Consider the following 144,179-nt stretch of genomic DNA (forward strand, 5'->3'; position numbering starts at 1 on the left):
TTATTCTGTGTTTCACATATCGTCTAAAGGTTTCAAATAATCATATCTTCAAACTTCTGAACATCATACGCACGTGGTCATCATACGCACATGGTCAGCCGTAGCTGGATAATGGGTGGAGAGGGACCTCTCAGCACGTGCCTACTCTTCCCCAGAGGGCGACTATTACACACCATTTCTGTCACAGTGGTTCCGCTCCCACCCAAGCTGTTCCCAGACCATAAGCCCAAGGCATCATCTCCCTCCACCAAATGCTGTCACACCAAGACCTGCCACCAACACCTCTTTTCCCACACCTGTGGCACCCTCTCGATTTTTCACCCCAGTTGTGGTGTAGGTCACTTTCCCATAAAATGGTACCAATTCCCTGCTTGGTTGATCTGCCTTCAATCTTGGCCCTCTCAAGATCATCTTTAAAGAACCATCGAGAAGTTGCACTCAATATCTGTCAGACATCCTCACGTTGGACTCTCTGTCCTCAGACAGGTTCCTACAAATCTCCAAGAATGATATCTAACTACAGCCATCTGCCTGTGCGCTGGATTTTTTCTTTGTGGGGGGGTGGTGTTTACTTTATCTTATAGTCTCTCATCAGTGGAAGCTGGGGCGAAAACCGAAGACAGAAGCTTGAAACCAACACCACGGGCTTGTTTCTAGGCTTACGTTCAGCTACTTTTTTGTTGCAGAATTTATTAAAAGATGAACCCGCCAACTCTCCCCAGGGCCAGGCCACACTCCTGCATGCCTGCCACCACTGCCAACTCTCTGGAGCTAGCCCCCACAGCATCTGGCTCGCTTGTCCGGCGAGCCACAAGTTCTGTCTCTGCTATAATCCCCTGTAACTGGCGGTCCCACACTCCAGTAACAAAAAAGATCTGCCATCCTGGTGGTCTGATAACACAATACACAGTAACCCGGTAAAATCAGACTCTTAAGCTTATAGCTAACAAATTAGATTTATGTATCCATAAAAATCACAATTTACAAGATGCCAATAAATAATTTCAGACCCAATTGATAATGATAAAGTTTTAACCCATTATTTCTAACCTTATGAAATCACAGTGAAACCACGCGGGTTCATGTTCGTAACCAGGTTCTTCTTCCCCGCCTCCCAGAGGCAATCTCCTCTCTCTCTCTCTCTCTCTCTCTCTCTCTTTCTCTGCAACTCTTAGCTCTGCCTCCCCTTCCCCTGTCCAATCACAGGCCTCCTCTGAACTAATATAATTGGACAGGGAAAATCCTGCAACACCTTTCCTATCTAGGCCAGGCCCACATGCCCAGGAACTGTTCTACCCATAGTACTCTGGACCTTCCCACATCAATTTCCAATCAAGAAAAACCGCCTCACTTGTGGTTACTAAGTAGAAAGAGGATCATGGGTACTAAGTATGCTCAGAACAGTTAACTTCTTTCTCACTTCCCTAGCTGACAATAGAAACTGTCTCATTCTGTGTCCAATGGTCAGGTCCTCTTGGGCCATGGAAAAGCGAATGCATACTGTCTTCTACCAGATCCCAGGGAAGTCTGCTGTAGATGAAGAGACAAGCGCAAAAGCATTGACCTCTGCAGAAGCTGCACAATGGTGGAGAAATTCAGGTCAGAGATGCGGGGTTAGACAAGGAGATCCCTCAAGGCTGCTGGAGTTTTCCATTCACTTGAAGCAATGAAGGCTGATGATTCTATGTGATTGCAGTTTGGGATAAAATGGACAGCAGCTGGATCTTCACAAGTAAATCACGGGTTGAGTTAGCAGCTCAGTGCATGCAGTTCCTGGACTGGTGCACTATCATGATGTACCCTGCGTGTGACTCTGAGAAAGATCGTGCAAGCTGTATGTCTAATACAGCGTTCTCCAAGACCTTTCAGTGGATGCCTTTAGCTTCCTGGCAAGATTCTAACTCAACTACTGTTCCCGTCTTCCTCTCTGGTTTGCTTTCCACTTGATTCCTCAAAGACATGTGCTCCAACCATCTTGAAACTCATCTAATTCCGTGACTGCAGTATGTTAAATCTGGACCTCAGTGACACTGGACTATATTATTCTCTTCTCTAGACCACATTTCTTCTAGCTTCAACCAAATACCAGCGCTAGTTAGCATCCTTTATTCCCCTGGAGTGTTAGTGTTGCCAGCACACTGGATCCCTCTTCTCAGCACCTTTTTCGTACTATTTAAATTGCTGGTTACCAGTCTGTCTCCCAGTTAATGTGGCCCCTGGAGCCCTTGCCTGTGTCGAGAAGGCTATCTCCGACTGGAGATGATCTGCTGATAAACCTCCCATAGCAACATTTGCCCAGCGATTGGGAAAGAAAGGAATGGCCTTATGTGGGAGGGGGAGGAGGAGGAGGAGGAGGAGGAGGGGATAGATGTGGTGACTGCATTGCTTCACGCTTGAGCTGAAAGTGGAGATCTGATTTAATGATACATGGCCACACATTTCCCCCACTCCACTCACCCACAGGTGCGTGCCCCCAGGTCAGCTACTCACACCACCCATAGCCCAGCTTCCCAATTGTCTTCTTCCTCTTGGATGAGAATAGTGGGTTTGATCTGCGTCTCACAATCCTTAAATGTGAAAGTAAAAGTGAAGCTGGCCAGATCTCCAACTGGATCTCCTTGCTGTGGGCCCCACTCACCTCCCCCACACCAGGTCCTGCTCCTGTGATCAGGGTTTAACATGCATCAATGAAATGTCCTCCAATCTGAGCTGATCCTTCTGCTAATACAAAGTGGCAGCTTTTAAATAGGGTAGCGTCCAATTGTCACTTCCAATCACAGGCTCTGCTGAGGGAGACTTAGAAAGACTTAATCGTCTTAAGAAAACAAACAGAGGCCTCTCTGCCGAAGAGCAGCAGGCCCACAGATAGACAGATAGGAGACAGGACAAAAGCAGGCATGCCCAAGATCCTTCCTGTAATCCACCCTGTACTACTCCAGCACTCACAGACCAGGGCCTGGCGAGCAAAACTGACAACTGGACATGTCCCTCATCCTTTCCAATTAGCATCTCGCTCCTGCTCTCTCCCTCTTGCTGTCTGTCTTCCTGTGTGTATCTGGCCCCTTTAAAGGCACAAGGTATCTAATCTGCTAATCTCTAGACAACTCTCAGCTGACCTCAGACTACTAAAATTTAGAATATGGCAGGTAAAGAGAGAGAGAGAGATCCGGCCCCTGAGGAGCCTAGTGGAATGCCTTCATTTTGTAAGAGTGAAAGAAAGTCCAGCTAAGAAGAGAGAGCTGTTTGTAAATAGACACCTAGGCTAGAGTGACAAGGTCTTCTGATTTCCTAGCACAGTTCTCTTCTGTGATACCCGTGCTCCTTAACTGCCTATCCATCTGCACCTCCAGTGTGTGTGTGTGTGTGTGTGTGTGTGTGTGTGTATGTGTGTGTGCGCGCGCTCACAGGCAAGCACATCTGCACGCGTGTGCATGTACTTGCCTGTGCATGCCCACATGGAGGCCAGAAGTACAGAATGTCTTCCCCAACCACTTCCTACCTTACTCAGTGAGAAAATGCCTCCCACTGAACCTGGAGACTGACCTTTTGGCTAGACTAGGTATCCACAAGCCACAGGACCCGCCTGTCTCCACTGTGATTAATAGATAAACACCCAGATTTTTACATGGATTCTGGGGAATCCAAACTCAGGTTCTCAGGTTTGTGTGCCAGGCACTACACCACTGATCCATCTTCCCAGCCCTTCTCGTGGGCATTTTGGAAAACTCTAGACTGAATGTCCCAAACCCTGGAGTTCTGACTATTTGGAGCTTTGGACATCACTGGCTTTGTGAACTTCCCATGTGACAACGTTCTGACTCAAAGATCAGAATCAGTAAAGATACTCCATGCCTTTCAGCTTCTCATGCAGCGCTTGTGGAAGCCGTGAGTGTGTATCCGTGGGGCTGAGGGGAGTGTAACTGGAAGTTGGGGCAGGGCTGTTACATATTGAAAGGTGGAAAAGGACTCAGTAAGGGGCCCTGCTGCTCAAGCTGCAAAGCTCCAGTCAGGAAGCCCTCACTTCTTCAGAAGGCACTATCAATGGTGCCTCAGCCTCACGGTGCCAGGCTTTGTTGCTGGGAGCTGGGGAGCTGGTTACTAAGGGTTCGGGGTTTGTACAGGAAGTTGTGAGCACACAGGCTTCTGAAATCTGGGAGAACACATGTAAAATCCCTCCCGACCTTTTCAAAGGCACCTGCTTCTGAAACTTCCGACATCACCCTCAGGAAGTCAAATTCAGCTGGGCTGAAACTCACGCGTCCCTTAAGCACAGGGTGTTGTATAGTGTTTGGTTTACAGTGGCTATTCTAGGCCTGTTTGAGGTAGACATGAAAACTCTGAAGCCAAAGGTAAGTAAGGAGCCAGAAATAGACATGGTTATAGGACAAAGAAGCCATGAGCAAACCAGTCTCTAGGAGGGCAGCTGGGCAAATGCCCTACAGCAGGCCCACACCCGGTAGATCACAAGACTCGCTGGAGGGCTTGTAACGCTTAGCCCCGCTGAGTCACCCTCTTCAAGGGTGGCACCTGGGGACCTGCACCATGTTGTAAGCACCCGAGGCATTTCTGTGCCTGCTCAGGTCTGTCCTTTCTGCATGAGGAAGCCTTCAATCTGAGCTTGAAGCTCCATTCAGCAAAGTCATTTGCACAATGGGACAACTGACTGTCCTTTGTCAAGTCACCCTACAGCCCTTAACCTTTTCTCTCACCCAGAGAAACCATAAAACACACGTATGCATATGTGTGGGCTGTAAACAGGAGCAGAGGTCATGCCCCTGCCTCAGTCCATCAGGAGGAAAGGAGCCCCACCCCACACTGATTCCCAGAAGCTTCTCGAGTTAGAGAATGGGCTTGGGGGGCTTCATAGAACCCAGAGAGTTTGTACTCTGGTCTCCCCTATGCTGGTCTCTTCGAGATGAGTAACTGGCTATAGGGAGTGGCAGGAAGACCTCCCCCTTTGTCATGTGTCTCCCAGGGTCCAAGAGCAAGGCAAAGAGGCTGCGAACTTCCCCTCCAGGAACTCACTGGCCCTTACACCTGCTTTGCTCACTGTATGGTTGACACAATCCTCTGGGTTTGATTGTATTTGTTTGAAAAGTAGTGACGAAGCTGTCTTATGTCTTTTCATCGTCACTGAGAGTCCAGCATGAATATGAACAAGCGGCCCTCAGCCCTGACTTCCTTAAGCTGGTCATGATTGAATGTGGTCCACACTCAGTGTCTGTGAGAAGTCGGGAGCACTTCCTTACATGATTCCTAACAAAGGCATTGTGGGGGAGTTCACAGTTAGGGCAGAAAGACTTACAGAAGTTAAGTGACTGGAAGGCCCATAAGTGGAATTAGGTGGAATGGTGTCCACTTCCCATTGACCAGGAGGACTAAATATTCTCTCCCAAGTTCAAGTATCTGACCTGAACGCACATTTTGGAGCTGAGACCTGAGTCTTCTGCCTTTCCTCAAAGCAGGGCTTCAAATCTGCTCACTGGCAGAGGTGAGCTCAGTAGGTAGACTGTACCACTAAGAAACCATTTCTCATCAGATCATATTTTATCCAATCAACACTACACGCTTATTATCAAATAATGTGGGCAGTTAAAATAACACTTTTGTCCAACTGTGTCCAGCTGTGGCCCACAGGCTGCGTGTCCCCTTAGATGGTGAGGAATGCGGCTCAGCATATTTGGAGATGACAATATTAAGTGGCAATAGCAAAAGGTTAGAAATGGCTACTAGTTTAGGACTGGGCCCATAGGTTAGTGGCTTGCCTTGTACTCACAGGCTCCTGGGTTTGATCTCCAACACTATAAACAAATGAAGCCAAAATAAATACCATTAACTTCTTAAGTCAATGTGTCTCCCCACAGGGAGTCATGGCGGACATGATTCCAGACAGAAAGCAGAGATGATAAAACTATGTTCACACTGCAAAGGGCGTCCTTTACTCTTTTCGAGGGTTTTCCTAAATTGGTTCATTTTTATTTCGTTAAGTGGCTGAAAAAGAGAGGTAAGAAGAGTGGGGCAGGGAATTAAAGACAAAGCCAGCAGGAATGTCTCCACCTAGCCCCAGAGTCCTGGAAACACAGGTCCTGTCTACCCAACGGAATCTCCTGATCTACAACTCTTTGGAGGGACCCAGCTTTCACACAAAGAGAGTTGAAGCTTCCTGGTGGTGAATGGGAGGTAACAACTGAGGCTCAAAGGGCTGGACCCGTGCCTGTTCCAGGAGAAGCCAAAGGAGATGAGAAGCTGCCATTCCCCTGTGCGACCCTGCCTTCCCAGTCACAGCCTGGCTGTCCCAGTACAGAGATCTGTACCCCAAGAACCTGAAAACCTGCCAAAGTCATCACCATGATGAGCAGGTGAGCCGAGGAGCCCGTGATTTATGTCAGACCATCCTATGGGCAAAGCTGCCTGCGACAGGCTGTCAGACTGATCAATGGATAAAAGGAGCTGCTAACTAGGGGCACGGCTCCTCACTTCATTTTTAGGGATCTTTGAAATGAAATATCACCAAGTTCCATTTCAGGGTACGACGGCTTTAGCATGAAAGTACCTTTTTAATACTTTCTTGAGGCTTGGGAACAGGGAGGGGGAGAGACTTGCTGGTAGTTCCCAGGGAAGATACATTCACCCCACCAAGTAGCTCTGGTGTGAAATGCTGTGCTGGGACTTCGTGAAGTTGCAGGGCCCTGATCTGCATGGGGAAAAGGCCAGACGTGTTGTGTGGATGCCTGCTCGTTCGTCAACTTGCTCTGGGACTGAGCTCAAAATGGCTGTGTAAATAACTCAGCCAGGGAGGCCGGCAGAGCAAAGCGCTGGCAGTTACCGTGCTATGAAATATGCATTAATTACATTAAACATTCAGTCCGAGACTCAGCAGTGAGGCTCTCTTTGTCAGCTCTTATAGAGCGAGCGCAGAGAGGCCAGAATGCGACAGCAATGGCCTTCTGTAAAAAGGCCCCGTTGCTGAACGTAGCACCCCGACCTTCTCCTCAGATGTCCCTTGTGTGGCCTGAGGGTCCCTGCCCAGCAGCACAGTTGCTAATGAGGCCAGGGCCCACAGTTCTCACTCCCTAGGACCCCCCCCCCCACCTCTGCTCTGCCTCTCAGATGCTGCCCACCGTGCCTTGAATCTCAGCCAGGCATCTCTCATGTGTGTGGCTGTTCACAGAGGAGCTGAGTGTGAAGGTGGAGGTTCTGCAGAGCCTGGTACCATCAGCAGAAAACAACCTCGCTCCAGGGAGAGAAGATGGTCCAGCTTAGATCATTGCCTGATAAAGGCAAAAACTAGATGTGTTAACAACATGCCTTCGGAGGGGAGGTGGGGGTTTTACGCATACTCGATGAAGAGAAAGACATATACCCAATACACATATACATGGATTCACAAAAGACGGAAAGATTCACAAAAGATGGAAAGAGATTAACATGTGTTGAAGGTACACACAGAGAGATAGACAAATGTGATGTACCTGTGGTGTACCAATTACGTTTCTATTGCTGTGATAAAATACCAGGCCCGAGACAACCTACAGAAGAGTGAGTTTATTTGGGTTTATAGTTTAGAGAGTTAGAGTCCGTGAGGGTGGAGCAAAAGCAGTAGACAGACGATAAGGACGAACACAGCAGGAGCAGGAGCAGAAGCTGAGGCCTCACATCCTGAGCTGCAAGTAAGAAGCAGAGAAGGTGAACTAGAAACCACTCAAGTCTTTTAACTCTCATAGCCTGTCCCCATGATGCAATTCCTCTAACAAAGCCATCTCTCCTAAGCCTCTCCAAACAGTGCCAACCAAGTATGAGCCAGGAATTCTAATGCTCAAGTTGAGATGAGAGAGAAAGAGAGAGATACTTATACAAGGTAAAGAGGGACACACACACACACACACACACACACACGATGGAGAGGGGAGAAGTGGGACCATGCATATGTCTGAACCCTTCGGTAGGACAGAGCACCTGTGGAACTCTGGACCCTTGTGTCACCTGTCAAGGCCAGCTATCTGGTTTCACTCCCCATAGACTGCCTGCTGTGGCAGAATCAGATCACCTGTTCCCTGAGCTTGCACTCTACTGCTTTGGATGACATGAGTCCAGCCACAATGCAGAGGACTGGGAGGACAGAGGATTCAAGTTGGAACACAAAAGTGCCAACGTCCCTGGTTGTACATCATGGCTAGGCACACCTGGTCATTTGGTCACCATGCAGAATGAACAGCTCTTCCACGTGCCTTCTGTATGAGTCCTTTAACACCCTTCATGGGCAATCTCGTTGTCTTCAAACTCTTCTGTAAGTTTACATATTAATTTGCTTCTTCCAGTAAACCTGTAATAAACATCTTTATGGCTCCTTCAACGGCAAAGCATTTGTTCATCTACAGTCTAGGGAGGGCTCAAGCGGTGCACAGCCCTTGGCTGAAGATGGTAATCTACAGGTACTGCTGCAGTGGAGGGCATATGAGCCAGTCCCATCAGATTTACAGAAACAGTCGATGTGGGGCGAGGAGGGGGTCAGAGTCAGGGGACAGGGAAAACTGAAGCTGAGTTCAGAAGTCCTGGTGGCTTCCAGGTGAGAGGTCACAGCATGTATGCTTCAAGGACTGACTGCAGCCACAGGGTACCTTTCCCTGTGTAATTTTTTTTCTTAGTGTAATAAAAATAATCATAGACAATCATTTTGGATTATTTGGGGGGTCCTATAGTTGAACCTTTCATTTTGGTATAAATCTCCAGACTTCATATAGAAATTAAGAAATTAAAAAAAAAGATTTATAATTTGTAACACAATTTGTGTGTGTGTGTGTGTGTGTGTGTGTGTGTGTACATTCACATGCTATGATACACCTGTGCAGGTTAGAAAACAACTTTTGGGAGTTCTCTCCTTCCACCATCTGGGCTCCCAGGGTTGAACTCAGGCCATCAAGCTTGGCTGCAGCCCCCTTACCTGCTAAGCTACCTCGCTAGCTCAAGCTACATATTTTCAAGTGAGATTTGACTACACGCACTGTTTCATAACCCACAACATGTATGCATGTGTCTGAATGCACACATTTGCCATGCCAGTTTTACAATTATATGTGCTTTATTATAGTTATGTGCCTTCATTCATTCGATCAATCCCAGTTATTGAACATCTAGACAGTTTCTCAGTTTAACAGTCAGACAGAGCATCTACAGTTAGCATCCTTGAAAACACATTCTTGCACAGCGTCCTAATTACATCCGAAGCTTGAACGCTGGCATCCCAGGGACTGAGAACAAACATGGTTTAAGGCGTCTGATACATGCTAGCGTTTACCCATCTATGTGTACTGAATAAAGGGCTTTCCTCTCCATTCTGAAGCCAATATATGTTTTATCCAGTTGCAATACCTGAAGTCCCCAAGGGGCATTTCTGTAAATGAGTGCCAATTTTCAAGATCACCACCAAGTACACGAAAGCACAAGGGATAAAACAAGGGGGGACAAGAAGTAAGGAAAACTCGCAAGCAGCCGGCTCCTGCAGAGAGGTCCTTAATCTGTCTCCTTAAGCTCCTGCTATCAGAGTTACAGCCACTGTGTCTTCATAGAGGTGCTGAACAACAGCTGTTCACCTGGCCGCCCAAGTTCTCAGAAGCAAAGCCTCCATGTGCTGTGGAGAGAGGCAGGTGAGCAGGTCCCTAGAGAGAAGGGTCCCTCTCTCTGTGGCTGTGATGCTTTGATCTGACAGGTGAGACTCATGGAGGAGAGCTGAGTTCCCAGGGCTTGCCCATATATTTATTGTTCAGCCATGAAGTAAGCAAAGGAGTGAAGTTTGTTAGTTTCCCTCTCTTGGGTGCAAGTTTTAGAAGCGAGTGGCAAAGCCAACTTAGAGGCCCAGGCTTCAGGGAAGATGTGGCAATTTATTCGTAAGTTCAACAACATCTTTACTGGGGAAGGGTCTCCCATTTGCTGAGCTAGGAAAAAAAGAGGGCAGGGAAGGCAGCTGAAGCCAGGATCTGAAAGCAGGAATAAAGTTACCCAATAGTCAGAGACTTCAGTCTCACCCACACTAAACATTTCCTTATAGACAGATGCTGTTTCAAGCTTAAACACACAACCAGGGAGGCAGAGACCTATGCTCTCAAGGTTCCAGTGTGGAAGGAGTCTCCGATGGCCTCTGCAGGCGACCTGCGGGACTCAAAGGCTGGGTTGATCTGTACAGACAGCAGCTATGACCCTAGGTCGTAACAGAAGCAGGTTTCAACAATCCTCAACTAAAGCCATCTGCCGCACCCCCTGCCCTACTGTGTGCACTGGGAAAAGGAAGTGGCTGCCCTGCAGTGTGCAGTTTGTGAGCCTCGTGTTTTCAGTCATGGCTCTCTTTATAAAGATCAGGGGTCAGGGGCCAGAAGTCAGGGGTTGTCAGGGGCCAAGGAAATGGCTTGGTTGTTAAAGTGCTTGCCCACAAGTATGAAGACGAACAGGATGGCACATGCCCGTGACCCCAGCACTAAGGAAGCAGGGACAGCTGGATCCCCAGGGTCTAACACTGCTCAGCACTGTCAGCCTGCCGACACATCACATAGCAAGTACCCAGTACATAAGTGTTGGTTTACTGTCTTTTTCTTTTTCCTTTCGTTTTTAAAGTTTTATTTATTTTATTGTATGTGTGAATGATATGAGTATGTACACCACGTGCATGCCCAATACTGTGCATGGTATTGGATCCTCTGGAACTAGTATTATAGACAGGGGTGAGCTAGCTGCCATGTGGGTACTGGGAACCAAGCGATGGTCTTCAGCTAGAGCAGCCAGTGACCCTAAATGCCCAATACCACCGTGCCTTCTAAATGACCTTGTTCTTCTAAATGGAAAGTCTTCCACTTCTGCACATGAGAGTTGACACTTTTTATATTCTCCAAGGATAATTTCAGTTAATTCAGTCCCTCTCATCCCTCTTCCCTGCCACTCCAAGGGAGTTAACGATCTGAGCCCCCACCCCATACACACACATTCATTTCAAAACGAACCTACTTCCTGAAGAGAAGGCGGCTCCAGAGGCTCACTGTAGTCACCTGCATGTAGAAACCCAAAGGTAGCATTGAACCTGTGACCTCAGATAGCTTAGAGAACACCGAAGGTCACCGCGACCATGACAGCTTGTTCTGAAGGCCAAGACTCACAACCTGCGGAGGGCAGACGTAGATTTCCCATGAGAAATTTTCCTGGTGTCTGGATTTCTCTGCAGCCTGACCTTAAAGAAATAAGATAAAGGCTGAATCAGGGGAGGTGTTATCAGGTGAGAGCTCAGGATGAAGGCGATAGCTTGTCTGAGGAGGATAAATTGCTTCCCCTTTCCAATCATGTGTCCTTAATACCTCATGAATCCAAAGGTGTTCATTTATGCCTGACTTTGGGGGCAATGTGTATTTATAGTATACACAACTCTGGCTTGTATGTATAATTTGTAGAATAAATGTTAAATGAGCCGCACTACTACAAATTGGAACTTGAACACGTATGTACATCAGAGATGAATTAAAAGCTCTAATAGAAAAATACTGAAATGAACAAAGTCATTTGTTTTTATATGAGTTCAAAGGTAATGGCAACTTTCTCTTTGGACCTCTGGCTCCTAACTTAGCCTACCGAATCATAGGGCTTGGTTTCAAAGAACATGAACTGCTACCCCAAGTTCACTCTGCCTCAGCCTTCCTCTCCATAAACACCAGCTGAGGGGCTTGGAAGATGCTCAGCCAGTGAAGTGCTTGTAGCACAAACACGAGGACTGGGTTTGAATCCCCAGCATCCATAAGAAAAGCCAAGCCTGATGGCAGGCACTTGTATCCCTAGCACTGGGGAAGCAGAGACAGGCAGATCCCTCAGGCTTGCTGGCTAGCCTGTCCCGCCAAATTAGCAAGCACCTGGTCAGTGGTCCAGTGAGAGGCCCTGCCAAAGAGTCAGATTGAGAACAATAGAGGAAGATATCCGACATCAATCTCTGGCCACCATAGATATGCTTTCACACACACACACACACACACACACACACACACACACACACACCATACACACATCCCACACCACATACACATACCACACAAATACAATCATACATCACACCACACCACACGCATATCACACACACACATACCATACACACATACCATACACACACTCACAGACACCATACATACACACTCACACATGCACACACCACATACATATCATACACACACACACAAACACACACATCAGACAACCATACACACACACACATATTACACCACACCACACACATACCACACCACGCCATACACACATCACACACACACACCCCACACTACATACGCATACCACCACACAAATATAACCATACATCATACCACACCATATGCATATCACACAAATACCCCATAATTCATACATACATACATACATACATACATACATACATCACACACACACTCACAGACACACCACATAATATACCACACACATATCACACACACCACACAAACACCCCTACACACAAACAATGCACGCACACACCCATACCACATATGCATACCTTACAAATACAATCATGCATCACACCAGACACATATCACACACACACACACACACATCACACCACACCATACACACATCACACATACATACCACACTATATACACATACCATACCACACAAACACACACACATCACGCCACACCACACACATATCATACACTCCATACCCCACATACATACACCATACACATATCACACACATCACACAAACACCCCTACACACACACACACAAGCCACACACACACACACACACACACACCAGCTTTGACTATGGATGTATGCTCTCAAATGTATAGGGTGGCCAGGACCACTGGCTGGCTTTAAGTCAGTGGCAAGAGCGAGGAGGGAGACAGTGGATGTGAAGAAGGAAAATCCTATTGCTACTTCCCCATTGCCTTCGTCAGCACCCCTCCGTTCCCCATCAGTGATCTCAGCCAGTCACCTAACTTCATGCCTCCACCCCCGCATGTTCGATCTAGGATAACGGTTGATTCTTTTATTGCATCATAACCTGCTGAGAAAGACATTGACACTTTATCTGTACCAGATTCTCCCTCCTCAGTGGCTGCCTGAGACCACGGAGCATCTGTCCCACCTCTGGACTGCCTGTCCTCAGCCTCACTGGCTAATTTGTCTCTGTGCTGAATCACCAGCCTCTCTCCATCCACCTTGCCCTTCCTTCACCACCTCAGCTGCCTTCAGTGCCTGCACATGTGAGATCTCTCCCTGTTCTGGGGGGAGGAGCTGGCCCCTGACTCCATGGAGCCCCATAATGCAGCCTTTAATGGATCTTCAGAATCTGCAGCACGGCTGTCCCCAGCCAAACCCGTGTGACATAGCTCCCAGAACCATGTCAGAGTTAGCCTGGGCCGCTGGTTTAAGAGGATGGCTTCTATACAGTCTTTTTAAAACGATAGGAATCAAAATGGAACAAAACATTTTAGAAGAATTATTCTTGGCCACTTCGCTAAGCTTTGCCGTTCGTTACCCGCTTCCTTCCCAAAGGTGGGGATTTGATTGTTGCACCTTCAGGATGACCTCAAGTGAATTTGAATCTCCAGCCCTCTGTAGATCCCCAAAAGTAGCAGAGCGCCTGGATGTCGGCAGCCTCTGATAGATAAAATGGGAAAGGGAAATAGGAAGGAAGGAGAGAATGGAGCCAAGAAGGAAGCCTAAGCCCACAACCCCTGGAGACAGCAGTGATCCACGTCCCGGCTTTTATCCCCTCCCATCGCAAATAGACCCTCTCTGTTCTCATCCTCCTGGCCTAAATTTGCAGCAGTTCCCGTGTTTGCTGTGCTGTACCTTTGAACCAAGCTCTCTGATATTTTGCTCTCTGATATTTTCATCCTCAAGTCCCTTGGGACGGGGTTGTCCTGTTGGCTTTCTTGACCTTTCGTATTTCCCTGGCTTCCCCTCTGAAGAGTTTGTCCGTTTCTGACATTCGTCATTGCCCACCCTACTATCTTCCTGACAGTTCCAGCACACGTACAAACTGTAACCACCTCTACCTCATTTTTCAACAAATTACCTTTCCTTCATCTTAGTCACCCGGCCGTCTCCTTCAGTGACCCTCGGTTCCCGCACACTTGACAATTCCCCGAAGTCACCTGAACCTGTGCTCCAGCCTCCTTTTCATTTTCCTAACTTCGCCTCCCTTATCTCTTTTACACTGTCCGTACTTTGTTCTGTAATCTGCCAGCTGTACCTGGTGTTTAATGCCTGACACACTTCTTCTTCTACATTGTGAATTCCCTTATTGCCAGGGCTGTATGTGGGATGACCCCGGGTTTACGTTAATTTATGGTTGAATGCTTCTCATTTCCACCCACGCCTTCACTTCTTCCCTGACTTCAGCCCCACAAGGAGCAACTTCTCCTGGCTTCTCTAATGCACTCCACACTCGTCCTGTGTCTTCACACCGTGGAGGAGCAGCACTGATTCTTCACTCAGGCCCAAGGAAGCAAGTGGTGACCTCTCCCAGAAAGCCATGCCGAGGAGGAAGTGACCCTCGTAAGTGGTGGGAAGGAACCTCTCTTCCAGTGTCTTATCTGACCACATGCTGGAGGGAACAAACATCACAAGGCAAATGCAGAAAACAGCTCCTTTCTGCTGTGCTCTATCCAGCTCTGCTGAGCCCACAGGGATGCTGCCAGAGTGACCTGGACCTGAATTCGGGGCCACTGAGCCTTGCCCTGGCCAAGCACCTTTCCCTTCTCCCCGTCTGCTCCTTGGTGTTCACATCTGTAAAAATGGAGCCAATCATGAAGCCCTTTACCTGGGAACCAAGACTGTTCACTGTGACAATGTTCTCTGTGCTGCTGATATCATCAGGACATCAGCAGACTGCACTCTCCGTGGGCCCCCTTCTTTCTTCTCATCTTCTTTAGATGGTCTGTTTCTTCCACTTCTTTCTGGTCTGAGGCAATCATGCTCTGAATAAGCAAGGTGCCTCTCTAGTCTTCCATGGGTGACAGGGGTACTGTCACTATTTCTTTGGGGGTTCAGATGGCTGAGGAGCAATGTGGGGCCGTAGGTAAGGGTGACATGTCACTCCATAGCCTTGGCCCTGTCACTTGGAGCCCCTTTGTTTCATTAGAAGAAAGGACCCAAAGTCAGGAGGTTTGGGAATGACCAAACATTGACACTCACAGAGGGTAAGGTTAATAATTTACACAGAGGAAGTTAGCATTTGTAGTTTATACATTTAAAGGGGGTTTTAATATATGCTTTTAATCATGCATATGTACCTGTTTCTGTGTGTGGGCTTGTGTATATGAGCACACACACCCATAGAGGCCAGAGGTACTAGATCCCCTGGAACTGGAGTTACAGGCAGTTGTGACCCATCCAACATGGGTGCTGGAAATCTAACTAGAGTCTTGGGGAAGAGCAGTATGTACTCTTAACTACTGAACCATCACACCAGGCCCAAGTCTCCAAAGCTAAAACAAAGCATTAGACTCTATAATCAGGCTTTAAAACCAAACAGTGAATTAAAGGGTTTAGGGCAGTGGTCCTCAACCTGTGGGTTGTGACCCTGTGGGGGTCAAACAACACTATCACTGGGGTAGCATATCAGATGGCCTGCATTTTAGATATTTACAATTCATAGCCATAAAATTACAGTTATGAAGTAGCAATGAAAATAATTGTATGGTTGGGGGGGTCACCACAACATGAGGAGCTGTTTTAAACGGTCACAGCATTAGGAAGGTTGAGATCCACTGGTTCAGAGGCTGAAAGGTCGTGCTTACTTTCCCTACACCTACCACAGAGGCTGCTGCGCCCTAGAAACACATGCCCAGGTCTAATGGAACTAGGATCTCAAGGCTTTGACCAGCTATATTATTTTGTATCAAAACCTCAGTTTCCATAGAAATGTTGATTTTTTTTTCATCTTGAGTGTAATAACTAAGAAATGTTTCAGAGAAATCCCTCTGAAGTGGGGGTTTTCGACCAGAAAAAGCGTATGATCTTGGAGACCCTTTCTTCTCGGTTATAAATACAACTTGTAACCAACCATGAGGTGACCTAGTTTTTAGATTTCTCTCTGCTACTAGTATGTGATGTGTAGCTTCTCTGGCACATAATACTTGGCCAACTCACACAATCCAGCCCGCTTCAGATCTTCCCCACAGGTAAGGGGGCAGTGGGAAAGAGAGGCTCTGTCAAGTAATAGCAGGCTTCAAGGTCAGGATTCCACACCCCAGTGTGATACCTATACTCAGGGGAGCCACCTTAGCGGCTGTCAGAGCAGCTGATCAGACTCACCTAGATTTCAGGGACACCTCAACACCTACTGGGGGCTTGGAAGGCAAATCACTCAGCTCAGCCAAACTGGAACAGCTGGATAGCTAGAGATTTTGTCCCATGAGGAATAACCCTCAGAGAGACTGGTCTGTAATTTCCTCTAAGCAAAAACCACCATTCCACGAGGCAGATGGACACCACTGTGAACACACCCCTGCTTCTGAGAACACTGCCCTTGCAGTCACTACGTTGCATGTCTGCATCCACGCTGGCTAATTCGGAGGGGCGGGGCTGCTATTTAAGGAAATTAAAGCGAGGATGCTCAGAGACAGCATCAAAGACAGAGACACGTTTGCAAGACCCGTGCTCATCAGAAATATTGCACGTAAATCTTTAATCCCCTCGTGCCATCCAGAGCCTTTTCCACAAACATCTGGGTGAGGGGATGGTATCCAATCTGCAGAGCTCTGAGACGGCCCTATGACCTGCCCGCCCTTGCCATAAGGCTTGGCTGACAATAATAAATACTTCCAGTACTTAAGGCTGGATTTGGATTTTTATTCCATTTTAGTAAAAAGGTGGGGATACAAGGTCAGCTTCTTCCCCGGAAGGCCACACTGGACACGGACATAGTGTATTGCTTTCTGAACTCTGTGTTCCCTATTGTCGTTATTCGAAAAGCTATTTGACAAGTTCAGTGCCCACAGGCTCAGCATTTCCAAACATCTGTCTTGAAGAAAGGACTGGACATCAGACTTTCACAGGATGATCAAAAGTCACTTTCCCTTTCTCTGGCTAAATGGGAACAGGGCAGGAGGTCCGACAGGGACAGAAATATGTCTCTGAGTGACGTGAGAGAGAAAGAGAAATACCTGGAGCTTTCAGAGGCTTAACCCTAGAGTCAGCTTGGCCTCACAAAGAAAGCCCTCAGCCAAGAGGCAGGCAGGTAGCCCGTGATCTGGAACTGGCTGTACTTCAGGTTACCCACCTGTGACCATACTCCTCCTCACTCTGAAGTCAGTCAGTACCAAAGGCATGGCCTCGAGTTGTGACACTGAGACGCTGCCCGTGCTGGGACTTTATTTAGTCTGCAAGAGGAAGTACTTAAGTGTCCCGGACACCCATTCTGTAATTTAAATTTGACAAACAAACAAAATCGCACAACAAAAATGTAGGCTATGATTTATCAGCCTAAGGAAACTGAGCATGAATATAAACAAAACCACGATTATGACTCAGTTTTGTCCACTATGAGTGAAAGTCACGGTTCCAGCCCCAAACCAACAAAAACAAACAAACAAAAAACAAAATAACAAAACTCCTGAGAGTCCCTGCCCCTCAGGTATAACCGGGGGACATCAGATGCTCCTCTATGACCCTAAAGACAGGGGACTCTCTCAAGACTGTAGCTGGCAAAACCAAATAAGGAGAGAACAGAGGAGAAAACTGCCAATGCATGAATATAACATACTTATTATTTACAAACATACTTATTCATTTTCTGTGTGCTGAGCCAGGGAAGGACAACTCTGTGGTGTGGATTCTCTCCTCTCACCTTCTCACAGGTTCTGAGGGTCAAACGCAGGTCAGCGTGGTTGTGTAACACGTACCGTTACCTGCTTAGCCATCTCGCCTGCCTGTGAATTTACTTCCACTAAGCCACTGTGAGCTTGAAATCAACTACAGAAGATTAAAACTGTCCGTAGCTTTTAACTACGTGTGTTCTGAAATCATGGAGTGGAACACGTTACAGAATGCACAGTTGTTGTATAATTTGCTGGCATCCCCCTGGGGGCTCCCTCACTTGTTAGCCCTTCCTCCTGGGCATGCTTAGGGATAAATGCTACACTCCAGACACCTACAGTACTCAGTCTCTTTACCTGCAAAATGGGAACACTAGCAGTTACCTCTTACAGGGTTCTTGAGTGGACTAAAGAAGGTGACTTGGAAGGCCCACAGATACAATTGCAGTGGACAGAGGAGAGCTGTTAGGAGTGTCATTATTGATCCATCTATCAGACACTGTCAACAAATTACACACAAAATATTTAATTACCATCAATGTTTATAAATCAGGAATATAAAATTAGCATGAGTGCTAATTTATGCTGATGATTAGCATAAATTAAAATAGAATAATTATCATAATTACTCTAGAGGAATAATAGATTACAATAAGAATAAATAATAGCCAGGTATGGTTGCACATGTCTGTAAGTCCAGCTACTTGGGAGTCTGATGCAGGAGGGTTACCACAAGTTTGAGGCTGCATAATAAGTTACAGGTCAAGTTGGGCAACTTAAAGAGACTCTGTTCTCAAACTAACACACACACACACACACACACACACACACACTATATATATATATACATATATCTTTGTGTGTGTATATACACAAATATATATTTGTCCATATATACACAATACACATACACACACTAAGAAGTGCTGTGAATTGAGGTGTCACAGGCATGTGTAAGAATCCAAACACCTGTGGAGAGTTCCAGAAGGTCCTGCCCAGGCTTAAGTAGGAAGGTGTGAGGCACAAAGGGAGCAATGAAGCAATGCCTTCACTCTTTCCTTCCCTGAGCATTCGGCTAAAAGAACTGAGTGACGTTAATCCCAAAGCTTGAAAGGCTTATTAAAGGAGAAACACAGTCATCAGAGAAGCTGGACCAAGGAGTAGAAAGTTGCCACCTTCATGGCCCTGGCCATGCTAAGTCCTAGGCCTTCCTCATCAGATTCCCTAGCAGTTGTGAAAGCCTGGATAAGGTTCTAAACTTCTTTAAATCTAGTACTTCCTATTCCAGAGCCAAAACATGTCATCATTGGGTTATTATGAGCAAGACATGATATTCAACATACCCCACCATCAGAAATCGTCATTGACGGTGCAGGTTCCACTGTGTGCCTGTTTTAGGCCTGGTCCTACATAATGTAATGTACTTAAAGAGGCCATGAGGATGTCCAGTCAGTGACACTAGGATACAGTGGTTCCTGAAGTCACGTCTGTCTCCTCTGTCTTCTTAAGCCCCATCACAGGAGACCAGCTCAGCTCCACATACCAGCCACTGGCTGCCTGGTGGTGCTACCTCTGGGTGTTAGCCTGCCCAGCTCCCCCAAGATGCTGCAGCTGAATCCACAGGCCAGAAAGTGAGGGGAAGTGTACTTGGAATCATAAATATAAGAAGCCAGGTCCCCTCCCTTGGAAGTCTTCTCTCAGCTCACCCTACCAGAAAGGATCTCAGTTAGGACCTCCAGCTTGAGAATTACAGCCAGCTCTTTCTCTCCCATCTACGGGGTTGGTGGTCCCTCCCCCCAGCTCTTTCTCTGTGTGTGTGTGTGTGTGTGTTTTTTTTTTAACATGCAAGTTGCCATGAAAATTTTGCTAATGAAATATTTGCTCAGAAGTCTGCTCTGGGCTAGGCTGATAACCTATCTGTGTTTGAGTTTGGCTGCCCATATTCTGAATAACCATCGTCTGTCTGTTTAGCTTATTGATTGGTTTGGCAGGAAAAGAAGCGTTGTCATCGGTGACCAAGGTCACACTAGACAACAGGGAGGAGGAGGAGGAGAGGCGGAGATGAGCCGATGGGCTCGGGAGGCAAGGGACACCTAAGCTAGTTTCCTTGAAGGGCCGGATCAGCTTGTCTAAACCACCTCTCTCCATCCCTCGCTTTCAATTCAGAGTCAGCTGGCAGGAGACACTGTTGGCAGAGGGGACCTGGACAGGGGCTTGAGAACAAATGTGTAAAGGTGAGAGGTGAGCAGATGGTGTCAACTAAGAGGAGGCTGCTCAGCCATGCCTGGGTAGGCATGTTAGCGAAGAAGAGATAGGGCAGCCCAGCTCCAGGCACAGCACTCAAAGGCTTTCTGATGTCTCTGCTGACAGCTCGGTTCACATTGTAGGTAGAAGAGGGATGGAGGTTCAATTAAGAGGAAAATCAGCGGGCAGGTGATCTCTCTGGCACGGAATCACGGCCCCAGTCACTGTGACCCCCAGCAGGTGTGATTTACAGGGGCTGGAGGCTTGACCTACTACTTTCTTCTGGCTTGCTCCTTGACTGTGTTTTGAAAGAATGAGATCTATTGAGGCCCAGGGTACGAGGGGGCGACAGATGGGCAATGTAGGGAGCACCTGACTGAACAGAAAGGGGCCCAACCTGGGCTATAGAGTAGGTTCTGCTCTACCCCACAGCTGTAGGACCAGGCAGAGCTTACTTCTTTCCAGAGCTCATTTGGAGAGGAAAAAAAAAAAAGATTCCATATAACTCAGAGAGGCTGTAAGGAGGAGAGAGGTCTCATCAAGTAATGGCCGCGGCAGCTGAAAGTCTAGAAGACACTGTTTGGGATCGAGGGTCTGCTCAAAGAGCACCCCAGTACATCTCCTCCCCCTCCCCATCATCCTGGGCAGCCCAAGCAGGTTGCTCACTCACTCTCAGAACACAGGACACAAAGAGGTGTCAGGCACACTCAGCTCAGGGGATGTAGGAGGGAGCCCATTTGACCATGCCTTGTCTGAAATGCTTGGAACCTACTGTATTTGGATTTCAGCCTTTTTTTTTCCCTCAGCATCTGTAATATTTGCAGATAAATGATATCTTGAGAACCAGAGCCCAAATCTAAATACAAAATACACTTGTTTCATATGCTGCACCTTCCATCCAGAAACGGAAGGTAATTTTCTTGAGGTATTTTTTTAGTGCACCTGCATTGCTGACTGAGATTTACCTCATGAATTCATGTGTGGACTTTTCCTCTCTGATCATCCTGTTGGTTCTGAGAAAGTTCCAGCATTTGGAATACTTCACAGTGTGGATTTGGGGACTAAGGATGCTCACCGTGTACAGGTTAGACATATCCATGCCCTTGAGGAGATCATTGTATGGCTTAAGTCTTTGGGGATGGGGGGAAACAGAGACATGGTAAGCCCATGACCACAGATTCTGAGCCTGGAGGATATCAGGACATGGAGGCCACTTCTTCTTGGTGGAACAACTAGGCTCTGAGAAGATGCTCAGAAGCGGGCGTGGCCTGCCACATGGGCGTCAAGTACACTCTGCTCCATCCTCCTGTGCTGCAGAGCAGCGTGGGGTGGGGTGAGCCACTGAAGCTGGGGAGAAGGAGGGAGGGACAGAGGGCTGAGGTGGGGCTCAGGTGACTGTGAACCTGGCTGCTTCTCTGGGGAGTGAGTCAACTGATAAGAATGGGGTGATCCGCTATTTGTTGTATGAAACACAATGTAGAAGTCCCTGGGGCAGGGGGAGAGGGGATTGTTTTTAATTTGTTTGTGTGCACACAACTGTGCTCCACCAGTGCACATAGAGGTCAGACAATGACTTTCAAGACTCAGTTATAACCTTGCACCCTGTTGAAGCTAGTCTTCTCTTGTTGCCGCTCAGCTCCAGGAAAAAGGGTTTATAATCTTCCAATCTGCCCCCCATCCCCGCCCCCCCATCCCCACCCCCATCTCGCCATGGGAATAGCTGGGATTACACATGTGAACCACCACATCTGTGTTTTAGTTGGGTATCAGAGATCAAACTCAGATTGTCAGGCTAGCATGGCACATGCCTTTGCCTGCTGACTCGCCTGCCCGGCTGCAACATTGCAACTCACACGCTGTGTAAGAATACATAGTAGAGAAGCTGACTGATTCTTGCATCGTCTCTTGAACAGTCTAAGCCCTAACTGTAGGTATCCTCAAAGCATTTCCTCCTTTTAAGGTTTGCCACACGAATAAAAATTCTGGGGTGCTTGGTGCTGGCAAGATGGCTCAGGGGTTCAGAACACTTGCTGCTCTTCCAGAGGACCCTAGAAAGATTCTCAGCACCATGCCAGGTAGCTCACAACTGACTGTAAATCCAGTTCCAGAAGATCTACCAGCCTCTTCTGGCTTCAGGAGTGATTCTCACATGTACAGTATACACACACACACACACACACACACACACACACACACACACACACTATTCAACTATACTGTGCTTGCCTATGAAAAGGTAAACTAAACCCAAATGCACTAGATTAAGAGTGGTTTTTCAAAACTCCAGCTGAGCTCTGTCTCTCAGGCCACCGAGGCCACCATTTCCAGAGTGACTGAGCTGCCTAGGAGACCGCTATCAGCCAGTCTCAGGCCCAGACTGACATCATGAAGTGGGTCTGACTTCTTGGCAGAGGCCAAGCAGCAGGCTGGGCCCTCGCAGGGCTGATGTTGATAAGTTGGTGCTGCTGTTGACACATGAAGCTTCAGTGGCCCGACCAAACTGATCAAATAGAAACCCAATTTCTGAGCTGCAGGGTTGGGTGGGCTAACAAATTACATCCGAGGCTTTGCGCGCAAGCCCTTAAGAAGCAGAGCTGTTGCTGTGAACCTGAGTCTCTCACCCATTCTGTCTTCCATGATACAATCTCGGAGCAAGTCCAGACCTTATCCAGGACAAGTGATGATGGATGTGACCCTAAGGGTGGCAGCAAGTTTGAGAAGCACCTTGTTGGTCCAGACGCTCATCTATGTCATTCTTACAAAAGTCCCCAAAGTCAGCAGGTTGTCACCCCGCTGCACAACACGAGTTTTGTGCTGTATTTACCAAAGAAGCTGTCACCCGTAATGACTTTTATTTTCTGGCCAGCTCCTGCTTGCCTAAAATATACCATAGTACCCAGAGCTCTTGAAATAGATGGAAATATTCAAAAACTTTGCTCCTGGCACCGGGGACTCTGTGCCTCTTTGTGCTCAGTCATCTCCTGCAAGTGTGAAGCATCTCAACATCATATTTACCCCGCTCAGGATAAAAAGAGAAAAGCCAGAAAAACAAGAGCTAGGCTGAGCCTGCCAGCCTCTTACACACTTGCAAACTACACCCAATGATTCTCATATCACCAGGAAAATAATGAGTGTGCCCTAACCCGTGCTACAGGGGCTTCTGCAAGATGCCTCCTTTTGGCAAGCAGCAACGTCTTTGTGAATGACAGATACAGGTTGAAATTATACTGAAGCACCTCTGTGTTTTACAGATCCAATTGTCAGAAATAAAAATTCCTCAGGAAGGGTAAATGTTTACAACTTCTATAAAGGACAATTTGACAAAAAAAAAATCTACCTAAATTGTGTTTATATCCTTTGAATAATTGTATTTTTGAGTTTGTTTTGTACATATCTTAAATGTTTACATAGCACTTATGTGTTTTATACATGTTTGAAATAGTTCATACTACAGAATTAAATTGAAGGTCCTTAAAACAATGGAATATAACAAGCTCACATAAAACCTTGCAGACAAATATTTTTTTATTAACATGACATGAACCTACACACATTGTGAAATAAAGAGATATATTGCACACATATAAATATACACTCATATGAGGGACATATGTATTAATGTATATGTGCACACATATACACACCTTTTTATAAGATAGAAGAGATAAAATTATGTGTCAAGGAAATTACAAGTCACAGGATAGAAAAAAATATGCTTCTGGATATGAATTTAAAGAAGTTGGGAATATATGCCTGTGTAGAAACTACATGTGGATATTGACAGCAACTTATTTAGATCGTCAAAACATGGGAGTAGAAGTAGGCATGGGGGTACATGTATGTAAACCTGGAGCTTGGACAGCAGAGACAAGAGGGTTGTCAGAGGCCAGCCTGGGCAAATCAGCAAGACTCTGTCCCGGGAAGGAAATTGTTTGATTGAGAGTGGCTTCCATAAGCTCATATATTTGGATACTCAGGGAAGGATTAGGAGGTGTGGTCTTGTTGAAAAAGGTGTGTCACTGGAGGTGGGCTTTGAGGTTTCAGAATGCCCTGGCATTCTGAATGCGCTCTCTGCCTCCTGCTTGTGGAACAGGAAATGAGCTCTCTGCTGTTCCCGCGGCTGTGCTGTTCCTGCGGCTGTGCCCTTGCTCTGCCATGTTGGACTCAACACTTTGGAAGCGTATGCCCTGCTAAGCACTGCCCTTTGTAAGCTGCCGTGGTCAAGGAGTTTAATATTAGCAACAGGAAAGTAACTAAGACAGATTCCAACTACACGATGATCCAAGGTTCACTGCAGAAACAGCAAAAGATCACACATTGCCACACACAGCTACACACTCCCACATCACCAAACACTGTCCATATTGCCACACACTGCCAGGCATCACCATGCACCACCACACATTGCCATGCATTGCCAGGAGAATAGAATGGTAAAGGGAGAAGGTGCATGATGAAAGCCGAGATTTGGGGGATGTAAAATACAGTCTGACCATGCTACAGGTCACATGTTGCTATACATTTGTCCAAACCCATGGAGTGTGCAATGCTGAAAGAGTTCCTAATGTACACTATGGAGTTTAAGTGATAAGGAACTGTCAGTGAGGGTTCATTACTTGTTACAACTGTGCCACCCAGGTGTGGCTGGTGTAATGGGGAGACTGCATGGGAGGGGTAAGGGGAATGGTAGAAATTTCTGTACTTCTGCTCGGTGGTGTGTGTGTATGAACTAAAATTTGCTGACAAATATTAGGTCTATGAAAATTATAAGTATAAATGCATTTAGTTGAATATACTTAAAGCATTTACATATGTGTCTATAAGAAACTGAAACTATTTTTTTCTTATGGTGATAAAAATTTTGGTGTAAGTATCAGGTTAAAGCATTATAAGGAAAGTAGGTGCTACTGTCATGTATATGGATAAACGTGGACGTAAGTAAGTCCTTAACTAACTTGACCCTGCTTAGATAAGAAAATGATGAGGATGTGGTATGGATTATCCTATGAATGCATGGATGGCTCAACATTAGACAATAATCAAAATGTTTTAGACATAGCTATCTAAATAAATGATAGAAACCATTTTGCTGTCTACTAGAAATCTTTATAAAGCATTGTGTCTCATGATGAGATATTAAAAGAATTTTTGATAATATTGAACCAGAACAACAACATTTTCTCTCTTAACTTCATTTAACAACAGACTGGTATTTCATCCCACACAACAAAATGACAAATAGGGGAAAGAAATAATAGAGTTAAAGAAATAAAAACAGTCATTTCTAATGTAATACATGATCATGAGCCCCAAAACATAAAGAGTCAGTTGATAAACTGCTCAAACTATTAGGTTAAGTAAGATTCAGAACATAAGGCAAGCATAAAATTCCCAGTCATCGAATAACCAAGCAAAAATAAAGTCGAAATTATATCTCTCAAAATATCTATGAAACTATGAAATATTTACCAGGCCCCAAGCTCAAGTTATAGTACAGAGCTCTAGTAATAAAAACACTATGGTATTGGCACAAAACGGAATACAAACGAATAGCTCCTAAGTCCATACACATGCCAAAAATACACACAGAAGAAACATAGCCCCTTCAACAAATAGTGTTCGCACTACTAGATGTCCTCATGCAGAAGAATGAAAGGAGAAACTTTCCTTTAACCCTGCAAAATATTCAACCTCAAATGTACCACAAGGTAAAGCTTCAAACTCCCAAACTTTTAAACGGGGAGTCAGGGAGGACACTATGAGGCAAAGGCATAGGTAAGAACTTTCTAAACAGAGCTCCAGGGACAAAGGAGGGCCTCGGGAGTTAAAAGTCCTTGTTGCTCTTTCAGAGAACCCAAGTTTGCATCGCAGACCCTATGTTGGGCAGTTCTCAACCACATGGAACACTCAAGCCCAGGGAATCCAATACCATCTCCTAGTCTCTGTGGGCACCCACTTCTCTCTCTCTCTCTCTCTCTCTCTCTCTCTCTCTCTCTCTCTCTGTATGTATGTATGTGTGTGTGTGTCTCTTTCATCCACACACACACTGACAGTCACACACAAATAAAATAAATAATTTTTTAAAATAAATAGAATTCTTGTTGCTCAGAACATAAGGCCAACAATTGACAGATGGGACCTTGTGCAGCTAAAATGCTTGTGTACAACAAAGTAAGAAACAAATTGTGTGAAGCAGCAGCCTGCAAAATGGGAGATAGTCTTTGCTAGCTATACACCGACCGAGAATTAATATACAGAAAACGCAGAGGACTCAAAAGTCAAAGGACCAAAAAAATAACCCTATCAAAATATAGGCTGCAGATCTGGACAGAAGATTCTCAAAAGAGGAAATACAAATGACTAACCAGCACTACAGAGCAGTGGTTCTCAACCCTCCAAATGCTGCCACCCTTTAATGCAGTTCCTCATGTTGTGGTGACCCCCCCCCCAGCCATAGCATCATTCCATTGCTACTTCATAACTGTAATTTATCCATTGTTATGAATCATAATGTAAGTACCTGATATGCAGGATATCTGGCATGTGGCCCACGAGTTGAGAACCACTGCCATAATTATTGTTCAATGTCAATAGTCATCAGGATGATGTGAACCAAAACTGCTTGAGACCCCAACTAACTTCAGCAGAAAGGCACCGTAACAAATGCTGGTGAGGATGTGGAGGGAGAGGAATCCTTATTCACTCTGGGTGTGGATGCAAACTGGAGCATTCCCCTTGGAGATCAGCGTGGAGATTCCATATAAAACGTGAGATGGAAGTAACACATGAGCCAGCTATTCCTTTCCTGATATAGAGATGCATTCTCATCCATGTTCATTCCTGTTTTTGCTTAGTAGCAAGGGAATGGAATCAACCTAGATGTCCATGAACTGTTGGGAGCTATTAAGACAACACTATTGTCCTGGTCTCTGAATTGAGCCTCTCCCCCCCGAGAAGAAAAGGGGGTCAAAAGCGGGCCACCGACTCACCACTCTGAGAACAACCACAGATTGTTCCAGCCCTAAGTCAGTGCCGGATGTCCTGACCTCAAGATGTACACTGATACTGCCAAGTTTCTGCTTCCCCGTGTAGTTGCCAAAAGAAAAATTTCCGCTGCCCCATCCCTCCTGCTGAGGTGCATTTCCACTGCCCCATTCCTCCTGCTGAGAAGTACTTCCCCTTTTGCTTGTGCATTTAAACCTTGAGCCTTGCTAATACAGTGAGACCTTGATGTTACTCAGACTGCTTCTATGTGTCCTTCATTGCACAAGGTTCTCATCTCTCTCAACCCCCCATTTGGTTCTTAGGAGAAGGTCCCCTCGAGACCCTCGAATAACTGGACCTGCTGGATGGGTCAATGAACTGATGAACAGATGAGAAAAACGAAGTTCATACACACAATGGAATTTTTCTCAGCTGTAAAGAAAATGAAACTGAAATCTGTAGGTGAATGGATAGAACCAGAAAAAAAATGTATTGTGTAAAGTAATCTAGGAACAGACGAACAAACATGTTTCCCTCCTATGTGTATTCAGGTTTCAAGTCTCTAACTTTATGTGTTCCATTTAGAGTAGCTATGGAAGCCAGACTGTTGGAAAGGGGGTCATAAATGTGGAGGAGTAGAGTGTAGAGTGTAGGTAATATGAAAGTATAGGGGTGGTTGGTGGGAAGGTTTAAGAAGAACATAGGGTTTACAGGATACAAGGGGATTGGGGGCGCTACATAAAATCCACGTGGAAACCTACTGAACATGAAAGTAGGTCCCGCCCCATTCGTCAGTTGTGGACCTTACTTCTAGAACAAACAGAGTTTTACTTATTTTTAAGTTTTATTTATTTATTATGTATGAGTGTGTGTGTGTGTGTGTGTGTGTGTGTGTGTGTGTGTGTGCATATGAGAGAGAGAGAGACAGAGACAGAGAGAGAGAAAGCTAGCAGACAGGCACACACAGAGAGACAGAAGACAGACATACAGACACTACACACACACACACACACACAGAGGGGGATAGGGGGAAGGACAGGAGAAGGAAAGGGAGGAGGAGGGGAAGAGGGGAGAGGGGGAGGGGGAGAAGAGGAGGGGGAGGGGGAGGAAGAGGGGGAGGGGGAGGGAGGGGGAGGGGGACACCCCCAGAGACTAGAAGAGAGCATTAGTTGCTCTGGAACTGGACTTCTGTCCAGGTACTTGAGACCTACCCAACCTGAGTGCTGGAAACATATTTTGCATGTGAAAAAAAATGTAAAAATAAACTTTAAAAAATATAATCTGTATAATTTAAAGAGAGTTTGAAGGGAGATACTCTTCAGGGCTAGAAAAAGCTGCTCCCAGATGCTATAGATTAGTAACAAAGACTCTAGTGCCCAGAATGGGATGTATCCTTATGATCACTAGACCAGGATGCCCCCAAAAACCTCCAAAACAATCAAGCTCTTGGCATTCTTGGTCATCCTATTGCTGAAGATACCATGTACCTTGGGTTCACTCTATAGAAAAATCAAGATGGGACTGAGCTCAAAGCTTCCTCCCTAGCAGATAGCTTGCATAGCCTCAGAAGGTTCTATGCAGGTGGCTTGAGAAGAAAATGTAGCTGTGAAGCCTATGCCCTATAAGACAAACCTGCCAGCAAGATATGTCCAATGTGTAATAATGGCACTACTATTATGGAGGTAACCAACTCCTCTCAGAATTTCAAATCTACTCCATAGAAGGGACTCCATTTGTGGTGCCATAAAGATAGTCAAAACTCATGACACGATAGCTCACAGGCTCTAGAAAGAAACTGAATAGCATAAGCCTGCCTTCTAAACATTTATGTTTACACCCATAGATAAATGCTACTTTCAGCCTTGGTCAGAGATGCCCCTCTTTTCTGTGAGTGGTGGCAAATCCAGAGACTTAAGGTTGCCCAATAAGTGCAGAGTAAGCAACTGACTATTGCTCCATCTAAACAAGGCACACATACTACCTCCCCTAAGGCTCAGATAACATGGAGGAAGAGGGGGCAGAAAGAATGTAAAAGCAGAAAGATCAGAAAGGGGGTTCTGAGAGGCCATCTTCTGGGCACAGCACAACCATTCCGATCACAATCTCACCGTCAGCATGAGTGGAGGGAGTGCTCAAGGGTCCTAAGCTCTACTGCTGAACTGTTTGCTACTGCTAGATTCAGAGTGAAGTAGGATGGTTTCCTTCAGTTATGAAGCCATTTATGGTCTCTTCTCCCTCCATGCTCTGATGACCCAGATGGCCCTGGTCAAACTAAATGGGTCACAAAGTCACAAATCTGGAAAGGGAACTTGGAATGTGGGGGTGTGGGTTCTGCAGAAGTGGGGCAAAAGTCCATTTGTTTACCTTTCTTCTGGTTGATTTCCTTCCCTTTGCTTGGCCCAGACATGGAAGAGTCAAAGGAGAACCAAAGCTTCTCCAGGCCAGCCTACAGGGAGAGAATCCCAGGTCAGCAAAAACAGAAACTTTAGGGTTCACAGGTTGGAACCTGCCTGCCACTCTATCTGGCCACCACTTTCCACATAGCAAATATCAACAGTATCTATATGTTTCAAATAGAGTCCAGGGCCTTATAATTTAATATTCAAATGTCAACAGTGCACTCCAAAATTACTCAGTAGATGGAGAATCATAAAATTCTTAACTTTGGAGAGGAGATGACGAGGAACTTGGAATTGCCTGATGAAGACTTTGAAGGTGTTGTTCAAATGTTTGACAGAACAAAGTCAAGAGTCCTGAAATCATGGGTTTTTTTTGTTTTTTGTTTTTTTTTAATGAATGGGTCAAAAAATAAGAAGATATTAAAAACAATTTAGGAATTTTGGAACTAAAAAAAAATAACATAAATAAAAATTAAGGAAGGCCATGCAAGGGAGGTCAGTAAGTTTCAAGACAGATAAACAAATGTGTGCTAGTGTGAGCAACAGAGATTTTATAGTGCTGGGGATGAAGAAGGCTGAGATAGCCTAAGGCACTGAGGAAGGCAGCACAAGTCCAATGCTGGTGTTAGGAGAGCCCTGGTGTTGTGGGAGCCCTGGCGGGGGTGGGGGGTGGGGGGTTAAGAGAGTGATGCTATCTTTTTTATTTTTTAAAATAATTGATCTGGAAAAGTTCCAATTTTGGAAAAAGACAACAAAAAAAGTTTCAGAAGCTTGGAGAATTCTAATAAAATCAGAGAAATGTGGGTTATCACAAAGTCGCTGAACATTTCTCTAAAAGACGAACTTCGTGTGAAGATAGCAAACGTAGAACCTCAGCTAAAGAGAAACAAGCTGAGTCACGCCAGACCCCCTTCTCCAGAGTCACAGCCATCAGGAAGAAGGACGGGGCAGCTCTGAAGGGATGGGATAAAAGAATCGTTGGCCTGGAATTTGATTTCCATCCAAAATATAAATTAGGAATGACAGCTGAGCAGTGAGAGTCACAGAAAGAATTTATCTTTTCAAAAGGAAATTGAAATGACTGGTCCTGTGTGGGCCCTGTCCTGCCCTGGTTTCTTCTGAACCGACGTCTTCTCTCTTGGAGAGGCTCAGGAAGTGAGCAAGTTCTAAAGAACAGAAACAAACTTGGGAGTCTGACACAGCATCTCCACACATTTCCAGAAGCAGTAACCGGTCGTCAAGAGGAGCCCGTAGGTTTTGTTGTGCCATGGGCCACTCATGAAGCTCCAGGACCTCAGCCTCCTGAGCCGGATCGCGGTTCTAACACAAGGTTGGTTACCTGTGACCTGTGGAGAATGCTCAGACAGAACAGATGTTGGGGGGGAGATGACGATACAGGCACCTCACCAAGGAAGATCCAGGCATAAATTAAAGCCGTCGACATCCCCCACTACTAAGAAAGTAGAATAAAAGCATCGTGAGTTGCCATCTACCAAAACCACTTAAAACAAACAGGCAAAGAACAAAGGCTCCGGCATTCGACAGCTTAGCAAGAAGCAGCAGGTTTGGTTACCCACGCCCCCTTCGGTTTTTCTAGTCGGGGTTTCTCTGTGTAGCCCTGGCTGTCCTGGAACTCTGTAGATCAGGCTGGCCTTGAACTCAGAGATCTGCCTGCCTCTGCTTCCCAATTGCTGGGATTAAAAGCAGGTGCCACCACTGCCCCATTAAAAATCAGCAGTTTTTAAAATATATATGTTTCTGAAATATTGATTACTATGACAATTGGCTTTCATCAACATAGGAGTGTGGAGAAATGGACATACTGAAAGATTACTTATGGCAGACTAAATTGATAAGCCGTTTAAGCATGAATTTACCCATTATAATGTTAAATACACATTATGACTCTTTCACTATAATTAGCTTATAGAAAATACCCATTCACGTCTCCGAGGAGATTTTTCTTCCAAATATATTTCATTCTGATTATTTATAACCACAAAAAAGTGGAAATAGCCTAATGCCCATCAATAGGATTACCAAGAGTATCTGTCTACACTCAAAAATGCAATTCTTTGCTTAAGAACAGAGCAAATCTATTTGTAATGTCATGAGCTTTCAGATATAATTTTAAGTAGGAAAAAGAGACAATGGTAAATCGGTTATGTAGCAGGCCTAACGGCCCATTTGTCTTCACAACAGCAGAATTCCTGAGGTCCGGTAGCTTCATAAATAAAAAAGATCTATTTAGCTCACAGTTCTGGGGGTTTGGTGGCATGCTGCCAAAATTATTTCAGTGCTGACAACAGCCCCTGGAAAATGACATCACAAAGGTGGGACAATTTGTGAGAGGAGGTGATCAGGGGACAAGACAGGAAGCCAGGGCTGGGCTTGCTCTAATACCAAGTCCCCAGAGAACTCCCTTAATACCTGGAGGCCATTGCTCCAGTGACCTCAGACCTTTCCCAATGCCAGCTCTTAAGAGTCATGCCACCTAGCCAACACCTCACAGAGGACTGAGCCTCTGACACAGCAAACCCAAACAAACTACACAGCATCAGCATCTCACTGCTCTCAGATGCGGGAGGAGAGAAAACACAAGTAGCAAGCAGAGGCTAACGTGAATTAAAAGCCCAAAAGAGACACAAGACAACAGGGCTGTCACTCTGAAGATGGAGGGACAGCAGGCATCCACGGCACACTGTGATTTGTATTTGCTTTTATTCACATCTTAAACTCATGAGTACATTATTTGCTGGATCAAAATAACCTTTTGAAAGTGTAAGCACACTGTATGCTTTACAATGAATGTTTAAGCCCCCCCTAAAATTTTTGACCTGCTCCGTTTCCGACCTGGGCCGGTTCACCCCTCCTTAGGCAACCTGGTGGTCCCCTGCTTCCGGGAGGTCACCATATTGATGCCGATCTTAGTGCAGACACCCAATCAGCATAGCGCAATACAGTCCCAAACTCCTGGACTCAAGCGATCCTCCAGTCTCAGCCTCCGGAGTAGCTGGAACTACAGGCGTGCGCCACCGCGCCGGCCTCCCTAAAATTCTTGCCTTGCCTCTAATGTGGAAGTGGCATTTTGGTCGGTGCTAAGGCCCTGAGAACTGAATCCTGCAGCTCCCTTGTGCCCTCTCTCATGTGAGACTGTTGTCTGTGAACTAGGCAGGGGTGGGCTCTGACCAGACACAGTACTTCAGCACTTCCACCTAGGCTTCTCCACCTCCAGCGCTGCAGGCGATGCTCTCCTGTGGCACATGTCGTGTAAACTTTGCAATCACTTTACATCCAACACAGACCAAGACACTTCGGGACAGAAGATGGTGGACATCTGGGACTCAGGCCATCAGCGTCAGCCCCACAGAGATGGATGATCAGGAGCAAAGCAAAGGAAAACAGAGAACCGGGCATGCCTGACATGCACAGTTGGTGGGCTCCCCAGATGTGGAGGCAGAGAGGACAGGAAGTGAGGCTCGAGGTCTACCCCACTGACCCGCATCCTCCAGCTCCTAGAGTCCCCAGCCTTGTGAAACAACACCGCTAGCTGGTGCTGACATGCATGAGCCTGTAGGAGATGTCTTCTGTCCCAACCACGGCCACCCAATAGCTGGCCACCTGGAAGGATGGTGCAAAGGCAGCTTCCTCCAGTGAGATTTCCATGGATACCTTTGGCTTTCTCAGTGTTTATGGGATGTGTTCAGATCCCAAATCACTCACTCCAGTGTTCATAACTCATTTACATCTTATGTTATTTTTTTTGCTAATTGCCTTCAGTCTTTTCTTTTTCTTTCCTTCCTTCCTTCCTTCCTTCCTTCCTTTCTTTCTTTCTTTCTTTCTTTCTTTCTTTCTTTCTTTCTTTCTTTCTTTCTTTCTTTGTGTTTGGGGGTGGGGGGTGGCTCAGGGACAGGGGAGGGAGAGAAAGACAGAGAAAGAGCCAAAGCCAGAGAGAGAGAGACAGACAGAGAGACAGAGACAGAAAGCAAGAATGAGAGAGACAGAGAGAAAGAGAAGGAGAGCAAGACAGACAGACAGACAGACAGGCAGGCAGAGAACGAGACAGAGAAACAGAGACAGTGAGGCAGATACAGAGAGACAGTGAGACTGAGACAGAGACAGAGTGAGACACAGAGAGACAGACAAACAGAGGCAGAGACAGAGAACGAGAGAGACAGAGACAGAGAGTCAGAGAGACAGAAAGATCAAGAGAGAGAGAGACAGACAGACAGAGATAGAGAGCTAGAGAGAGACAAAGACAGAGAGCAGAGAGTGAGAAAGAGCCAGAGAGAAAGAGAGACAGCCAGCCAGAGAGACAGAGACAGAGAGCAAGAACAAGAGAGACAGAGAGAAACGGACAGACAGAGACACAGAGAGAGACAGAGAGTGAGACAGACAGAAAGAACAAGAGACAGACAGAGTTAGAGAGTGATACAGAGACAGAGACAAACAGACAGAGCAAAAGAGAGACAGAGACAGACAGAGAGCAAGAGCGTGCGCATGCATGCGCATGCACATGCACAAGAGGGGAGGAGTGGATGAGATGCCCGTGATCACCTGGAGGCCAGGTGTCCTGCTCTTCTGCTCTCTACCTGATTCTCATGAGACAGGGTCTCTCACAGACTGTGGAGCTGGGCTGGGGCCAGCAAGGCCCAGCGATCCTCAGCCTGCACACTGGGGCACAGGCATGAGCAGTCATGACCAGTTTCTCATGTGGGTGCTGGGGCTTTGAACTCAGGTCCTCATGGATATACATTTTTACCCATCATGCCCTTTCCCGCCTTTCTGTTTCTTTTCTATTAATCCTAGCTTCTCCCACTGGGTTATCAGCTCTGTCAGGACAAAGCACACTTCCTATGCTTCTCTTGGTTCTTTTTCTTGCCTGACCCAGTGCTGAGTGCCCAATGCTCACTGGGTCACAAGAGTCCCCTACTCATCTCTGAATACTAGAGCAGGAGTCTATGTGCACATCTGGTTCCTTGGTAGCAAAGGTTCAGTGGCCACATCTCAGATACCCGCACCTTTTAGCCTAATTATCTTGTCCTGTCTCTGGCCCTTTTCCCAAGGTTTTGGTTTTGTCTTCATTCCCCTTCTCATCTCTCAGTCTCTGTCATATTCTGGTGACCCTTGCCTCCCATGGCCATTTCTCAGCCTCTAGATGTTTTCAGGTCTTTATTCATTATTTCCACATTGCCAATTGGCTCCCTTGGCTTTGTCTTTAATTGCCAACTATGGCATCTTGAATGAATGGTGAGAGAGAAAAGGATGGATGGATGGATGGATGGATGGATGGATGGATGGATGGATAGAGAATGACACAAGGAAAACGAAACAGCTTGCCACCTGTGATGGGTGACTTCTGGAACGTTTTATTTATTATTTGTGGATGTGGATGTGCATCACATGTGTACAGAGCTAAAGAAGGCCAGAAGAAGGTGTCACAGATGCTCCTGAGTCACGTGCTAGTGCTGGGACTCAAACCCAAGTCCTCTGGAAGAATGGCCAGGTGCTCTTAACTTTTGAGTCATCTCTCCAGATCCCGTGGTGTTAATTTTGATTGTCAACTTGATTGGACTGAGAACGTCTAGGAGATTAATCAAGTACACTCTGGGTGTGTCTGTGTGGGTGTTTACAGAGAGGGTTGACTAAGGAGGGTAGGACACTTCTAAACATGAGGCTGGAGTATGGGTGAAAGGGGAGGAGGAGGGCAGTCTGCCTGTGTAGACCTCTCCTACCCGCCCCACAATGCACTGTAGCGGCCATGATGGTGTCTTCGCTGTTCTACCACATCCTTAGGCCATTCTGGATGAGGGCCTCTAAAGCCATAAGCCCCGGCAAATCTTTCCCTCCTTGCGTTGGTCTTCTCTGTCACATGGTCATGGTGACAATCATATGAACTCCTTGGCCTCCGTGGACGACAGGAACTGCCAACCTCCATGGGGCCTTTGCCTTGGCTTTTGCATGGGCTCATTGTCACAGGCTCAGATCTAGGCTCACTTGTTAGGGAAGTTTTCAAATCTGCTTCTTGACTACATAGTATGCTCTATTCTGAGTTTCGAGTAAGGAACTATGTCGGACACGTCTCTCTATTCTGAATCCCTGGGGTGCCTGGGGTCACCTCTCACTATTTTTGTCAGTGTGCCTAGGCTAGTCTATGTCCCCAGCACTGAGACTTTCTATATGTGACTACCCTTCTTTCTATATCTGGCATCCCTCAAGAGCTAGTTTAGTCCTTAGTCAGACTCAGTGGGTCTTTCTGACTCAACTCAATTCACTCAATTGAAATAGATGTCTAGTAAAAGCATAGATGAATGAAACTATTAATACCAGGTCCCTGTCCATAGCTCTCCACAACATAGACCCAAAGTCTGTGCTGTTGACAGACTGACTGATGTGTTTGAAAACGAAGACTGGTTCCTGGGGAGTGAGAGGGTTTCATTTGCTCGATATGTTTTTGGCTTCAAACCCTCAAAACAGTCATGGCTGGGCTTTCAAAACCAAAGCAGCCATTGCCTGCCTTCCAGAGCCAGGTTACCACAGAGAAGGGGCCTGCTGGAGAGCCAAACACTTCTGAACAGATCGATGGAGGCGTATCTGAAGACAGGAAATTCCAAAGGCTTTTCCAGGCTGCCTGAAGGACAGGCTCTATTATTAACCTCTTCTCTGAGGCCCCACTGCTGGCTGGCCTTGCACAACTGAAGCCATTTGCTCCAGGGCTCATGTGGTGGCTTTGTAGACCACAACCACTTCCTAGAAGCCAATCAAACTGAACAGTGTGGGAGACCTTAGTGGTCTGTGGGCTTAGAAGGCGGCCTCTGTGACATGAAGCCAGAGAAAGGAGGAGGCGACACAGCAGGCCCAAGAGAAAGAAGCAAGGCTTGCTTTGGGAGGTCTAGAGCGGACAGCCCAGCCCTGTCCCTTCTACAACAAGACCCCTACTGGCTTCCATGCTTGCTGGTGACCCGAGGGAGGCGACTCCCAAAGATACATGTGTATCCAACTCCAGGGGTGTTTCCTCTGGCATTTAGAGTCAAGGACTGCTGACTTGTGAGCTATGTGCTCTGATGTAGCTGAGTGGACAGAGCTGTGAATGGAGCTCTGTGGTGAACAGGGGATCAAGAAGGGTCCCATGTGCCACCAACATGGAGTCAGATCTGTAGACACTTTACTCATGATGACAGGAGACAGGACAAGCTCGGCTCTATTTAGAGCCTGTGCCTTCATCCTGAGAATACATTTCCCTAAGAGCAGAGGATCACAGGCAAAATGGCTGAATTCATTTTGCTGCTGTGCTATTAAGGCTCCTTATGAGTCAAATGGGGCCTGACACTTGACACATCTCATCCTGAGGTATATAAAGGCTAATATGGGAAATAAGCTGCCTACCACTGACAGCTCACACCTCAGAGGGCTGCGCCTTGTCTAGGTCTTCCCCTTACAGGTTCGGCTGTCTGAAGGGAGAAGGTGGGGAAGACCAGGGAGCCAGGAAACTGTGGATGCTGAAGGGGTACTTAGAGACAGTGTTTGTCTGACATGACAGGGCCATTGCACTCATGAATTCACCATGGCTGCATGTACAAGACATACACAACACCAAGCCAGTCAAATTCCCAGCTGGTCTGGGGCAGGTGCGGGGGAGGGGAGGGCATCCTAAAGTTCCACCCCTAGCTAAGGAAATATTTGCAATTGGTAGATGCTGTGTCAACTTGACACCAGCTAGAGTCATCTGAGAGGAGGGAACCTCAATTTTGAAAATGCCCCAGTGAGACTGGGCTGTAAGCAATCCTATAAAGCATTTTCTTATTTACTGACCGATGGGGAAGACCCAGCGCATCGTGGGTGGTGCCATCCCTGGGCTGGTGGTCCTGGGTTCTATAAGAAAGCAGGTTGAGCAAGCCATGGGGAGCAAGACAGTGAGCAACACCCCTCCATGGCCTCTGCATCAGCTCCTGCCTCCAGGTCCCTGCCCTGCATGAGTTCCTGCCTTCACTGATTTTGATGGTGAACTGTTCTATGGAACTGTGAGTGAAGTAAGCCCTTTCCTCCCCAAGTTGCTTTGGTCATGGTGTTTCATCACAGCAATAGTCACCCTGACTAGGACAGATCCTGAGGGATCCAGAATTGGTTTTTCTCAGGACTGTGGTCCCTGAGAGGCAGCCATGTGACAGTAGATGGTCCTATGCCCGAGCACAGACAAGCAGCACTAACCCCATTCAGTGGGTTTAAAATCGGAGCACAAGGAGCTGGACAAAGCACTGCATTCTTGAACTTGAAATTCTCAACTGAAAACAGAAGAGCCGTGGGCTCTGCTTGCATGCAAATGAGCCAAGTAAGGATCACCAAGGTAAAGAAGAAAAGGAAGAGAGAAGACAAGGCCAGTGTCCCCTGACCAGGGCCGCCTTCCTGGTGCCCGACCTGTGAGATCCCCAGAGCCCTGTGCTCAGCAGTTCTGATGGGGTGCCCATATCTCTATTTTCCAGCAGCCCCCACTATGCATCTTGTTCTGCAACTACCTTTCCCCACGCACACAGCACAACAGCCCTCAGAGCAGAGGTCGGTCAGTCAGTCCGCACGATTCTCTCCAACCCACGTGTATTTTCTTCTGTCTATTTTTGCACACCAGGGAACATTTGAAGAAATGTCCTTAATTCCAGGCGCTTGCATTCACCTCCATCCCCGAGCCTTTTTGGAGGTGACTTGAGTGTCATGTGGTCCCTCCTATTATTAGCACAATACCTAGCCAGCCTCAACCACCCCAACTCCTGTTTCTCACGGCCTTATATATATTTGTCTCCTAGCAAAAAGGTAGCCATGACCCCCTAGCCTCAGGAATACTTGGCGCAGCGCCCTGTTTCTTAGCTGTATCTATTGTTCTAGCCTGGAATGACATCAGCTTCTACATGTCTTGCTGACATTTCTGACTTTTAGTGGGGAATGCCATTAATCAATCCCTTGAATCTGTTTTGGAAAAATTAAATAGCTCAAGTCAAGGCAAACACAGTAAATAATCCCTCTACAATCCCAGTGAGTGGTGGGGGCAGTGGAGGCAGGGTGCTGTCCTCTCGTTATTTGAAATGCATTTAATTTGCTGCTGGATCCTCCATACCAGCCTAGGATGCTCACATGGCACACAAAGGAGAAATCAAAAGCTTTTTCCAAACGTAGAGCTCTAGCCCAAGTAGGATAAGTGTGAGTGGATGCCAGAAGGAATGACTTGTCAACAGGGAGTTCAAATGGCTCTGTCTTGTGGTTTAATGTATAGAAGTCATCCCTTTAAGTAGGTGTGTGTGTGTGTGTTTATATGTGTGTGCAGGTGGGTCTATGTTCACATCTGTGTGTAAAGAGGACAACATTGGGTGTCATTCTTCAGGTTGTTTACCTCTTTGTATACATCTCTCTGTATGGTTTATGTGTTTACACACTTGTGTGCATGTGTATGTGTGTGTGTACATGTGCATATACATACATGTCCATATGTGTGTGCATGTCTGTATTCATGTGTGTGTGTCTATTACATGTGCATGAATGTGCACATATGTGTACATGTGTATGTGCACGTACATGTACATGCGTGTGCATGTATGTGTGTGTGTGTGTGCCTGCCTCTGTGTGTTGAGGTCTAAGGCTGACACTGGGAGCCTTCTTTAAGTGCTTTCCACTTTAATCACTGAGGAATGGTTTCTTAGCTGAATCATAGCTTACTGTTTGGCTACACTTGCTGGCCAGTCAGCCAGCCACAGGATCCCCTGTGTCCACTCAGAGCTGGAGTTACAGGCAGGCTGCTGCATCTACCCAGCATTTCCATGGGCTCTGGAAATCCAGGTTTGTGGGAGAAGGTGAGCCATCTCCCGTTTCCACCCTGCTATCTACACATACACATAATTTCTGGGTGGGACAGGGTCTCTTGATGGCTTAGAACTTACAGAGTAGTTAGTCTGGGGAAAGTGAATCCAAAGAACCTACCTGTCCCTGACTCCTGAGCACTGTGATCAGAAGCACGTGCCACCATGCCCCAATGTTTTTACATGGATGCTGGGGATCAAACTCAGGTCCCCATTCTTCCAAGGACAAACAATTTACTCACTGACGGTCTCCCCAGCCCACTGTCTAGTCCTGATAGGCACGGGTCTGTGAGAATCAGTAACAGCCTTACCCAACAGGTAAGTAACTCCTGGAGCCAGACCAGAGACTGGCCTTGACCCTTTTCCACTGAGAATGGACCTTAGAGAAGCAGGTATGCAGTCTGGTCTCCAGTTGTTCTCTGATACTCTCTTCCTCTTAATGACTAGGGGAATCGGTGAAGGGATAGACCTATCCTTTGCACTCCCTCCTACTGACTGGTTGGAATCCTACTGTTTACTCTTCTTGGTTCAGGACTGGCCCAAAACAGCTCTGACTGACAGAGTCAAGTAGAAAGCCAAGCAGTCCCCTCTGGTTCTGATTGCTTCAAATACAGTTTCCTGCTGAGCCAGGTAGGCTGACTATGCTATAGCACAAGCCACAAGGAGAGGCCAAGAGAGCACAGAGAAAGAAGAGGGACAGCAAAGCAGGGTCTCCAAGTTCTTCCACCACGGCTCTAAGGATGTGACTTGCAGCATCTTGGACCACAGAGATCAACCCAGCTACAAACTGAATGCCACCAAGTGACCCAGCAGATACAAGATGGAACAAAAGAATTTCCTGGCAGAGCCTGCCCCAATCTCCTACCCTTGGAACATTGTGACATGGGACAAAAATACTCCAATAAAAAATTTAAAGGAGCAGGTGCCTTGGGTCCTCAGTTCCGGTGCCCTGGCCTGTGGTCCCCTGGCCCTGCTGCTTTAGCTCTGTGGTGAGGAAATGCACAGTGGTGTCAGTGAGTGACAGCCAAGCTGCTCACCTCATGACTGCCAAGAAGCAAGAAAGAGTCAGGAGAAGCAGGGTCCTGATTTTCCCTCTCAGGGCACCCAGTGACCACACTGCCTTTCACTAGCTCCCACTTTCTGAAGGATCTCTTTTCCCACAGCATCAGAGACCAGCAACCAAGCTGAGAGTCAGAGCAGAACAGAGGATTGACAAAACAGTTGAAATGTGCTGGTAGTAAAATAGCTATGCACACAGGGAATGATTCGTAGAGACCAGCAGAGGACAATCTTCAGTGCTGGGGACACGGCAGGCATTCTCCATCTCCAGAGACTTACCTATAATGGTAACAGCGGTTGGATTACATTTTCTGACTATCTTACAATCTTGGAGCCTACATCTACGAATGCACACCCCTGAACTCGTAGTTAGACACAGATACCACATCGCTCTGCTCTCTGTGTGCTTCTGTTTCTTATGTGCCCTCCTGCCTCCATTTTTCAAATCATTTGACCAAGCTGCTTCTTGCCCAGGATTTATTTCTGTGCCTTCTTGACCGTCAAGCTACAGGCAGCACACCTAGGTCTCCTGTTGAAAGGCCACTTCTCTTTCAACAGGTCTGGAACAGGTTAAGTTTATCAAATGTTGGTACAGATCCCCCGCTTTTTACCTGAAAGCTTTTACTCTCTTCAGTCCTTGGAAAGCACTAGTCTTACTTGAGATGTATATGAGCTACATGGATCTTTGCATATTTTGGCATAATGTCAGTAATGCTCTCTGATTGTGAGATCTAGAGCAGTGGTTCTCAACCTTCCTAACCCTGCAGCTCCTTATTACAGCTCCTCATGTTGTGGTGACCCGCCCCCCCAACCGCCCCCCCCCCCCGCAACCATAACATTATTTGGTTGCTACCTCATAACTGTAATTTTGCTACTGTTTTGAATCATAATGTAAACATCTGATATGCAGGATATCTGATAAGTGACCACTGTGGGGGTAGGGACCTACAGGTTGGGAATCATTGATCTAGACCATAGACTGAGAAAGGATGGCAGAGCGAGCTGCTGAAAAGAACCTGAGTCCCTGCTGAGTCACTAAGTTAGCCAGCTCTGGGGGCTCCTACATTATGACCTCTTTCTAGGACCAGTGTTCTAGTTTCATCCCTGTTGCCATAAAAAAAAAAACAAAAACAAAAAAACAAAAACAAAACAAAAACAAAAACAAAACAAAACAAAAACAAAAACAAACAAAAAAACTACTCTGATGAAAATCAACTGAGGGGACAATGTGGTTATTATTTAAAAGGACAATTCATTTGCAGGGAGGTCAAGGTAAGAACTTCAGCCAGGTAGTCATGCCACATTCACAGTCAAGAGCAGAAGGAAATGAATGTAAGCACAGCTGCTTGCTTGCTTGCTATGCTCAGCAGGATTTCTTCACTCTCACATAGTTCAGGACCCTTGCCTAGGGAATGGTGCTGCCCACACTGGGTCGGTCGGGTCTTTCCACATCCATTAATGTAGATAAGACAATGCCCCATGGATGTGGCCACAAGCCAGCCAAGTGCAGACAATCCCTCACTGAAACTCTTTCCAGATGACTCTAGCTTATGCCAAATTGATAATTAAAACCAACCACCATAAGCAGTCGATGCATCTCTTTATTGTTTATGCTATTTACTTTTTAGCCCAGCTTTCTGTTGTTAGTGGTCAAGAGCATTCTACCATAAATTACTCTTGTCTACCTATAAGCCACTTGTGTCTCATTACCACTGTCTCAGATTCAGCCATTGTCTGGCAAGATACCCACTGAGATTGATAGCTTGCACCCTGTTAGTATACAGTATATGATTTGCCTTGCACCCCAAGGCTGTTACACTCTAGAAGCACAGCAGAGCTGCCTCCTGCACCCTTGCACGTTTGACCTCATCTGTCAATAATCTTGGCCACCAGTTCACTTCTGAGCTCATTCCAAATGAAATATCATTAAAGAGGCTGTAGAAAGGCCTTGTGAATCATCCCAAGACAAAAAATAATAGAAAAACCATGATAACAATTGCAGTGTGTTGCCTTTGCATGACGATGGTTCCTATAAGCACTGTGTGACAAACCCTAAGAATGTCTGTCTATATGTGGAACGTTTCTGTTTCAGTCCCTTTGCTGTGACCAACATACTGACCAAAAACACCTTTGAGGGGGAAATGGCTTATGACGCCAGGTCACAGCCTAATACTGAGTTCAAGGCAAGACCTCCAAGGAAAGATCTCAAGGCAGGCCTGCTTGCTACTCACACAGCGCGATCTCCAACCAAGGAGCTCACTCACAGCTGAAGATATGTAACAGGAACCAGGAAGGATGCCAAGTGCTGGCTCGAAGGCTTATACTCAGCCAGCATTCTCACACCGTCCAAAACCACCTGCCTAGGGATTGGTATTGCCCATATGGGCTTACTTTGATCAACAATGAGGACAATCCTCCACAGACATGTCTACAAGCTACCCTGACGAAAACAATTACTCAACCGAGATTCTCTTTTCAGGTGATTCCATTTGCTAACCATCACAGGTAGCCTCTCTCTCCAGGAATAAATAATACGCTAATAAGCACACAGCTCATAAGTAACAAATTTAGGACATGATCCCAGATGTCTGACCCTGTGGACAAGTTGGTCACGCTTTAACCTGAGAACCCCTGCTGTGCCTTCAGTACATGTCCATGTTTTACACACATGATCTCATTCCACATTCTCTGTAGAACTTTGGGTAAGCTTGGGCATGGAGTTTGGGTGTTAGCCATGCCCCTGACTAAAGCTAAGTCCCTCTGGGGTCACCAAGGAGCTTACTTTCCCCCTATCTTCCAGGTTACTATTTTAAAATTTTATTTCCAATAAGAAGCCACCTTTTAGAAGAAAAAAAAATTACCTAGTAACACTAAATTGAGGTTTTATTTTTCAGTGTTAAAAGAAAAAGAAATAGTCGGCCGGCCCAGTTTTTCACAGCGGCCTGTTGATGAGATGCCATGAATGAGTTGTGGGGTGAATGAAGGAAATATTTCAGAGTAGAAAAATAAATCACAAGGAAGAACCAATTCCCCAAAGAACCAAGGATGCAGAGAGCAATTCCCTAATTCCCAGCCCCTCTCACATTTGTCATCCAAAGAAGACCCCTCTGTCAACACCTCTCTGATGGGCCAGAACAGTGAGAGAAAACTCTCTCCTTAGGGCTCTCTGTCTCCACCCCTGCAGTTAGCACCGTGGAATGTGGTTGTTCTGTTGATCCTAGTGGTCAGTAGTAGCCAGCTACCCTTCAGCAGGATCCTGGGAAGCGAGGGCACTGGGGGTATCAGCCAGTTCCCCTGGGAGGGGCTGGGGAGAAGCATGCTTTCATTTGCAGGAACAAGTCCCTTAAAAACAGACAAAAAGCTTAAGAATTGTCTACATTACCCTATCTGTGTTTTCCCAACTCACATATAAGCACTTTCAGCATTTAACTTTATCATTTAATGTAATGATAAAGAGCACACTACTTAGCATGGGATTGCACTGTTCAGGGATCACAGGCAGCATGACTCTAATTTAAGGCAATTTAGGAGGAAGAAAGACTCATTCTGGCTTCAGGGGGTTCTACACATGGCCACTATATCCCTTAGCACTCGGCCTGTGGTGCAGGACACATCCATGCAGAAGCGGATGGTAGAAGACATTTTTCAACTAGTAATGGCCAGGAAGCAAAAAGAAAGGGAGACAGGAAGAATCCAGGGTCCCTAATCGCCTTCCAGAGCATGCCCCAGTGAACTAGAACTCCCGCTATGGTTCTGTCTCCTTTAACAGTCCAGCATCTTCTAATAGATCTACAGGCTGGCAACCAAGCTACTGAGATCCCATCAGTGGCGTTGAGATCTATGCTCTCTTTTCCATGTCCACACGCAGATTCCACAGTCTCCTCCTAGGTCCTGATACCTGCTGCCTACTTTCATCAATGCAAACCATGGTTGTAAGAGGGGCCCGGTATTGGGGCCTGGCAGGTTTGCTTGTTACTCCCGTGAGGCATGGAAACACCCTTACTCTACCACAGAGGAGATGATGCCAGGCAACTACCACACGGTGGGCCTACATGACATCCTCTGGGGAGACCCAGGAATAGGGTGAGCTTTATCGGTCTGTCATTTTGTATAAGGAGTCAGGGCCAGAACATAGAGACAGAAATGAAGGAACATCAGGAGTGCTGTGGTCCTGAGGATGATGGGCAAGTGATCTACAGAGAGGGGTAGGAATAACACAGGCCCATGTGGCTCAGGGACTCCCCACAGCCGGAATCCCTGGTAGTTCATCTCAGTAGAAAAATTCTACAATGTCTTTTCTGTCACAGGCCCACACTCACCCTGTTCCCCACTGGGAGTCAACTTTGTGCTCTGTGTTACTGTTGAGTGGCCATATATGCCTTTGAATTCCCAAGGGCATTTAATCAGTTGGATACTATGAACCTCTGGGGGCTGCTCCTCCTTCACCATGCTCTCTCTTCATCTTCTGTCTTGCACCTACTGCACCACCCACAAGGAAACCTCCGGTTACATCAATGTCTCTATGACAAGTATCCTACGGCTCAGTTCAGGACCCATGGGCTCAAGTTCCTAGACCCCAGCTTCTGCCCCACTGCCCGGCTTCATACCCTGCTGTTTGCATTTTCTCATGAACTATGCATTCTTGGTCTTCTATTATCAATACACATTTCCTGATTGAATTGTAAGCTCCTTGCTATAGGTTATACTTCTTTCCCCAGCCTCAGGCTGTGAAGTTGAGGACTCGTGACATCAGAGAGTACAGAGAAACACCTGTTCTCTGAGAGCCTTCACCTTTTTCAGGCATAGAACTAGAGGTGGCTGGTGATCTAGCTCACCTCTTTTGTAGAAATCCTTTTACCTAACCCTCTATCCTCCAGAACTGCTAGTCAGAGGGCAGGCCTCCTTCTGCTACCGCCCTTTTCAGAGAGCTAACTCCCTTAAGTCCCCATGGAGATTGGCAGAGCCATTTTCAAGGGAGGCAGCCTGGATGCCTCCCCTGGACTCGGTGTCCCCTCTCTCAGGGACACATTGGCTTAGCAGAGACTCAGCTGGCTCTCAGAATCCCAGCCATTTCCTGCACCAAAGCCCCCAGATGGCGTGTTCTGTGGAACACAAGCTGATGAAGGGAGGCATCAGAAAGGGAAGGAAGCCACCTGGGGCTATGTGCCACCAAATCGTTTGTCCCTCTGTCCGGATCCTTCTGACAGATGTCTTGCTCACCAAAAGCATCCAGACAGCAAAAGAAGCCTTCAGCACATGCCCTGGAGGCTCACTGGTCAGCACAGATCCCTGCTCTCTGAAGCCTTCCTTCCTCTCTCTGGCCGAGTTGGAAAGCTCTTGAGAGGTAGCAGATTGCAGGCACTGAAGGCTGATATCTTCTGTTTATCCACAGAGCGAGGACCGGCCAATGCAAGAGCCCTGTACTGTTCCTCCCATGTGCTGCTGGCTCTGCAGCCTTGAAGCAGCCGCCTGGGCTATCTACAGTGCCAGCCCCGCCCCCGGGATACCTCCCACTCCCCTGGCTATCTCAGAGGGAGCTGCAGGGGATCCATCTCCCAGGCAGGAATACTCAAACCACAGCCTTTGGCAGGCCATGACCCATGTGCAGGACATAGCAATGCATTTACCAGGTCACAACTAGAAATCGTCGTCACAGTGAAATAGGAAGGAACAAAACACAACATGCACACGCTCACACACACACACAGACACACAGACACACACACACACACACACAGATTCAAAATGCATTTCCTGCTGTGTATGACAATCCCAAAGGTTTGCAAGACTTCAAAGAAGCAAGCCTTGCTGAACCCTGGCTCAGGGTCTGGACTTCTGAGGCAGTGTGAGTCTTCTTCAAAGCTGGTCAGCTTTCTGCTACCACCATTCAAATGGAAACCCCCGCTATGAACAGGGCAGGGTGACAGGACAAGGGAAACCAAGAAACAAGGAAGAAAATCTCCATCTTCTAAACGCACAAGTTGGGAAGGAGGAAGAAAGAAGGCCAGGAAAACACGGCACATATACATGAACCCTTCCCTAATGAGGTAAGGCAAGGGTTCATTTTCGCTGCTGGACAGAGCCTCTGACTGACCAGAAACAGTTGGAGCAACATGGCCATTAGAGGCAGGGCTCTCAGAAGTAAGGGTGATCTTCAGAATGTGTCAGTGTCCCTGAGCTGGCATGTCCCACTTCTGTAGAAGCTATCCTGGTGCATAGGACACTCTAGTACTATCTCTTTGGAGGACGGGATCCATACAGTGTAGACAGGCATGGCTACCTGTATCATTGGCGTTGTGACTTAATGAACTTGGCTGAGACAGAAACAGGTTGGGAATGGGTATGGAGTGGTGTTTTAGTTTCTTTCCTCTCACAGTGTTAGAGCACTGTGGCTGAGAGAGCTTACAGAAGGACAGGTTTATTTGGGATGATGGTTCCAGACAGATGAGAGTCCACCACCATCATGGTGGAAGGTGTGGAAGCCACAGACAGTCATGGCCCTGGAGCAAGAAGCTGAGAGCACACATCTTGAACCACAAGCACAGGCAAAGAGCACAAACTCAAAATGGTGTGTGTTGGTTGAAAATGGCTTGTTCCTGGACAGATCACACCGAGCCAACACAGTTTCCACAAAAGAGATCCTTTATTGAAAGAGAGGAAGGAGAGAGATGGGTCGGGGTCCCAGTCCTTCGTCCGGGCATGACATAGGTAACCCAGGTGATGACGAGCACAGCTGGTGAGGATGAGGCATGCACAGGGAGTGTGCAGCGGTTGCCATGGCAACAGAGACAGGAGGGTCCTTGTCGCCTAGGGATGACATCATTGCTGGATTCAGAGGCTAGCTGTAAACAGCTTCTGATGCTAACAGTGTGAGTCTTTAAATTCTCAAAGCCCTCACCTCTCCAAGAGGGAGAGACCTCTCCAAGAGGACCATACCTCCTAACCTTTTTCAAACAACATCACCTACTGAGGTCTAATGTCAAATACCCAAGACTATGGAGGCCATCTCAGTCAAACCAGCACAGATGGAAGATTCTTCTCTATACCCAGGCTAGCAAAAGCCTGTGGGTACAGACATTTATTCCCCTTAGCTGTGACAGGCACCTGTTATCATTGTGCAAGACCCAAATGGGCCAAGGTTGATGTCGGTAGGTGGACTAGCTTCGCTCTGTGCAGCTGTACTGCTATCTCTTGCCTTCTTGGTTTCCTTATTGCCCTGCTTTGTCTGTGGCTGATTCCAGCACACAGAACCCAGGGATCTATGGCTTGTAGTTTCACTAAAAACCCTTATGTGCGAATAGAGGTCCCTTGCCTCTAGGCTGGCCACTGGGAGATCTTTATGTGAAGAAAAGAGAGGCCAGCAAATGGCTTTTGACTGCAGCACTGGCCACTGCTGATAACTCTATCTCTTCTAAGGCTGGAGATAATGAAGCTGGCGAGCAGCCAACATCTAGTGACAACTACTCTTCTTGGCTTAAAGCAAAGCGTTACGTTTTGCCCCAGCTCATCTTTGGTGGTGAGCACCATCCTCTGCTCCAAAGGCCCCCTCCTCACACACACATCCTAACCTGGTCTTAGCACACCTCAGTCACACTGGGATGGAGCAGTGACCAGCAAAGGCTACTTTCTCATAGTGAACAAGCAATGTCAGACACCAACCTCAGGTGTGATCAGGTAGGTGTGACCCCACAGTGGCACAGTTTGAGTCCTTGAGAATTATCTCTGAAATTACCCCATGAAATGGGGAGGTGAACCCACTGGTAAAGCACTTGCCTAACAAGGCTGAATACCTGAGTTTGATCCACAGAACCCTCACAGAAAGCCAAATGTAACGTCACACATTTGTAATCCCAGTAGCACAGTAACAGTCATGTGGAAGATGGAGACAGGTAGATTCCTGCATGCTCACAGATGAAGCTGGCCTGGTAAGATTCCAAATGAATGAAAGACCCTATCTCAAAATTCTATAGGTGCCTGAGGAATGATACCAGACATCCTTTGACCTCCACATGTATATACATATATATTCATGAGTGCCCTGGCATACACAGTTTTACACACACACACACACACACACACACACGTAGACATACTTACACACAAATACACACACACACACATGAACATACACAGAGGCAGACATACACACACATGCGCACACACACAACACAGGCAGGCATACATACAAATACACATACACACATGCACACACACACACGTGTAGACATACTTACACACAAATACACACACACATGCACACTCACACATGTAGACATACTTACACACAAATACACACACGCATGCACACACACAGAGGCAGACATACACACACATGCACACACACACACAGGTAGGCATACATACAAATACACATACACACACGTAGACATACTTACACACACATGCACACACACACAAACATACACACATGCACATACACAAAGGCAGACATACACACACATGCACACAAACACACACACACAGAGAGGCAGACATACACACATGCGCGCACACACACACAGGCAGGCATACATACAAATACACACACACATGCACACACACATATGTAGACATCCTTACACACAAATACACACACACATGCACACACACAGAGGCAGACATACACACACATGCACAACACACACACAGGCAGACATACCCACATGCACACACACACAGGCAGGCATACATACAAATACACACACACACACATGCACACACACAGAGGCAGACATACCCACACATACACACACACACACACACACACAGAGGCAGGCATACATACAAATACACAGACACACACATGCACACACACACACACACACACACACACACTGGGGTATCAGTTCTTCTTACAAGGTTCACTGATTTTCTCCACTCCTAGCAGTGACTTAGCCGTGAAGATGAGCCGATGCTTCACTGAACTCTTCCTGACCAATGTCTTCTTGGTGGGCTGGGAGATAGTGAGCTATAATTATTGACAGTGTGAGCAACAGCGGAAGACGTGTAGTGGGGTCGGCCTCAGTCCTCATCACGGGGGCTTCTCTGTGGGAAGCAGCGTAAGAAGAGAGAATCTACCTTGTCCGTACTCTCTAAAGGGGAAGCTGATGGTGTTTTCAGCTAAGTGACTTCTGATGTTTGTCAGAGGGAAAGGTTCTCCCACTGCCTCATTAAAACCCACGTGATCTGTGAGGCAGACTAGGACTGGGAGCTGTGTCTGAGTCCAAAAGGATTTTGGATTTCTAGTAAAGCTATAATTGCTTGGAAGAGACTGTATTTTGCTGAAATCGGATTCAGATAGTGTTGGCCTAATACCAGTGCCCGCACCCCTGAAGCACATTACAGCCTCTCTAGAAACTTCACTTACAGAGTTTCCAGATGACATTGTTTGTTCTCTCTCTCCTTTCTCTCTTCATCCCTTCCTCACTCCCTGGCCCCCTGACATAGGGTCTTGCTATGTAACTCAGGATGGCCTTGGACTCACTGATCCTCCTGCACCATCTCCAGAGCGCTGAGATTATAAGTGCATGCCATGATGTATCCTTCATGCACCATCATTGGAGCCCCATACAGAAACTATTGGTCCATCCACATTATGATGAAGAGTATGCAGTGAATGGTGAAGGCTCCCTAACAGTAGAAGCTCTATCTTAGGTATCCCAGCTTGCCCTGAGCTTTCAACATTAAGACGCCTGCAGGTCTTTAATTCAATTTGCCGAATGCATCTTGACACTGGCAGTGACCCAAGTAGCTGACCAACTGCTGACCAGTGAGTTTCTCACTGATCCAAAACATAGGCTTGGGTAGTATGCAGGGCTCCCTGCCCTCAAAGCTGAGATGCTTCATAGCTACTCAGAAGGAACCGTTATACTCAGGTAGCTAGGTTCTCTCTACAGAGTCTGAGATTCAGAAGGTCCAATGGGAGAAACCCAAGAGTTAGGGTTGTATGGAAATTCTCAGCTGCTACCCAGACTTGTGGCCAGGGACCAAGACTTGGCACCTCACCGACAGATTGCCTCAGTTAGCTGACAGCACCACAGGACAGTGTCTGCTCTTCCTCCATCCATCTGAGCTCTGCCCTGGTGCCTTACACGGTTCTCCTTTACCCCTTCCATCTGCTGCTGAAGCCCCTCAGGAGGGAGCCTTGCCTGTGAGGCTCCGATGTCATTGCCTCTTTCCCTCCCACGCCCTCCATCGCTGGTTCTAGTGGTGACATTTCAATGCTTCAGGAGGATTCCATCTTGAAGGCTCTGATGATACGTCCTCGCCTCTCACTAAAGGCTCCAAGAAGCATCAGGAACCTGAAGACAGACGTGATGAGCACACATAGGACGTGTCCATAAAAGTCACCGCACCGGGGCAGCTGACAGTGAAGGCACAGAGAGGACCCAAAGGCTCATATGTGGAATGACTTCCACAGGGCAGGAAAGAGTGGTCTGGAGAAGAAGCACCCCATTTGGCTTCACTGTCATCGGGGCTGAAGAGTCTCCAGCTTGAAGTGTTGTTGGGGACAAGGCTTCAAACCATAGGCAAGGCAACACAAGACAGTGTGTAAACACCTATGGTATCAGCGCCCACAGACAAACCCAGAAGAGATTTATCTCAGACAGGAAATGCTTCACACATTTGGATGTCACCATGTCGGTGAACCCCGACAGATGGGCCCAAGAACAGGAAAGGGTCTCGGCTGCTTCTGCTTGCAAAAACGGGGGACTCCAAGTTAATCTGACCTGTTGGGTCCTTACACAAACAAGTATGACCCACCGGCCCTCTGAGAGTGACATTTCCCTACCTAAACACGTGGTTGTTAATATACTGTTTTCCTGATGTCCAGAAGGGAAACCCCAAGACAGACGATAATCACCATTCATGATAGGAAGAAACTTCAAGGTCACAAGCCACATTATATTTTCCGGAGGGAGAAATATTGAATCATTCTATAGGAAGCCCTAAGATGGCTAGGGGTCAGGAAACGAGCGAGCTGTGTTTCCGCTGTGGGGTTAGATCTTGCATCCCTGCTGGCCAGGACTTCCGCCATGTCTGCTCATCAGCCGTGCAAGCAGACAGAACATCCCCCTGGCTGCACTTTGGGACCCCTACGTCTCAGAGCACCAGGGCAGAGTGGCAGACTTTCATCAGCAACGGGAGTTGATCTGTCACCACCGTTATTTTGCTATCATTTCACCTGTTTTTAGTGTTTCAAATACTTTGGAATGGCTTTCACTGAACAGGCAGAGGATGAAGGAATCAAAGCGCCAGACAGAAAGCAAGATGGGTTGTGGGTTTGAAGAATTTTGCTGTGATTCTACAACAGTAACAAAATCATTTTGCGATTACTCCATGAGCAGTGGCACCAACAGAAGAATGCCCAGTGTGAAAAAATGTGTGCTTCAAAATAAGGTGAGGGGCCAGTGAGATGGCTCAGGAAGTGACTGTGCTTGCCACGAGAGCCTAACTCAGGGAACCCATGGTGGAAGGAGAGAAAGATGTCCTGAGCTCTACACATGCACAGTGGCCCATGCACTAAGAACAAGAACAACAACAACAACAAATCATAACAATCATGTATAAAAAAAATCTGTTTAAAATTAAAATAAGGCACGGCTGATAAGACATGAAATTTTACTAACACACATCTTGAAAAACCTAGCTTTGGTGGTCATGTATGAACCTTCATTAGCAAGAGAATGTATTCACAATGTTTCTTGTTTTTAAAGAAAGTCATAAGATGGTACACACAGAACAATATTATTCCTGGTACAGGAGTGTGTGTGTGTGTGTGTGTGTGTGTGTTTACATGTCAACAAAAATGTACCTGAGAAGATCTACTCATGATTTTTCCTTTTGTTTTTCTTTGGAACTCTACTACCCTTAGCTTTGGGTCCCTCTCAGAGCACCCCCTGGCACCTCTCCCTGCTGAGCACAGACTCTCTAAGACCAAGGGGTAAATCCCAGAATTTCTAACCTTCCTGTACACACTCTAGTATCTAGGACCGAGAATTCCTGAGACCACCCCCTCCCACTGGCCTCTAGCCTGTTTCCAGGGACTCTCCAGACACAATGGGTAAGTCAAGAGCAGTCTGCCAAGGCGATGCGGATGGAGCATGGAGTTGCCTGTCTGTGTGTACATACAAGAGTCCTCATGGTCCAAGGATAGGCATAGTGACAGACAGGAACATGGTAGACTTAGAAATGGGATGGCCAGGGGCTACATTACCGTAGTCTACCACAGAACTTCAAAGAGTCTCAGAGTTCTAAATTTGAACCTGGACTTCCAGATGGTTTTAGAGGTAAGGATGGGGTGCCTTTGTTTAGCAGTTCAGTGTCTGAATTTACAACTTCTAAACATTTAGATACATGGCATATGGTGTTTGTGCGTCCTCTTACCGTAGATCAGCCACAGGAGAATCAAGGCTGGACCACTCTGGATTACTGCAAACCCCACCCCCTCTCTCTCCCCACCTCACTTTCATCATCTCTCTCTGTTAAGTCTCTCTCTTCTTCCCTATGCTCTTAAGGTTTTCTACCACACTCTAGCACGCTTCTGCCTGAGTGTGGAATTTCCCTGTAGGCTCATGGATTCGAACATGGGGTTCCAAACTTGAGGAGCTGTGGGGCTTTGAGGAGGAGGGGGTCTCACTAGAAGTGAGTCCCAGTGAGACACAGTTGGAGGTTCATAACCCAGATACTCCATTTTTTGCCCAGCCTTTGCTTCCTGAAGCACACAGGGGTGAGCCAGCAGCCTTCTCCTTCTACTACCACAGCAGAGTGCAGAGTCTGTCACCACACACTTCCCTGCCATGGTAAACTGTTTCCCCTCAAACCAAGAGGCAAAATAACCATTCCTGACGCTGGCTCTGCTGACATTGCTGATTGACAGATTCTGGGTCACAGCAATAAAAAAAAACCTAGCACATTGACATGGTCTGTTTTCATAATTCCACACCCAGGAATCAGGTATAAACAAAAATAAAATAAAATAAAAGTTGATAACATCCATGCACTTGTAAAAAAAAAATCCCCATGCTGGTAACCCTAGAAAGAGTCCACTGAGTCACACACACTACCTCCACATAGGGAAGACTACAATCAACTTATGATAATGAACAAGTTAGATTAATGGAGATTTTAGTAAAAAACAGATAAAAAGAGTAGTTGTGGCAAGGTTTGGAGATACAGTATAATCCTTCCAGAAGCATACCTAAATCCTGTGTGTGTGTGTGTCTGTGTGTCTGTGTGTGCACATACAAAAGAGAAACAAGCCTACCGAAGCATTAACTGTGCCCATTTGCATCTGATAAACAAAGTTTTGGAAGATGCTTCCCTCGTACACCATTTGTCTTCCTGCAATTACCAAGTGTTTCTATAGGATCAGGGTAGAACGTAGACCTACTACAGATCGGAAAACTGACATTGGAAGAGAAGGCAGCACTCATAGATGTTCTTCCTCTAACCAGAGACACATCAGGCAGCTGCAGACCAGACTGTTGTATGGCTGGACACAGCTTGAGTCCCGGAGGGGTCCAACCAACAGCTCGGGAGCCACGTGAGCCCCCAGAGAGCTGTGGATACAGGCTTATATAAAAATCATAAACGTGCTTAAAATATTCTGAGTTTGCTTGTCCTTTTATGCTAACTGGGTTGCACAGTTCTTGAGGGTGAGGCTTGTAGGTGACATCATGTCACAATGTCAAACAGATGTACGGGCTAAGACACGACAAAGGTAGAGGGAGAATGGGGAAGCCTCCTGTTCTGGATTTATTCTTGTGAGACCGTGAAAGGCACCCTGTTTTCTGGTTGAGCGAGATTTACTCTGGAGACCCAGTAGAAACTCTACAAGGGACAGAACAGTGAGCCATGCTCCCAGACAGACATGCTCCCAGCCTGATACCACAGAGCCCCCAGTTCCATAATCCTGTGACTATAAGTTACACAGACAATGTCCCATGCTTCTGGCATTCTGGCTAGACTCCACCCTCACAGTTACCTGACTATAGCCAGGTATGTTCCTCCCCACAGTTACCTGATAGCCCAGTCCACTATAAAAGGAGCTGCTTGGCCCCTCCTCGCTCTCTTAAGCTCTTACCTCTCATTCTTATCTCTAGCTTTCCTTCTCTCCCTCCCTTCCCCCCTCTCTCCACGTGGCCATGGCCAGCCTCTCCCTCTTTCTACCTTCTCTCTTTGTCTCTGCCTGTCTACAGGTAGCTCTAAAACCATAGACCATCTCTGCCCATCAAGACCCACCATGCTTGAACGATGGTCTAGGCTTTCCTCTAAAGAGCTAAGTCTAACCTCCTGCCGGAAGGCCTTCTTGCACTCTAGCCACGGACCAAACCAAGGACTCTCGCCCACATGGGAACAACCCAGAACCCCCTCTCCCCTGCCCTCTTCTCCCTTTGGCCCTGGGGCTGACAGAGCTGCCCTCGGGGTCCCCGCTTTGTTCTCAGCTCTTCCACAGTGTCCAGAGACATCCCAAGATGCCCAAGAGCTAGAATCTGTCATCTCTGGCCTCCATGACGCCCAGAGACCTTGGATTGCTCCTTCTCCACCCCTATCCCCAGGACTGGGGTTCCATGGCTTGCCACCGCCAGATGCCCACCTGGGGCCATGTGGAGAGCTTGGGTCAGTCCCCGGCGTCCACCCACCCAGAGCACTGGAACTCTGGTGGGATGTGGGTTCTCTCTCACCCCCTTTATTCCCCCATGCCCACTGCCTGACATATTCTTGTTGTCATTACTTTATAAACTCTCCCAGGTGACAGAGGGGGATCCTGCTGTGTGTTCCCTCCCTGCTTTTCTCCAAAGTGGTCCAAGTCTAGATTGGGAGTAGGGGGCTTCATTAGCCTTCTGGCTTACATCTTATGCAGGAGGTTGAGTCCCAAAGATACTGTGAATTAGTCATAGGTCCCGGAATTTAGACCTCTGGAGAGCAGTCTCTCCAGATAAAATCTAGAGGTGTAACTAACCACCCTGGGCTTTTGTTTCTTACCTGCCAAACAAAGATTATGCTCAACTTCCAAATCCTTTCTTTAACCCGCAACTGTATAATGTACGGCTCACAGCTCCTCTTAATTCTAGAATCTGAGTTATTCTCCCAGGCAAGGCCCACACTGCAGAGCATTTACTGGGTTGTGTCTGCTGCCAGCCTTTGGCGTTTTCCTTCCGAGTTAGGTTTGCACTCCAGTAAATCCCTAGAGCAGGAGGTACAGAGGAGAACACATCTTACCCTCGGTGGCCTCCCCAGCACACAGTGTGTAGTCAGGAACCAGGAAGACTCACGGAGCCGAGCACAAGGCCTTGGCTTTGCTTGGTGCTAAGAGTCAAGCGTTGTAAATCCACAGTGGGCCCAGATGGAGTCTGCTTTCAGGTTTCCTGTGGGGAATGGAGGCCAACGTGCCATCTCGTCTCACTGTGGATGGGAGATGGACATAGATGGATGAGCTGCTCTGGAAGGGCGTCCGTCACAATGTCTAGTGTGGCCTTGAGCATCAGCCCTGGTTTCTAACAGTTACAGAAATGCCCATCTTCTCAGGTGATGTAAATAAGTCAGTAGGAAAGTGCCGACCTGGCACACGAGAGGTCCTGGGTTCAATCCCCAGCGCTACACAAGCGAGGACCAGTAGCAGACATCTGCAACCTCATCTAGCGCTACACTGGTAGAGGCAGGAGTGTCTGACTGACATTCATGGTTATCCTCAACTGCAGTAACTGACTCCAGGCTAAGACACAGGAGACCCTGCTTCATCCCCAATCCGCCCCTTTCTTTCTCAGAAGGACAGGATGTAACATCATCTCCAGCACCAGGAAAGCAGTAGGTGTCCAACATGACAGCTTGAGACCTCCATGGGCCCCGAACCCTGACCCTCCTCAGTGTCTCTGACCTCAGAGCTCCAACCATGCTCCCTCAGCCTAAAACCACTTGGCTGACTGCCCCCGAACCATTCTGGCACAACAGGAGACCGTGATTTCCCTGTCCAGAGGCCACTGAGCAGTATATTTTGTTTCCTCTTGGCCTTCTTTGCTGGAAAGCAATACCTTACAGACAACATCAAGGAAGATACCCAGCAAAACCTGCAATGCTTTGCTTCCTCAGGCCTCACCAAGCAAAAGGGCCTGTTGGGAGTAGTTTGCTTCAAACCAGGAACAGAATGGGTCAAACCATGTCCCCGTGGAGAGTTATGGGCACAAGACAGTTGGCAGCTTTGGGCGTGGAAGTGCAATGATAAGAGGTTGGCTTCCTCAACTGAGGTCCCATTTGGACCCCGTTTGCCAGCCCCAGAAGGTCAGGTGCCCAGCTATGGAAATAAGATGCCTTTCTCCTCTCTACATACACCCATGTCTTTTGTGATGGTTTTTCCTGTCCTTCGGGAAATGTGTGTCTTTGTGGGACCTGTCCTCTGCCCTCCTTTTGTGAGCAGACTTAGTGAAGATCCATTTAATTTCCAACCCCGGTGTCCATCGATAAATTGCCTCTGTTCTGTCTTCGGAGGACTGCCGAAGCCCTCCTCCCTCGGACGCCTTTCCTCCGGTACAGGGAGCGTTTCTCATTATCTGCCTTGACCTCTGGTGCAAACCTCTTTTCATCCTCTCCTTGGGCTTTTCTTATCATACTTCACCCTCCCTCAGACTCATTCTGCAATCGGCCATGTCCCTCTCAGCACCTGATGTGCCCTCCTTCCCTCCTTGCCTGTGTCCTCTGCTGTGTCCTCTTCATTATTCCCCTCCCCCTCGCCCATCCATTAGAGCCCCAGGAAGCTGAAGCACCATCTTGGCCCTCCCTAAACCTCACACTCCAGCCATCTTGCTTCCAAGAGCTCAGACCTGCTTGACACAGGACAAAAGGCTGACGAGTCAGTGAGCTCATCCCAGAATTCCAGGAGTGGCTCCCTGCTGATACCTCCTGTGTGCTCCGTGTCACCCCACATGAACATGATAATGCCCACCCCCAAACCCGGCCTAATGGGGTTTACTGTTAAATCAGTAGGAAAGAGAGATACATAGGTTGATAGCTTAGGTTGACCTTCCAGAGAGCCCATACCATCCCATGCTCACAGAGGCTCCATAGTTCAAGCTTTTGAGAGTCACACAGTCACGCCAGCATTTGTCAAAAACACATGAACAATTAGCTCTGAGGAGTCAGCACTTCAACATAGGATAACAGTGCGCTCCTTTCTATGCCTCAGTACCTACAAAGCTGGGATTCTAGCGCCTGCCACGGTTACAGCTCCACCTGAAAGTCTTCCTGATGTCCTAGCTGCTTCCTACCTCTGAGATATTCAGTGCCCAGGAGCTGTGTCCGGCTCACGGCCATGTTCCTTTAGGAATGGCCCTAAAAGACTTCGTTGACTTCCATGTATGAAAATTGTTTGTCAGACATGCTATGTTCTCAGGGAATTATTGCTTCTTACACTATGTCGTTCCAATTACCTAACCAAAATAACAGTCCTCAAAGGTCTTTGAGAACATTACTGAGACACAATAGTGACCACAAGAGAGAGCCTGGGAAATCTCTGGTTGAACTGAGACTGGAGAGACCACGAAAATAACACAGAGAAGGGGCAAGGTCAAGCGGGTCCAGGCTAAGTAATGGCTCAGCCAGGGGACACATGAGAACATGGGACAGGCTGGGCAAGCCTAAGTTTCTAGTCCAGGCTCCCGTCTTGGTCTTATATGGCCAGCATCCCTTCTCCTCTCCTCAGGCCCACCCACTCTCACACCTGGTTGTTATCCTTCCCCAAGACATCTCCCTCCCCTGAACTCTTTCTTCCCATCTTCAGCATTCTTAGGCTTAGGCTCAGGCTTGAGCAGGGAAAGGTAGCAGGCCGGCGCCAGGAGTACCCACCAGCCTCCCTGACAGGGCTAACGACAGGCAGGTCAGCCAAGGAGAGAGTGATTTCAAAGACAGGGCTCTAGTCCCTGCAAGGAACTGAGGCTTTCAGAGGAGACCAAGCAGAGACACAGTTCTCAGAAATGGGGCACAGGGCGGGGAACTGACAAGAGAGACCAAGGTAGAAGCACACGGACAAGAACAAGCCGGCACCAGAGATGGGGACCAGCTGAGAGGAAGCTGTGTATTTATAACCAGGGAACATCACAGACTACTTTAATGTCCATGGGGGTGGGCTGTCAGTAAATAAATCATGGTCACATGCACGGGGGAATACTGAACCACATGAAAAAGTTCTCTGTAGAAACACACAGTAAGAGGGAACCCTCCTTAGATCATGCCAGGCCGAAACAGCTGGTCGCAAGCTAATTTGGAAAATAAAGTAGGTGCCTTAGTTAGGGTTTTACTGCTGTGGACAGACACCATGACCAAGGCAAGTCTTATAAGGACAACATTTAACTGGGGCTGGCTTACAGGTTCAGAGGTTCAGTCCATTATCATTAAGGCAGGAACATGGCAGCATCCAGGCAGGCATGGTACTGGAGGAGCTGAGAGTTCTATATCTTCATCTGAAGGCTGCTAACAGAATATTGGCTTCCAGGCAGCTAGGATGCGGGTCTTAAAGCCCATGCCCACAGTTAAACCAAGGTCACACCTACTGCAACAAGGCCACACACACTCCAACAGGGCAACGCCTTCTAATCCTGTCACTCCCTGGGCTGAGCATATACAAATCTTCACAAGTATTTGATACACGTAGTTAGAAACCATAGGGAGGGAATGGGGAAAGACTAGAAGGAAACGGACTAAAATATTATCTGATTGGACAGAACACAGATGACTTTAGTTGTTTTCTGTCTCTATTTCCCAAAATTTCTCTACTAAAGCAGAAAGTATTAAGGAGGAAGAAACAAATAAAAGCCATCTGCTTTTGATAATTTAATAATAGTAGCTTTTCTATTAGTGCATAAGAGACACGTGTCTCCTAAATCAGTGGACTGATTTTTCTCTCCACTTGTGAATAGTGAGCAGGTAGGAGGACTGTGGGAGCATAAGCAACACAGTGGGGCCTTCCTCAGATGAGGCAGAAGCAGGGCTGCAGCCCCGCCCCCGCCCTGACCCCGCCCCAGCCCCACCCGCCCCTGACCCCGCCCCCAACACAGGGGGGGCCTTCCTCAGATGAGGCAGAAGCAGGGCTGCAGCCCCGCCCCCGCCCTGACCCCGCCCCAGCCCCACCCGCCCCTGACCCCGCCCCCAACACAGGGGGGGCCTTCCTTAGATGAGGCAGAAGCAGGGCTGCAGCCCCGCCCCCGCCTGCCCCTGCCCCCGCCCCTGCCCCACCCCCACCCTCCCACCTTAACTGCCATCCCAGATCCCCACCCTTTCTCTTCTGCCAAGGCTGGGTCCCACATTCCCACCTACTCAAAGCACTCCTGAAGCTCTGAGTGTCTGGTGGGGGTCACCCAGGAAGTGAGATCAGAAGCTGCTGTGGCAATATCAGGACCGTATTGCCCCTCTAGTGCCAGGGCTTGTAGTCTGTGGCCAGCAGACCTGTCTCTGACCCTGGACTAGCCGCATCTGAAAAGCTTGCTCCTTCATTTTTAAAGCAAGGACAAACAGTATCTGTGCTGGGTATGGTAGAGCACTTTAGCCTCAGCTCTAGGGAGACAGAGGCAGGAGGATCCCTGTGAGTTCTAGGCCAGCCTAATCTACATAGTAAGTTCCAGGTCAGTCAGTACTAAACAATGAGAACTTGTCAAAACAAAACAAAACAAAACAAAAAACAAAACACCTAGAGAGATGACTATACATTAAAATAAAATAAAAACCTGAATAGCATCTACCCTTGTGGGTAGGTGTGGAGTTTAATGAGGTAAGTCTTCCTGGTTGCACTGTAAGTTACATACATGTGTCACGTTTGCCATTATCACCGAATCTAGAAAGTTCTGAGAACATAACACACATTTCTGGGCCCGGTCCGAGTTCTCAAACTCCATAGAGCACACCACCAATCCACACTACAGCAGGGCTTTTAATCAATCCCACTCCCACATCCCTCATGACTTGCTCTCCCTGGGGAGAATGTGGGAGTGTACCCCCTGGCTGTCCCATTCAGGGAATTCTGCAAAATATTCTCCAGTCTCTAAGCCTACAGGGAGCATGGAGGAAACCCCTTGCTGACTCTACGTTTGGCACCCCATGTTTGCAGCTAAGACCGCCATCTATCTCTACCTTCCAAAGATTATTCCTTCTTCCTTCCTTCCTTCCTTCCTTTCTCCCTTCCTGTCTGTCTGTCTTTCCTTCTTTCTTTCTTTCTTTCTTTCTTTCTTTCTTTCTTTCTTTCTTTCTTTCTTCTTCCTTCCTTTCTTCTTTCTTTCTTTCTTTCTTTCTTTCTTTCTCTCTCTCCCTCTCTCTCTCTTTCTTGCTTTTGTTTATTTTTTTTACTTTTTATTTTATGTATGTGAGTATACTATCAATATCTTCAGACACACCAGAAGAACACATCAGACCCCATTACAGATGGTTGTGAGCCACCATGTGGTTGCTGGGAATTGAACTCAGGACTTCTAAAAGAGCAGTCAGTGCTCTTAACCACTGAGCCATCTCTCCAGCCCAAAGACCCTATTCTTAAAGTGAAACCTGGGTCGTGACTAACTGGAGAAAATGAATTGATAAGTCAAGTCTATGGTGGCCTCTTCAGAGACCCAGAGGGGTCCATTCAAGCAGACTGTAAAGAAGTATTCTCTCTTTACAGTTAGAGATTTTATGTTGAAAGACAAGGAGGGAGGGAGAGAAAAGAGGAGGGAAGGGGAAGAATGAAGGGAGGGAGAGGGAGGGAGAGAGAGAGGGAGGCAGGGAGGAAGGAAAGGAGGGGTAGGGAAGGGAAGAAAGGAGAGAGGGGGAGGGAGGGAAGGAGGGAGGGAGGGAAGGAGGGAGGGAGAGAAAAGAGGAGGGAAGGGGAAGAATGAAGGGAGGGAGAGGGAGGGAGAGAGAGAGGGAGGCAGGGAGGAAGGAAAGGAGGGGTAGGGAAGGGAAGAAAGGAGAGAGGGGGAGGGAGGGAAGGAGGGAGGGAGGGAAGGAGGGAGGGAGGGAGGGAGGGAGGGAGGGAGGGAGGGAGGGAGGGAGGGAGGGAGGGAGGGAGGGAGGAAAGGACAGAGAATGAAATGAAGATAAGTTTTATTTGTAGTGGTTGAATTATTAGTTCTATGCCCCTATGAGCTACATATATAACCAAACAGATGCAGTCACTTAACTCCACCAAAAGAATCAATCCATAGAGAAGATGCTCTGTCATGGAGGGTAGAGTTCTGAGAAAATCTGCTCATCAATCATTAAGTTTCCATAGAAAGAACCTTGCCCTCTGAGAGCCTTCTGAGGCTGCAGTGAAGCGGCCATGGTCTCAGTGTGGCAGAACCTCACCGTCTGAGAGCCATGTGAGTGTCTGGTGATGTGGTCACAGTCCCAGTGTGGCAGAGCCTCTGTCCTGTCCTTCCTTCCACCCCGGTTTCCTTCTTTAAAGACCCAGCCAGCCACCCTGGAACGAGCCTCTCAGCTAACTGTTTCTGCTCCCGTTGCATGGCTGCCTGGCTCTGGAAATCTTGAGACCTCATCCGAGGAAGCAGTCCCAGCCGCACCGGGTACAGAAGCTCCTGCCCTTGGACAGAACTCCACATCAGCTTCTGAGGATCACAAATGTGTGGCTGTCTTCCTGGGCCTTGACTACCTGACATCTGCTCGTGTGTCTTGAGGATTTTTTTTAAATGACACATAAACACATTGAAGTAAAATAAAAGCCAACAGGAGCCATTGTCTCGGGCTTCATTCATTGCGACTGAATTGGAACTTTGTTTTTAGAAAGAGAAAATATGTATAAACCAACCGTGGAGGAGTATGCCTGTAATTCTAGCACTCAGGAGGTGGAGGCAGGGGAATCAGAAATCCAGGGTCACCCTCAGTTACTTAGTAAGTTCAAGGGAAGCCTGAGATGCAGGAGACCCTGTCTCAGAAAATAAATAAATAAATAAAGGGGCCAGAGAGAAAAGAAAGGCAAGAGGGCCAGGGATACAGCTCAGCTGGCCGAAGTACTCGCTTCTCAAGCATGGAGACCCCAGTTCCATCCCCAAAACTCAAACAAAAATAAATACAATACCTGAGTGTGGGGGTGCACGCTTGTAATCTCAGACTTACTGAGAGAGACATAAGGAAAATCCCTGGGGCTCACTGGCCACCCAGCTCTGGGCCAGAGCAGGACCCTACCTGAAATAATAATAATAAAAATAATAATAATAATGACAACCAAAGAAGAACCATGATAGACAACTTCTACAACACCTGACACCAAAGTTTCTGGTTTCCACACACACATGCACATACATGCCTTCACAGCTGCACACATGCAGACATACACACACACACACACACACACACACACACACGAGAGAGAGAGAGAGAGAGAGAGAGAGAGAGAGAGAGAGAGAGAGAGAGAGAGAGAGAGAGAGAGAGAGAGAGAATTTGCTTTGGAATGTCTCATTTGCTTCTGAGAACCCCAAATCTGTCCCCATATTGGGGTGCAGGGACCATCATCTTTCCCTCTCTTGTTCCTAAACCTTCCCTTCCTTCCATCTTTGAAAGCACAGTGCCACCTTGACGTGTCACAGGCAACATCCCATCCTGTTCTCTCCAACCTGGGGTACCATAGTCACGGGCTTTTGTACAAAGCCGACTGACACTGGTGATACTAGAGGCTGTATATAATGCCTCCTTCTATCACTGGGACACAATATGTGAAATAAACAGCTTAGAAGGAGGGAAGATTATCTAGGGTCATGGTCTCAGAGGTCCCAGTTTGTGCCTAGCTGGCCTTGCTTCTGCTGAACCACTGGTGAACCAGTGTCATGGTGGGAAGCATGTGGGAGAGTAAATTCATTCATCTTATTGTGGCCAAGAAGGACAAAAGGAGGCAGGAAGAGGCCAGAGCCCTTGTGTCTCCTGTAGAGAGATGGCCCCATGACCTAACTTTCTTATACTTGGTCCCAGCTCCTAAATCGCCCACTGCTTCCCTATAATTCTACAAGTGGGAGACACAAGTGTTTGACTCATAGCCTTTAGAGGACATTTAAGATCCAAAACACCAGGCATGGTGGCTTAAAACTATAATCAATGCTCTTCAGACATAAATGTTTGAGGACAGATAGCTCAAGGTCAGCCTGGGCTACAGAGCCTGAGCTACAGAGCCTGGGCTACAGAGCAAGATTCAGTCTAAGAAAAAAAAAATCAACCATTAAAACTATATTTTAAAAGTGCAAAGTGCGTGAGGACTGGAGAGAACTTGCTGTTCTTACAGAAAACTCAGGTTCGGTTCCTGACACCCACATTACAGCTCACCATTTGTAACTCCAGTTCCAAAGGACCCAATGCTCTTTCCTGGCCTCCACAGAACCAGCCATGTATTGGTACATATGCATACAAAATACTCACTAAAACAACAGTGATAGAAAAAGTCTGCAGAAGGCCACGGAAACACACTTCGTTATATTGCTTATAACTGGGAACACTCACAACTCAACTCCAAGATTCTATCTCACAAAAAATATTACAAAATATCCAAACCAAAACTCTAGCTCCATTCATATAGTCAGTCTTCTGCTCATCAAACACATGGAGAAGCTACTATGTATCGCATGTGCCCAATTAGGGAAATAATCTATTGCAGAGATCCATGCTACAGTTGCCATACTCAAGACCTGAGAATTTCAAGTCAGAATGCTGGTGAATATCTTGCTTGTTGGGATGGGGAAGAAAGTGAAACTAGGTAATGTCCCCAGTGTTCTCAGTGTGAGCACAGGTGGGGAAAGCTTTTGCCTTGCCATGTTCCCAGCTCTCTTATCACTCAAGGCTCCATAGAGAAGAACAGACAAAGGGAAGAGTCCAGGGTCCCAGATGTAGCATAGAGAAATGCAAACAGTTCCTTCCAATTTGGTTTCTCCCCATCACCAAAGCCCAGAGTGAAATGTCACAGACAGAATAACCAGAGGTGCCTCTTGAATCACAGCTGTTTTAGTCACAGTCTCCAAACCCATGTTTGAGTCAAGACACTTTACAATCTGGACAAGTAACAGATTTGAAAAGGAGAGGGAAAACAAAACAAAAAAAAACATGGAGCCGCCAACCCGAGCAGATTTCCCTGTGACAGAAGATGGCAACAATAAGACAAAAGACAGATTTTTGCCTTCAAGAAATGCTCTCATCTTTATGGCCAGAGACACAAATTTAAGGCAAATATTCCATTGTTTTCCCACTGTTTGGAAACATGGCAAAAAGAAAATCTTGCCATTATTTTTTGTCTCTCTCACTGTGTCTGTCTGTCTCTCTGTCTCTATCTATCTGTCTCTCTCTCTCTCTCTCTGTCCCAGTCTGTTAGTCTCTTGCCTGTCCTGTCCTGTCTGTCTGTCTGTCTGTCTGTCTGTCTGTCTGTCTGTCTGTCTGTCTCTTGCCTGTCCTGTCCTGTCTGTCTGTCTATCTGTCTGTCTGTCTCTGTTTCTGTCTGTCTGTCTGTCTCTTGCCTGTCCTGTCTGTCTGTCTGCTTCTCTCTGTCTGTCTGTCTGTCTGTCTGTCGCTTGCCTGTCCTGTCCTGTCTGTCTGTCTATCTGTCTGTCTGTCTCTGTTTCTGTCTGTCTGTCTCTTGCCTGTCCTGTCTGTCTGTCTGTCTGTCTGCTTCTCTCTCTTTCTGTCTGTCTGTCTGTCTCTCTCTCTGTCCCTCTGTCTCTTTCTCTCTCCTTCATTCTACCAGAAGTAACATTTTTTCCCCCAGCATTTAACAAATGACTGTCAATGGATCTTCTGGTGCCTGGAACAGAGGAAAAGGCCCCACAAAGCAAAAAGCCTGCGTGGGAGACCACAGGAAATTGCAAAGCTGCTAAGAAAACAGAGGCCCCTGACAGGCAGCCTCCACAGCGTTAGCCTCTTAAATATGATGAAAATATTATCTGCCTTATTGATCATCAGCTCCCTAAATAGAGCAGAGCTGTTTATAACAACCTCAACCAGCGACTGTAAATGTGTAAAACAGCAACGGGATGCCCTCACAGCCCAGCTGTCTACCTACTGCCAAACACCACACAGGCCACAGAAAGCACCCTGCGTTGATTGTGGGAGGTTTGGGAATCCACAATCATCTCAAACATTGCCAGATCTTAACTGCAAAAGACAGTCTTCTTTGAAGGGTCAGATAATATATTCCCATCTTATTTTTTATCTCCCAGGAAATTTCGGATTTTTTTCCCAAATTTTTCCATTTCCTTTGATTGATAGAGCTGAGTGGAGAAACTGAAGATCACTCATCTCGATGCATACATTTCATAGTGTAGAAAACTGTGTACCCCAAAGACAGGAAACTGCTTTCTCCAAGTCTCCCTACACAGCTAGCCTCAGAGCTGGAATTAGAATTTGGTCATCACTCAATACTCTGGGGAGCTAAGTTTTAAAAAGTGGTCCAATGTGTGGATGAGCTGAGTGGCTTTGCACAGAGAGGAAACTTTCTTTGTTAACAAATTGAATTTCAGTTGTCAGCTTGATTGAATTAAGGGAGGGACAGAGCTGTGGCTCAGTGGTTCAGAGCACTTGCTGCTCTTCAAGAGGATCCTAGTTTGGTTTCCAACACTCACATCATGTAACTCCAGCTCTGGGGCATCCAGCGCCCTCTTCTGGCCATCTTGGGCACACACACACACACACACACACACACACACACACACACACACAGAGTGTGCATACAGTCACACATATACACATATACACAGAATGGACAAATAAGTAATTGTTTTATTTATATTTTTAAAACCCTAGTGTATTAATGAGACACTCATTTGAGTGTTTCTGTGAGGGCTTTTCCAAAGAGGCTTAACTGAGTGAGGAAAACCTACCCACCCCATGAACTAACGTCCCAAACAAATAAAAAGAGAGAAAAGAGAAAGATTGCAGCCACAGATACAATTGTTCCTCTACATCCTGGCCTTCTAAGATGCTTCCACTGCCAGAAGCATGCCAGCCCTCAGTGATAAGCACTCCCACTCTCTAACCAGGAGCCCAAGTCAACCTTTCCTCCCATAGGCTGAATTTTATTGGGTGCTTTGTCACAGTCATTAGAAAGATGAGAAAAGAAACTAATACACAGAGATCGCATGCCCTCTACGGAAGCCAGTTCCCACCAGCAACCCTGACTGGAATATTCTCTACAGCCTTGTGTGTCTGACACTTGGTCCCCATTGGTGGTACCATCTGAGGAGGTTATGTAAAACTTGACATGTGAGATCTATATGGGTTGCCAGGTTGGTCCTCCGAGGTGGTATCTACCCCTGGAGCCTGCTTGATATCCCTGCTTCCTCTATGCTGCTACAATGTTGCCAGCTCCTCCAAGCTCCTGGCTGATGCTGAGGAGACTGTTCTAGCTACCTAGCCTTCACGACTATATCCTCTGAGACTACGAGCCAAAATACCTGCCCCCAATACACACACACACACACACACACACACACACACACACACACACACACACAGGGAGAGGGGGAGGGGGAGGGGGCGGGGAGGGGGAGGGGGAGGGTTTTTCTGCTAGGTATTTGATTACAGCAGTTAGAAAAGCAGCTGGTACACCACCCATATGTCCTTGAGATGTGGGGCATCCTTAAGATTTCTAGGGGGCACACAGAGTCAACTATGCAGGTATCTGTAACTGTGAAAGACAAGCACGCACCTCCCTCATGGTTATTCTCCTAAACGTACATTCATGTTTGTGGGAGTGTGTGTGAGCACATGTGTGCACATGTGTTCAAACTTTATGAAGAGCCATTCATTCTAAGAGTCAGGCTAGTGTCCCTCTGGCCCTGTACCTTGGATGCCTCACTCTCCTGACCTGGCTCCCGCTTCTCATCTCTTTTGCTGTTGTATGGGAAGCTTTCCTTGCCGACAGCAGAGTGGACGGGCCCTTGAGACAGAACTCAGAGCCTTTGTAGACATGGCGACAACAGACCTGTGAACCCCTGAAGAACTGACGAGCTCTACTCGGTTCTCTAGGGAAGCAGATCAGGTCCCATGTCTAGATATGCTAAGGTGGGTGTTACTAGAATGGCTTACAACAGTGGCGAGCTGAAAAGGCTGAGACCCGGTAGCTCTGTCCTCAAAGAAGCCAGGCGCTCATCAGTATCAATCTGATGCTGCATCCAGGAGGATTCCTGGAGCCTCTGCTCCTTAGTTCATACTGGAAGGCTGGAAGAAGCCGGAGTCTGTGTCAGCACAGGAAAGCAGCGGTAGCAATGAGGCTCGAGAGAACCTGGGGTGGCTGAGCAAACTGTCTCTCCCACATTAGCTTCTTTTCTGTTGCTCTGATAAAACACCAGGGCCAAAGGCAACTTAAAGAAGAGCTCATATTGGCTCCCAGGTCCAGTGGGTAAGACTCCATCATGGAGGACATGGCCATATTGGCAGCAGGAGCAGAGAGCTGAGAAGTCTTATCCTCAAACCAGAAACCTGATGCAGAGAGAGTGAGCTGGAAGAAAGTGGGGCATTTTATCCTCAAACCTTTCCTCCAGTGACATACTTCGTCCAATAAGGCTACAACAACCAACCTTCCCAAACAGAGCCACCAACTAGGAACTAAAGTGTTCTCATGCCCAGGGCTGTGGGGAGGGGGGCAATTTTTATCCAGACTCCCAGCACCCTGATCTCTATGCTTGGACAGTCCATCCCGCAAGGATCTTCCCCGTCCTGGAAACGTCCTCAGAGGTGTGATTCCCATTGATCCTAGGACTCACCAAGCCGAAAATCGAGACTGATGACCCTACAGGTAAAACTGACTCTGTCATGAGTTTTAGTTCCAAATTGCAGCTAACCCTGAGTAACATGATCTTGAGCACTCTCTGATCTTTGATTTCCCATTTCACCTCCCAAAGACCTAAATGCATTGCCCAGTAACGCGGGTAGATTCCCCTCTTGTCAAGTGCCCTCCTCACCACTTCATGTGCTGTTCTTTCTCAGTCTTCCTGCCGGGCCGCCCCATCTTCCTCCTGCCTAACAACTTCCCCCGACATTCTGGAAGACTGAGATGTGGCTCAGGCTCATGGTCCACATCTGCCCACCCCGGCTGGTTGTAAACACTCTCACGACTCCCTATATCCCTTCAAGAGGTGTGTTTGTTTTTGCAAGGATATGCTCTTTGTCTTCTTAAGTACAAGACAACATGGGTGAACTGGAGATTTTAAGTATATGAATGGAAGGAAAAATGGGGGGGGGGAGCCACTAAAGAATGGGGAGACTGAAATACGAGGAAAGAATTTACACATCGCTATATACGGAAGAGAACACAGAAGGCAGCACAGAGCATCCACACTCTTGTTCAGAGGAACATGAGTCATGACCCAAGCCTGCAGTCCTCCCAGAATTCTGCCCATCTCACTCCCATGATGCCGTGCTCACAACCATCTCGGCTGATGGACAGGATACAAACGAACAGTGTTTTAAATATGTAATGGGTAATTGTCTAATTGTTTCACTTGATGTGTGTGTCGGCGTTTAACTATGTAACTGCAATATTATGCTGCCTTCGCTCAGCCCACTGTTCATCTTGCAAGCTACTCGGACAGAGAACTGGGTGTGGCGGTACCTACCATCTTTAATCACGGGTTGTAACCTATGAAATAACCTTTTCCTCCCGGTGTTAGGGATCAAACTCAGGACAGGCACAAGTGAGCAAGTGCATGCCACAGGGCTGTACCTACAACTTCCGATTCCATTTTGGTAAATTAGAAATAGCATGTCAGTGTCGACGCTCAGTTCACCCTTGGCTTCGCTCTGATCCCCACGTGACTGCGCATGTCAGTGTCGGCCCTCAGCTCACCCTTGGCTTCGCTCTGATCCCCACGTGACTGCGCATGTCAGTGTGGACGCTCAGCTCACCCTTGGCTTTGCTCTGATCCCCACATGACTGAGTTGGCTCAGACACGAGGTGTCTGCATGGGAGAGCTGGGTTCCACCGCAAAGCCAATGGCTCCTGAAAGCAGTTGAGGAGAGGGTAAGAGGATGGATGGCCTGTGTCCGGCCATCCGTGGGCAGGAAGGGGACACCTGTGTTCCTGTCTGTTCCTCTCCTGCTTGCCCTCTGCAGAGGAAACACAGTTGTAATGTCCTCTCGACACAACAATGAGGAGAAATGGACACTGGCTGTTTCTTCACCTTTTCCTCTGCCCCGGGCTCTGCAGGGACGGAGTGTAAGCATCAACTGTGTTTTGGAGGGTGCAAGAGGAAGTTGCTGTCATTAACCCGATGTGGGTCGGTGGCCCTGGGCTACAATGGATGGAGGTGGAGATTTCAGCAGGAAAGGAAAAGAAGGTTTTTGACCCATGAACTTGAGTCTGGGTCTGGTGTCACTGTGCACACCTCAGATAATGCGGGAGCGACACCTTCAAAGTCAGCACAGACGAGGGGGCTGGAGCAGCTGTCTGTAGGCGACTGCCACCACAGAACAGAACCCAACTTTACTTTAACAAACAGGAAATTTTTCCTTCCACAGCTTCAAATGAGAAATAAAAACACCACTCTACAATGACTCTTGCTGTTTGTTTCATGTTTCTGGGACACCACTCTAATCCCTGAGATCCGCTATTTTATATTCTTCTTCTTCTTCTTCTTCTTCTTCTTCTTCTTCTTCTTCTTCTTCTTCTTCTTCTTCTTCTTCTTCTTCTTCTTCTTCTTCTTCTTCAACAGCAACAACAACAACAACAACAACAACAAAATATCCAACTTCAGAGTCTGGCCTGACCTGGTGGTCCAAGCTTTAATCCCAGCTACTTGGAAGCTTGAGATGGTGTGAAGGCAAGTTCAAGGTTTGCCTAGGCTATGGAGTGAGTTCAAGGCTGTTCTGGGCCACTTAGTTAGACCATGTCTCAAAATTTAAAGTTAAAAAAATAAACAAACAAACAAGGAGGAGTCTAGAGAGACAACTCAGTAGCACAACAGTTAGATAGCACAAAGCCCGTGTATCAATTCCTAATACTGAGGAGAGATAAAAACCAAACAAACCTACAAAAGTATAACCTATGGTTCTGAGCATGGCAGGTGTCAGTTTGCTCTTCTCCTTCCCTTGTCTTCCCACACTGACACCTGAGAAAGTGTCTTACTTCCTACAAGGAATAGCACAGTACATCCCATCCAGTGAACAACACTGTGACTTAACATATAGCTGTGAAAATCGCGTATACATGTTTGCACACAAGTCTGAAAACTTAGAACCGCGTCCACATGCATGATAGGGAAATGGTATCTAGTTGTGTTGTAGGAAGTAGCTAACAGATTTGCTGGTTGTCACAAGGACCTTGGCTCACATTCGGTTCTAAATTATGTGCAGAATCTGCAGAAACGGCAGGAGCTCCTTGCCTGGCCCCTCAAGAACAATGATGTGTCTGAGTCCCATGGGATGAGGACAATTCTAGCAATCACAACTTGAAAAGTAAAGGTAAACTTAACTTTAGTTTGCCTGTGTCTCTAAAACACTGGCATCCCAATACGTAATCACCATAAACGTCTAAAGGATGTATTTGATTCCTTTCACATAAAGGTTTTGAGGTCAGACATGCAAACCCACCTACATTTGTATACCAAGTTTTCAGTGGCTACGGTTGAATATTGGTGAAAGTTTCTGACCAGGATGGCTCACTAGAGGGCCATGACCTATTTCCTACATCAAAGGACCAAAGCAAGGAGAGGACAACTCTGCTCCCCGAGAGAGTCTGAGCACAGTGAGGGACAGATGCAAAAGAACCGTGGGACAGAGGCACACAATGGCCTCATAAAGAACGGTACTAAGCACACAGCACTGACTGTCCCATCTCAGTACTAGCCCAGAACAAAGAGACTGTGTGTAAAAGATGGAAAGCAGGGGCCTACGAGCAGTTCCTACCCAGGTGGACAACCAATATGTCACAAGGCATTGTCCCAGGAATGGGCCAGACTGTTTTGAGTCCCTTTCAGGTCAGCTTCCTGAAGCAGCCTGTGCCTGGTCCTCACTGGGGTGATCCTGACCCTACAGAGCTCATGGAAACCCATCAGCCACTGGCCACATGGGAACTGCACCCCCAGTGAGGCACACAGAGACACCTACGTATGTCACCAACACCAAGGCCGGCTGAGGAACCGTAATGGACACTTCACAGAAGAGCCCACCTTCCACCAAGAGCCAACACAGCATTGTGACAGGGTCCTGAGGCAGAGCATCACCACTGTCTCCCTAGCCAAAACACTTCCGGTGAATAGCTCATCTGAGTAGGACCTGCCTGCTTCTCCATCTCCATCATTTTTTTCCTCATTGTGTTACCATAATGGCCTTCCTCCTGTTTGAGGGACCACAAGCCAAGTCTGCTTCAGACCAGCACCTTGCCGACCCCTCTGTCCATGGTACTTGCCTCCTGAATTGTCGCCTGCTCAGATTCTTCTTATCAAATGTACAGCTTTGCCTGACTTTGTGTTATCATTTCTTCACCTCTGATCCAGGCCACACCTTTCCATGTTTATCACATTTATTTATTCTTATGTGCATGTGTGCAGGTTGGTGTACTACAGGCATGTCAGGGTGCACATGTGTGCATGCATACCTAGAGGCCAGAGGGCAACCTCAGGCGCCACCCATGTTCTTGGCCTTGTAACTTGACTTGGCCTTGTTCACTGACCTGAGTTCACTGTAGGCTGGCCAGAGAGCCCCAGACATTTGCAGTTTCTGCCTCTCCAGGGCTGCAATGACAGGTGCGTGCCTCCCCACCTGGCTTCCTCCTGTGTTACCGTTGGCTGTGTTGATCCTTTGTGCACTGTTTCCAGCAACCTTGTGTCGCAGTGTTCTGTTGCTGTGAAGAGACACCATGACCTCAGCAACTCATAAAAAGGAAAGCATTTAACGGGGTCTGGCTTACAGTTCAGAGGTTTAGTCCATTCTCACTGTGGGAAGCATGGCGGCACACAGGCAGACATGGTGCTGGAGAGATAGCTGGGAGTTCTGCATGTGATCAGCAGGAAGCTGGGAGAGAGAGAGAGATACTGGGCCTGGCTTGGGCTTTTGAAAACCTCAAAGGCCACCACCAGTGACATACTTCTTCCAACAAGACCACATCTCCTAATCCTTTCAAATAGTGTCACTCCCTGGTGGCCAAGCATTCAAATCTATAAGCCTTTGGTGGCCATTCTCATCCAATCACCACAGTTGTTGAGACTTTCCTCCAACTATTTGAAATGATCTGAAACGTGAGCTTGTCTCTTTACTAGAATACAGACAGGGAGAATGCTCTAGGTCCTCAGTAGTGTTCCACTGATGGACTTAGAAGCCCAGCACAATGGACATTCTTATTTTAATTTTTAAAATCAATCAATCTAATTCACTTAACATAAATTAATAAAATATCTAATATCTTAAATCAGCTAACTAACATGACACCCCATGTCACTTCTGGTTGATAAAATCAGAGACCTATTTAATGAGCACAGAGTGCATGTCACAGCCATGGAGCTGCTAAGACTATTCGGGGCAACTTGATCCGTACAAAGCCTCAGCCAGGAACGCGCATACCGGTGCAACAGGGAGGAGTGGCAGCACTAGGAAGGATCAGGCACACTCGGCCCACACCACTGCTGCTTCACAGGAATATGAACTAGGGACCTTGCATCATCTCAACCTCTGATCTACTCAAGAAAAAATAGACACTGAGATTTCAGTAAAGTGGGAAAGTTGGAACTTAGGAGGTAGCTGAGACCATAGAGTGTTTGCCTAGTGTGCGTGCATGAGGAAGCCCTGGGTTCAGTACCCAGTACCACATAAATCCACTGTTGTACACTCACAGTAGGGCATGCCTGTGAACCCAACACTGGGCAGTAGATACAGGAAGATCACAAGTTCAAGGTCAACCTGGGCTGTTGAGTGAATTCCAGGCTAGTCCTGGTCTTATGGGACTCTGCCTTAGGAAGGAAGGAAGGAAGGAAGGAAGGAAGGAAGGAAGGAAGGAAGGAAGGAAGGGAGGGAGGGAGGGAGGGAGGGAGGGAGGGAGGGAGGGAAGGAGGGAGGGAGGGAGGGAGGAAGGGAGAGAAGGAAAGGAAGGAAAGAAGGAAGGAAGGAAGGAAGGAAGGAAGGAAGGAAGGAAGGAAGGAAGGAAAGGGAGGGAGGGAGGAAGGAAGGAAGGAAGGAAGGAAGGAAGGAAGGAAGGAAGGAAGGAAGGGAGAAAGGGAGGAAGGGAGAGAAGGAAAGGAAGGAAAGAAGGAAGGAAGGAAGGAAGGAAGGAAGGGAGGGAGGGAGGGAGGAAGGGAGAGAAGGAAAGGAAGGAAAGAAGGAAGGGAGGAAGGAAGGAGGGAAGGAAGGAAGGAAGGAAAGAAGGAAGGGAGGGAGGGAGGGAAGGAGGGAGGGAGGAAGGAAGGAAGGAAGGAAGGAAGGAAGGAAGGAAGGAAGGAAGGGAGAGAAGGAAAGGAAGGAAGGGAGAGAAGGAAAGGAAGGAAGGAAGGAAGGAAGGAAGGAAGGAAGGAAGGGAGGAAGGGAGGAAGGGAGAGAAGGAAAGGAAGGAAGGAAGGAAGGAAGGAAGGAAGGAAGGAAGGAAGGAAGGGAGGGAGGGAGGGAGGGAGGGAGGGAGGGAGGGAGGGAGGGAGGGAAGGAAGGAAGGAAGGAAGGAAGGAAGGAAGGAAGGAAGGAAGGAAGGAAGGAAGGAAGGAAACACATAAACAACACATACTGTAGGAGATGTTTGTCAATAGTACCTAGTTGTGGTTAGACAGGACTGTGAGTCTGGGGCACACTACCTATCACGCAGCAGGTAACCACTCATGGCGACTGTATGGTGACTTTGGGTCTTTGCATCATAAAGAAGAGATAAATAATCGAGGAGATTGAAGACTTAATCTGACTACACATATGTAATCTAATACATACACCTCGTGTTTTATCTATCAGTTCAGATTTTAAACAGACATTTAAAATGCTAAGCAAACAGCTTCTAAGAACCACATCTGACCAATCAGAATAAAGAGCAGACACGCACACCCTGCCGGACATTCACCTCTGGATCCTCAAGCCTTTGGTTTGGTTTTGATTTCTTCCTGAATTTCAACCAAACCTGTGACAGAAAAAAAAATAACCTGCAGCTCATAATTTTCTCTTCAATTCTGCAATCCCCCTTTATTGCTCCAGTCAGCTCAGTAACTCTAAAGTCATCCGGGCTTTGGAACAGCAAATCCATGGACTCCTGCCTCACCTTTGATTATTTTAAGCCATGGAAATTAGTCATGGGGTGGGTGTTAAAAGGCACCACTGGGCTCCCCTGATGGGAATGGAGGATAGGACCCCAATTCTCTGCAGGGGACGCTGCAAATGCTCTCAGGCCTTACTGGGGACTGTCTAAGCTGAAGATTACCACTGTGCACCCTGGTCCTGTCCTGTTTCCCCAAGACAGGGATGCTCTGAGGGACATCCTATTCTGTCATTCTCTGTTGGTTCAACTGGGTCCTCACTCCTACCTCCAGCATAGCCAATTTCTCCTTCTGCCTACACCTACTTCATAGGAGTTGTTCCCTGAGCACTCCCTGGTCGCCCCCCCTACACTTAGCCTGAGGGTCCTGAACATTGTTGATATGAGAAGTCGGAATTTGCAGCTGATCTTCTGCCCAGCTGGCAGCAGGAACGTAACCCTGGTGATGGGCAAAATGCAGATAACTCCTGCCACCCGGCATCGGTGATGATTTGAGGACGCTCTTGGTCGGCTGAGAAAAGTAGACGAGACCCTGGCACAGGGAGATGTGGCCCAGGAGGCATGTGACAAACAGATATAAGGAGAATGTTATCTGTGGGCTCTGGGGAAACTGAATTAAGGCTTTGGGGAAAGCACGCGGTGACTTCAGCTTCTCCTGTTGCTCTAACGCTCATGGGGAGTAGAGGCTGTTTTTACAGACTCCAGGCAGAGAGAGTTTATGTCAGCACCCAAACGACATGCCTGACATCTCATGGCTCTTCCCTGTGGAGTTTTTAACAGGAAGACAGTTCAATGGTAGAGCAGCTATCATCTGAGGAAGGCTTTGCGACATCTCTCCGTGAGGCCAGCTGGGGTCAACGGAGACCAGCAGAAGCATCATTTGGTGGGGAGGGACGCTGCCTTCCTTCAGCGCTTTTCTACCTGCAACTGCACAGCTGGTCTCATGCTACCCACTCCCCTGGAGGAGCTCCATCGGCTTCTCTTGTTGATCCCCAGGAAACACAATACTGGGTACTGTGGATGGTAAGTGGTCAAGTCAAGTAGTCTTGCAGGTTTCTTCCATTTCTCATCCGAACACAGATAGATTCTCTCTACTTCACTGGTCTAACACATACATACATACATACATACATACATACACTACACACACACATACATTTACATAAACATACATATACATGCACATATACTCAAAGACACACAAACACACATGGACACATAGCACAGACACAGACACAACACACAGACACACACACACACATATACACATACACATACATACACACACAAACACATACATATGTACATATACATACACACACACACACACACAGCCCTCATCATAAGTATAAGATGAAAACACGTGTGTTTTCTGATGGTCTTAGGTGAGCCCTGTGAAATGGTTGTTCGACCCCCTAAAGGCACCACAAGGTCACAGGTTAAGAAGCACAGCTTTAATCCAATGCCTAGATAATTCAAAGATCAGCAGAGCAACCCTGCAGTTCACCAGTGTCTTGGCTGCTGTGCTGGGGCTCTGCTTAATCCATTCACGTCTCAGTCACCATCTCTCCCAGGCCCACTGCAGTCAAAGTACCAGGATGGGCCTCTTTCTCTTACAGAAGTGTCTGCAGCCATGGCTGATGGAATTCAATATGGGCATCAAAGAAGTCCTTCATCTTTTTTTTTTATTGGTTTATTGGTGTGTGTGTGTCTGTGTGTTCACCTATATATGACTACATATAGGGAGGTGATAGGCCTGCACATATGTGTGTGAGCATGTGGCACACATGTGTGTGCACATGTGCAGACCACAGGAAGACTTGCTGTCACCATTAGGATCTATCCACCTGGCAGTTTTTATTGCTGTTGCTGCTGTTGTTTCTTAAGATTTTCATTTTTAATCACTTACTTATATTTTATTTTTGTGTGTATTTATGTATAGGTGGTTGTGTGGGTGTATGTACCACACATGCATGTATATATAACTCCTCTGGAACTGGAGTTACAGACCATTGTGAGTTGCCATGTAGGTGCACAGAATTGAAAAGCAGCCAGTGCTCATAACTGATGCCGACTTTCCAGCTTCCCACCTTGTTTTTTACAAACAGGGTGACTCATTGGAACCTCGAGGTTAGCTAGATAAGGAGGCCCAGGGATCAAACTGTCTCTGCCTTCTCAGCATCCCATTTACAAGCATGTGCCACCACATCTGGCTTCCTTATGTGGGTGCTGCGGATGCTGGTGTCCAGCTGAAGTTCTCATGTTTGTGTGTCCGCCGTTCACTGACCGAGCCACCCCCATCCTCAGGTCATGCTCCCTGGAGTCTTCCCCAGAACCCTGCACTTCTCACTCTACACTGTCTCCATCCTTGATGTCTGCCCTGTGTTAAGGAAGCTTAAGGTGAAGCTCCAGGCTTCACAAGCTTGGCTGTTTAGGGCCGGAATCCCTTCCCCACTGCCACCTTCTTGTAGAGCATGGCCTCCTGTCCCCCTGGCCTCTGGGACACAGCATGGATCTGTTGCTCAACAAACGGTTGGTCGGTTGGTCGATGTGAGTCACCCCTCTCCACATGAAGCCTCTCTGTCTGCTGGGGCTTTGTCCGTCCTTAGACAGGGTCGGAAGAACAGAAAGGCAGCACGTAGCCCTTGGTCTCAACCATCACAGACCATGGGAGAAGAGGCAGGCAGGGGTTTCTGACTGCTGAAGCTTTCTAGGAGCACAGGGAGGACACAAGAAGCTCACCTCAGGCGTGAGTCCCACCCAAAGAGCTGAAAGGGGTCATGGCACAGCCCCAGGCTAATGGGACGGCAGAACTTGGGGGTCCCACACTTCCACCCAGGGACTGAATGTGTGGGGCCAGTCTTGGGTGAACAGGGGCAGTGTGGGGGACTCTGGCTGGGAGCAGACACTGATGTGCCTCAAGGCTCTCACCAGGACAGGTGGTGAACCCGCCATCCAGAGATGACCAGATCATTCCTGTCACCTCCTTCCTGGTTTCAAGACCCAAGGAGGTGAGAAAGGGGAGAAGAAAAGCCACGGTGGCCTAGGGTTCACGACTGGAGCGGCAGAAGGATGGCGGCTTCCTCTCATCTGTCTCACTCTTTTAACTTGGAGCCTCTTGCCTCGCTTTGCTAATAATGTAAAGTATCAGCTAAAAATTGCAATGCGCGCATTTCATTTGAGTTTTATTGCCCTAACAGACAGCATTAGATTACAAAAGAGGACATTTTTCTTCTCAGTTTTAGCTTATTCTGATGATTTATGATTAGATACAGCAAGAGTTCATAAACTTCCCTGACCCGCTGACAGTTTTTACAGGCTCCCTGATTCATTTCCATCTCAAACTTAACAGCTTTCATGTGACTGATATTCCCAGCTCCTCAGTGTGGCCGAGGCAGGGGCTGGGAGAGCGACTCTAATCTCCATGTTACTAATTTAAATGAAGTCTTGGTCTGTTGTTTAAAAAAGACATCAGTCATCCTGGGGAGGTTTACAGATCCTCCTGTAATGTAATGTCAGCCCCTTTCTGAGATATGAGGTTTATAAAGCCTGGCAATGTTGAGTGTTGGCAGACATGCCAAGGTCACCGCCAATGGCAATGAGGAAGGGGTAGGAAGAGAGTATATTTCAGAGGAGAGCAAAAAATCCCAAAGAGTGTGCATCCCCCCTGGGTAGACAAGGCCTGCCTGCAGGGGACAAGTCTGGGTGGGCATCTAGAAGAAAGTGGCCTCAGCTTCCCTGCTGGGATTCCTCACTCAGTTCAATACACCCCTGAGATTGAGACACCAGGAGAAGCTGCAGCCCTGGCTCCTTTTATAAAGGCCTGGCAACACTCAAACTGGGCTCTGGACTGGGTCTGGGTAAAGAGAACCAGAAAAGCCTCCACCTGTGCCAGATGCAGATGGTCTGGGGCAGCGGGGGGGGGGGGGGGGGTTGTCCCTGGGAGGCCGCAGGGATGGCAGCAGAGGGGTAGGGCCCCATGGGAGAGGGCAAGAGGCACTTGCACTGAAAACTATCTGAGCAGTTCTCACATTTACACACAGGTGTCTGAAGGTTTCTCATGGTCAGACCTTCCAGACCAGCCAAGAATGGCCTTTGTGTTGTTTGGAAATCAGATAAGAAGTGACAAGTCCCCAGAAACTCTGGCTCACTGGGGAAACGCTCCCAGGGTTTGCCAGGTGTGTGGTGGGGAAAGAGGGGAGGAGGAGAGGGGGGAGGAGGGGAGAGGAGGAAGGAGGGGAGGGGGGAGGAGGGGTCCTTTTCATCATCCTGGGAGCAGAATAGTGAATGGTCAAGTGAGGAAAAACTCCTTGCAGAGCCTAGGCTCTGCATATCAGCCTCTGCATCCTCAACTACAGCCCAGCATGGGCCAGACAACACCAGAGACCCTCACTGAGTGTCTACTACATCCTAGGCTCTGACTAGACTCCAATAAACTCCACACCGACAGGCACTAAGGAGGGCAAATGGAATTGATGTTACTCCTGTCATCTGAGAGCTCCGCTGAGGCCGCTGGCTGGGGCTTTTTGCATGCAGACCTAGCCCAGACACAACCAGTAACAGTAAACAGAGCGGCTAGCTCCGGCTCTGGTTCCACTCTGAGGCCACATTGCCTCTACCCACCACACTTAATCCTAAGGAAGCCACTGTTAAAACAAGTTGCTCTTTGCCTTTGTTTTTCCTAAAAAGCTTTAGAGCCCAGACAGTTGATCATTCTCCCTTGTCCTGGGGAGACACTGAATCAATGACCTCTTCCGACAGCTCTCAGATGGGGTTTTTTTTGGGGGGGGGAGAAGGCCTGGAGTTTTACATAAGTGCAGCTTCCAGGTGGGAGGAGCCCCCCCCCCCATCCTGACACCTGCTCTACATATCTACACACACAAAGCATGAGAGAACCACCCACATCCCTTTTCACAGTGTGTCTCAGTGTTCTGAGTCAGTGGATCATAGAGAGAGCCAAAGCCGATTCACGGCGACTCTTGAATTTCTTTTATCAGAAAACATGCTCTCTCTGTTTGCTTGACATATATTCTTGGAACGCAATATTAGGAGAAAGTAAGAATAAACACACATTTCAAAGTCACTTCAGAAAGAGTTGGACGTAATCCACCGCCCCACGTCATTTGTCTCTGCATATTCAGAGCATCCATAGATAATGGTGAGACAGAAACAGCTGGCTCAGCCAGATGTTGGCATTTGTTAACTGCAGCCATTTCCCTGTTAGAATACCAGATGTCCCTACTTGGGGGGATTTTTTTCTTCCTCTGGAAAATAAAATGTCTAGTGAACTGCACAGCAGTTTCTCCAAGACTGTTCTGTGGACTACTGGTGCCCCAGTGCTGCAAATTCCAGGTATCTCCTTGAGCCACTGAACAGCCAGTGAGGGCAGGGCTCAGAGTCTGTGCTATAGCAAGCTTTCTGGGCTAGTCTCCTAGAAATCAGATATCCCAGGCACAGGTCATCCCAATAGGTGAAGGAATCATAGTGTAGAGCCAGGCTCTACAGCTTGAGCCTCCGCCATGCTGTTCAGAATACAAAGTGCATTGATCATTCTGAAGAGTAGTTTGTCTAATTCTTATAAAGGCTAACACGGTGCAACCCAGGGAGTCTGCGCCGAGGAGAGTAAGCCCTCGCCTACATACTGACCTACCCAAGAACCCAAGAAGAAAGGCCACACAGGGATCTCTGCACAAATGTTCCCGGCAACTTTGTCCATCACAGCCCCAGACTGAAGCAGGAGTGGAGAGGCCACCTTGCATAGTACTCCACCGTGTAAACAAGGTGAGCACACACAGAGGCTGAAATCTCCAAGTGGCATGCTAAGTGGGGAAACACAGACGAAAAACCCAGGTGGGGGTGGGGTGGGGGGAACTGATTTACAGTGGCAGAAGGTGGACCCCTACAAACTAAGGTCAAAGCCAGGGGCTGACTGCAAAGGGGCTGGAGAGGACTGTGGGGAGATGAAAATGCCCCGCCTTGATACTATGCCAAGACACATTCCAAAGCACACTAAATGTTCTCTCAAAATGGAGCGCCTTGTTGGACAGTTCTAACTCAACAAAACTTAGTTTTATATATTTTTCTCACGTTTAGGAAGAGTAAACAGCTTTAGCCAAGCGCCTTAATATTCCTGTTCCTCCCCCACCGGGCAATACAGAGTCACAAATATTCCCTGTGCCTCTCACCCGAAAGCTCCCTCCTTCCCAACTTTGCAAATCTAGAAGCCCACTGATTACAGGCACGTGTCTTCCTTCCATAGTCTAGGCAAGTGGCCAGCTGTCCTAGGTGTTCACCAGGCAACATGGTCCATTGGCAGGACACAGGTACAAGGTGATGTGTTCACGAAAGAGTTAGATGTCTTCCCCAAACAGCCCATACAAGGGTAATTTTGCTTGGGTTTCATTTTTCTTTGGTGAATGTATTTCAAATCCCCCCTGAAGAGTCGAGCTCAGCTGGGGATTTCTACTGTCTCATACAAAGGGGAGCAGACAACTTGAACTGACACCCTAAGTCTCTCAGGCACGTAGCACCCTCTATAGGAAGCAGGGGGCCCCTTTACTTCTCTGTATCCCATGGTCACGGGGCCTTAATTCCTATGTTCAACAAATTCTTATTCGGCATCTATTTTAAATACACGCCAGGTGCACAGGACGCGGCTTGGTCGTGCATAAATGAATAATAAAGATTTTTCTGCCCTTCAAGATCTCAAGGTTTGTCGTTTGAGAAAGGGTCTCACTGTGTAGCCCAGATTGGCTTCAAATCTCAATCCTCCTGCCTCAGTCTCCTGAGCACTGTGATTAGAGGTATGCACAACCATCATGCCTAACTAAAAGCAATATATTCTAATGCTATTCTCTAAGCATGTGCCAAGGTCCTGCATGGGAAAGGGCAGTTTAGATACATGGGAAATAAGGAGGAGGAGGAAGAAGAGGAGGAGGAAGAAGAGGAGGAGGAAGAAGAGGAGGAGGAAGAAGAGGAGGAGAAAGAAGGGGAGGAGAAAGAGGAGGAGGAGGAGGAGGAAGTGGAAAGAGTGGACAAGCATAGGATCTGGATAGAAGGCAGTATATAGAGGAATGAAGACTCATGGTGCTGAGGGTTAGGGCTTGCGCAAGCAGCAAGTTCCTGAACAAGAGAACTGACACCATTTAGGGCGCAGGCCTCTATTCACCCCTTGCTGTGGGTGCACACATCCTCAGGGTTGTTCTTGTCGACTGGAGGAGACTCACACAGAGACCTTTGGGCCTTTGCCTTGTAAGGACGTGGTTTTCTGGACTACAGCTGTAGCACCCTCCCCTTGCCTCAAGATATAGCAACTTCCATAGGGCAATTTGACTCCACAGCGCCCCCTGGAAGTGGACTGCAACTGCACACCATCACATCCTCTGGTTTCATCTCAGGAGCCTGATGGTGTTCCTGAGAGCTGGCCATCAAGCCATCAGTTCTATGAGACTCTTCATCCCATGGCCTGCTTTGGGAAAACCTAACCTAAGACTCCAACCTGAGACCGTGTGCTTCCTCCTCCAGAGAAGGCAGCATGCTGCCGCTCCACCCTCTGCAATGTTTCCTCGGGACAGCATGCTGCGGCTCCACCCCCTCGCAGTGTTACCTTGGCACCAAGGGCTGCTGTGGTAACCGAGCTTATCATCTGCTCGTTTGCTTTCGTTTCTCAGTCCTTACCGTTGCAGAGCTGCACATCCCAGAGCACAAACTTGCTAGGAAAGGCTGTAGCTCCAGTCTTGTAGCCTCTTCACCACTCCCCCTCCGTGTCCCATACTCTCAGCTTCACCCCATCTTCATATTTCAGTTTCCAGGGCTCCTTGCTCTAGCTCCTTGACTCCATGCCTATGTCTTTGTGTCTGGTCTGGCGCCGGCTTCCAGGCCACCATCCTGCTATATACTGAACAAGCTCCTATGGTTCCAGTTTGCCCAACTTTCCATCGCGTGTCCATGCCCCCAGTCTCATACTTCACTCAGAACTCCACTAGCGTCATAGCCATCAGCATTAATTCACACAACAACCCAGCTAAGCAGGCCCTGTCTCACTTTCACTACAAATTATCTTCCAGGTTTACACTCGGTGTTTCCCTTTGTAAAGCACAGATTAGAGTTATAGGGAGGGCTGGAAGCCACACAGTGGCCTAGCCAGGCAGGACGACTGACTATGTATCTGTAACTCAGGAGGTTTATCTAGAGTGGGGATAAAACTCCCTTCTTCCATGGCTCTGGAAGTAAACATAAGATGCTAGCTAGTAGCAAGAAGCCCTTGGCTAATTAGACTCGGGGGCACGTGTCATATCTGTTGCTACCAACATGCTCCCACTTCCTAGTTTCTTCTTCTTCTTCTTCTTCTTCTTCTTCTTCTTCTTCTTCTTCTTCTTCTTCTTCTTCTTCTTCTTCTTCTTCTTCTTCTTCTTCTTCTTCTTCTTCTTCTGCCAAGGCAGAATCACAACAATCAAACAAAATCGCAACCAAGTCCTCTCATCCTGGGACTGAAGTCCACTTCCTTCCTTGGATGAGCATCTCCTCTTACTGCATTTTCAACCGACAGAAATGCTGTGAGAACCAAACCAACACACAGGCATGGGCAGATGGAGAGCCTGCCTGTGTAGCCCACACTGGCAACGTGGTGTCAAAACAGCACCTGGTGCCATTCGGATTTCCATTTGATTTCCTTTCTTTCTCTGTTTTCTTTCTTTCTTCCTCTTAAGAGTCTTACTCTATAGTCAAGATTCACCTCAAATTTAGGTGCCTCTTACTCTTACTGCCTCACCCCACCCTGATTCAAAGGTCATCTTTCCTTTTTTGACACAACGTCTCATACAGCCCATGCTGGTACCGAGCACAGCATGTAGCTGTGGGCAATCCTGAACTCTTGATCTTCCCACGGCTACCTCCCCATGCCAGGATTGCAGGCATTTTCCACCATGTCTGGTTTATATGAGGCATGAGGGTGAACCCTGGGTTTAGCTTTTGCTACACACACACTTACCCAAACGAGGTCTATTCCAAGCCCCTCAAAATGTGGCAGAGTGGGCTGGACATGGAGCAGATGGAAGGTCCAGGGCTGGAGAGATGGGAGGAATTTCCATCTGTTCCATGTCCAGCCCACTCTGCCACTTTCCATCCTCCATAGTCCACCCCCTTTCATCCCTCCACTGTCTGTCCCCCACAGTCCACCTCTTCCACCATGTTCCTTGTCCCTGACCACTTCCCTCTCTCCCAGAAAGGACACAGTGGGGACTGTCACCTCCCAGAGCCTGGATGGAGAGACAACTGAGGGTGAATGAGATGAAGTACCCTGTGTGTGTTGCGCCCACCTCCTTGACCAGCCCCCTTGTCATTTTCTGTGTACAATGGGAGGTCATTTACAGCTGTCATTGGTGGCATCTCAGGTGTGGCTCCAGTAGACAACAAGGGCAGAAGTGGTCTTTCCTCTTCCTTGGATGAGAAGACTGAACTCTCACACTGACCCCATGGGTGTCCCATGCTGGACAGAGATCAAGGTGCCTTCCTTGAGGGCAAACATGGTAAAGCTAAGGAACCCGAAGGCCATGCATTCTGTCGTGCCCTTCACACTGAGGGGGCACCGGGGACTCTGAGAGATGAATTCCCTTGTAAACTAGAGCTGGGGCCCAGCGCCTGGCATCTGAGGGCCTCAAATAATCTATTGTTTAGATGCTTTCATTTCCAAGAACAAAGGCCTTCCTGCCCCCACCTCTGTCCCTTCAAAGGGCACCATCTCGATATCATTTCTGATACCGGGAGATTCAGCCATCAGTCACTGGGTTCTGTTCCAGGAAAAAGCAATATTCTTTGACAAATAAGCCATTTACGGAGCAGTTTAAATGACACTGCAGAAAGACACTACAAACCAATGTGCCTTTTCACTGAGTAAGAGCCAGGGCCTCAGATAAAGAGAGCAGATCTCATGTGACTACGCAGCCCTGTGTAAACAGCCTCCGGAAGAGGCTGGCCTGGTGAGTCTCTGGTCAGAGAGCCTGGATCAGCCCCATCTTTTCCCAGGCAGCCCCCCATCCCTGGTCCTTAGGGGCTTTCTTCAACACTTTCCGTTTCTTGCCCTCTTGCTACTGATGTAACAGCCTGGAGCCATTGTGTCCTGCCTTCACAGGGGCGTTCCCAAGAGGCAGATGTGTGAGCTAGCAGGAAGAAAGGCCTGTTTCTTATTGACAGAGCCCTAGCATGTGTCATAGAACTTCAAAGATCTGGGGCCACATTGGGCAGGCAACATCAAACGCCTCTGGCTGGTGCTGAGTAAACGTTGTGTTCTAACATACATCTTATCTGTTTGGTTCCAGGCTTGAGAGTGGGACACTGTACCTAACCAAACCACTTTGTTTCTCTCACAGCTGCAAGCCTGGAAAAATATCAGGTCACAAAGTGCTGGGCCTGGGGGCTTGGGGGATGGGACAGTCAGACAGTCAGAGAGATACAGAGACGGAGAGATACAGAGGCAGAGGCAGACATGTTTTGTCAGTTCCTAAGCAACACAATATTGTCAAGATGGAAGCTCTGGGGAAAGGAGGGGGTGTTCCCTATACTTCCTATAGAGGCCACTAATCCCAGTCTTTATCTTTTTATAAAAACACAACCGCTCTGAAGTTGCATAAAACCTGTGTCTCCCCAACATACGTACGTTGTCACTGTGCCCTGCTCAATCACCAGGCCACTGCTTCTTTGATAAAGACTCACTTTTTAATGAGGCTAAATCAATGGTTTGATTATAATCTAAACTCAAACAATGAAACTATTTCCTGATTTTTTTGAAGAAAAAATTAATTTAGTGTTCAAATTGTGGTCACTGCTTTTTCCATTATTAAAAAAAAAAAAGCTTTAAAATGTGTTTCATTTCAGTGTAGCTGGGACATAATAACACTTCCCCGGTCTGAGAAGCAGAGAGAGTGAGTGGGCGGGAGCTTCTTTCTGTCAGTCTGCATTTCTTGCTTCCCTTGTGTGCATTTGTTACAAAGCACTAGGTTAATATTACCCTGGGGGACATCAGCAGGTGTCTCTCCTGGGCATGGAAGGAAATCCTTACAAATTAGGGATGGCCCTCCTGTGTGAGGGACACATTAGCATATTCAGTCAACAAGTCCTTCTGAAGTGCTAGTGTGGGGATCAGTCAGGGACAGACTCATGACTCTGGAGCCTGTGGAAGCCTTGGCTGTCCCCACTGGGCCACCTGTCTGGTGAACCTGTCCCATGGTCCAGCTGCATGATGGACGTTACCCACATCAAGAGAAATCAACAAGTGACCTAGAGATAGGGGAGTCAGAGGTTCTCAGCCACTGGGGAGATGGGGCCCCTGCAGCCCTGCTTCAGAGGCTGTTGGATGTCTGGCTTTGCCCCAGACAAGCCTGATCCAAATCTACATCTTAAGATTGTCAGGGGACCGAGATATCTACCCTGTTCTCTGACCTGAGATTCCCGAGATGAACTGAAGTGGTATTCCCTGGTTTATGTCTCCTAAATGTCCCAATGGCTCTGCTGTGTCCTAGGCCCAAGAAAAAGCAGTGTGGCACTTTAGGACATTAGCATCTGTGATTCTGGCCTCTTCACTACTGGCCAATGAGTATGATCTGGTAAGCAACAGTCTAAAGAAACATGAAGATTCTGAACAGGTAGGAGGCTCTTGATATTAAACCTCCTTTAGAGAGCCGGGGGCCCTGCTGAAGCTTGCTCCTGCCCTGCCTTGCGCTGCCCTGTCCCTGTGCCCTAGAGTCAAGTCTCCACACTGAAAGCCAGTCTTTGGCTCCTCCCCGAATACCAGAGTTCACTGCTTAAGACATCTGCAGAGTGCAGCTTTCCTGTGCTCAAGACATCTTCAGAGTGGAGCTTTCCTAGCACCCTCAGGCTTTCAGTGACCTATTCCAGCACCTCCCCTATCGAGAGCAACAGCGACTTTTGCTGTCCCCTTCAGACTGGCCCTCTTCCATAAGATTCATGGCAGTACCAGATGAGGGGCCAAGGTCTAGCTCAGGCGGTGGAGGGCTTACCTAGCATATACAAAGCTCTGGGTTGAACGCACAATCCCAAATGAAGCTGTGTGATAGTACATGTCTGTAAACCCAATAAAACCGTGTGACATTACATGCATGTCTGCAATCTCAGCACTTAGGACAGTGCACACAGATCAGTATTTCAAGGTCACCCTGAGCTGTATAGTAAGTTGTAGGCCAATCTAGCATATATGAGATCCCGTCAAAAATATAAAAAAAGAACACACACACACACACCTGGCTGAATCAAATCAAAATAATTCCCATAAAACCCCTTTAAATGTCACTCAGAAGAGCCTTCTATTGTACAGGTAAAGGTAGAGATGAGCAATTGCTTCTATTTAATGTTAGCTTATGAAGGCCACGTCTTTACAGGCAAAAGTAAGCAGAGTATTGAAGCAGTCCGTCTATTCGGGGAAGCAATTATTAAACCAAAAACCTATAATTGGAAGACACCAGCATTTAAGGACTAATTTATTTAGCATATTCTGCTGTCAAGCTTGGTAGCGTTAATTATCAGAGGCTGACATTAACTTTGGTTTCTGACAGAGGGATTTTATAGTATCTTTCCCTCCGTGCTTTAATAAAAGAAGTTCACTTTGATCCACCCATTCTCATTAGGTGGGTCTCCTGGTGACAAGGAAGAGGGGTGGAGTCGGTGTTGTGGGGAGTGCTGCCCGCTCCTCCCCCTCTGGTGGCACAGGGAGGACTAGAATGCTCAGATTCAGGAGGCAACCTCTAGCCCCCCATGCCATTTGACCAGAGCCAATCCACTTCTGGCTTACTAGATAAAAAGTGCACAAACACCCAGAGGATGTTCATCCAGTGACCCAAGGGTCCTCTTTGAATTGCAGAGGCAAAAGAAAAGGTCCCTGCAGGCAAAGACCTCTATCCTGGACAGAGAGTATGGCTGTCTCCACACATCTAAGACCACAGTAGATTCTCCGTTAAGGACCACAGAAAACCAGAGTCTTGTTTTCAGTTCAGACACAGCTCAGTGACAAAGGAGAATTAGGGCCTCAGAGCTGTGGCCTTTCAAGCATGGGTTGTGGAAATCAATGCCTATACACTTATCTCCCCCATACATGCCCACAACTACTCATTCACATACTTACCCACCCACCTACACTACCCTCACCCCTTCACTCCCCCAAAATCCATTTACTCACCCTCTCAACCACTAGACCCCTTCCCACATCAATAGTGACCCATACTCACCCATACCTACCCACTTACCCTTCACCTACACACCTATCCCCCTCCATACTCCACATCCGCACAATCACCCCCTAGCCACTCACCTGCGCATTCACGCACGTATATATACAATAGAAATGAGTTTTAAAAGCTCATTTTTAATCTCTTCCCCTCTTTCAAGTGGTACAGCATTAGAAGATCATGGCATTGTCTTTTTATGAGTTCCTACTGTGTGCCAGGCATCTCACAGGCAACACCCTACTGTGTGCCAAGCATCTCACAGGCTCATCTCTTTTAATACTTATAGCAGACCTGAGCTAAGGATTGGCATGTGTGTAGTTACTTTCTCAGCACTTCAGGAAGATTGCCCCCTAAAGGCAACTTGAGGAAGGAGGATTGCTTTTGATTCCGGGTTCAAGGGTCCAGTCTGTTCCAGCAGGGACGCCATGGTGGCAGGAACCAGAATAAACCAGCCTGTCAGTTTGCATCCACTGTCAGAGGACAGAGAGGTAAGGCTGCCGCTCAGCTCAGCTCGTGTCTCCATTGCATTCATCCCAGGAGCTCAGCCACATTTAGGACAGGATTTTCTACCTCAGCCTGATCTGGAAATCCCCTCACAGGCATAGCCAGTGATTTGTCTCCTAGGTGACTCCAGATGTTGTCAGGTTGACAACCAGTATTTACCATCGCAGTGAGCATCCCTTGGACAGATGAAAGTGAAAGCTGCCTAAATCCTTTCCACCATAAGCAACAGGGAAGGACTCCTACACCACACAGTCTCCACCACATGCTGTATGCCTAGCAGTCAAAGGCAGTCTCCTGCTTCTGGTCCATGATGCCTCTTCTCCCACTCCCTGCCTCCTAGGCACAAGCTTACAGCTCAGGTTTCCAGATCTGAGAACACTGGCTTCCTAGGGCTGTCACCTTCCTAATGCTTGCATTTATCGATCAAAAATCACAACATCAATGAACTCCCTCTGAAAGGAGTTTGGGTAACGTCTGTGTTTTCCCCGGGGTTGGATGGTTTATATTTCTTTATCCCGGCAGTTAGATAATGCTTCAAACTCACCTCTGGTTTATTACGTGGTTAAATGAGGGAATGGCTGCTGAATGCTATTTAGGTAGTGACTCTGCGCCTCTGCCCCCGACCACAGATGATCTATTTAATTGATTTCACTGATTCCACAGTCGCTGGTATATTACCGTGGGGCAAAATTGTTCATTCCTTGCTTCTAAGACCTAGAAATTTATATGCCGAGACATGTAATAATCTATATATCAAATACCCACTCAAGTCAGAGCAGGAAAAAAAGAGCTCGCTGCCAAGCATAACAACTCTGGACACGGGAAATAAGTACAGGTGACTTAGAACTCTGCACAGAAGAGCCTCGGTCCCCAAAGTGGATGCTGCAGAAAAACACTGCAAAGAGAAGGAAGTAGGCTGGGTAAATATTAGGAGAGGACACTGAAAGCAGCCCTGATCCACCGGATCAAGCAAGGATGCCCTAATGATGCTTAATATTGATAGAGCATTTACAGTGTGGCAGGCAGGCGATGGGAGAAGCTGGTTTTCTGGAGATGAATAGGTAGGGATATAATTAACTGAGTCCATGGCAATGGACCAAATAGCAAAGACTCCAGAACCATAAAGAACTCAGGACAGCAGAGTTGAAAGTATAGGAAATCATTGGGCTGGGTATTCCTGGATTCCTGACCACTCCCTATCCCTGTCCCCCTGTCCCCCTGCCACACACACACACACACACACACACACACACACAACATGCATGCACACACATATATACATGTGCACGCTCACACATATGTACACCAAAGCACTATACTGGTAGACACAGGTTGTAAGAAGCTAAGTATAAGGGAGCTGACTGGCAGCACAAAGCACCTCCTGCTCTCCTGTCCACTTCCCCAGAGCTTTCAGGGCACTGGAACGGTGGTCACATTTGATACTTTCTTTTAGCAACAGTTTTTGCAAGGCCTGGGACAGTTAGCAGAACCTGCCCCTGTTCCTCCGTTCCTTGACCCACAGTTCTGCATGGAGAACACTGGCGCTCTGCCTCATCACAGACTAGAACTGTCCTAAGCACCAGCACAGGCCCTCCAGGTCTGAAGCTGAACACCATTGTAGGCAGAGCAGAGGAGCACTGAACAGAGCCCCAGCCTCCTTAGGTGGCTTCGTGTTGTCTGCCTCATGGAGTCACAGTCAGGCTGAATGATACTGACTGCGATTTCAACCAAGCACCTGGCACAGGACAGCATACTCCATAAATCTTAGTTCCCTTCCCGATTGCTGTGACGCTGTCCATCTGACCATTCCATCTTCCATTGGGGACATAACTAGCAACAGCTGGAAAATACCTGGGAGGCTTTATTTCATCCCACATGTCCCCGAAAGTGAGTCTTCTATCTGCTACACTCCTCCTCCCACCAGAAACTCCTTCCCTTTCATCTCTGGGGAAATCTGGACACCAGAAGATGGGCTCGCCAAACCCCAGAGTGAACTGTGTTGGTTGGCCCAGAATTCTCCCGTTTCCAGAGCTGAACATCCATGTTCCAGGAAAACCCTCATCCCAACCAAGCGAGGCATCTGTGTGCAAGGTAGATCCCCCATCAGACAGACAGCTGGCTTATCACTTCTCCTATCTGCAAATAATAGAAAAGAACTTCATTAAAACAGTAGAGAAGGAAACAAGAAAAACCAGTGGTCCTGGGGCTCAGAGACTTCCTGTTCTCATCAGGCAGCTGAGGAGCACACGGGAGCTGTCCCTCACTTCAGACACATTGTCTCAGCCAGTCCTAAAGCTGGATGTGAAGGACAGCAGGAGAGACCCAAAGGCTCCTACTTCTTACCAAGAGAATAAAGGACCTCTTTCCAGCCGTGATGCAGAAGGAGAAGCTGGGAACACACCTGGATGCGAGATTGTTTTCGTGCTAACATCATCGGCTCTCACACAGAGTAGCTAGCCCAGAGCAAAGCTCGTAGTCTTGTGACCCAAGAAGGCAAACCCAGGGCTTGAGAATCAGTCAGACAATTGGGAGAATATCACCAGGCCACTCTCAGCAGCTTAGAAGACCCAGAGAGGCAGCTAACAACGAACGGCTGTGTGCCTAGAGTTTCAGCAAAAAAGCCTACATCTCTCCTTAGGCTGTTATGAAAGAATGATAAAAAAGAAAAAAAAATTCGTGTAAAATGGCCAAGCCAGCTTTCATTTCCGGTGCTAGAGATGATCAGATTGCTTGAAGACACTCCCAATATGAAACACCTAGGAAACACTGAATAGATTATACTGAGGAGTCTTTGAAAAGTAATAACTGGGTTTATAAGACAGTGAGAGGAATTTCCAGGGACCCAAAACAGAACCCCTAGCTGACGCTGCAGCTGTTGGTGGACCAGAGCTGCTGGGTCTGGTCACACAAGAGCTCGGGTGCAAATGTCCACCCGATGTGCTATGAGCAGCAAGTTTCCCTTAAGCTCCACAAACATGCAAAGCCACAAGGGCTGCCCCAGCCACTTAACATGCAGCAAGCCAGTTCAGAAAGAGCTGCCTCAATACAAGGCTCCAGAAAGATAAAAAGGAAAGGAGTCGCCCCCACATGCCACCATCTCCTCTAGCTCCTGAGAGCCAGGGCCTTCACATGAGCTCGGGTTCCATTATTCTGGGTGTGTGATTAGAAAATTATCATAAAAAGTGATCAGGGCCTGTGACCCCAGTGTGCTTGTCAGAGAAAAATGAAGATTCTTCTCTAGAAACGTAAAACTTTCCTCAAGCTGGAAAAGTTTCCCAGATAATATCCACTAAGCATAAACAACTACCCGGATTCATCGAGAAGCAATGCACAGTGAGCAGAAGCTGACAAGCCGTAGATTCTAACGCCGGGATGCCCACCCAAACCACCAGGGATAAGTTACAAAATAAATGTTCAAAAGGCTATCCCTGTGAAAGAAGCAACGGGCAAGAACTAAGCAGAATTTCTGAACATGAAACTATAGTCATAGACTAACCAGCAGACTTGACACAGCTGAAGAGAGAATCGGGAAAATGAAAAGTGGACCGGGGAATGAAAGATCTGAGCAACCAAGCTGTGGCATTAGAGAGGGGGCAACAACACTGTTGGGCAGGTAAGAAAACAGAGAAACAGGACAGACAGACAGACAGACAGACAGAGATGTGAGGAAGATGATATGAGATGCTTCAATATGGATATAGTGAGATTTCAGAAAAGGACAAGAAAAGAGATATTCAAAGAAATAAAGGCTAAATTCTGATAACTGATGGAAATATATGTCAGCCTGTGAGCCTTGAATGCAAGAAGTAAATTAGTACTTTAACATGTTGCAATGAAAGTTCAGAACACACAGACACATACACGTATATATGCATATACAGGTACAACAATACACACATATACATACTGCCCACAAATATTCAAATATATATACACACACATGCAGACACATATAAAGACACATACATACACATATAACCCCACATATATATACATACATACACATATACAAACATGCACATATACACACACAAATACATACACAATGCAAACATACACACATGTACAAACACATGAAAACACATACATGCACAAAACTATTAAAATCATGGAGAAAACAAATACTTTTTGAAGAATAATTATTATACTGATAGCACCCATTTTCTAATATCTCATTATAAAATCTTTAATCACAGAACAGAATTAATAAAACTTTGTGGCAATATCTATGACACCTAGAAAAAATCTATTATTTGCTATACAATATAGCTCTCCATCTATCTCTATATAGATTTATCTACCAATCCTTCATTTATTTAGTTTATGTTGTTTTTTCATTGGAGGTGTGTGTGTGTTTTTCTGTGTGTGTGCACGTGTGTGTTTGTGTGTGCGTGCGTGTGTGTAGTGTATGCATATAAGTGTGTGAGGGTGTATATAAGTATATACGTGTGGTAAGTATATATGGGGTGTGCTATATGAGTGTGTTTTCATGTGTGTATGGTATGTATGTGCATGAGTGTATGTATATGTTTATATGTGTGATATGTGTGCTATATGAGTGGGTATGCATATGTGTGTATGTCAGTATGTGTACATGCACATGTTGTTCGCATATCTCAAAGCTAGTTCCTTCTACCTACATGTCCTAGTTCAGCCATTCTGGTGAATGTGTTGTGGTTTTAATTTGCACATCTCTGATAACCAATACAGTCAAATGCTTCCTCATAAACTTATTGTCTGTTATTTATCTTCTTCAGTAGGGTGTCTATTCAGGTCTTTTGCTGATAACACACTTTTGTACAGCAATAAAATATCACAGAAAGCAGGAGAATAATATTTCATCGGTCAGAGTCCAATCAAGAAATTGAAGGCAAACCTGTAAGTCAGAAAGAAAAAGTTTTAATGTAATAAATAATTAACTAATAAAAGGCGGCCAGCCAGCAAGTGGACAGAACAAGCTCTGTGGAAATAGTAGAAGTCTGCCCTTTGGATGGAGAGGAAATCAGAATTTCAGCGGAGGGGCCATGCAGCAGTGAAATCCACTCCATGGAGGAGAAGCCATGGTTGCCACAGGAACAGAGAGTCTGATGATGTGGTGACCAACTGGCCACTGCTGGGCCATGCCCATGAGAGCCCATGCCATAATGTGGTATGAAGAAGATGACTGGAGGTATCACAGATGAGTGAGGAAATGTGAGACAGCATCAAAAGGAAAGGGGTCCTTCTTTCTGCCTCACTCTTTCCACTTCCTGTTCCCTGCTTCCTACTTCCTGCTTCCTGTTCCTGCTTCCCACTTCCTGCTTCCTCTTCCATCCTCACAGCACCCCTCTGGCACCCTCTATTGGCTGATCCTGAGAGGAGGGAGAAGTGTATTTATTCTACAGAGTTCAGATCCAGCATCAAAAATTGAGAGAAAAAAGGGTTCCAAGGTTAGGTATAAATATTTTAAAGTTCCTTGAGGGGAAATACACTGTGAACTCAGAATTCTATACCCAAGAGTCACATGGGTGACTCAGCATGATTATATAAGACTCGGAAGAGAAAATACGTAGTTGCATATATATATAAATTTTGACTTCTCACACCTTCAAAACTGTGAATTACTAAGAAACCCTCAATGCAAGAACCGCTACAATCCTCCCTCTTGAAAAACATTAAACAGCCACAAAAAGTAAAGCACATGAAAAATGGAAGTGATGGAATTGATAAATTTGCAAGTGAGTGACAGACAAGGATTGGTAAACATGAGTAAACAGTAAAAAAAAAAAAAACCCAATATGAATCCATTATGATTTAAAATAATAACTAGTCTGAAATATAAAAGCAAAGGGTAACAGTGAGTGCATATCATGTGTGTTCTTTTGTGATTGGGTTACCTCACTTAGGATGATATCCTCCACATCCATCCATTTGTCTAAGAATTTCATAAATTCATTGTTTTTAATAGCTGCATAGTACTCCATTGTGTAAATGTACCACATTTTCTGTATCCATTCCTCTGTTGAAGGACATCTGGGTTCTTTCCAGCCTCTGATTATTATGAATAAGGCTGCTATGAACATAGTGGAACATGTGTTCTTATTACAAGTTGGAGCATCTTCTGGGTATATGCCCAGGAGTGATATGGCTGCATCTTCCAGTAGAACCATGTCCAATTATCTGAGGAACTGCCAAACTGATTTCCAGAGTGGTTGTACCAGCTTGTAATCCCACCAACAATGGAGGAGTGTTCCTCTTTCTCCACATCCTTGCCAGCATCTGCTGTCACCTGAATTTTTGATCTTAGCCATTCTGACTGGTGTGAGGTGGAATCTCAGGGTTGTTTTGATTTGCATTTCCCTGATGATTAAGGATGTTGAACATTTTTTCAGGTGCTTATCAGCCCTTCCATATTCCTCAGTTGAGAGTTCTTGTTTAGCTCTGTACCCCATTTTTAATAGGGTTATTTGGTTTTCTGGTGTCCAACTTCTTGAGTTCTTTACATATATTGGATATTAGGCCCCTATCGGATTTAGAATTGGTAAAGATCTTTTCCCAATCTGTTGGTTGCCATTTTGTCTTACTGAAAGTTTCCTTTGCCTTAAAGAAGCTTTGCAATTTTATGAGGTCCCATTTGTTGATTCTTGATCTTTACAGCACAAGCCATTGCTGTTCTGTTCAGGAATCATTCCCCTGTGCCCATATCTTTGAGGCTCTTTCCCACTTTCTCCTCTATAAGTTTCAGTGTCTCTGGTTTTATGTGGAGTTCCTTGATCCACTTAGACCTGAGCTTTGTAGAAGGAGATAATGATGGATCGATTCAAATTCTTCTACATGATGACCGCCAGTTAGACAGCAGCATTTGTTGAAGATGCTGTCTTCTTTCCACTGGGTGGTTTTACCTCCTGCCCAGAAACTCAGAATACATCTTAGAAGGGGGAAAATACCCATGGAAGGAGTTACAGAGACAAAGTTCAGAACAGAGACTGAAGGAATGACCATCCAGAGACTGCCCCACTTGGGAATCCATCCCATAAACAACCACCAAACCCAAACACTATAGCAGATGCCAACAAGAGCTTGCTGACAGGAGCCTGATATAGCTGTTTCCTGTAAGGCTCTGTCAGTGCCTGGCAAATATAGAAGTGGATGTTCACAGTCATCTATTGGACAGAGCACAAGGTCCCCAATGAAGGAGTTAGGGAAAGTACCCAAGGAGCTGAAGGGGTTTGCAGCCCCATAGGAGGAAGATTAGTATGAACTAACCAGTACCCCTAGGGCTCTTTGGGACTAAACCACCAATCAAAGAAAACACATGGTGGGACTTGTGGCTCTTGCTGCATATGTAGCAGAGGATGGCCCAGTTAGTCATCAATAGGAGGAGAGGACCTAGGTCCTGTGAAGGTTGTGTGCCCCAGTATAGGGGAATGCCAGGGCCAGGAATAGGAGTGGGTGGGTTGGGGAGCAGGAGGAGGGGGAAGGGGATAGGCGATTTTTGGAGGGAAAACTGGGAAAGGGAATAACATTTAAAATGTAAATAAAGAAAATATCTTTATATGTTTATATCATAACAATATGGGAATGGTGAAAGTTTAAGTGTTGTGTGGTTCTTTTCATTTTGTAATGGTTCATATGAAGGCCTTACAGCTTAAAAATCCAAACAGTGAGACTGGCATTCCATGAAAGTCTACAGCACAGTCCTAAATGACTCCTTTTGAGTCATGTGTACATGCTAGAGGTGAAATTTATCACTAAAGGGAAAAAACAGAACAGATAACCTTAAACATGTACAGACAGAATGAAAAGTTGACTTGACTCAAAGTAATAATGAAGAGGAAAACAAGATCTTAAAGTGATAAGTAGAAAGAGTGAGATCTTTGGAACAAATCAATCTAAATTGTTACAGGATACTTTTTTATTTTTTGAGTGTGGCTCAGCCCTTAGCACACATCTTTAATCCCTCTGGCTGGAATACAGATATGACTTTAGTACTTAACTTTAACAATGAAGGTCATGTTAGCTTGTAGAAAGAAACATACATGTTTGACAGTGATGCCTACTTGAGTGGCAGAAAAAGTGATGAATCAGAGAAAGATTTGAAAGAATAGGAAGCTACTTTGGGGAGAGAGGCAGTACAGGAGGAAGAGAGTTCAGTACAGGAATACAGCAGAGCTTGTGGAGAACAGCAAATTAAAGTTGAGAGGGAGAGTAAAGCAGCACAGAGAAAGAGAAGGAGGCAGTTTCACCAGGAGAGTTGTACCAGGTCAGGTTGAAGAGAGAACAAGCTAGACACAGGTAAAGACAGAACAAAGCAGAGAATGAAATGGGGCCAGAAGAGTAGGAAAGATTGCTAGAATTAGTTTGAGAACAGGCAGAGCAATTCAGAGGCTGAGAGAAAAAACAGATTGAATGAGTCAGTTGGGAGAGGAGTTTGAGCCAGAACAGCTGAGTTGAACCAGCTAAAGTTACGAAAGAAAAAGAAGAGTGAGCTTATTCAGCAGCAAGTCTCAGAGCTGAAAACGTTCTAGGCCTAGATTATATTGTACAGAGGTAGAACCTTCTAGGACTAGGACTAGGTTAGTAAACTGAGGCGGTAAGCCTCCAAGACAACAATTATTCAGACAAGTAAAGCTACTTTTACACCAAACATCAATAATTCCATTAAATATAAGTGAACTAAACTTCAAGGTAAAAGGCAGAGATTTTATCACATTAAAAAATTTCAGCTATACTTAAAGCATAGCTAAATTATAAGTGCATAGAAATAGCAAAGTATTGAGATGCTCAAAACTGCTGCTAATCCAGCTCAAGTGTGTCTGACACCCACTTATGGTCTCTGAGGGCACCCACACATATGCGCATAGACACACTCAGACACACACACACACACTCACACACGCACACACATATATAAAATCAAATAATGAAAATAAATATTTTAAATGTACATAGGTCTCATTGACACAACAAACTTTAAATACAGATGAAGATCTATCCCAGAAACTTACAGGACATATTTGTTCCAATTACATATAATAAAAAATATTCATACATGCTAGCCTACAAAGCAAGTTCACACAAACCTCAAAAAGTGGCATTATACATACCAAATCTGCAACCATTTATATAAGTTATAAAACAAATTATATAAATATTTGAAAGTTAATTTCAAAACGTCTTTAAAGATGTTGAAAGCACTTTTATTTCTCCTTGGTGTGCAGAACACCCCCCTGACAATGTGTAAGAGCTTAAAACATGCTGGTCCTTGCTCATCTCACTAGCACTGGCCAGCCTGGTTCCTCATCTCACAAATGGCTAGCATTTTGAACATGGCTGTTGAAAACCAGAGATTAAATCAGTAGATGAATTCTATGACACTGAATGTACAATCCTGACTCTCCTGAGCTATAGCTCCCACAGTTTGTTTCCAGGAATTTGAAAGTACTTTGATCCTAAAAGGATGGTGTATCAAATTATCTCTGGTCCTAATGGATAAAAACTTTCCTACTTACCATTCAGAAGCAATAAGGCATTTTTTCCAAAGCTAACCTTATCTGTCTGTTCTCCCAAGTACATAAGAAAGGGAAGGAACACCTAACCCTGGTCAGTCTAGCAATTAACTTTCATCGCCAGCTGTTTTTATTGTCTAGAATGTTTGTTATGCTGGCAATGGGAATGAAACCAAGGACTTTGTACATGCCATGCAAATGTCATCAACACAGAAGAATCCCCAGCAGAAATTTTATAATTATCATTTGGTTGGTCCCTATTAACCGGCATTTCATAGGGTTCACTGTGAAATACCCATGGTACACACAGCACACATTGGTTAACTGGTATAATCAGCATTACATTTGCCATATCGGTTGCGTTTGGAGACCCTGACCTCCTTTCAAACTTTCATGAAGTGTGTAATAGTTTACTGTGAAAGACAATTGTTTCCAGATTTCACATTTCAAGAGAAGGCCACAGAGCCTGACCCTCAAGATTCCAACAGGCCTCTCAACATCTTTCCCTTTGATATGTCAATGTCTGTGAAGTAGCCAGGCCTCCCTCCATATTCTGCTGGTCTGAGTTGAGAGGGGCTACAACCGAACCATCCGGCAGTGCTTCTCTGTGGCTCCTCCTGCTGCACACTTTGTTTAGCACACCATTAATTTAAAGGATTTTTTGAGATATCCTATTTATCTCAGTTCAACTAACACTTGGTTTCATAATTTTGTTTCCTTTTTAAAGTTAATGTGCAAAGTGATGGGTGTCTGAAGTGGAAACTTCTGGTTTCTTTAGAAAGTCAGTGATGTCAAATGATGTTTTTCTGGGGAGCACAGGTGAAAAAATGTTTTACTGAAGCAGACACATGAGAGGACATGCGAGGGAATATAAATCTGACCTCATAGACAGTGAGAGCTCAAGCATTGGTTTACATGGCCCTGCCTCAATATTCTTCACTATCGACATGCTTGTATTGGTTCATCTTACATTGCGTTGCTGAGCTCTGCTTTACGGTAGCACCATAGAGAGAAACTCACCAAAGAACGTCTGGTGAGGTTCCGATTGCTTCTTGCTGCTTCTGCGGCCTCAGGCTGGTTGGTGAGCCTTGCGGTTTTTCTGGATTGAACTGCTCTGGCTGGTTTGTGTGTGGTGTCTGCTGAGAGGACTGGACTGCAGCTGCTGACTGGTATTTGGTGTTTGCTGCTGGACTGAACTGCTGATATCCTGACCATGAAGACTGGACTCGCCCCCAGGGAACTATTTCTAAACAGGTATAGTTGCCCCGTGTCCTAATAACTTCTCTCTTCCACTGCTTCTGGGCTAGAAGAGAGGTTGAATGCTTACTAAAAGTAGGTTGAGAAAAATGTATGCCTACAGGTAGCATTATGGCATTCTTCATACATGAATGTTATGAAACTCCCTTCTTATTCACCCCTCTCCCACTCTGACCTCCATCTGTCAGTCCCTCCACACTCCAAAGGACCTCATTTGTCTCCATTTGTAGTCTCCTGCCTTCTCCTGTACCCTGTCCCTTTAGAGTGCTTCATCCCCACCCGCTGCGCCTTCTCTAGTCTCATGCCCTACCTATGTGTGCACATGTATTTAAACCTACATAGGAGAGAGAGTATCTGGTGCTTGCCTCTGCAGCTGGATAATTTTGCTGAGCATAATAATCTCTAGTTCAACCATTTCCCCATAAATGCCATCATGCCATTTACCTGAAGGCTGACAAACCCGCCGTGCCTGCCCAGTGCACTTTCTTCATGCATTCACCTGTTGGTGGTGGGTGTCTGATCCTGCTTCATCCTTGAGGTATTTCTAGTGACTGACTTCCCAATGAGCAACTGCAGGGGGAAGATACCTTCTGAGAGGCGAAGCCAGCTTACTTTCCGCTCGCTTAGGATGAGTTACTCAGCCCCATGTTCCCTCCTTCCACACTGCAAACCCACAGCACATGTGGCATCTGTCTGGGTCTTCCACATCACCCTCATGAGATTTGTGGGTTACACTCATTTTCTATTGCAGAGAAACCAACCATTAGTTAATTAACAGTTTAAAGCAGTTGTCATTTCTGGGCTCATGGCTGTGCAAGTCTTGAGGTGAGACTGAATTCTCTGTTCAGGTCTCAGAAGCCACAGTTAAAGTATGACTTTCTTAGGGGTGGGGCACTCTACTTCCAAGTCCCGTTAGGTTGTTCAGACTCCGGTTCTGGGTGACTGCATAACTGATGCTCCTGGTTTCCTGGGTGCCAACGGGATGTTCTCTCGGCTCATGGAGGCCGCAAGACCCCTGCCATACGGAAGCCAATAATGCAGAATTTCCTACTATCAAATCCTCATTGAGAGAGAGAAAGAAGAGGCAAACAGGTATATAAGTGTGTGTAAGTGTGTGTGGGTCACTCACGAGTGTGGAAGTCAGACAACAACACTGGATGTCATCCTCGAGAATGCCTGCTTGAAGGTAGTATTCATTGGCCTGGAGCTCACCAGTTTGCTTAGATTGCCTGGCTGGTGAGTCCCCCCATCCATACACACACACACACACACACACACACACACACACACACACACACACACAGAGCTCTGCCTCCCCAGAGCTGGGATTACAGGCTTACACCAGCACTTCCTTCCTGCCACAGTTTCAGTCTGCCCTCCCTACCTCTGACCCTTAGGCAGAGATTTAAAGTGGTCACATGATGTTATCAGCTTCCTGTGCTGGGATTTTCCCTATTCAGACTCATGAGAGATGCAAGGACTACATCTATAAAACCCTCCACAGAACAGAGATGATCCACACCGGCCGGTGCATCTCTGGGGCCAGCCTGCAGCCCAGCCTACCACAGGGAACAGGAGAGCAGAGCAGAAGTTGGCCTTCATGCGGCTTCCCATGTTATGAAAAATAAGGGCCCTTCATCTCTGACCTAAGAGCTCCATCTCATCTGCCAGTGTCCATGGAACGGTACAGGCAGCTTCAAAGGAAGGTGAAGTCAGACCCAATCTTGTACAAAACACAGGATTGTCTTGGAAGACTTAAGAGGAAAAAAACAACAACAAAACCCCCAAGATTCTATCTAAAGCATTGCAGTAATAATTTTACATTAACTCCATATTGACGTAATAATAATTTCAGAATATTGGGTTAAAATATATAATTTATTTCACCTGGGCATCTTGCTTTGTAATGTGGGCTCTGGAGAAACATCTAAATACAGCTGGAAGGTGTTTCTATTATGTCCATCAGACTGTGCTGGTCTGAATGTCCAGCTGCCATAATGAATTCTGGGGCACTAAGACAGGGACTATTGTCCATCAGTCCATATGGCAACAGATTATTTGCTGGCCCAGGGGAACGTCCAGATTTTATAATTGAAAGGTATTTTGGTAGTATGTTATCTCATGGTACATACAACCCCACCATTCCAATGTTTATTAATCTACTAATTTTCACATTTATGTTACCTAACTGGGGTCTATATACTCTCTATAGAGAGTATATAGGCATATGGAATAGATCCCTAATGGTAGTGGTGCAATGGCTCAGCCAACCCAGTGAGAGATTCAGTGAGAGAACCTATCTATAAATAAATAAATAAATAAATAAATAGGTGAATGGTGCCTGAGAATGACAACCAAAGTTGACTTTTCACCACCACATACATGTTCACATACACACACACAACCCAGCATGCATGTGCACGCACGTGTGCGTGCACACACACACACACACACACACAAAGATTCTAACATAGGAAAGTTCAAAGGACAGTGTTCAATTCACATTTTAATAGCCAGATCTAAAGACTCTCCAAGTGCTGGGCAACAAGAGTCCTCAAGGAGGCACAGCATAGGCCTTCTCTGTCACAGACTGGGTGGGAGACAGGTCAGGGACCTGCTGTAGGTGATTTCCTCATGCAAAGAGCAGAGTAGACACCTGAGTCCCTGCTGCAGACAGCAGTGCATGGTTAGGCTCACAAGTTGGTCAGAGTGCCTGGCAGAGGAGGATGTTCTGCCCTCTGTGTAGCTCGAGTGTCCCTCATGGGGAGTGTCTGGGATCAGAAGTGCCTCTGACACCAGCTGCCTCCAGTGTAGACTATGTGCATACTTGAGATGATGTCCTAGGGCCGGGCCCAAATCTGAACATGGACTTGATTTACGCTCTGTGTGCATCTTATGCATGCAGCCTGGAAGTCACTCCATGAAGCACAGTCCTGCCTTAGCATTTCTGTCACCTGTTACACGAGGTCATGTGTGGCACTGGAATCACAGCAATGTCCATAAAGTGGCAGGTTCTGGGTCAGCTTGAATTTTGGGTTTTCCGGGTGAAATATGTTCAACCTTTGTCTTGTTCTCTCTGTACTTGGACAAAAGGACAAAGAGCGTCAGGAGAAGCCTCTGAGTCCTGCAGCTCCATGGGGTGTGTCAAGTGTCATGCTCCAGTGTGCTTGCGTTCTCCACCATACATCTCATCCATGTTCTGACCACTCACCCCAAATGGTAGATAATCGGGAGCTGGCAACACAGAGATACCTACATCTGCTGCCCACTCCCCTCCACTCCTGACAACAGCATTTTGTAGAATCCAGAGGCAGATGCCACAAGCTGGGGCTAAGTAGACGTAAGCAGGGGTTTGTGGCTGGCAGGTTCCCTTTCTTTCTCTCCTCATGACATCTTTCTCATAACCTGAATTTCTTTAATTAAAAAACATCTGCCAACTCCTGTTATCTGCAAAGATGAGCACAGGAACTTTGAAAAGCCCATCTGCAGGGGACGAGGACAGGTGGGAGAAAAGCCTGCCTAAAGCCAACCAAGTGAGAAGAGGAGGAAGGGACGCTGCTGAAGTGTGCCCCCCCTCTCTTTCTCTGAGTGTGTGTGTATGTGTGCTTGTGCTTTGGTGCATCCTTATATGTGTGTGCACATGTGAATGCTTGTGTGTGTGTGTGCACTTGTGCACATGCATGTATGTATGCATGTTTGCTTGCATGATGTGTTTGGCATGTGTATGTGCACTGGTGCATCTCTGTGGTGTGTCTATATGAGTAGTATACATGCATGATGCATATGTGCATTGCTCGTATATGAGTGCAGAGTGTGATGTAGTATGATATGTGTGTACAATGTCTATACATATGGGCATATGTATGGCATGAATGATGTGTGCATGTATGCATGCATATGTGTGTGTGGCATGTAAGCTATGTGTGTGTGACAGGTATGGTGCATGTATATGTGTGTGGTATGTATGTGTATGCATGTGTAGAATGTGTGTAGTGTGTATGGTGTTAGTGTGTTATATGTATGTTGTATGTAGAAGTGGTATTTGTGTGTAATGCAATAAGCTGCAAATGGGAAGATTTTGCAAATCACACATCTAAAAATCTGAGAATTAGAGGAATTAAGGAACACCATATGCATATCACAAAATGGTGGATACTCATGATAAACCTCTACCTCAGCACACAGAGGAAAGAGTCCGTTCGGTTTAGAATGATTGGTTGGAACTTCTGGGACACTTTGACCAGAGTAAGTCTGATTGGCTCAGTGGGAAGAGACAGCTGAATTTCAGCTGCCTGGTCCTTTGCTCCATGAGCTGTCACATCTAAAGGGCATCGGCAGCCATATCTGGTGAGTAGCACAGACACAGGGACAGGGCACGCATGAAGGATACATTCCCTGGTGAGCCTATGGTGCTAATGACAGAGATAGCATTATCCACCCTCGTATCTTACAAGTCTGCCTTCAGTCAGTCTGAATTACAATTCTGAAACTCCTTAGCATTAGGTAAGGAGATATGAGGTGTGGGGAGAACCAGTCCCACTGGATCCCTTCTCTTCCCTTCCCTTTCCTCACCCTCCGCTGCTCTCCTCCCCTTCCTTCCCCTCCTCTCCTGTGCCTCTTCTCTCCTCCCTTCTCTTCCCTTCCCAGTTCTTGGCTGCATCCTACACACCATAAGTCTCCATACATGCCAACACTCCAGCCAAGACCCCCAAGCTCCAAATGCATCTTCCCCTTACAGCTACCCTGAACAAGCTTGTGGGACTCCTGTGGACACAAGAGCAACACTTGTAGCGTTGTAGACCTGGCCCAGGATAGAGGCAAAGCCAGCCTACAAACACAAGGACATCTAGCTTTCAGAACTCAGACTGTGACCTAGAAAGCATAGGTGGTGAAACAGGATCTCAGAGTGGGCACATGTCTTAAACGGGCAGCTTCCTCTCCCTACGGGGAACAGTGTGTGAAGACAGCTAAAGCCAAGCCCTGAAGTGTGCAGCCAGGCTGAGGGCCTGCGCGGTCCGGAGCTTCCATTGCCCAGCCTCCTCTGAAGAGGTATCTGCATGCTGTCCTTCCCCACGGAGACCCAGGGCCACCGCCCTGCTTCTCCACTCCAGGTCTGAGAACTGCCCCAACCTCCATCCTGCCTCACTGATTAATCCTGAGCTCCATCATGAACACATTCAGAGCAGGAGTGAGCAGGACTCTGCCTCAAGGGGACCTCCCAGCCCAACATCTCTGAGGGCACAAAGGCCTTGGGCCTGGAGCATCCCACTCACCGCACACTCCACCATGGCTCATGGTAACAGGAAAATTTAACGACTGCCCTTCAAAGTAACGTCAAATATGGTCCCTGTTCATGGAAGTTTAGTTGTTGGTGGTGTTTGGCCCATTTCATTAGTCTCCAAGCCTACAGCTAGTTCCCACTCTCAGCTGGGCCAGCCCAGCAATTATCACATGGGAGTAAGTCCCCTGAAGGTTTCTTCACACTTTTTTCCTAGTTTTAGAAAGGAGTTTATTATATAGGTCTAGATGAGAGTTTAAGAGAGAGGAAGCAGGTGGCCCCAAAGATGGGTTACTCCATTTCTTAATATTCATAATACCTACCTTTAAAAAGTATTGTATCATATTTATTTACTTACTGTGTGCATGCACATGTTCACACCATGACAGATATGTGGTGGTCAGAGGACAAGTTGCAAGAGTTAGGCCTCTCCTCTCACCATGTGGAGCTCAGGGTTCTAACTCAGGTTGTCAGGCTTGGCAGCAAGCACCTCTACCCACAGCCATCTCGTTGGCCATCCACGAATGGGGATTTTCTCTTTCTCCTTCCTAGAGAACTGGGATTGCTGCACCGAGGCCTCATAGCCCCTCTTCCTAACTTTCTAAATAGTATGTGATAGCTAACACAGAGCAACCAACCCCACTGGTGACGTGATGGACACACGGGTAACTTACCTAACACTTGATTTCTCTATACATTTCATCAAGAGATTTAAAACACTACACACAGGTATTAGCTATACTCTAGGAATACCCCCTAGACATGTCTTCTCAGGCAACTCTGCTCCCCCTTCTGGCTCCCCTCATGTATTCTGGACTAGAGAAAGGAGGATGGGGAAGCCACAGACGGTTTACTCTTTTCTTAAAATCCCAATTATAATCTGGATGAGGACACTGAGTTAATGAGGAAGTGAAAGCTGAATGGTGCAGGCTGTGCCCTTCAAATCTCCTAGCTCCCTCCTCTCTGTGGCATCCAAATGTCACAAACAAAAGGGACTCCTGGGGTGGCAGAGGAGAATCCTAAAGAGCACAGTATTGCTTCCCATACTTGACAGTCACCCTTCACACACATTTTTACATGAGAGACAAGAAAAGGGAGCAGGGGACCAGGTCAAGAGGAGCAAGCTGTGGGACAGAGACGTAAGCTGTGGTTTTTAGTTGTAGAGCATGAAATGAGTTAATGTAAAGTCCAAAATAACATCTCTTTAGACTTCTAACCATACTTGGGAGTAACCACACTTCATAGGACCCAAGGCAACAACTCATCTTTCTGAAAGAAAAAAGAAATATTTCCATTCAAAGCTAGCTCTTGAGCATCTGCTGGGGAACAGTAGAGAATAGTAACACTAAAATGACCATGCAATCCTCAGAGTACATAGAACGCCTATAGGAGGTGTGTCCAATCCCAGCAGATAGGAACCTCCCAGTGTCCTCATTCCAAGCCTTGCTTTCCTTGTGTTTGAAGATGCCCAGCAGGACTTTCTAGGGATATTTTCCTCGAAACATGTTGGGTTGCAATTTTATGTGCTGAACAGGACTTTCCTGAGCCAAACTGCACCATCCTCAGGAGTCCAGCCAGGCCTGCTCGCCAAAGATCACCTCAGCTGGGTTTGTTGATCATTTGTTCTCTCTCGGAAAAAGTGAATCTGGAGGATTGTGGAACTCTTACACAAGGACTCAGCCACTGCTCCGTTCTAACTGTACACAGCCTTTTGGTCTCAGAAGAACTAGAGAATATAGGAGAAAGGATTAGGGAAGGGGACTCTACCTGCACAGACATGGGGGGGGCGTGGGCATCGACCATCATCCATGCTGGGTGCACGCCTTCCAGTGTGGCTGCTCTCCGGTGACCCACTCTCCTGACATGACCCTCGCCCACTGCTATGTAAGCAAGCCCAGTAAACTCATTGTCTCCCAGAGTAAATCTTGGTAGAATTGTGCCTTGGTTTACCATTGTGACCAATGGAGGGGGATTATGTTCTTCTGAAATGGAAGAATTTTCAAGATAGTGACAGCAATCTTCCATGAACAGGTTATGATAATGTTCCCAAGGCTTGAAGGTTTGACATACAGAGGCTACAGAGGGAGGGAGGGAGGGAGGGAGGGAGGGAGGGAGGGAGGGAGGGAGAGACGGGGAGAGAGAGAGAGAGAGAGAGAGAGAGAGAGAGAGAGAGAGAGAGAGAGAGAGAGAGAGAGAATGAAAGGTGACTTATGAGTCTAGGACACAGGATGCCCTGGATGGCTGACCCCGAGCTGTGGCCTACACTCATAAACAAGAGCAAACCACCAATAGCTAACAGTTCTTATTCACCAGGGTAAAGTGCACCTTCATTTCCGAGCACACATTTCCACCCTCTTGTGCTTGTTCTGACCATGTAACCAAGTCTGGCCAATCTCATGTGACTGGAAACAGCCTGTCATTCTTGCTAAGGTGACAAATCTCTGGTGCCAAACCTCCAGGCTTCTCTCGCCTCACTGTGACAACAGTGTGAGCACACATCAGAATAGACATGCCCAAATGTCCAGTGGCTTCAGATGCAGTTCTAGAGACCCGACAGGAGGGTTCCTGGAATATCAGCAGTGTCCACAGTGAGCTTTGCTAGAAGAAGAATCAGACTTTAATAGTGGCTGGGGTAGGGGCTGTTTGCTTTCAGAGTCCAGCCTGGTCCATCCCGACTGCCACCCAAGCAGAATTCAGAGTTCAGAGTTCAGGCTCACCGAGTCACTGAAGGTCACTGGAGCCCACAACTCTCTCACTTTACCACAGGATCTGGTGAACACGGAGCCTGCCTGCTGTCCAGTCAGGGTGCGTTTGGGGTGACTTCAGTTACAGGGTTTTCTCTGGTACGAGTGACACGTGAGTGAGGGTTACAGCCATTTACCTGTTGTGTTTTTGGGGAGAGCAGAGATGGCTGCTATCCATCACACTGGAAAGCATCGAGATTCCCAGAGATAGACGGCTAAACAAAGGACACACATTAACACAGCGAGCCGCCCAAAAGTCGGGGCTAATGTTCGCCAAGATGAGCATTGCTGTGATTCCATCAAGGTGTCCTGCTATTTATTTAACTTTTCCATTTTCATTTTTTATTTGGGTAAGATAATTGCTTGCGATAAGCCTCGGGTGTGGAGAGCCGGTGCATACAGATCGCTGAGGCGGGGCTCCAGTCCCAAGCTCAGATGCAGTGGAGAAAGGAATCCAAGTATTAACATATTGAGATGATCTCAATTAAGGTCCTTTAGCAGTTTTGCCTGGGAATGAGGGCCTCTCCAGTGTGGATGGGTTGCTCTCAACAACGGGGGAGAAAAGCCTGTTAGGAAGATAATGCATCTCACAGTCTAAGGAAAGATCGGAATAGATTGCCTAAAAGGCAAAAGACATTCTGCATCCCCCTCCACCCCCACCCCACCTCCACCCGGTCTGATACCTATGCGTCTGGCTTCATGAGGTCTGCACTCGTGCCTCCCATCACTTCTGACAATGCCACAACGACGCTAAAACGGGTCTTCAACCAGTAAGACACTTATTTACATAGCGAGTTCAGCATAGGCATGAATACTTCAATACCTAAACCACCATGACCTTCAGAATCTTGCCCGTCTACTCTGTATCCTCTCCCTGGTCCCCCTCAGGCCATATGTTCCATTCCCGTCTACGTCCTATCCTGAATATTCTAGAAGTAGAAATCAACCAGGCATCTGTGCAGCTGCTGGTGGCTTGGGGGCACGTTTGAGAATTTCACCAAATCTCTCTCACACACACACACACAGACATACATACATACACACGCACACGCACATGCATGTACAAGAACAAGGTGGCATTCACATCAAGCCTTAGGACTGACATTGCTCCCTTCTTTAAGAAAACAAAATGTGGAACCTGAGTCTGGATACTACATTTCTGTAGCTGTCACTAAGTCCAGAGAAGACAGGCCAGCTCTCTCACAGGCTCTACTTCCCACCCCCACCCCCCACCTACCTTCTGCCTATGGGAAAACCAAAATTAATCAGAATTAAATACCTGCCCCCCTCCCATCCAACACTGATGAGCTAAGAGCTACGTGAGGACATATCTATTTGGTATTTGTTTTAGTCACTTTTCTCATTGCTGCGACCAAATTCATAACAGGGGCAGCTTAAGGGGGGAAAGGGTTATCTGGCTCCCAGTTAAAGGGCTGAGCATGTGTGACTGTGGCTGGAATGGCTCAGTCCGTGTTGATGGGAGCCTGAGAAGTGACTTGCCCACATCTTAGATCAGGAGGCAGAGATCCTGGGCTGGGAGCAGAAAGGGACGTCACCTTCAAGCTCTGTCCCCAACGACCCACTTCTACTGGCAAGGCCCCATGTCTCAAAGGTTCCACAGTCTCCCAGAATAGCACCATCGGTTGGGGACCAAGTGTTCAAACACGAGCCCGTGGGAGACATTTCACAGTCAGACCGTAACCGTACTTCTAAAGATACTTTTCGACCAAGCAAACCCAAAGGGAGACAGAGAATAGATAATACCTAAAGCATTTTGATGCCTAATCCTGTTTAGTTAAAACAATCTATAGTATACACATTATTTTAAACCCTTGCTTTGCCAAAAAGCCATCTCTGGCCACTATGGACTGATTTCTATCCCTTCAGACAACTTATAGCCTCTTCCTTTACAACCTAAGACTATCTTGGCTCCAGGCATTCAGTGGTCAAGGACCCTCTTCAGAGATCCCATCTTATACCTGAGCCCTGCCCCACAGAGCATTGCCTCCCCTCGGAAGACGAGAACACTCTCAGGCCCAGGCTGAGCTCCGGATCCTCCAGCTGGTACACTGTGGCTCTGTTCTACAGAACTGGGCTCAGGAGCTTTGAGAAGCAAGGCCATTAGAAACAGGCACTCAGCCTTCCTCTGGGGTGAAGATGCAGGCACCTCCTACAGCAAGTGAGCTAGATACGGGCTTAGGGGATCTGGTAGCCTTGGAAGCTTCCATGCCACCACCAGGATTGCATTAATCTATTTTAAAGAGACTTTACCTCCAGCTAACTGTAGCTTAGAAGTCCCATGTGAGCTGCAATTGCAAGGAATATGAATTGCCTTTGTTAGGCTCTGGAAAAGTATTTCCCAGAAAGCCTCAGGCCAGACGGCTTGGTTCCCAGGATGATGTTAGTACAAAGTGGTGGTAACATGAAGAGGTGCATTCTGGGAAAAGGTCATAGGTCACTGAGAGATGGGGCTTCTGTTTTTGCTTTCTAGCTGTCATAGGTAGGCAGAGTCCACTGGCATTGTGATGATCTCCCATGAGACCATCCCCAAGGCCGGCGTGTCTTTCCCACCCTAACCCTACCCCACTCCATCTTCCATATCTTACACTCACCCTCTGATGGCCTTTTATGATCATTTGCCACACCCGTGTGGCTGTGCTTTATACTGCCCAGTGTGGGTGTGATGACTCAAGTGCTCTCTCAGTGCTCGGGGTTAGAGACAGGAGATCTGAAGGCTAGCTGCCTGGCTAGACTAGGCCAACTGGCAAACTCTGGTCTCAGCTAAGGAACCGTGCCTCAATAACGCAGGTATAGAATGATGGGGAGGAACCCCCTGATGTCAACTCCATGTCTTTACACGTGAGCACGACCATGCATCACACACAAACCACACATGCACATACAAGCACAAACGTTAAGGAGAAATATGTATTCCCACAAAACCAAATATATAAGGCTTAAAAGTCAATCAGTTTATAAGATATGTCTAGATGTGTTATCTGTGTATTCAGATAGTACCAGCTATTGTCTTAGTCGGGGTTTCTATTCCTGCACAAACATCATGACCAAGAAGCAAGTTGGGGAGGAAAGGGTTTATTCAGCTTACACTTCTATACTGCTGTTCATCACCAAGGAAGTCAGGACTGGAACTCAAGCAGGTCAGGAAGCAGGAGCTGATGCAGAGGCCATGGAGGGATGTTCCTTACTGGCTTGCCTCCCCTGGCTTGCTCAGCCTGCTCTCTTATAGAACCCAAGACTGCCAGCCCAGAGATGGCACCACCCACAATGGGCCCTCCCCACTTGATCACTAATTGAGAAAATGCCCTACAGTTGGATCTCATGGAGGCACTTCCCCAACTGAAGCTCCTTTCTCTGTGATAACTCCAGCCTGTGTCAAGTTGACACAAAATTAGCCAGTACAGCTATGGTCAACATTAGTGGTCAATGTTGCTGATAATATTCACCCTTAGTAGAAGTGTGGTAGAAATAGCATTGTATATCTATGATTTCTGTCCCTGAGAAACATTAGCCTAGATTAATGAAAGAAACCCCGGTGCAGGAAGATGCTGCCCCAAAAGCTGTCAGGAGATCAAATCGGGAAAAGTCTGAATCACTGTCGAAATCAAAAATCATTTGAGGAGACGTGACAGATGATGTTCCATAGGCAAGGCTGTGAGACAGTACATGGATGGCAGCTGGATCCACATACGTGTGCCTTGGCCGATGATAGGTCATGCTGAGCCATAACCACACGTTTCCCAGGAATCATGTGAAGGAGCTCTCCTCCTGGTTGACATGTCATTACAGAATCCATAATTCACCATGCATTAACGTTAACATTGTATAGTTTCTTAACTATGTTATGACTGTTCATTCTGGTACTTTAAATATATCATGAGACTTTGTGGGTAGAGCGGGTCTGGGGGGAGGGGTGTTGTCTGTCCATGTCTGTGAATGTTTATGTGGGAGTGGATGCTCAAGTGTATGTGTGCATACAAAGGCTAGACCTGAAACTCATCAAGCCTCCAGACACTGGGATCACACACATGCACCCAGCTTTGTTTTTAATGTAACAGTTTTATTTAGAATTTCACCCCCATCCCTCCCTGTAACTTCTGAATCCCTTCACATGCCTTTCTCAACTTTCATGAATATCTTCTTTTTTAAACAAGCCACTAAGTCATATTACTGCTACAACACACACGCACACACACACACACATGCACGCGCACGCACACGCACACACACACACAGAGGCACTGGAACAGAGTCCCTAAGAAAACTGCCTTCCCCTACCTTAGCAGTCATCAATGTCTTTAGACCCTTAGCTGGGGTGGAGGTTCATGAATCCCTTCCCAGTACAGACTGGAATGACCAGTTTGATCTTGTGTAAGCAACCACAGCCACCCTGAGTTCACAAGAGCAGCTGTCCTGTTAGGTTCAGAAGACACAGTCACACATCAGTCCTCACAGGCTCTTACAATTCTTTTACCTTTTTTCCTGCAATGTTCCCTGAGCCTTGGGGGTAGGGAGTGTCCTACAGGGTTTCTACTGCTGTGATAGAACACCATGACTCGAAGCAACTTGGTGAGGAATGCATTTATTTACGTTTAAACACCCCAATTGTAGTCCATTGTGAAGGAAGTCAGGGCAGGAACCTGGAGGCTAAACTGAAACAGAAGCCATGGGGAACACTACTTACTGCTCTGCTCCTCATGCCTTGCTCAGCCTGCTTTCTTATACTCCCCAGGAACACCAGCCCAGGGATAACATCACCCACAGTGAGCTGGGCACATCCACATTAGTCATAAAACAAGAAAATAACCTAGAGACTTATCCACAGGGCAATATAGTAGGGAAATTTCAAAACGATTTTAGCCTGTAGCAAGTTGACACAAAACTACCCAGCAGAGAGGATGTGGTAGAGAAGACCCAGCTACAGCTGAGCTCTCCACAGACACTTGTTCTAACTACCCAGCAGAGAGGGTGTGGTAGAGAGGTCCCATCTATGGCTGAGCTCTGCACACACACTTGTCTTCTACACTTTGACCATGTGTGAGTCTCTGCACTAACCTCTGTGCACTTCACAAAGTCTTCACTTTGGTCTTCTTGATGAAGACTGAACTGTGCAATAATCTATAGGTGTAGAGATGGATATTCATAAGTCAGTTTGACATTACACATATTTAGCAAAGCAACAGTAGCAATGGGTTCACCACCAGGGCCTGGGACCTTCCCAGCCATGGTTTCTTAGCCAGATTTACAGCACCAGACATGAGCCTCTCCTGTGAAGTAAGCCTTAAATCCAACCAAGAAGTGGTGGCTTATCCCCTTTGCAGAAACATCACTATGGCACCCATAGGTACATCTTGCCAAGCCCGTTGTAAATCCAGTGTGATACTTAGAACACTGTGCTGAGACAGGGTCAGAGGTGAGAGCTCAGCAGAAGTTAACATGGGCCATGGATTGTGCTGGGTCAGCAGTGGCTTCCATAGGCCAGAGCTTTGCTATTCTCATGTGGCACTTTCATAAATAACCATTCTTTCTAGTCCTCTGCAATTACATGAAATTACTTTTCAAGGCTGAGCAAACTGTCTCAAGAACACCACCGCTTGTTCCACTCAGGCACCTTCACAAGGCTTTGCTCTCCTCTGGAGACCCCTGTTCTGTAAGCAGCTGACAAGACATGTTCCAGTGTCCAAACTCCACTCTACTTGCCTCCCACAGAACCCTGGCCCACGACACTGGCCCACTACCCATGGGACTTGCCAGCTATCAGTCTCACTTTCTGCCCTGCACTCTCTCCAGCCAATCACTACTACCATACATGTTGGGGACGAGAAGGGCACACATCACTTGATGTGCATTTGGAGGTAAGAGGATAATTTTGTAGACTTGGTTCTCCTACATCAAACTGTGACTGTCAGGCTTGATGGTAAAGCTCCTTTACAAACTGAGCCATCTTGCTGGACTTGGATCCAATCATTTTGCCCAATGGGATTAAGCCATCAAATGGATCTAGTCCTTCTTGATGGTAGCATCAGTATCCTCTTCTGCACCCTTCACCACAGATGGCCAGCAGTGTTGTGCAGGAACAATACTTAATTTATGCTTTCTCGTGTCTGTCATCACCTGCTCCAAATAATACTATTGCAACCTGTCCCCGCACGCATCTGCTTCCCATCTCACTCAGTGGGGGCACCACAGGCAAAATGCAGGGTCCAATCTGGAGCCAGCCTCGTAGAAAGAAGACCCCCCCAATCCTACTCACTCTCCAACTGGAACGGCTCACGAAAAAGAAACTGCTGTGATTCAGGTCAGGCAAACGGGGTGCAGCAGCGGCACCAACCACAGAGCGAGACGCTAATTTCTCTAATTGACAGAGAGCCTCCATCATTTCAGAATGTGCCGGCGTTTCTGCAAGGAAACCAAGCCAATTTATTCCACTGTTTACAATGTCACCGTGCATTTCTGAAATGAGTTTTCTCTGGGCTCAATGTGGGAAATGCTGGTCCCTGACTTCTGGGGTGTAGCCTGTCACTGGAATGCTGGATAGCTTTCTAGGACTGGGATGGGATTTTCAATGGCAGCTCCCTCTGTGAAGGAACAAAGAGAAACAGGCCTGCCTCCCCTAAGGCTGTGAGCCAGAAGAGGAAGCTGGTAAGCAAGCTGGGTCTTCTCTTCATATCTTCAGCTTCTGGGCACTTGCCCACAAGGACCAAAGAGCCACTTTCAGAGTCACCTCACACACATAGCAGTGATACTGATGTCTACCCTGTCACCAGCAAAGACTTGGGGTGTGAACTGGGTAGATGGATAGGAAAGTGCTTGTCATCTAAGTGTGAGGACCTGAATTCAGATCCCAAACACCCACATGAGAGGCCAGGTGTGATGAAGCCAGGTGTGAGGAAGTCAGGTGTGAAGAAGTCAGGTGTGAGGAAGTCAGGTGTGAAGAAGTCAGGTGTGAGGAAGTCAGGTGTGAAGAAGTCAGGTGTGAGGAAGTCAGGTGTGAAGAAGCCAGGTGTGATGAAGCCAGGTGTGATGAAGTCAGGTGTGAGGAAGTCAGGTGTGAAGAAGCCAGGTGTGATGAAGCCAGGTGTGAGGAAGTCAGGTGTGAGGAAGTCAGGTGTGAAGAAGCCAGGTGTGATGAAGCCAGGTATGAGGAAGTCAGGTGTGAGGAAGTCAGGTGTGAAGAAGTCAGGTGTGAGGAAGTCAGGTGTGAAGAAGCCAGGTGTGAGGAAGTCAGGTGTGAAGAAGTCAGGTGTGAAGAAGTCAGGTGTGAGGAAGTCAGGTGTGAAGAAGCCAGGTGTGAGGAAGCCAGGTGTGAGGAAGCCAGGTGTGATGCTCTATTCTTACAATGCCAGCGCTGGGGAAGCAGAGACAGGAGGCTCCCTAAACCTCACTGAACCACTTGTCAAATTAGTGAGAGACCCTGGTTCATAGCAAAGTGGAGAGTGATAGAGAATAACACCCCAAATCCACCTCTAGGCTCCAAAATTCAAAGTACCTAAAAGCAGGAATCCAGAACATAACTTGATGTACAGAACAAAGTTACATGTACTAATAATGTCTTCACACTATCTTTAACATTATGCAGCCTTGTTCCTCTCTGTATACTCTATCTAAGCTCATGCTCTGCTTCAGAGAAATCTAGGGAGACCGAGTCATCCTAGAGCAATCTAGAGAGACTGAAACACCCTACAGCAATCTAGAGAGATCGAGGGAATCCTAGAACAATCTAAAGCTTAGTGCTAGGGCACATGCCTGCCATTCATGGGACCCTGGCTTCCATCCTCAGCACCACCAATTGGTTAGCTATTTAATTAAACAACATAAGCTCTACTCTTCCCAGAGAGCTGTTTTGATGCCCGTTGCCTTGTAAAAATGCTCTCTCTCTTTTCCCAGGCAGTTCTTCACTAGCACAGCACGGTTGGTAGCTACAGATGCACACTGTCATTGCTCAGGACGGTGAAGGGTCAGTGATGCTTTCTCTTGTTCTCCTCAAGCCGGTGCAGTGTTCTACCCAGTGCAGAGTGTGCAATTACTGCCCAATGAGAGACGGCTTCCCCATACAAAGAACAAGACAGCATGTTCTAGAACAGAAGAATCATAACAACAACAACAACAACAACAACAAACCCTCAAACGAGCCTGGCTGTAGGCAATGCAGGGGTCCAGAACTCATTCTGCAGGCCCTTCAGGGAGCTGCCTCCCCATTTGCCTGTGTTGCCCACCATCACACAATAGCCATTAAACCCCTGCTGCTGGAAACAAGGATTCCTCAAAGGAACACATTCACTCCTGTGAGGTGCCTGCTTGAGAGCTCGCTGTCCCCCACTAACAGCAGTATGTCCTGCCAGGAAGGGCTCCTGGGAGTTAGAACCCCTTTGATGCATGGGTCATATTTCACAAGAGATGTCAAGATGACCAGCCTCAGCATTCTAACAACTGTATTCCGCATCATACCTACATTCTTCCAAGGAGGATAACTGGCAACTAAGTTTCCAAGAGCTGGTACGCTGGCAAAGCACCCGCTTCCTCACTTCCAGATCAGCAGTGATCCAAACACCTCAAGAATGTCCCAAACCAGGAAAACCCACTCTATGAAGTGTAGATCAAACGGCCTGAAAGCCTGCAGCCAGTCTGCATATAAACACACACCACTGCTGACCTAGAATCTGGTGTAGCCACCGCTCCAAGGAGCTTCTATGCTGTGAGAAGTCACCAACTTGAAACTCTAGCTCAGACTTCCAACACATAAAGGAAACTGCTACTGGATGAAGGGTCTTGGTGCCGGCCAACCCACACGGTCATAGGCCGTGTATAGCACGTCTTGTATGTGTATATATCATCCTCTCTTTAGTTGCCAGCAAATAAACTGGATCTCAGAGTGTCAGCCCAGGTCATAGGGCACATAGATAAAGGCTGGGCTTGTATCAGAGTTCCCTCTCTCATACTTCACATACACAAAGACTAGGGTTGTAGCCAGAGTTCTGCCTCTCAAATCTAAGCCCTTCCATGATGAAAACCATCCTCAAGCCCGAGGATCCAGCATGCGCATAGTTCAGAGCAAGCCCACCAACATCAGGGCGATGGTGAGCGATACAGGAGTTTCACCCTCTAAGCCTGTTTGTGCTGCATGAAACAGAGTCAATGAACCCAGTGGATGAGGTAATAATCCCTTTAAAGAGGAAAAGCTGGGGCTAGGGTAGGAGGGGTTCTCAGCTTAAAGTCAATGTTAAGTAATGTTTTCTGAGAAGCCAGTGACATGCAGGCATCCAGGTGACTCTGGAGAAGAGGATAGTGTCCCTTCTGTTATGGAACTTGAAACATTGAATGGTTAGGAAACATGAGCAGATGACTGCCAAACAAGAAGTGAGACAGACAGACAGACACAAGCATGACCACCAAGGGTCAGTACAGTTCTCTTAGATGAGGGAGCATCCTGGGAGACTTGCTGTGTTTCCTGTCACTCTGCTTTCCATCTTCCTCTGGCTGCTAGGAAGCACAGACGCAGCCCATCAGCATTCCAAAGCTGTGGCTGGGAACACTTGCTCCCACCTCCTCGCTCAGTCAAGACATTTCCACTCCCAGTCTGTCCTGCTCAGTACACTCCACGTGGTCATTTTAGATTCCTGCCGCCGACAAGAGACGAGAATGTAGCTCCTGATCCCACAGCCCCAGGACCAGTGTCTAAAGACGAATTAATGAAATAAGCCTCCAGATGGAGCTGACCTAAGCCGATCAACTTCTGAAAGCAAAATGCACAAATCCCTCTGCAGTAAAGCCATGCAGGGCTGTCAGGTCAGGAGGATGTGGGGTACTGTGGGGTGCTGCTTAGAGCTCTGCCCTCAGTGTGAACTTGACCCCAGGATTAGACGTGACAGTGGGCCACAATGCTGAGGACGCAGGGGAGAATGTTAGCCACGGGCTCAAGAACACAGATCTTACTGTGCTCAGGATCGGCTGCAGGAAGAGACCTTAGAAGGGAGACGGGGCTTCTAATGAACTCACCCTCTTCTGAAGGGTGGGACTCCTGAGGACACTGAGTGGTGCACACTTGCGTTGATTCCTGCGGTCACTGCGCCTGCTGCACCTGAGTGTTCAGCAAATCATTGTTTCTCTCTTAACCCTGGCCTTCACTTCCTCCTGAATCTGAGGCATAAAACCATGAAAACTGAGAAGCATGGTGTGTGTGTGTGTGTGTGTGTGTGTTGCATGTATATGTGTGTGTCTGTCTATCTGTGTTTGTGTGTATGAATGTGTGTGGGTATGTGTCTGCATGTCTCTCTGTGTGTTTGTGTCTGTGTCTGCATGTTCCTGTGAGTGCCTGTGTGTGTCTGTGTCATGTGTGTATGTGTGTCTGTGTGCCCGTGTGTGTCTGTGTGTTCAGGTGTATGCAGTATGTCCTCCTTTGTCACTCTGTTTTTTTGTGGCAGAATCTCTCACTAAAGTTTGGAGCTCACATTTTCATGGGTGCTGTGGACAACAAATCCCTGGTTTTTATGTGAGTGTTGGGGGATCAAACTCAGGTCTTCAGGCTGGTGTGCCACGCATTTTATCAGGTGAGTCACCACCCCTGACTCTGTATATTGACTTATGTTTCAGATAGAGATAAAGATACCGAGGAGGGAGGGGAAGGAAGAAGATGGGGAAAGGAAGAGGGAGAGAACATGGTAGACTGGGAACCAGGAGACCAGGCCTCTGGCTCCTGCTGTTGAGGTGCTGTGCCTTCTGAACAGACAGTAAAGCAGAGGTCTTCACAAGTCTCTATTTGTGCACTCACTCCTCACCTGTTATCCTAAAGAGGGTCTCTTTTACCTTCCTTTGTGAAATGAGCGCTGTACATGAAATGTTTTCAGTTCCCCCACAGGACTACTAAACACTCACAGCTCTTGTTATCTTGAACAAGTCACTATGTCTTTGCATCTCTGTAGGATACATTAGAATTAATGAGCGATGTCAGATGCACAGACAGCATCCATCCCTACCTTCACAGTCTCTACTCCTGACAGACATCACTAATTGATCACAGCACTCTCTCCCACTGAGTGTGATTGTTGCTTTAAAACTCCTTGCCAGGCTTCCAGACGGCCACTGCTGGGTTTCCAGACATAGAGCACGAATTGAAAGCTATTTTTCAATCCTTTGGGAAGGGATCATCAAAGAACAGATCGAAGATTGGGGGTGGGGGGGAGTCCTGACAAAGAGGAGTCTGTCTGGCTGAGACTTCCCAGGTCATTCCAGGTCTGTCCATAAAACCCCGCCAGACACTTGGCTTTGAGATTTCACTATTCTTCTCTCCCCTGGGACAACGGCTGGGATGTTTTCCCCCTTCGAAGCATAATTGCAGTGATGAAGTACTGTGTGGCTAATTGCTGGATAGGCCACAAACAGAGCAACCCCACATGTAATTTCAGACTGGCAGAGACTGTAAATTATTCAACATGATAACGGGAAGACAAGAGCTATGTGTGAAAGTGGGAAGAATATTCTAGAATCACCAAGGAGCTGGCTTGTAAGAAAGTAAGAGACTCCAGAAATCCTGGTATGAAGACGAAGACTGAAACTTAGGCAGAAATAAAAGGGATTCTAAGCTGGGTCTGGAGGCTTGTGTGTTCTCATTTATAGGGACTCTAATTTCTCTGTGAAACGGTAAGTCATTCCATAAACTCGTGGCTATCCATAGTCTAGAGGGAGGTGACTGGTTTGCATGTGAGGATTAGCAAAGACCGTGGGATAACATATGTAGAGCTGACTGTCACGGGAGGCTCCCCTTTCCTGTGAGCAGCACAGGCTGTTCTGTCTGTTATTCTGTCCTCCCTCTCCCCTGGGTTCTCACTTCTTGACACACTCCACCCTGTCTTCCCTACACCCTGCCCCTGTGCTCATCCAGACATGGGCCATCATGGCAGTGCTGGGCCCTGACTTCTTGACTGTAGGTCTTTCCTGATTCCCCTAGGAACTCTGATCACTGTAATTCTCTGCCACAAGCCTTCCAAGGTTCCCCTGCCCATCTCAGAGCCTGCCCAGGTCATCCTGGGTCCTGAAAAAAATCGCACTGTACCAGTCACCTTTAAAACTCCCTGTCTCTGTCTCTCTCTCTCTGCCACTGTCTCTCTCTCTCTCTCATGTCTGTATACATACATGTACATATATATGTATATACATGCATGTATACACGCATACATACATACACACACATGTGCATGCCACCGTACATCATATGGAGGTCAAAAGACAACCCCTGTTGCTTGTCCTCACTTTCTGCCTTGATAGAGGTAGTGTCTCTTTTCTATTGTCCTCTGCCACACACACCAGGCTAGCTGCCAGCATGCTCTGTGGATTCTCTGTCTCTTACTCCTGTCTCACCACCTCAGCATCAAGATCACAGATACACTTGACTGTGTCTAGCTTTATATGGGTTCTGAGGACCTGAGGCAGACCCTCACACTTCACAGCAAATGTTTTACCCACTGAGTTTTCTCCCTGTCCCCAAGGTTTGCTTTTCCCTGATTGGTTGGTTGCACCAGGTCTCAACAGGGTGTTGAACTAGGATCTCACCAATGCTGGGCAAGAACTCTACCTCTGAGCCCCAGCCCCAGCCCTAGCCCCAGCCCCAGCCCCAGCCCTAGCCCCAGGCAGCCCCAGCCCCAGCCCCAGCCCCAGCCCCAGCCCCAGCCCCAGCCCCAGCCCCAGCCCCAGCCCCAGCCCCAGCCCCAGCCCCAGCCCCAGCCCCAGCCCCAGCCCCAGCACAGACTTTACCTTCCTCTGCTCTCTGTTGGCCTTTACTCTTCCCAAATGCCCTACAAGCCCTTTCTGGGACTCTCACCCCTCAGAGCCTCTCCCACCTTGACAACCACACCCATAGATTTACTGAGCAGTTCTGAGTGGTTCCTGTCAAGATGTTTACATGTAGCTAGTGATGCGCCCTTGTCTTCTGAAGTTCTTGACACAGGAGCTTGGGCAACAGGAATGTTTCCCTCAGTGTTTTGAGGACCTAATGGGCCTATGCTGTCCATCACCCATGGGAAGGCATCTCTTGCCATGTTTCCTACCCTGATGGAGTCTGGCATGGTGGTTGTAGGACTCTGCTAGTCCATAATCAGGATAGCTGGGGTGGGTGGTGACGGGGGGAGAGGTGTCACTCTAGGTAAAAATCTTTTTCTTGAACCCTCTCTTATCCTTTATCTCCTACAATCACCAGCAATGTCTTCTAACTTCCTAAGTTCCCTTGAAAGCCATCAAAGCCATGCAATTCTAATGGGTTTCATGAGACACCCTCCCTACAAAGAACGTTAGCTAGCCTGCTACAAGCTCAAGATGGGCTCCTTCCCCTTTAACTTCGGTCCCCTAAATCCAAGGTGAAAGAGTTTTGCTGGCACACCCTCAGTTGGAAACCAAACCCTGTCCTTTCCCTTGTATGCACACCTCCAAGATGGGTCTGCCTCGGCCACTCCACACCCCTCTGCCCATCTGCTGTGGTGGCTCAGTGCCTGCTCACAAGTTGGTGGGAGCCTGTGGAGGTGCCAGGCAACAATGTGTTTTGATGGGCAGCCTGCAGAAGGTGGCAATTGCCATCTCCTGTGAGTGAAGGCCACGCGCAGTGCCAGCCCTGGCAAGCCAGGTCTCTGTATACTTGTTCACACCTGTTGACTCTTCGGTGCCAAGAAAAGTGTACCCTAGCTGGGAACAAGGAAGAGAGAGGATGCACGCAGAGCCAGGGCTCCTGTGGGTTTCCCTGTGCAGCAGAAGACCCCAGAGAGATCCCATCGATGAGGCTCGTGCCTGTGTGTGTTCATAGATGGGATCGCTCTGTGCCTCTTTGTCTTCCGTGCTAATGTGTGACACTCAGGAAAGGAGGCTCAGCTGTGGCACAGGTACAATCCACACAGACATAAGCCCTCCCTCCAAACCAGAGAAGAGATCCAGGAGCGAGCCAGGCTGTGCTGAGCCCTGGTAACATGTCCAGGCTTCTACTCTATTCTGTATCTACCCATCCTGGAGAGCCACCAACAGCCCAGCTCCCAAGTCAGGCAGGTCTGGTTTTAGGGCTTAGTGCAAACACTGACTGATGTCCTAGCCAAGGCCTAAACAAACAGCTCTGCAGATCTGTGACCACCAGAGCCTTCCCATTGCCTGTGGGCAGTGCTTAGGCACCGACTTCATTGGTCAGGTCCTGCTCTAGCAATGAGGCTCTTGAGAATAGCCAGTGAGGGGCCACATTCTGGGATGCACTTACTGGCCTTGAGAAACACATTTACACAGGAAACGTGGCCATGAGCGGCTGGCTTGGGTACTACTCTGATGTTGCTGGGTTTGTAGAGTACATGGTGGCCCTTTAGACTCACAGAGTCTGTGGCATGCTTGGAACAAATCTAGAAGCTGGAACGCCATGTGAAGGAAGATGCTAGCTCTACAGCCAAAAGCCACCAGCAGACAATTGGAATCCACCCAAGACTTCTAAGAGTCTCCCTAGGGAATGCATTGAGGACTAAAGCAGGCAGGTGCACAAGGGAACACAAAGCAGGAAAGTATTAGAAGAAAACTCACCAGCAAAATACTGTGTGCCTCACAAAATTGGAAGAGATGGAGAAAAAAGACATGGGACAGGCTGCAGGGGACATGGAAGATGTCTTGGAAATGAGAAAATACATGCACAAGCTGTTTATGGGTGTGCAGGACTTTCAGGGGAGTTTAGGCCTCCAAAGCACTCAGGGTGCTGTTATGGTCACTTTGCTGCTGCCATGACAGAATACCTAGACCAAAACAACTTATGGGAGAAAGGATTGAGGCATACTGTTCGAGATGGATGGCATCCATCGCAGAGAAAACAGTAAGCAGAAAAGGTATGATGTCAGTAGCAGGGGGATACCTTGTCTGAGTCCCAACTCAGGAAGCAGAGAATGAGACCTGGGTATGAAATCTAAAGGCCACCTCCAGAAGCCCACTTCCTCCATCAAGGCAACACCTTCTACAACCTTCAAACATCACTACCATCCATAGGTCAAGTATTCAAACGTAGGAGCCAATGGGGGACATTTCACATTGGAACAGTAACAGTCACCAAGGGAGAGTGCATGGATGAACTTCCCAAGACCAAGCTTTTAGGCTCACTGGAGACCCAGAAGAGTACCAGCTTCCTAGAAATCAAACCAGTTAACTCACAAAATATGTTCTCAGTGTGAGTCTCATAACCAGGTTGGTTGGTTAGGTTGGTTGGTTGGTAGGTTGGTTGGGTTAGTTGGGTTGGTTGATTGGGTTGGTTGATTGGGTTGTTTGGTAGGTTGGTTGGGCTGATTGGGTTGTTTGGTGGGTTGGTTGGGCTGGTTGAGTTGGTTGGGTTGGTTGGTTGGGTTGGTTGGGTTGGTTGGGTTAGTTGATTAGGTTGATTGGTTGGTTGGTTGAGTTGTTGGGTTGGTTGGATTCGTTAGTTGGTTGGGTTGGTTTTTGATTAGTTAATTGGTTGGTTAGTTAGTTGGTTGGATTGGTGGTTGGCTGGTTTGGTTGGATTTTACCTTTTTTGAAATAATGAGGGGGGGGACTCGAAAAATAGTGGACTCAATAGATAAGAGAACAGGAAGAACTAGTGACTGATGGCTTCAGTAAGGAGTGGTGTTCCTAAAAAGAAAAACAGTGGGGTCCTTGCCCAAAGAGAGATGCAGGGCCAGAGCATCCTGGACTGTTAGAGATGCTATGACAGGTTTGATTGTTGGCAACAAAGAAGCAAACAAAACAAAAACAAACAAACAAACAAAAAACCCCAAACCAAACCAAACCAACAACAAAAACTACCAGTCTAGTAAAGAGTGAAGACAGCAGGAGAAAGGAGGCAAGGTTTGAAGGAGGCCAATGGAAGATGAGATGGCTGAAGGAGCTGTTTCCTGGGTGCAGCAAGTTCCCCACCAGAGCCTGGAGAGGTGTAGGAAAGTGGATGGATTTGGCTCAGTTGAACTGGTCTGCAACAGAACACTAAGCAGCATGCCCGGGGAGCTCCAAAAACCCACCAGAGCAGTGGGTCACTCCTGAGGGCGAGGAGGTCCGTCCATCACTATGCTTGACCACCAGAAGAGTTCTCCTGACTGTCAGGGTAAAGCATGGGAAGAGAAGAAAACTGAACTACAGCTGGGATTTTTCAGGCAAAAAAACGAGGGGTGGGGGACAAGACCGAGGATGACAAGATGTGTGCTCAGGGGGGGAATCTAAGATGGAATGACAACTCTTCTGAGGAATTCCTCATCAGCCCAGCAGGATCTGCCCTTTGTCCCTCTGGCAAAATAAACTCAACTCTATCCTTCACCTCTGCACTATCCCCCATCTTTTCTGTCTTCTCTGAGGTTTGGTGGGGAGAGGGAGAAGAAACTGAATGTGAGTTGAGTTTAAGTACAGTAAGCATGGTATTCGAATATGAAAATGGCCCCAGAGGCTCGTGGGTTTGCACACCTGTGTCCAGCTGGTGGCGCTGTTTGGAAGGATCTGGAACACTTAGGAGGCGAGGCCTCACTCTGGAGTGGGTCACTGGGGACAGGTTTTGAAGTTTCACTGCCCAGGCCTGCTTCCTATTCATCTCTCTCTGCTTCTGGCCTATGGGTGCACTGTGAGGAGCAGGCTTCCCACTCACTGCTACCACCATGGTAGACTGTATCCCCTCAAACCGTGAGCCAAGATAAGCCCCTTCCTTCTTGGAGGTTGCTTCTTCTCAGGCATTTAGCCACAGCAATGGGAAAGATCACAAGAAAGCAAACAGAGGACAAATGAAAGGGGGTCTGTGTTCTCGCCTTCCCTTGTCTTCCTGGAAGAGCAGCTCACAGGAAGGAATGAGCAGAGGAGGCCAGGTGCAGGACACAGGTACTGTCTGTCCAGATGCTGGGGCCACAGCAGCAGAACACATCCCCCACCCCTTCCCATGCTTCCAGGCATTGACTGTCTCACATGCTCCAAACAAGGATCTCATCCTTAATTCTTCATGTGAGAGGCAGAAAGCACAGGAACTTGCAGAACCTTCTGCCGTCATTGGCTCAATGTCCCCATCGGTGTCACAAACTTAGAACTAGAACTTATCTCCCGCTCACAGAGTTTCACGGGGCCAGGAGGAGATCCTTCATAAATAAAAGTCTAAATCAGATTATAATTGATGTTCTCGCTGCTGCTCCTGTCCCTGAGCCAGGGCAGACAAACGCTCCCCCGCACGAACCACTGTCATCCCATTGTGGTATCCAGTGGTTACCGTGTGGTTGCTCTTCAGAGCTGCTGGAAAATGGTGACTGTGGAATCCTTTCCGCCCCATTCACAGATTTTTAAATCGCTGACTGTATGCAGGGGAGAGGATTTGGCTGTGGGGAGGGGGTGGTCGCTGGTACCACGCAGCTGCTACGGCTGTGAAGATTTAACCTCAAGCAGCCTAAACGTTCATTTTACAATGTACACTGCTGATTACTTAATTATGTCTAAAATATAAGTCAGACACACTACAAACCCCAGGGAGTAAATTACACAGAACTGCGAGGCAACATAGATGTAGTTATTCTAGGCTCACATCTCTGAATCATCTCTCCTATAACCCTGTGAATTTGCAAAGCTTTTTCCTTTTCTGCAAACATACGACAGCCACAAGCAAATGACCGTTTTCTCAGAGCTGTACACCCAGAGTAGGGGAGCCCTTCTTCAACCCTACATCATGGGCCCTCATCAACAGGTTCTTATCTCTGTATACATTTGGACTAGGAGATCTGCATTTGCTTGATCCCAGCACAAACCTCCGAATGACCTGATTTTGTTGCCATGGTCACCAATTAGATGAGTCCTGTTGACTGCAGAACAATAGTCAAAGGATTTCTGTGAAGTTCCAGAGTTGAATAACAGTCATTTGTTTTGGTGTTTTGTTTTATTTGTTCTTGTTCTTGTTTTATTGTTTTCTGCAGAGCTGGAGATGAAACCCAGCCCTCGTGTGCATGAGAGACAAGCATTCTATCTCTTCCCTGAGCAGCCTCAGCCCCCAAGCTGTCATTATAGTATGCACATGTGTGTGTGTGTGTGTGTGTGTGTGTGTGTGTGTGTGTGTACACATGTATGTGCAGGTCTATGAGTATATTGGGATCAGAGGGTAGCCTCAGATGTCATCCCTCAGATGCCATCCACTTTGGTTCTTGGGATGAGGTCTCTCCATTGGCCTAGAATTTATCAATTAAGCTAGAATGGCTGGCCAGCAAAACCCAGCAAGGCCTGACCATGCCTCCCTACCACTGGGATTGCAAGTATCTGCCACCACATCCAGCATGTTTACCTATGTTCTGGGGATCAAATTACACCCTGCTTGCAGAGTAAGCAGTTTACTATTATCCCCCAGCCCCATGAACACACTCAGTGGGCAATTTTACCAGGATCCCCGCCCCAAAGCCTGACGCAGAGAGAGCTGGGTTCTCCAACTGAATTCTCAGAAAGTGCTCGCTGGAGCCTGTAATTAAATATTCTTACATCATGGATGGATCAGCGGGGATGGCCCCACCCTCCTTCCCCTCTGTCATGGACACAAGCTGGTGGATCTTATTCAGAATTTACCTCTCCCTGTATCACTCTTGGTCCTTTGAGTTCACACGGGTGCAATGTATAGAATGACCCTGTGGAAATGACTCCCTGTCAGAAACAAGGCCAGTTCCCTTGATTGCTGTCTACTTGCTCACTATGATAGAACTGTCCATTTTCTTCTGAAACCTTTTCTTCACATTCACAGTGTGGCTAGTTGGTACCAGGGGCCGTCTGCTTGCCTCTCATCTTTCAAAGTGCTGTCCGTCTGCACTGCATCTCACCATCCCAAACTAACTTCTTTTCTCAGGGTCTCACTCTGTAGCCTTGGCTGATAGCCAACTCATGATAGTCCTCCTGCCTCAGCCTCCCTGTGCTGGTATTAAGCCCATGTCAACCAGAGTGAGATCCAGCCCCACTCCCCTTTTATCCCAACTGGCAGCCCTTGGATGCTAAAGCAAGCTCTGGCCTCCCTTCAACCATCTTCTGCCCCCTTCCCCCGGGGGCACTGCTCGGTTTCCAGCAGCACAAGTATGATTTCAGCTCCCATCCTCAGAGACGCGGCTCCTCCTGTGTCTTGTGAACATGACATCTTTTGCTGGAATAGCTGACCCAGGATGACCGCACCTTGAGATATAACTACTTCAATGTGTCCTTATCTATATGAGGTCACAGTCACAAGGTCTTAGGATAAGTTCTGCGAGTTGAACATTGTATAAAATTTAGAATCCATTTTTGGTGTACCCAGGACTTATCCCCAGTTGATAACTTTACAGCATGCTTAAGGCTAAGTACAAGAACTCAGGCCTTCTGTAGATCCACTGAGTAATGGAAGGATAAAAGATTGACTTTTAAGTTGGAGAACTGAGTTAAGAATTCTATGGCGTCACAAAGTAGGTACGATGGTTTCTGTTCTAAATGGCTGCCAAGGTTAGGTGTTAGATGAAGGCACAGCCATCCACAACCGATTTTGCTCTTAAAAGATTGTGAAGACTCAAGGATGTGGGGCCTAGCTGAGAGGATGGGTCCACGGGACAAGGTCTGATGAGCATATGGAGACCCTAACCCTTGCCGCTGTCCTGTGCTCTCCCTAACAGCTTCCCAGTGAGAAGTTCTCCAATATGCAGTCACCGGGATGTACTGTGCTGCCACAAACCACAAACCAATGAGCAAGATGAAACAGGCAGCCAAGACAAAGCTTTTGGGTTGGTCCCAGGTACTCGGCACAGTAAAGGAAAGATAAGACACTATCAAAATGTCTCTAAGCTCATATCAACCAGCCCCACAACCTGATGCATTAGGAGGCTGAAGGAACTGGGTGCTGAGGGAAGGCCTCGAGGTAGCAGAGGGATTATCAAACAAGTGCAGAGGACATCAGCAAGTCAAATTCGAGATGCAGAAGCAAGATAGCAGGTAAATAGCTATCACCATATCTGTCAAAAAGGGGCAGATGGCCAAAAGCCTGCCTCAGGAAGAAGCGTATGAATCTACCTTTGACCTCGGCAGTATCACCCTGGCTCTCTGCATGGTTGCCCGAGGTGAGGTCCTGGGTAGTTGAGTGTCTAGATGACAAGGACACAGCTGCTCCTTCCCAAATGACAACCATTAGAATTTCACCCCAAGAAAAACAAAGGGCAGGTTGCCTCACTAAGGTGCAGTGTAAGGAAATGAGCTCTCACCCACTCAGACAGTTTGTCCAATCAGCGAATGGCAAACCTGAAGCCGGCCAATCAGAAAGCAGCCTGGACTCCAGCAGTCTGCAAGGCTGAAATCTGCACTAATAGTGGAGACAGTCACTAGTGACTAATAAGTTAGCTGTTAACAGCTTCTTAAGTGGGAGGCTGGGGAGTTCTGCAACGATGCTTACAACCGCTGAAGACAAGTGAGACTTCTCCGTCTAGGAAGGATGTGAATCAGGCAGCAACGTTTGCCTCTAGGTTAATTTATTTGGCTCCATTCGTGAAGGAGCCAGTGTTCATGTTACCGGAGGACTTATCCTTCATGAAAATCTGTACTGAAGTCCCTGCCAACTCCTTGAGGGAGCTGAAGAGATGGTTTATAAACCATGACTTGCTTCAAGACACAAAAGAAATAGGAAAAGTCTAAAATGGAGTCTTGGGGCCTAGCCCTTAAAACTCAACCGAGAATGAAGTCTTATGTTATCTCTAAGTGTGAGGTCCACAAACACAACCACCTGGGATTGCAAATGGCATCAGCCTAATGTTGATTATCAGCATCTTACTATCAGCATCAGCAACCAAGGTGTCCCCTGCTCAGTAGCTCACTGAATAGATAGATGTATCTACCACATGAGAGGGAGGTGATGGTCTCACCCCAGCCTACCGGGGCAGAGTTCTATGCCTCTTGGAGTGGAGCTCACAGAAGAGAGGAGACTGAAGCAAATGCAAACGAGTAACAGAACACTTCAGGAGGTGACCAAGGACTTAGAGGAGGATACAGTCAGGGAGGGTGACTCTGGGATGCTGAGACTAAAGGTGTCACAGCCAAGGGACAATCATATTTGAGCAAAGGCCTGAAGAAAGCGAGATGTGAGCCAGGAAATCCCAGCATGGGTGAAGGCACAAAGGCCCTGAGGCAGGATGGGATCTCTCTTGCTTATAAGAAAGCAGGATGCTTGTGTGACTAGAGAAAGAAGACCAAGGCACAAAGGACTGGAGCCTGATCATGGGGCCTAATCGGACACGGCAGAGACTTGCAGCCTTCTTCACTAGAATGAAGCACCCAGAGTATTCTAAGGAAGAAGACAACCCCAGGCTGTGCTAACATCTCCCCAGTTGCTTCAGGGAAGTCCCAGGTGCTACTGGGACAAATGGCGATTGCTTTCTAGATTAAGTTTATGAAGTTGGATTGCTCTCCCATGATGCCCTCCTCCTCATCAATTATCTTCTCCCTGGGCTGGAAAGGGATACAGTGGCAGAGTCTTGTCCAGCACCCATGGGGCCATCTGGTCAAACCCCAGCACCACCACAAAGAATCCCCGCCTGGCTTCCAACATCTGCATCAGGCTACTATTTGTCCTCACTATTGTGGGTGTTTTGAGATGGGTCTCACTCTGAAGCTCAGGCCGGCCAGGAACTCGCTGCGTAACCCAGGCTGGTCTCACATATATGGCACTTGAGCCTCCTAAACACTGTGATTTGCAAACATGTCCGTGATGCCTGGTTCCTGGACACAGCCTCAGCTTGCAGAGCCTCCTTGCCTTTGGAGAGCCCATCCTCTGTGAGCTTTCCACAGGGTCTAACAGTCGGTCAGCAGGACAGCGTCTGCAGCTGTGGGGTTTGCTGCCAGTTGGTACAGTACTGTCTCTCTTTCTAAAGTGGACATTTCCAAAGGAGCTTCCTTTGTAATAGGTGAAGATTAGTGCAGAGAACCGCAACTGACCAGGAGTCAGAGGATAAGAGACTGTGAAGTACTGGGCTTTAAGTGAGATATCACACACACACACACTTGTACTCACATACACACACATACACACTCTCACACACTCATACACTCACACACATACTCATGCACGCACACACTCACACACAAATTCACATACTCACATACATACAAACATTCACATAAAGCCATACACACACTGACAAAACACACTTATTTATATACACACTCACATACAATCACAGACATACTTACACATACTCTCACACATATGTACTCACACATATCACATATATACACTCATTCCACATACATATACTCTCTCTAACACACACTCACACACATAGTCCACACTCACTCATACACACACATACTCACACCCTCACATACTTACACACACACACACACACACACCAAGCTTCAGGGAGCATCATAGAAGAGAGGCAAAAAGATGTTAAGAAACAGAAGTAGGGGACATCCTAAATAAAACTATTTGCTGGGAATGAACGGCCACTGGACATACAAACTCATAGTAGCTATAGCTTCATGCACAAGACCTGCAGGAGATCAAGCCAGCATGGAGGGCTCACAGATCCCCCACCCTCACTGAAACGCTATTGGCAACTGATGACTGCTGTGACTGCTGGAGGAAGGAGAGCTAGCTTTCTTCAGGATGCAGCATCTGACCTCTTGCTCCAGGAGATGTCCTTACACCCTTGGACCCATGGGCTGAGCACTAACTGGATTTGGTAGTTTGAGGGTTTTATTTTAAGAGCCCATACAGTTGGGGGGGAAAGGTGGGTGAGTGGGGTAAGGGGAGGAAGTGGAGGGAAGGGTATGGGGGGGTGAATTGGACCAAAACAGCATATTCATTAATGAAATTACCAATTAAAATGGCATTTCCGCAACATGAAGATTCCTACTGGATTTGTTTATCTTATAACTGAAGCTTTTCTTGTTACTATCACATCGAAGCTCCATTTCCCACCAGGACATTACTCATTTGACGTCTAACTCTGTGGCCTCAAATCTTACCTTCCCTGTTATTTCTCCTTTAAATTTACTCTGTTGTCGAAACTACTCTGGTGGAAGGGAACCATTCATTTTCCCGACACTGGGCACCAAACTCACTCTGCACACAGAATCTACGCAATAGATGTTGGCTTGCTTGATATGCTTAATTCCCTACAACCTCAGCCCTAGGCTAAGCACCAAAATAGTCACAGAAGAAAAAGGCATGTACATACACACATACACATGCATGCACACACATAAACACATATGTGCATATTCATAATACATATTCACACATGTACACATATATAACCTGCATGGACCCTACTCACTCACACACACACACACACATATATACATATATATACACATAAATACATATATACATGCATGTACATATCTATACATACATGAACACATATATACATGAGCCTATGTGCATGCACATATATGCATATGAATAAATACATATACACATGCACATACATGTACACATAGACACATATTTGATAGGTAAAAACAGCTGGGATAGCATCTAGTAATGGCAGAATATAGGCAAATACATGAAGTGGACATTACAACACTGGGTCCCATAAACTTAGAAGATCACAGGGTAGACTCAAAGAGCAAAATGGATCTAGGAAAAAAGCAAGGGTTGAACTGGAGACATTGAAGAATGAACAGAACCTAACGAGACAGAGCCATGAGGATCAATTAATAGGGGAGAAATAAGCTTGGTGGAAGATAGAAAGTGCCTTCCTCAGAAATTATAAAGCTGTGCTTGCCACGCTCCCATTGCTTCAACAAGATATCTGGAACACCCACAGCCATTAACTTAAAGAGAAGCGAGCTTTATCCTGGCTCTGTTTTTGAGATTTTAGTCCTTGGTTGGTCCACTTGGCCCTAAAGGTAGAAGCTCTTCGTGACAGATGTAGCAGAGCAGATTGCCCATCTCACAAGAGCAGAAAACAATGAGAGTAAGCATGAAAACTCCACACATGCTCAGGGCCTGTCCTCAGTGACATAAGTCCCTCCCACTAAGTGTCACCAGAACATGGAGACCAAGCCTTCACACATGGTGAGGATTATGTCTTAGGCTTTCTATTGCTGTCATGAAAAAACATAACCAAAAGCAACTTGGGGAGAAGAGGATTTGTCCCTTCTTATGCTTCCTGGTAAACGTCCATCACTGAAGGAAGCCAAGGCAACAACTCAGGCAGGGCAGGAACTGAAGTAGAGGCATGGTGGTGTGTTGCTTACTGGCTTGTTCACCATGGCTTGCTCAGCCAGTGTTCTTAAAATACTCAGAACCACCCACCTAGGGGTTACACTGCCCATTATAGGTTGAGCCCTCCCACATCAATCACTAATTAAGAAAATGCCCCCCGGCTTGTCCACAGACCAGTATAGAGAGACATTTTCTCAGTTAAGTTTCTCTCTTCTCAAGTGATTCTAGCTCATGTCAAGTTGATGAAAAACTAACCAAGATAGACCATTTAACCAACCACAGAAAAAAATATGTATTATATATATATATATATACATACATATATATGTGATATATATACATATACATGCACACACACACACACACACACACAAAGCTTATGTCAAGTTGATGAAAATCTAACCAAGATAGACCATTTAACCAACCACAGAAATAATATGCAATATATATATATATATATATATATATATATATATATATACACACACACAATATATATGTGACATATATTACATACACATATATGCATACACACATATACACACACACAGCCTGAAGTATCATAGCAAGGTAGAACAGACATTTACAGAAAGTCTATAGATTTTTCCACCAATAATAAATCATACTCCAGGGCACTTACTACCACCCAATGAGCTCATGTGACAAAGGCAAAGGTACATCTAGCTTGTAGGTAAAAGCACTCAGGTATCTGGGGACACAAAGGGTGTGCTATAAGAACCCAGGATCTGGCAACTGGCACTAGGGATCACCAGAGGAGCGTGCAGGGGGATGACAGGTTTGCAGGCAGAAGCAGGGAGCATACAATGTTCAGAAGACAAGAGAGTCTGCAAATGAAAAGCAAGTGCCATGGCCACCTTGCACAAGAGGTGGACTGAGAGTCCTTGAATACCAGTCAGTACATGCGCCAATGCCCGTTATAACTAGGGACCCAAAAAGCTCCTAGGAGACAGACAACCCAAGAGACAACAGAATCTCTCGCTCTGTCCAGATAGAAATGAGACTGGCTGTCCTGCTGCTTGATGTGTGTGTAATACAACAAATTTACTAGTAAATCCCATGAAAGAGAGGCATCGACAGCCAGAAACAAACAACAGTGCCAGAGGCGCTGGGATGTCTGTACAGCACTGATTATGTAAAAGATGGAAATGGTTTTCATGTGCTAGTATAAAAATGTGTAATGCTTGAGTGATGACTGCCACTGGTGTGTGTGTGTGTGTGTGTGTGTGTGTGTGTGTGTGTGTGTGTGTGTGTGTGAGAATATGTTTGTGATATATGTGCACATGTGTTTATGAAGGCCAGAAGAGGTTGTCTATGACTCTCCACCTTATTCCCTTGAAACAGGGTTTCTCACTGAACATGGAGCTGACTAAGCTAGCATCTTCCAAGCCCCAACAATCCTTTTATCTGCAGGAGACAGGACTGAGGTTATAGGTACTAACTCTAACTTTTATGTGGGTGCTGGGGAGTTAAGCTCAGGTCTTCATCTTTGTGCAGCAAGCACTCTTACCCGCTGAGCCAACTCTCCGGCTCCCACTGCTTACCATTTAATACCTAAGATCTAGCACTCACTGGGTTGAAGTCACAAGGGTAGCTACCAAATGTCATTATTTGATTCTGCTTGCAGCCTGGGTCTCTTCTTAGAAACTAGAGTTGTGTGAACTATACAGGCTTCACAGTTGAACAACAAATATCCCTAGTTAAGGTATCAATGAACGAAGTCACACACACACAGGTTTCTGGCTAGGAATCTAGTCAACCTTTGCATTATAGAATAATTACCTTGACAAGTGAGCCATTCATTTTTGTCTAATATGTAAAGTTTGATTTCCACCCACTGTGTTTTCTGACTGTTGAGTTCACTTGCCTTTGAGGGGTTCTACTTTCACAAACAGGATGAAAAAAAGATCAGTTATCCTTCTTTAGAGATGAAGCAATGAGCAACCTCCACAGAAAGGCACAGACCCCATGTCACTGCTTTCCAATCTTTTGTTGCTTTCAGCCCTAGCTCAGTCTTTAGCCATAGGACCTGATTCTAGTATGAGCTGATGTATATGCTTGCCAAGGTAGAGCAGAGACATATCTAATATCCTAACATCATTCTTTTTTAACTGCTTTACATAAGATGGAACACGACACAGCATATATTGATATCAGAGGACAACTTGTAGAGGACAACTTGACATTTCTCTCTTCTGCCATAAGAATCCAGAGGACTGAGCTTAGGTTATCCAGTACCTTTATCTACTGAGCCATCTTACTCGTCAGGTGGCATTATTCTTAAATATACCCATCTCTCAATATGTCCCAAGTTGTACCATAAATTATATAGTAACCCTGGAGAGAGGAGATCTTATAGAACCAAGGACATGCTGTATTTCGAAGCTGTTTAGAGGCAGTGTTTTCTATGCTAGTTACATCCTCTCCAGCAGGAGGTTACAGGACTCTGCTGTTCACTTGGGAGGTGTGGCCAAGTGTAGTCTTCAGTTCCCTATTTTCTGGGGACATATTAGGGGTAGGATATCCTAGGGGTCGGGTTCCATGATACCTTGCAGATTCTAAATGCAAGGCTACTCAGGAAGGCACAGGGTCTCCATTTACTCCAGGCACACTCTTTCACACACACTCCTACATATTAAGTCTTCTGTGGGTCATTTATATACAAGGTCAACCCTGGACTCTGTTGTTCTGGGAATGGCGAGAGGAGAGAGAGAGAACACAAGTTGAGTTTCTTATAACTTAGAAAGCTACTTGGGATCCACCATTGGTTGAATCCCAGATGTGGGAACAACTCAAGCCTCTATCTGTGACCTGGCTAAGTTTGTGTTTTCAATCTCCAACCAAGCCCTGTGACATCCTTTTGTTACCAGATATTATTTGTACGTTAATAGCTGAAATCAATCAAAAATAAACTTATTGAACCATGAAAACATACCTGAGAAATGCACAAATCCCTGGCAGTGACATCATGGCTGAATCAATAGTCCTCACCTTTACCCAGCCTGGGACCTGAAAACACATCTGCTTGTTGCATGTGAGAACTGGTACTTAGGAAAAGAGCCAAAACTCACTGGGAGCATGGCCTGGTGACAAGCCTGGACTCTACCTAGCAACTCACAAACCACAACTCACAACTGAAGTACACACATACACATGCACACACATAAGCACATACATGCATGCATATACATGTATACTTATATACAATCATAGACACATAATATGCACACATGGGTGTACACATATTGATTCATACACATGCATATACACATACCTTCCTGGAGCAGCAAAGAACCTTCAAAAGAAATCCACGATCATTTTACAAATGTCCTATTTTCTAGCTACCCCCACCTGCCCTGTTTTTTCCTGCCCTGAATCAGTAATGGAGCTAATAAGGGTTCAAGATTGTTCTTTCTGGGGGCCAACTTTTTCTTTTCTCTGTGTCATGCTTTTTATTCAGAAAATAATTTTCTTTGCATTGTTTGCATGAAAGCTTTCCAACACCCCCAAATAATGGTGAGAAATTGGCTTTTATTTCTGAACAGGCTTTTTCAATGCACCCCGTATCTCTCAGCATATCTATTCTATTAATCTGAGCCTTAATGACACAATGGGTAAGAACAGTGTTCGGATGTGTATAAATGAAAAATTTAATAGATTTCCCTCTTAATGTAATAGAATTGGCATGCGGAGCCGGAGCAGGAGTGAAAGTAGTCGCTCAGGCATTGTGTTTACATGATGTTTAAATAGAAGTGGCTGGGGTGTAAGTACGGCTAAGTACACCTGAAAGGGACAGAGCCTCCTAATCATTGTTTCAGCAATTGACAGTTGTTTACACAACAGCAGTACATTCACTGCTGATTTGAATAATAAACACGCTTAAATACCAGCTGGATAATAGAAGGGTAATTGAAACGTACTTTAGGGCTCTGATTCACAGGCATTGTAGTAACTCTTCCATTTGCCATACAATGCCACCCTTCTGTGCAGGCGCTAAAAGAAAAAAAAATTTAAGGCATTGTTTCAAACATTGGGGTCTATTAAAGTTGATGAATACACACCGGGTGCATTGCCCTGCTCAAGCCATGCCTGGGCACACTTGAGACCACTGTTGTATAGTGGGCTTTAGCAAAGCACTAGAAAGCTATAAAAGAGGCACTGGGGAAGCCCATCCTGCATTATGTCCAATAGGTGGTGGATGGGACCCAGGTACTTCCTTACCCAGACAGAACACATCAACAGGGCTACTGGTTCATGGGTGAAAAACAGGAGAATGGGCCTGGAGCATCTCTGGAATTATAAAGTAATAATCCTAGCTGTCACACATTCTCAGGTCCTCTGAACCCATCAATCCACCTTAGCTCAGGACAGCTTTACCTCCTATTTGGTCTAAGCCTATAAGAGGTCAAACGTGGAGCTCCAGGGGCCAGCCTCTGGAAGGCCATGCAAGTTGGCAGGATAGGGAGTACCCAGCAGGAGTTACAAACATACTACTATAGTCCTCAGAGCTGAGCATCCTAGGAAGAGACAGAACCTGGCTCTTACTTGGGGCTCTTATTCATAAGGCCAACTTGGCAGGGCTTAACTTACCAGCCCAAGTGCTGATAGGTGCGTTGATCCAGTTCTGGAGAAATCCCACTGGCCATTCATAGCACTCCCTCTGCAGCGACCGCCCCAGGGAAGAAAAGGACCTGTCAGAAAGTTGCTTAATGAGAATAAAGTAAAAGCCACTGCGGCCAGATGGGTTGCCCTGACTACTCCGGGGAAAGCGCTACCTAGAAGTAACCACCCAGCACCAGGCCAGAGACCTGTTATCAATGATTCTTAGAAAATCCCCCCAGGAACTAAATTATTACACCACCTTAAATAATAGGGACTGATCAAAGCCACAAAACTGCTGAGTCACAGCACCAAAACCGGTTTGTAATCCAGTTACGAAGAAGCATCATAAGGACGGCCAGTGATGGTTACCAGATCTCTCTCTTTCCCTTTTCCTGTCTCCCTCTCACCCTCTTCTACCTCTCTCAGTCTTTGTCTCTCTGTCTCTGTCTCCGTGTCTGTCTCTGTTTCCCTCTCCCTCCCCCTTCCCCCCTCTTCTCTGTCTCTCTCTTTTCCTATCTCTCCTTGTCCCCACCCCTGCTCCATCTCTCCTGGTCTGAGCTGGGTAAAAGCACATGTTTATTTTCTGGTCCCCTTCTTGGTGAATCACCTCACCCTCTCAACACACACACACACACACACACACACACACACGAACAGGACAGGGTGGCAGGGCCATTTGTGCCTCCGGTTAGACCTGTTGAGTTAAACCTCCAGATAATGTTGAGTGAGTGACTGAGGGGATGGTGGAAAGAACCAAAACAGGTTGCCATTTAATGCCTTTCTGAGACCCAACCTAGCTAATTAGAGCACTCACTGCAACTCCCACCAACGGTGAGGAAAAGAAATGCCTCTGCAATGAGTGGGCGCATCCAGCAGGAACAGCTGCTCAAATTCAGTTTCCCTTACGACGACGGCTTGAGACTTCAAAGACACACGCCCGGCATCCTCCACATGTGAGATCCACTTCCTTCACCTCCCACTTATCCATTCAAAGCCTGGAGTGGACTAGAGATCTACTGTTGGTCTTCAATGCCCTGCTGGACGAGATGGTGCCTGCCAGTCATGGTCCCTGGCCATAGCCACTGGTGCAGTGGTAATTCTCAGCCCCCCTCTAGCTCCAGGGAATAGAGAAGAGATCACATGACCAAGGACAAACACCAACAGCCTATGGAACGGCCTGACCTAGGAGATAGCCTCCCCCTACACTTACTCCAGGGAAGCCAAGGGCAAAAGCTGCAAGAAAGAGAACAGAGGCCAGCAGAGGGTGAAGCATCTGCACAGGCTCAGTGCACAGAGGGAGGAACTGCTGGAAGGGGAAGGCGAAACAGTAGCAAAGGATCCAGAGGTCAAGAGCATGAGCTTTGGCACCAGCTCTGAGTTCTAACCTCAACTGAGCCTTTGCCTCAGGGTTTCCTCAGACTGCTTAGCACTTGGCTGCCAGTGCACTGTCCTGCTGGCATAGAGGGTATGGTTGGTATATAGGGTATGACCATATAAGGTATGGCTGTTGACCATTCCTGACATGCCAGAGCGGTGTTCTCCTTCATTATAGATGATATACCATTTACCTTCACAACAACCCCATAAAACACTGTAACTGTCTCTCTCTTTTTTTTTGAGTTATTTTTTTAATTGTATATTTTCTTTATTTACATTTCAAATGTTAGCCCAGTTCCTGGTTTCCCCTCCCAAAAGCCCTTATCCTCCCATCCCCAACCCCCACCCCTGCTCACCAACCCACCTACTCCTACTTCCCTGTCCTGGCAGTCCCCTACACTGGAACATCAAGCCTCCACAGAACCAAGGGCCTCTCCTCTCATTGATGTCCAATAAGGTCGTCCTTTGCTACATATACAGCTAGAGCCATGGATCCCTCCATGTGTACTCTTTGGTTGGTGGTTTAGTTCTTGGGAGCTCTGAGGGTACTGGTTAGTTCACATTGTTGTTCCTCCTATGGGGCTGCAAACCCCTTCAGCTCTTTGGGTCCTTTTTCTAGCTCTTCCATTGGGGACCCTGCACTCAGTCCAATGACTGGCTGAGAGCATCCATCTGTGTATTTGTCAGGCTCTGGAAAAGCCTCTCAGGAGACAGCTATGTTAGGCTCCTGTCAGCAACCACTTCTTGGCATCTACAATAGTGCCTGGGTTTGGTAACTGTATGTGGGATGGATCCCCAAGTGGGGCAGTCTCTGGGTGACCTTTCCTTCTGTCTCTGCTCCACACTTTGTCTCTGTATCTCCTCCCATGGGTATTTTGTTCCCCCTTGTAAGAAGGACCAAAGTATCCACACTGTTTTCATTCTAAGTATGTTGTACCTGAGACTGGTCCCATAGCTGGCAAGGACAGGCATGGGTCTTGCCTATAGACCAGCTGTCTCTAGAGCAGCAGACACTTGGCTTTGGCTCACAAGCACCCTCAGGCACCACCAATCCCTGGCCAATGGTGACTATGTGGCTCTGTTTTGTGAAAAGGAAAGACTATGACTAAAGCCCAATCCGAATTGGATGGAACTCAGAGCACACATGCAACACAGAGCACAACCCCAGAAGGTGAGTGTGGTAAGTGAAACGAGTGTTGTTCAGTGAGGGAAGAGGGGCAAGAAGCCCCACTCACAGGCTAAGCCAGGAAGTGGGGAAGAACACTAAAAATAGCTCTTCTATTGATGCCACCCGGGGGCCAGACTTCAAACCTTGAAGGTGACCTGTGGGGCCCTTGGTGGCTGTACCGTTACATATATTTCTACTAATTTATGAAGTACCTGAAGCTAAAGAATAATAGAATATTTGTGAAATAAAGGGAGGAAGGGAGCTTTAGGAGGGAGGATGAGGCCAGCAGGAGGGCGTGGGGATGAGGAGGGACGTGGGAAAGGAGACACATAGGGACAGAACAGAAAGCGCCATCACAGAATCCATTACTCTGTATGCTAACTCAGAAAATCAATTTAGAAAACCTATACATCACAGAGAATGTTTATTATCACATAAGAGGTGGTATAAAGTATCTGAAATGACAGCAAATAGCACTCCATTATAAACAAACACAACAGAAGAATTCCAGGGAAGGACCGGAGAAGAAGAAGCAGAATATACTCTGCACGGAAGGGCAGGCGGCACCCTCACCTGGAAAAGAGAAGGACGGCTCGAGCCAGTGCCTGGGAAGGCTGGGACACAGGGGGGAAACCAGATTACACAGAGAGGCCTGGGACCCAGGAAGAAGCCAACTGTGTGGCTGGAAAGGACTGAGATGCCAGAGACAAGAGCAGAAGACACCCCTGGCCTCTCCGTGGTGACCGGCCCATCCCCAGTCTCCGTTAACAACCCAGATGTTCTATCCCAGTTCTTAAACACTGAGAATGCATCAATAAGCCCAGAAGAAGTGACAGCTGATGAAAAACATCTGGGCACTTAGGGGGCAGCTTGGAGGCTGAGCTTTCGAGCTGCTGACCTGAAAAGGAAGCTTCACAAGTGCCACACTTTCTGCAAATACCCAGAGACCGCGGTCAGATGGCGTCAGGATTTCCACTGCCTGGCACCATGGACAGACAGACAACCATGGAGGACTTGGAGAAAGACAGCCATAATCCTAAAATGAGATGCAGCTTCACAATAGAAGACAGGAGGGAATTCTGGGAACTGAACAGATACACACACACACATGCACACACACACCATGTGAAATGGGAAACAATTTTGAAAGGAAAACTCAATGGACTAATTTAAAATCATTTAAATAAAAAAGGATATAAGACAACAGGAGAAATGAATGTAAATCTGTCAGCAGTGTTAACAAGCCGAGTCTCAGAGAGTAGAAATAGGGTATCTAAGCACCGAGGAACAAACGTTTGTGGTTGCTGCATCTATTATGGGAACAGCCATTCTGAAAAGGAGCGTTAATGGGAAATGAATGATAATAGGACTATTTATGTGAACTTTTAGATCTACAAAGAGTTAGTAAAAGGTCCTAGAAGTTTTCACTGAGGGGAAAAAAAAATGCCAACAAAATCAGAACTGTCCTCAAACTCCCCAAGAGTAACACCCATGACAGAAGATGCAGGAGAGGATGTCGTTCCAAGTCCTAAAGGAAGCTATGCTCACTACCCATGATATCAGGCATGTGTGCCATCTCAGATGTACTACAGTTCTGGGAGCGTCCCTCTCATATTAAATGTTAGGAAATTACAAGAGGATCTGCTCCAGCGAGACAGGAAGGTAGCGCAGGAGAGTGAAAGCCTCAAGATACCCCAGAAGAGTTGTGCCAGCGATCTAGATCTAGAGAGCAGCCATTTCAGATGCAACGCAGACAGGAGATGCGTGATAAATAAGAGATGCCATCAAGCCGATCAGTCCTTGAGACCTTGAAGAGATTTTTAGTATAAGTTTAAACAGGAAGTATAGGGGAGGGAGCTTGAACCCTAGATCATGGCTCTGCGTACTAATTACAGTTTTACCGTTGAAGAACTTATTAAATTCCACTTTTACCTTTTAGAGTTACCTCAACCTGCTTTTTCTGAGGATCTTTTAGCTCTTATTTCCATTTTTTTTAGCTGAAATACAACCTATTTGTGGGCGTGGCAGAACAAATAAACAGAAAGCTCCACCCCTAAACAAGCAGGTTTCAGGCTGGGGGAGAGGAGACTACATCTACTTATTTTCATTATTTTTTGTAAAGAATTATGATTATGATGATGATTATTTTATCTGATGTGTATAGCCTTTTTGCCTGCATGCATATCTGTGCACCACTCCCATGCCTGATGCCTCTCTAGGTGAGAAGAGGGAGTGGGAGCCCTGAAACTGAATGCAGTTACAGACAATTGAGTTGCCACGTAAGTTCTGGGAATCAAACTCGGGTCCCCCAGAAAAGTAAGTGCTCATAGCATCTGAGACATCTCTGGAGCCCCTATTTTCATTAATTTTTAATGATAAAAGAATTTAAGTCAACATGTTTTTTTAATCTGTTGCCGCTTTCATTGCACGTAGTAAGTTCTGCTATGTTGGATCCCTGGTACCTGAGTCTTTCATACTTCACCGGTAGTTAACAGGCCATATTAATGCTCAAAGAAAAATGAGCCCTCCCTTCCCCTAGAGTCTGTCAAAAGACATGCCAACCCCGAGGCTCCAGAGCAGTGTAGGCTGTTGCTATTGCTCTTGGAGAAGGTGGCATAGATGTCCAGTGTACAAGTAAGCACTCAGCAGTCTTGTCTTCTCAGCTCCTTGACCAGTTATGCGTCTTTACAGTAACCATCGGCTTCTACACAAAGGAGCTTCTCTGACTAAAGCTGAGGGCAGTGTGAATCTATGGACCTAACATAAATGTTCAGAAGGCAGTTTGATGGGCCCAACATGTCCATTTCTTCAAACAAGACAATAGTAGTAGTGTCCCTCAGGGAGCATTGCAGAAGATGAACCAGAGATAGATAACGTAAGAGCTGGAGGAATAGAGTCTTCTGAGCATGTCATGGCTGGTGCAGGAATCAATGCACAACAGCCATGAATGTCTGCAAAGGGATCCCACACAAGATTTGGCTATCAACATTCAACCTCTCCATGGGGACTCATTGTCAGATAATGGTTGGTAGGGAAGGTAAGGATATGTTCTCCCATGGTATAGCCATTGGTAAGGTACCCACGGTGCCATAAACAAACATAGTCAAATCCATGGAGTCACGAGAACAAACAGACAAAACCGGAGAGCAAAGTGAGGAGTGTCTGGGAAGAGGTTGAATCGGTGAGAGAGGAGGGGGAGGAAAAAGAGACGAAGAGGAAAGTATGACCCAAACATTGTGCGCACATGTGTGGAGCATCGCAATACTGTTACATATGTATGATGAGTATGTACTCATGAACAACTTAGGGGCTGGAGAGACGGCTCAGTGGTCGAGAATGATTTTTCAGAGAACCTTTGCATTGGTTCCCAGCACCCATGGTCAGTGGCTCAAAACAACCTGGATTTCTGGCTCCAGGGAGAGCAAAGGCTCTTGGCTCACCTCCTCCCCGGCACCAGCACTCATGTGCACCCACAGCCCCGTACTGAAAAATAAATTTAAAATAAGGTAATTGGGAAAATGATATGTAGTACTATTTTGCATTAGTCTTGCTCTGCATGTGTGTGACAACTATGTTCCAGTGATTTCTGTAGCTGGGCATGGGAAGGCTGACATGAGAATTCCTCAACACAGTACCATTTCCTCTGCTAGCCTGTGTGCCTTTTAAGACCACATCACCTCCCACAGTGTGTCTCAAGGTTTAACAGACATTCCTGACTACCAGATCTCTGATTTTACTTCCTAGAACATTCCATGGGGGCTCTGCTGGTCCAGGACAACACGTCTATAAAATTACAGAGTGCCTCTTTAAGCCTCTAAAGTATAATAAAGGAAGGTTTCTGAACGTTCATCCCTTTGAAACACACCTTTCTCTCTAAGGCATTTCATTTGTAAGGTGTTCGATACAGTGTGTGAATCTACAGCTCCTCGTTCTTTCCCCACCCATGCCATAAGGAGACAGTGGTGGAGAGCCCACACCAGCTCCCCTAGTAACTACCCTGTGTACAGGTTCTATATGAGGTAGATTCTCTAGAGAACAAAATAATAGGATGAATATATACTGTGAGTCCATAAGGCAGGATCTACTGGAGTGCTGTGCACAGCAGGGACTAGGTAATCCAACGAGGGTGAACCTTAGAGAGGCTGAGAAGCTACATGAAGTTGGATGTCTCAGTGGTCCCAACCTGGTGCTGAAGCTCAGGAAAATTCCTGGAGATCTGCTGGTCTTAGGTCTATTCTGGGAGGCTGTAGTAGGCTGGTTTCTGTTGCCAGCAAAGAATGTCAGCGAATACAACAAAGAAGTAGATTCGTTGAGCACTCAGGAATAATGGTGATCCAGGAGAGACAGACTTATGCCTCCCTTGGGTCTCCTTCTATGAAGCTGCTACTGGAAGCGCTGCCCACTCATGGAGAGGGCTTTCCCTCCTCAGTTAATTCATCCTGGAATAACTTCACAGACCTGCCCAGAGGTACATCTCTCCCTTGATTCCAGACCAATCAGGTCGACACCCAAGATTAACATCACAGGGTTAACCTGAACCTCAGTGACTATCAAGTGCTTTCTACTGGTTTCCATGACTACAGGTAGCCAAGGTTAGGTCCCTCTTTCCTATGCAGCTATCTTTATCATTAGTGTGGCTGTACTTTAAATCCAGGCACTTGGCTGCCTGCCTCTCACTTAGTCTTGGGTAAGCTTCACGTCAGAGTGCTGTATAGCTGTCTGTTCCAGGCTGAACATGTCTTTAGCCATTTTGAGTCAGAGCACCTGTGATCACTCACAGAAGAGTTTTAAGAGGCTGTGCCTATTAAGACTTCCTCATGGAGGGATGTCAGGTCATCCCCAGGCCCCTCCCCTCCCTGGGATTCTATAGTAAACAGTTGGCTGACTTACAGAGGATCTGCATTGGGTTCCTAGTACCCATATCATGATTGCCTGTAACTCTAGCACCAAGGGCTCTACCTCCACCAGGATCCCCACACACCTACACACAGCTTACACAGACACGTGAAGAAAAACTAAATCTTTAAACAAGGAGAGAACCTAAACTCATAAATGTCACACAACTGAAAAGTCCTAGAACTAAAATCAGCAACCCCAACTTCAATTCTGAACTTCCTTAATTGTGACTTGTTGACCTAGATTGTACTGTACAGGACATGGCTGAGACTACAAATGGTCTCTTTTGTGTTGTTAGAGCCTCTCCATCCCTAATCACAACAAACACCATTGCCTTTGTCTCTACCAGCACCCCATCATGTACATATGCACAATGAGTATTGCTCTGCCCCCTTCCCGCACAGGCTCCAATGAATCATACCATTCTAGAAAGAACTAGACATGGAAAGGTTTCCAGGGGAGAAAGCCATACCACACTCAAGGACATATGTGTTCTAGGAAAAAGTAAAAGGGGGACATATGTTTTCAGGGAGAGAGGGGTTACAAGCAGGAGAGGCAGCAGACACAGAAACATCAGAGCCTAAAAAGGGACATTTCTCCGTCAGTGGTAAAGCCTGTTATGTAGCATCGAACTCAACAAGTGCTACTCTGCAGCTTGTAAAGTCGTGACAGGTGAGCAAAACACTCATCTTCTTTGCAGGGAGGGAAAGAGGGCGGAGAATCCTTCACACCAAGACCCACTTTGACATAAACTGCGGGGAAGTAGCATTTTATTCACCTACGCCTGACTGGCCCACCATTAAGATTCTGAACAAACAAGGAGGTTGACACCACAGAGCTCACTGCTGGTAGATGGTTAGTTATGTCAAGGTCACGAGACAAAGCACTTTTCATGTGTCAGTTTGAGCTCTCCCAGATGATAACCATGGTGACTCTTGGGCTACAACCCAACCCAAACAGGCAGCC

The 144,179-nt window shown here is 46.9% G+C and overlaps 1 pseudogene; it reads right to left on the bottom strand.

Annotated features, from left to right (window-relative positions):
- Window positions 1-32,197: 32,197 nt before the first annotated feature.
- Window positions 32,198-32,480, bottom strand: LOC147006297 (signal recognition particle RNA; annotated as a pseudogene).
- Between the last annotated feature and the right edge of the window lie 111,699 nt (window positions 32,481-144,179).

Source organism: Mus caroli, unplaced genomic scaffold (assembly GCF_978045245.1).
Source record: "Mus caroli unplaced genomic scaffold, Mus_caroli_1 scaffold_1, whole genome shotgun sequence".
Taxonomy (NCBI): domain Eukaryota; kingdom Metazoa; phylum Chordata; class Mammalia; order Rodentia; family Muridae; genus Mus; species Mus caroli.